General features: G+C 36.9%; 1 protein-coding gene and 1 non-coding gene across 7 annotated transcripts; one reads left to right on the top strand and one right to left on the bottom strand.

Moving 5' to 3' along the window:
* Positions 1-58,488: 58,488 nt before the first annotated feature.
* LOC131072022 (aspartic proteinase A1) lies at positions 58,489-129,746 on the top strand. 6 transcript variants are annotated; one of them, XM_059217008.1, is made up of 14 exons: positions 58,489-58,664; positions 58,905-59,267; positions 59,886-59,946; positions 60,050-60,144; positions 60,249-60,361; positions 60,895-61,063; positions 61,212-61,251; positions 61,344-61,408; positions 126,313-126,426; positions 126,596-126,651; positions 126,930-127,092; positions 127,206-127,325; positions 128,958-129,046; positions 129,137-129,746. In XM_059217008.1, exons 1-14 carry the CDS (start codon positions 58,584-58,586, stop codon positions 129,219-129,221), a joined length of 1,614 nt encoding a protein of 537 aa, XP_059072991.1. In that variant the 5' UTR covers positions 58,489-58,583; the 3' UTR covers positions 129,222-129,746. The 6 variants fall into 6 exon arrangements, with proteins under 6 accessions (XP_059072991.1, XP_059072992.1, XP_059072990.1 ...); XM_059217009.1 differs by having other exon boundaries at positions 126,596-126,660; positions 127,008-127,092; XM_059217007.1 differs by having other exon boundaries at positions 58,490-58,664; positions 126,596-126,660.
* A 5,621-nt stretch (positions 129,747-135,367) lies between these two features.
* Positions 135,368-135,441, bottom strand: TRNAV-UAC (transfer RNA valine (anticodon UAC)). The gene has a single exon. It is a non-coding gene; the product is annotated as a tRNA-Val (tRNA).
* Between the last annotated feature and the right edge of the window lie 8,738 nt (positions 135,442-144,179).

Genomic DNA, 144,179 nt, shown 5'->3' with positions numbered 1-144,179 from the left:
CTATCTTGAAAGGGTTACATCGGTCATAGAACCATCAGCAAAGAAAGGAAAGGCAGTGCCTTCAGCATCAACACCGGTTACTACAGCCAGTCCTAAAGTGACTAAGCGGTCACCGGCTAAGAAGAAACCAGAAGCGGCACCTACCTCGAGAGGAAAAGGAAGACAAAAACTAATTCACCGAACTCAGAAGAAACTATGTCTGGGGAAAAGCCCAAGAAGATGAGACAGACAAGGAAAAAGACAAAGAATGAACTGGCATCATCTGGACCGGTAAATATTGATATTTCTTCCTACAAACCTTTGACACATTGTCAAAGAATAATTAAAAATATTAGGAGAAAATTGTTAAATGATTTGGTAGATCATTTCGATGATTTTAATGATGAAGAAAAGGAAGGAGTAGAGAAAGAAATTATAAAGTATTTATGTGCTAATGACTGGTCGCCTTCAGAAATTAGATCTGAGACACTGGATTCTTTGTACAAGTCCTTAGACAATAAATGGCACATTGCCATAGAGAAGGAACAGGAAATCAGGGAGAAAGTTTTTGCTCAACATTTTCCTGACTTGTCCAATTCAGAGCTGTTTGATGTCATTAATCAAAATAAAGGACTCTTCTTCACTAGAAGAAGAAGACTCTAGTTATTGGAAGGAAGAATTGATGATGTCGAAAAGGACACTCATCTGCATATGACAACTACGGTTCACACACACAAAGTGCTTCAAGCCAACAAGAAGGTTGAGCAAGAACTAGCAATATCAAAACTGGATGAAGTGTTTGATGATGAAGGCAATCCAGTTGTTGAACCTATAGACACTATTGATGTTGATGCTCTGGAGGTAGATGATGTTGCTCAGGGCACACCATCTGAAGCAACAGGACAGGACAAGCAGGCTGAACAGGTTGAAAAGCAAGCAGAGGACAAACAGGAGGCAACAAAGGAACATGCAGAGAAAAAGAAAAAGGAAGATGAGGAGAAACGGAAAGAGGAGGAAAAGAGAAAAGAGGATGAGAAGAAAAGAAAAGAAGAGGATGAAGAGAAAAAGAAACAAGAAGATGCACAGAAGAAGAAAGAAGAGGAGGATAAGGAAGAGGAGAAGCGGAAGGAAGTAGAAAAGAAGAAGGAAGAGGAAGAAAAGGAAGAGGAGAAGAGGAAGGAAGTAGAGAAGAAGAAGGAAGAGGAGAAGAGGAAGGAAGTAGAGAAGAAGAAGGAAGAGGAAGAAAAGGAAGAGGAGAAGAGAAAGGAAGCAGAGAAGAAGAAGGTAGAGGAGGATAAGGAAGAGGAAAAGAGAAAAGAAGTAGAGAAGAAGAAAGCAGAGGAGGACAAGGAAGTAGAAGCAGAAAAGAGCACGCAGATGGAGACTCCAAAGGCAACCGGTAGTCAAGACAAACCGGATGACCTCACCAGTCCTATTGACCTCCAGTCTGCAAGTGAAATGGAGCTGCTGCAGAGCATCAAGGTTGCTCAAGAATGCCTTGAATTGATACAGAGGAAAAAGGAGCAAGATGTGATCCAAGCTACGGTGGACACTCTTACCGGTTTGATACCCAATACAAACCTCCCCAATACTGATTCATCACTGGCTCAATTAAAGCTCCTATGCACAGTAGTGGATGATCAGGTGTAGAGCCTCGAGGAGGTAGCAGAGGCAAATGCCAAGAAAGAGCATCAAAAAGCTCTAAATATTGCTCTGGTGAAGAAGCTAATTGAGCTCCGGTCCGATCTACAAAAAGCACAAAAAGATATAAGGGATGCTCTGGATGAGGGGAATCTACTACTTAGCAAGATTTGCCAACCCCATCTCTTCTGTGACGATGTACTTACACAGAATTAAAAGCTTCAATTTGACTTACAATTATACATGAGCACCTTCAAGCCTCCATATGACTCCTTTACAACTTATGGGCAAACTGTTCACCGGTTTCATATCCAGTCTGCAAGAATTGAGCTTGAGATCAGCACCCGGTCATGAGATTTGCAGGAGCTACAACTAGTTCTACTCCCACATCTGCAAATACTTCAGAAGTGTTATCTCAATCTGGATGCCTTAATGGTGACTCAAGAGATGAGCAAAATAGACGCCATGGAAAAGAGCAAGTCTCCCAGATGCAGACAGAGAAAGAAGTAGCCACCTCCCTACTTGAGTCCTGGTCTTTATCTATGAAACAATTTTTGCAGGACTTTAAATCTATTTTTGACAAGTTTTATTCCTTATTGTCATAAACTCTTATTATTTTAATACCAAATGAAAACAGGGGTTGTTCAGCTGTACTTTGTCATTGTTGGCAAAGGGGGAGAAGTATTCTGGTATTTAAAATTTTGATGTATGCTCTGAATATCTTAATGTCTATCTCTATATGCAAATAGTTATACAATGTATTGTTAGCTAAAGGGATAGTGTATGTGCTTAGGGGGAGCAATTTTTCTTATGAAATTTTTTCGTTGTAAAACACTTAGATGTCAAAAAAAAAAAATTTCCTAAGTGTTGCCATCAATGCCAAAGGGGGAGATTGTTGGCATTTTTTATGATTATGTTGTGATTGTCATTGATGGACACACACTTGCATTGAGATCACTTTTATATGTATGAGTTAAAGCTCAACCAAAATTTGTTGCAATCGGTATGTTGTATTATAGTCTTTAGACTATTGGTGTTTTGCAGAATGTGTTTACTGGTCTGAAGTGATATGTTGACTCCAAGCGGTTCGTGGATCTCAAGCGGTACGAGGGATCAAAGTGGCAAAACACATATTTCCCAATCTTCATTTTTGTCAAACCAGCAACCAGTATTTTGTGTAAATCGATAATACTCTGATGAGTTACCAACCGACATTCTATGATGAGTTACCAACCGACATCTTGTGATGAGTTACCATCCACCGATTGTTTGACGGTGTCGACACTCTGGCAGTGCTTTTTGTGTCATGTTACCAAGTATGTCTAGATTCATTGAACTTAGGAAATTGGATTGTAAACCTATTGGAATGACATGAAATCAGATTCCTTTATAAGGACATCATGTCTAGGGTTTTTAGTTGTTGCTAGGGTTTAAGGTGGTTGATGAGTTTTTTTGTAAGAACGATCTTAACAGTGAAGATCAAGTTTTGTGAGGTGTAAAAGAGTGTGAGTTTTTGAAGACTGAAGTAATGCTGAGATGCATTATCTATGAGCCATAATGGATCTAACCCAACAATCTGTGCTATTTGCTAGATCATTCACTAGTTTATTACTCACATCTTTTACAAGTCTGAAGCCCTTAACCGGGTAGGCTCAGAGTAGCCTTTGTAAAATCCTCTAACAAGGTGGTTCACATATGTGGATCTAAAATCCTCTAGCAAGGTATTCTTTGATCGGACTTATCTCCTAACAGAGATTGAGATTCCTAACAGGATCTGTTCTAGTAAAAAACATTGTATGACCTTAACCGGTCTGACCTTAACCGGTCTGGTTCCTATTCTGTAGATAGTTACTTGTGAGTTTCATCTCACTGTGGTTTTTCCCATTTGGGTTTCCACGTCAAATATCTTGTGTTATGGTGTTATTTCTCCTGTGGGTGAATGTCTTATTTGCATTTTGGTTTGCATGTGTGTTAACCAGTTTGTCTGTTAAACTGTTTTACTAGTTTGTCACTAGATTGTTTAAGTGTTTGAATACAGTGTTTTTCGGTATACTAATTCACCCCCCCTCTTAGTATTCATCAAAAAAATCACTCTACTCCTCTCCAAGAGATAAAGGGGACCTAAACACATCATAATGTATGCATTCAAGTGGATTCCAATGAACCACACACGCTACCACAATCTCCAAGATTGACACCAAACAAAACATGTAGAAATATAATGAAACACATCAACCAGTTGGTCCAAAATATCTTCCAATGCATATTATTGTGTTGATCACCACATGCCATGGTGATATCTATATCAACAATCTAACTCATCCTCCAAATCTTATCCCAACCAAAAGAGAATTATTCAAATAAGATAGATCAACTGAAACAACTAAGACTCAACACAATAGATCATGTCGAGCACATACCAACATAACTAATTTGCAGAACAAAATAAACACTTGAAAGTTGAACTGGAATACTGCAAAAACCAAATGAACATGTCCTCCATATCACTTGAACCCACATATTCAAAAGCCACTAGGTAATTTCTCGACTAGTTTGACAAAGAACCTTACGGTAAAAAAAATAACTAACCTTATCATCTGAAGACCTGCACACATGATAGTACATCATTCACAAAATATAAACATTATATCCAGCTTTAAACATCACGATCTTCATAATTTTGAAGGATACAAATTATTCTTCCACTAGAATATTAAATACTCGTTCTTGCGTATTGAGACTTCTTGTATTGTAACCTTTTGGAAGCAACTTATGTATGCAAAACATCAATACTAGGCAACATGGCAATATTTGAACATCTAATCTTGGAGCTTTAATAAACACTTGCAATCAAAGACAAATGACAACCATATAAGACTAATATATATGACAACATAATGCATTAGCAAACATCATCTCCAATTTTCCATATATTCCTATCATAACTGAATATTTGCTACATATTCAACACTAATTGATTTTGACAAACCAGACAAGGTACCATTTTCTACATATAGGACATAAGTACTCTTACTTGAATATTAAAGCTTACTCATCATAACTATCAAACAACATATCGGTTCTCGTTTCCATATTGAAACATCCACAACTGTAGATGTCATGAAAGCCAACACCACCATTAGACAAAGCGTCAACATATCAACATAAACAACATCTGCACTAATATTTCTAAACCATGTAGTTTGCATGATTGATCATTAGACAAATGATAAATAGCTAAAGAACTATACAAACACATCAATTGATCACCGGGAAAATAATTAAATCATCAATTAACATTAGCAAACTATCAACTGAAAAACATCAAAAAAATCATCAAATAAGTCTAAAATTAGACAAACAACAAACATATAGAACCTATTCAACATCTCTCAAACTAATAAACTTAATTATTATGACAAAAATAGGACATGTTTGACACCAATGACAACACAACAAAGCATTATTTATGTTTTCAGCAACCCCTGGTAGTAGTTTGCCAAAAGAATAAAACTTATTTTAAGTAGATTCAATTTTATAATATTTTTTTATTTTTTAATATTGAGTTTATATTTCAATTAATATTCATATTGTTTGTATTATATATAACTATATCTATATATATATAAAATCCTTGTGTCCCTTGTCACGATAAGTTATGTTTTTCATGTGTCCTAGGTGGATAAGATTATGATTTCTCCCACGTGTAGCCTTGAAGGGTTTGTAATTGATCACATGCTTGAAATAATTTGAGGTGGGTCCCGACCAGCATAAAAGATTGTGTTGGTGTGAGCTATTATTTGATGTGGCAGACAGGTTTTACCAAAGTTGCTACTCGGAACTCGATGGAATCTTTATTTTGCCTTGGCCGAGTCTCAAGTCAAATGAGCCACAAAAATTTTTCTCCGAACTCGGTGAGCATTGTTTCCTATGTCCAATGAGTCCCCAAGAGGAATTTTATGACTTCACTCAGAGATTACTCGGTACTCAGTGAGTGAAATGTCTTTGCTTTGACGAGTCTTGAGGGGAATGTGAATGAGTTGGCGGCTAGGTAAGATCCAGCGTGTCAGCGTAGGCCTCATCGGGGTAGTTTTGATGATCTTGATGAGTGTCGAGAAGATTTAAAAGGGGAGTGATGTTACTGATAGTTTCCTCGAGAGTGGTTATTTGAATTTCACCACCTACCATCGATTCTCTGAGATCAATAGTGCACATTTAAACCTGTGTAAAAGCCTGCTTGCACCATCATTATTCACACAAACTTCATTTATGGAGAAAGTATAGTTTTTTCGAGTGTGGAATAATTACAGTCACAAATTGCTGCCAAGGTCCAGTCTGGATTTGAGAAATCAAGTTGTGAGGGTCTCCAGGCAGTAGTAAAATCAGAAAGCGTGAGCAAAATTGAGTAAGTTTTGTTACTTACCTCTATAGTTTCCTTCAAAGAAATTGATAAGGATTAAGTGTAGCCCTAGTTGAAATATTTTAAACCTGGTTAATTTTAGGACAAGCTGAAATGTCTACCTCTTCCAAAGTGATGTAGAGATAAGGGCAAATAGGCTTGGAAGGTTAAAGAACACTTGTTTGATCACACTTCTCAATTAGGAGATATGGTGAGGATAAAGCATCATACTAGTCTCTCAAACACATATTGGAGTCTTAACATGGTTTAAAACCTGCAAGAACATTATATAAGACACCCGATCCCTCTTGAAAAGACCTCAAAAGAATTTTTCAAGCACTAAACTCTACCTCCAAACAAAATTTCATCATGGCTTAAGGCTGTTATAAATGACAATGATTTGGATCCTTATAGGAATGGGTAACAAAGACTTCCTTAACCTTTCAACTTGGTGTAAGAACATCAAAAACTTGACCTTTGTGACTTTACACAGCATATCAAAGCTGAAATGGGAGCATACAATGTATTTTTTATGATCTAAATAAGAATATTCTTCTTATGAAAATGACAATTCCTAAAACAGGGACTGTGAACACTATTAGGACAGTCAATAAGTTGATTCAAACAAGGTCCAATTTTGACACAAGACCACTATAAAAGGAAGCATGGGGACTTTTTTCACCATGCACACTCTCCTATGAAACCATGCAAACAAAGGCATTGATTGTTTTTTATGATCCTTCACTCGGCATTGATAAATGAAACTAAGACCGTGACTGCACTTCTTAGGGCAGTCTTAAGGTTTGTTCCAAATATGATGCCTTAAGGGGTATGAATATTGTTGTAGATTGGTTTTTAGGACCCCAAACAACCAAATACACTTTCCTAACCACATGCAAGGATTAATCAAAGACAAAAATGAGAGTTTTGCAAGGTTTATCAGACTGCTGCTATGACTGCCACAGTGTTCTCTGAGATAGTCATACAAAGTGACTTGTCTATGGCACATACAGGCTTCTCATAAGGAAATATCAAGAGTTTAGGGTCCCTACTAAATCTCTTTGATGTCCACACACTCATAATCCTTTGATCTTTCCTTCCATACACACATGCAACACAAAACTAACATTACTTTGTCTTATACATAAGGGATATCAGACTTTCAATGCCTCAAAACCTTGTCACACCTCCTCCTTTTGACCTTCACTCCTATAAAAAGTAAAAACATACAACAAAAAAATAAAATACAATTATTGGGAATTTTTTCACCATGTGGTTTGAAAGAAACTACATTTTGTTCACCCACGGGTTGCCCTAGGTAGGGTCTTGACCCTTTATTACAAAAATTGCAATATCTTTACAAAAACTCAATGAAATTTGACAAGAACAAGTTCATATGAGAGTAGATTCAAAACTCTAACAATCACAATTAGTACCTTTTCATGGGAATGAAGGAAAGAAGCTCAGATAGATCCAATATCAAACTGCTAACACACACAAAAAAAGGAAAACTGAGAATTTTATTGAAAATTACTCTTGAAATCTTGATCGATTCGTACAATAGAGCCAAAAAGGCTTATTTAAGACAAAAATAATCATATGTAACTGATCCATGCCTTATCATGACTTTTCACCTTCTTTTCTTGATTTTTCCCTTTTAGCAATTTTGACAAAAAAATGCATAACATTTTACAATTTTTGAGCAACTTTTGCAACTTTTTTCCAGTAGGCTTAAAACTTGACATAATGATCGAAAATGGTCTAAAATGACCTAAGAAGACCTTATTAGGACAATTTAAGACAAAATTTATCAAAAATCCCATTTTGTCTATATGAGGCCTAATAGGACCTAGAGGTGCCCTTGCACCATACTCCCCTGGGAAAAGAATTCAAGTTCCCACTTATTTAAGACCTACAATAGTATATCCATGCTTGATAATGTCTTCTTCAATCATCCAAGTGGCATCCTCCATTGGTATCCCTTTCCATTTCATTAGATACTGGTAGTGGACTCTTCTTCTTGTCTTCTTGAGCTCCTTCTTGTCCAAAATGCACTCTAACTCCACTGGTTGACTTCAGGGTAGATCTCTAATCCAATATTCATCTGATATCACTGATGAACCTACATCTTCACCTACAACCACAACCCCTTTGTAAGGTTAAAGGTTAGAAACATTAAAAATAGCAGAGATAGAAACCCTAGAAGGGAGTTTTGTCTCATAGGTATTAGTTCCAAATTTGTGGACCACTCTACATGGTCCTATATTTTTCATTTGTATCTTATTATATTATCCTTTGGGAAGACTGCCTTTCCTCAAGTGAGCCAAAACCAAATCTCCATCTTTAAAATGAAGTTCTCTCCTTTTCAAATCAGCATGTTGCTTATACTTCTCAATGGTCTTTTGGAGATTATTTTTAACTTGTTGATGGATTTATTCCATAGGCACATCAAATATCTCTCCTTTAGCACTTATCCTCTCCATACTAGTGATATCTCTCAACTCAAACACTCCTCTAGGTTGTAATCCATAAACTACTTCAAATGGAGTCTTACTAATGCTTCTTTTGATGGAATCATTGTATGCAAACTCAGCTTGGGGTAAGATAAGATCCCACTGTGTTGAATGCTCCTTTGTCAAGAATCTTAGGAGATTACCAAGGCTCATATTTACCACCTATGTTTTCCCATATGTTTATGGGTGATAGGCTAAACTGAACTCAAGTTAGTACCAAGTTTCTTCCACAAAGTTCTCCAAAAATGGCCAACAAATTTACTATATCTATCTGAAACAATATTCAAAGGAAAACCATAGATTCTTACCACCTCCTTGAAGAACAAACCAGCAATATATGATGCATCATTAGTGCTCTTACATGGTATGAAGTGTGTCATTTTGGAAAACCTATCTACAACAACATAAATAGAATCAAATCCTCTAGGTGTTCTGGGTAAGCCAAGTACAAAATCCATACTTATAGACTCCCATGGCCTACTTGGAATTGGTAAAGGCTTATAAAGACCTAAATTTGTGTTGGTTCCTTTTGCCCTTTCACAAATAACACACCTTTCAACAAACTTCCTTACATCACTTTGCATTTTAGGCCAATAATAGTGCCTTCTTAGCTACTCTAAGGTCTTATCTAGACCAAAATGACCTGCAAGACTACCACTATGCTTCTCCTTGATTAAATTATCTCTGATAGAACATTTGGGCACACACAATTGAGCCCCTTTGAACAATTAAACTTATTGAATCATAAAATCATAATTATCATCATGATAAACACTGCTAGATTGTTTACAAGAAGCATAAATATCCTTGAAATCAACCTCATCATCATAGATACCCTTGAAAGATTTTATACCAACACTCTCCAACTTGATCTCTTGAATCATCATTGCCCTTCTACTCAATGCATCTACCATCTTATTGGACCACCCCTTCTTGTGCTTGATAGTAAATGTGAAGCTTTGTAGATACTTCACCCATTTCATGTGCTTGTGGCTAAGCTTATCCTGACTATTCAAAAACTGAAGTACATGATTGTCAGTATAAACAATAAACTCTCTAGGAGGGGGATAGTGTCTCCATTTTTTCAAAGCTTGAACTATAGCATACATTTATAAATCATAAGATGAATACTTCTTAGTATCATTTATTTTTTCCCTAAAGAAGGCAACCGACCTATTTTCCTAACTAAGGACAACCCGTATAGCATACCCACTTGCATCACATTCAATGGTGAAAACCTTATTAAAATCAAGTAGGGAAAGAATAGGCTACTCTACAACCTTTCTTTTCAAAGTTTAAAAGTTCTTTTCAACTTCTAGAGTCCAAACAAACTTATTTCTATTCTCACCCTTTAAAGTATCCAGAATAGGAGCACACACATGACTAAAACCTCTTATAAACTTTCTGTAAAAACTTGCTAAACCATGAAAATTTCTCACCTCAAAAACTTATTTAGGAGTTGGACAAGTCAAAATATCTTCCACCTTGCTAGGATCCATCTTCAAAGAACCATTAGTCACCACAAATCCAAGATAAACCAACTTTATTTTCATAAACTCACACTTTTTCAGGTTTATCATTAGCTTTTCTTCATTCAATATTTTCAAAACCAGATCCAAATGATGTAGGTGCTCTTCCTTACTAGAACTATAAATTAAAATATCATCGAGATAAATGACTACAAATTTACCAATAAAAGGCTTCAATACCTCATTCATAAGCCTCATAAAAGTATTGGGAGCATTTGAGAGGCCAAAAGGAATTACCATCCATTCATAGAGTCCTTCATTGGTTTTGAAATAATTCTTCCATTCATCTCCACTTTTCATCCTAATTTGGTGATATCCACTCTTTAAGTCCATCTTTTTGAAGTAAGTGGCTCCACTTAAACAATCCATGAGATCTTCAATCCTTGCTATTGGGAACCTATATCTGATTGTGATCTTGTTGATGGCCCTGGAACCGGTATACATTCTCCATCCTCCATCTTTCTTGGTTGCTAGAATAGTCAGTACTGCACAAGGTCTTAGACTCTCTTTAATCAACCCTTTCTCAAGAAAGTCTTTCACTTGTTTTCTGATCTCCTCATTCTATTTTGGGGTTGTCTTGTAGGATGCCTTATTAGGTATATTAGCTCCAAGAATGAAATCAATGCAATGACTTATGTCTCTCATAGGTGGGAGTGAACTTGGGAGTTCATCCACCACTATATCTTCATACTTTTTCACCAACTTTTGGACTTCATGTGGTACATCTTTCACCTTCTCTATTGCTGCAACATTCTTGGGTCTGATTAGGACAGCAAACCCATTTTTCTCCTCCTTCATAGTCTTCAAAAATTCTTTTTCTCCTACCAACATCACATTGTTTCTAGCTTGTGGGATGTGTTCTTCATCTTTGAGTGGTGTAAGGGTAAAGGTAACTCCATTATTGTCAATGACATATGTGTTTTTGCTTCCATCATGTTTGGCATACATGTCATTTTTCCATGGCCTTCCAAGCAAGATATGCCAAACATCCATAGGGATGATGTTACACAATGCTTTATCTTTGTACCCTCCAATCTGAAAATCCACCCAACATTGTTCATTCACCAACACTTGTTGCCCCTTATTCAACCATGTGACCTTGTAGGGAGTTGTATGAGGGATCATTTTCAATTTTAGTTTCTGTACCATCTCCATAGAGACCAAATTGTTTGTGCTACTAGAATCAATCACAACTTTGTAACATTTTCCTTGACTCTTACATGTGTTTCTGAAAAGTGACTTTCTTTGGGGGGTTCTTCTTCCACTAGTACTTTAATCAATGTTCTTCTCATCAAGAGTGATTCTCCAACCTTAGGAGAAATTTATTGAGTAGATGAGCTTACACTCCCAATATCCTCTACTTTAGCAATCTGATTTCTTCTTTCTCCACTAAATGAATTCATAGACTTGTTTTTAGGACATTTCCAAGCTTGATGGCTAGCAGACTTATTGCATTTGTAGCATTTCCTAGTGAATGCATTAGATCCACTTCTTTGACCTCCAAATATGCCCCTAAAATTTGGTCTTCTTCCTCTAAAACCTTATCTTATTTCAGACATAAATTGTTCCTAGGGTTCACTTGTTTCTCCTTGAGATCTTTGAGATTGACCTCTACCAGAGAATGTGTCTCTTCCTCTAAAGTTTTATCTACCCCTACCTCTACCTTGTTTTTCTTGTCTTCTCTTCAACTTATCTTCAGCCTTTAGTGCCAACTGAAAAACACTCTTCTACTATTTTTGGATTGGTAAGGCTAAGTTCATATTGCATATTGAACCTTAGTCCATTAATCTATCTTGCCACATTTTTAACCTCATCTTGTTCATGGTTGGCTCTTATACTCAATTTGTAAAATTCCTCTATGTAGGCTTTCACATCCATGTCCTTCTGTCTTAGATTCTATAGTCTCTTATATAGTTGAATAGAATAATCACTTGGGAGGAATTTTCCCTTGAGTTTGGAAACCATTTTATCCCATGAAGTAATTATATAATTTCCATTCTTCCTTCTTTCATATTGTATATAATCCCACCAAAGTGAGGCATGACCATTGAACTTGGTCTTTGCTAACTTCACCTTATGTTCTTATGATACCTCCTCATACTCAAAATAGCTATACATTGCTCCTATCCAATCCAAGAAATCCTCACCATCCAGACTTCCTCCATACATTGGTAAGTCCAACTTTATCTTAGAATCATCTCCTTTGATAGAATTCAACATCCTGACCATCATTTCATCTTTATGGTCCACCTACTCTAGGGATTCTTCTCCTTCCCCTTCTTTTTCTTCTTTCTCTTGGTCACTCACATCTCCTGTGACCATTCCTCTTTTCTGACTTATCTCAACTATGACCAGTCTATCTTGAAGACTCTCTGTCAATTATTTCAATTCTCTTATCTCTTTAGCTTGTTTCTCTTCCAACTCACTCATCATCCTAGCAAATTTCTTCTTAGGAGGCATCTTGAAATGGTTTTATTTGACACTCTCTAAACTCTTTTCTGACCCAACCTATGTTTTGATACCAATTTGATGCAGAGATAAGGGCAAATAGGTTTGGAAGGTTAAAGAACACTTGTTTGATCACACTTCTCAATTAGGAGATATGGTGAGGATAAAGCATCATACTAGTCTCTCAACCACCTATTGGAGTCTTAACATGGTTTAAGACTTGCAAGAACGTGATCTAGGACACCTTATCCCTCTTGAAAAGACCTGAACTCTGCCTCCAAACAAACTGTCATCATGGCTTAAGGATGTTATAAATGATAATGATTTGGATCCTTATAGGAATGGGTAACAAAGACTTCCTTAACCTTTCAAATTGGTGTAAGAACATCAAAATATTTACCTTTGTGACTTTACACAACATATCAAAGCTGAAATGCGAGCATACAATGTATTTTTTATGATCTAAATAAGAATCTTCTTCTTATGAAAATGACTATTCCTAAAACAGGGACTATTAACATTGTTAGAACAATTAATAAGTTGATTCAAACAAGGTCCAGTTTTGACAGAAGACCACTATAACAAGAGGCATGGGGATCTTGTGCACCATGCACACTCTCCTATGAACCCATGCAAACAAAGGCATTGACTATTTTTTATGATCCTTCACTTGGCATTGATAAAATGAAACTAAGACTGTGACTGCACTTCTTAGGGTAGTCTTAAGGTTTGTGACAAATCCAATGCCTTAAGAGGTATGTATGCTATTGTATCTTGGTGTTTAGGAACCCAACCAATCAAATACACTTTCCCAACCATATTCAAGTATTAATCAAAGACAAAAATGAGATTTTTGCAAGGTTTATCAGACTGTTGCTATGATTGCCACAGTTTTCTCTGAGATAGTCATACAAAGTGACTTGTTTATGACACATACAAGCTTATAATAAGGAAATATCAAGAGATTATGGTCCCTACTCAACCTCTTTTATTTCCACACACTCATACCCCTTTGATCTTTCCTTCTATACATACATGCAACACAAAACTAACACTGCTATGTCTTATACATAAGGGATATCAGACTTTCAACGCCTCAAAACCTTTTCAAACCTCCTCCTTTTGACATTCACTCCTATAAAAAGTAAAAACATACAACAAAAAAATAAAATACAATTATTGAGAATTTTTTCACCTTGTGGTTTGAAAGAAACTACATTTTGTTCACCCACGGATTGCCCTAGGTAGGGTTTTGACCCTTTATTACAAAAATTGCAATATCTTTACAAAAACTCAATGAAATTTGACAAGACTAGGTTCATATGAGAGTAGATTCAAAACTCTAACAATCACAATTAGTACCTTTTCATGGGAATGAAGGAAAGAAGCTCAAATCAAGCCAATATCAAACTGTTAAAACACACACAAAAAAAAAACCAGGAAAACTGAGAATTTTATTGAAAATTACTCTTGAAATCTTGATCGATCTATACAATAGAGCCAAAAAGGCTTATTTAAGCCAAAATCATAATATGTAACTGATCCATGCCTTTTCATGACTTTTCACCTTCTTTTCTTTTTTCCCTCTTTTAGCAATTTTGACAAAAAAAAATGCATGACAACATTTTACAATTTTTGAGCAACTTTTGCAACTTTTTTCCAATAGGCTTACAACTTGACATAATGATTGAAAATGGTCTAAAATGACCTAAGAATACCTTATTAGGACAACTTAAGATAAAATTTATCAAAAATCACATTTTGCCTATATGAGGCCTAATAAGATCTAGAGGTGCCCTTGCACTCGAAAGCTTCACAGTCTATGGAGCCCAAGGCTAAAAGACAAAAGAAGGATAAAAACTTCCATGATGACTTAATTTATCAATTGATCGATTCATCCTATAGACCTAAGATAGGGGAAAGTTCTATGAGGTTTGCGGACAAACAATCTAATTCTAGGGAGAGTTATTTTAGAGTCAGAGGGCATCATATCTTCAAATGCATTTATATGAAATCACAGTCTGCAATTCCTAAGTGTAACACATGGAGATTAGGATTGGCTATATTATTCGTTCCAAATGTTTTTCTCAAAGTAGACTTCATTAAATCTCTGGCAAGGTGTTATAATGTTGAAGGTCGATATGTCAGGTTCATGAATGGGAGATTGTTAGGCATTAACAGGGATACAATATTGGAGGTGTTTGGCTTAGAGGATTGTAGGGATTGTAACACATATATTAATTTGGAAAACCTCAAAGCTAAGTATGATGCCACAGAGGTATTTTTCAGAAGGAAATGGTTGCCCATTCATAGACCTAGATATAAGGATAACTTGCAGAAATTTGTTAGGAATGAGCAACCCCCTTACAAGGTGGATTTGTTTTGCAGATATTTTGAGCTGACTTATTATGCAATATGTCAAGTGTTGGGATATAATGGGGATTCTATAATTCCTAAGGAATTATTGTTTCTTGTGTGTGATGTACAAGGAGAGACTGACTACAAGTGTTATGATTACCCTCAATTTGTTGCAAATGCATTGCATGAATCACTAGTAGGGATTCAGTAGGGTGGTTCAAAAGTAAATTTCAAATTGTATTCATTGTTGATTCATATAATACTATTCCAAGGATATAAGTATGATGTATGGGGCCCTTTTCTTAATGTAAGACCTATCCAAAAAGGAGTTAAGGTGCCAGTCCAATTGTGGATTGCTATTTGGGATAATGGATATCAACATTTTTCAGTCTCTAATGTTTGAGCAGTATTTTGTCAGAAGGATATATATTGCATGTGGCATAGAATTTCCCAGGTTGACAAAGCAAGTGATGAATTAATTAAGACCAAAGGGGAAGGAGAAGGAAATCAATGTGAATATTGACCACAATTGGGTTGATTGGTATCTGGATGAGAGATATTCATATATTAGAGTGTATGATTTTAAAGGAAAACCACATATGCTACCTTTCATAGTCCCAAACCAATTGGCCACTTTAAAAATTGTATGCCAGATGTATGAGGCTTTTGCTCCTTTTAGAAATAGCCAAAAAGGATCCTTCTTTCCCATGTGCCTGGTGGTTGGTGAGTTTGAGGTCAACACTACTAAAGGTTTTGAAGAAGCCATTAAATTGTTTATATCTTTTCTCCTCCCATTAGGATTGACAACTAGAGAATTTGATCCAAAAGGATATTACACTTCTGCCAAGAGGACAATGACATTGGGAAAAGTTCAACATGAGTTTGAACTTAGAGAAGAATTAATGAGAAATTGTGTTTCTTATGAAGAGGTACAAACAAGAAGGTCAATGTATTTTAAGATACAAAAAATTGAAAGCAAGAAAAGGTTAGAAGACCCCTCTCATGAGGGACTCTTCCCGAAGGAACAAGATAGAGTAACAAGAATCAAAAAGGTTATCCAAAGTGCCCTAGTTTTCCTTGTTGATACACCTATTCCTCCACTTCCATCTCCAAGACCCTCAAATTTTGAGGTGGGTGGGTCAATTGATATTCTTCCTTCGGCTAGGATGTTTCTAGCACCATCTTCATGTGTTAATTTATCTCAAGAAGGTGAGGACACAAGCGAATCCTGAGAGTAAATGGAAGTGACTCAAGAAGTAAGGTTGCTACCTTACATTCCACCAGATGAGGATAATGATAACCTGATCCAAGTAAGAAGCTATTTGATAGAGGGCATAAGAAGAAAGGCTTCTGAGTCTTTCATATCTGATGATGAATTCATTAAGTCTCAAGAATTTAAATTGTTTATGTATAAATGGAAAGGGAAAGAAATTTTTGAAGGATTGACAGAGATTCCAGTGAGCAAAGGGATGAGTATAACAGGAAGTTCCATGCAAATCTTAAAGAGGAATTTGATCAAATGACACCTGAGAAAGGGAGGATGTTACTTAAAGAAGCTAGATGCCTAATTATCCTTGGGATGGATTTATCCTCAAATATTATTTTTGACAACCTGAGGAGAGAACATAAGTTTGATCGTGGCCTTACGGATGGAGGATATGATAAAATCTATTTTGGTTTAGATTTTAGGCCTTCAGACAAAACTCTTTCCACATGGTGTATGTATCCTGAAAGACAAAGGCCAAAATTGATTAATGATATGAATGAAGTAATTGGATAGTTCATGGTGTAGTGGCTTAAGGATGTTCATGTTAGTAATATAGCTAACCTAAATGTGAATGTTGTTTTATTTACCCAAGAAAAGATTGAGGAGTTGAATGAAACAATTGCACAAATTACTGAAGAAAACATTGAGTTGAAATAAGCATTAGGAGCTACAAAAGGAAAAAGTATGTTATTAGAAGATGAAAATACTATTTCAAAATTAAAAACTAGCCTTATATATGATAGAAACAAGAGAGAGGAGATTGAGAAACAGATGTTAAAATTACAAAATGAAGTAATGTGTTTGAAAAGGGATCTCAGAATGAACAAGTTTACATGGGCTCAAGATTATATTAAAAGTAGGGTGGAACAAATGTTACCCTATTTATAGATCACATGGACAAGGTACCAAGAATTTTTCCATACCATGCAGAGACAACGGGCAATAGAGATCCATTTAAAAATCACTGTAAAATATTTGTATCAAAAGTAGCGGTTACTTCATTGTATGTGTGTGTTTGCTGAATCTGTAGGTTGGGATGCTCAAGTATGGAGAGACATGTCGGGTACATTAGAACCTAATATCCTTGAAGCTAATGAATTGATTAGTGGTCACCAAAAATTCCATGGCTATATTATCCAAGCTTCAAAAAGATTCACTAAGTTACAAGGCACTCCCATCCCATCATTCATAAAAGAGGGTAGAAATTTCAAGACGAACCATGAATGGAAGTTAGAACTTAGAGATTCCATTTTCCATAAATTATTAGATAAGGTTCTTGATGATGCTGACAGGGTAGTGTAGCATCATAAAATTGCGACCTTGCAATTTTCCGCCATATTTGGGTCTTCACATTGGCGAAACAAATCTCTAAGCCTGATTAGAGACCCAAGACATGCTCAAACTACCCGAAGCTTGCATTTCCTCACACCCTGCACTCCCTATTGCACCCCTATCCTTGCCCTATTTTGGGCCCCCTCCATTCAAACTTTGCATTGGGATTTGCATTTTGGAAGTGGGAAAATTTTCCCTGTGTTGGCCTATAACTAAAAATCAGTCAATTAACCCTAATTGGAGAATATATAAGACACATTCTCTCTCTCATTTTCATAAGTCAAGAAGTTCAATAATATACATACATGAAAAGGAAAATGCGATCCTAAGTGAAATAAATCATTCAAGCATTCAAGTGTCCATTCAAGCATCCATTGAGCATCTCAAGTCTCATTTCAAGGCTAGGTGTTGCATTCAAGTCAAGGATTCAACCATTGAAGCAGATATCTCTCTTGACATTCAATTCTACATATCTTTCAAACAACTCTATCAACATTTCAATTACATCCTCCCTTGAGGTGAATTCCATTTCAATCATTTACTTTCATTACTTGCAAGTACTTTTCATCATTTGGTTAATTCCAAAAATGAGGTTTGACCTGAAGGCAAACCCCCAATCCCAAAAACATTTCCTCTCTTTTCTATGTGTAAGTTGCAAGTGTGTAGCTATATTTGCAGATTTGGACTCCATTCTCAAAGGCAGAAAAACCCTTTTTGGTGCGTGGATTTTTTGAAGGATCATGTGCACTTTCAACACAGTCTTGACAACTTTCGCCCAAATTTTTAGGGGAGCTTTGTGTTGGCCTTTTACTGCTAATTCCAGGTGCACAACTTCATCCTGTATTTCTATCTCAACTTATAATCATTTCTTTGTCACTTTTACACTTAGTCTTAAACCGCATAATTCAACCTATTGCATTATAAAAGAGGGGTTACTTTCACTTTCTAAATTCATTGTCAATTCACTTAGCATTCAATCTCTTGAGATTGGATCTAGTGAATTCTCCCCCCTCTTTTAAATGTATTGTGTGTGAGAGGTTGCAGAGAATCTTTTGCGAAACTTTCACTCCTTTCCTTGAGGAGAGAAAAGCTTTCCTCTTGACTTCTCCATCACCCTTTTTCACCACATTACACATTGGTGAACCCGACGTCTTACATGCTTGACATTTCAAGTCATAGCATATTTTTCATTTACAAGTTTATTTTTATTGCAAATTTATAAAACTTAGTGGTTAATTCAATCATAACCCTAGTTTTCAAAAATTGGAATTGAGCTTGTGTCTTGTAAAAATTGCTATCTATTGTTTTAGATCTAAAAATTGCATTGATTGTCAAATTCAATTTCATCATTGTCTTGTTTAAATTGTAAATCAAATTTATAAAATTAAGAGGTTAATTGTCGAAACCCTAATTTTTAAAAATCAATTTGAACTTGTGCAAAACTTGAATTTACATTTAATTTTCAGATTTAGGAATATTTCAGATTTTTCTTCTTCCCTAAAATTCAAATTTTTTAATTTCCCTCCCTTTTTCAAAATTCAAAATTTTAAAATTCAGTGGTGAGGTCCTAAAACCCTAATTTTCAAAATTAATTGGATTTTGTGCAAATTTCAATCAATTTCAATTTTCTAAACATTCTTCAAGGTGGCCCTATCTATTAGGTTTGACCTTTTTTAAATTTGCAATTCAAATTCTTATCTTTTTCAAAATCCTATTAGGGTCCTATTTTCACATTCTAACCTCAATTTTTCCTATCTAAACTTGGTAAAATCAACCAGTTTTGGGGGGTTAGCTCTAAAATCGTCGTAACTCTCATCCTTAAAAAATTTCAAAAAAGTTGGGAGGATCATGTGCACTTTCAACACTGTCCCTAGTTTTTTCCCAAAATTTCGGTAGACTGTTATGACTGTATTTAATTGCTTGAATCTAGAAAATTGGCTAATTTTCTCAAATTTTGCTCTCTCTAAAATAAAAAATACTTCCCAATTTCAGTATCACAACTTTCAAGGAAAAAATTGAAATTAAGTGGTTAATTCTAATCTGCCCTGAGTTTAAAAATTCAAATTTTAAAAAAATTAATTTTGAAATTAAGTGGTATTCAATTGGCCTTAATTTTAAATCTCAATTTCCTAAATTATTTTAGAAATTGTGTCATCTATCCTTTCAACAAAGTTCAAATTATGTAATCGTAATTTCCTTGAATTTTGCATTATTCAATTTTACAAACTTTGTTCCTAAAATTCAAAATTCAAATTTTCCCTCTAGTGCATGAGTTTTACCACTATTAGTCCTACCTCTACTATCCCCGTTAAAGGAAGCATTAGAATTAAGGTTGAATTCCTGAGGAGACGAAGCCTAATTTGGGTGACTTCTTTAATGAATATAATGCTAATTCTTCTCATCCCTATCTACCCAATTGATGATTCTAATGATGGAGAAGAAGATTTGACTAGAGTTTCCATAGATCAACTTTCAGAATTGGATAATCAATTTGACAACTTTCAACAATGGATGTCCCAAGAATACCCTAATAGTGAAGCTCTTCCATTAATTGAAGGCCTAAAGCACATGATTCAAAGTGATAAGAATAGAATTGATATATTGTGTAGCATTGCTCATATTGTTGATTCTAATGTCATGCCAATAAAGAGTTGTGTTGAGAACTTAGGTTATTCACAACCTTCTACACAAATCAATCATTCTATTCCTTTGACCACTCCGATGCCTAGTATTCCTACTTTCTTCAAACATCATGGCTACATCAACTCAACATGTCATACCTACAACCATTAGTCATGCGGGCAATCCCTCTTCTTCAATAAGCCTTTCATCCTTACCCATGCCTTCAATAAGTATTCCCCTTGTCTCTCACCCAATCAATGTGATGTAAGGGGGTAATTCATCCAATCATTCCATTCCTCCTTTTAGTGTCCCATTTCCTACTCAATAATATCCTATGCCTTCTTACCATAATGTTCCTCCACCTTATTCTCAATTAATGCATTCTTTCAACAACATCACACCACCCTCTCAATCAAACATGTCTAACATGAATTATTCAACTCAAGAAACCATTAATAATCTTGCTCAAACCGTGCCATCATTGCAACAACAAATCACTTCTATGAGTCAATCCAAGTTTAGTGTGCCCACGTTTGATGTTGCGAGCCCACTTTCTCTTGATATTGTTAGATTCGTCCCCCCTAAACATGTTGAAGTCCCTCAATTGGAACTCTATAATGGAAAAGGTGATCCTTTAACACATGTCAAGACATTCCAAACTTTGTGTACTGACTTTTCTTATGATCAAAGATTGCTTGCTAAATTGTTTACTAGAACATTGAGAGAAGGCTTTACAATGGTATATCTCTTTTGCTTCCTATTTTATTACTTCTTTTCAACAATTAGCAAATAATTTTATTCAACAATTTCAAAACAACATAGGTCCTAAGATCACTTTGACTGATTTAATACATTGTAAACAAGGTGTTAAAGAAAAAGTGATTGATTTTATTGGTAGATACAAGAATTTGTGTTCTCAAATTTCTTTTCAAGTGCCTAATAATGATATTCAAATATTTTCATTTCTAATTTGAAAAAAATATATTATAGAAAAACTTCTCCTTTCTGAGTTTACTTCATTTCCGCAGTTATGTGCAACACTTCACAATTATCAACTGACTATGAGTCAACTAGAGAAATCCACTCCTATGGCTCCGAGTGATAAGGGTGATAGTGCTCAACAACCATTTGCAAAGTTCAAACCAAACAAAGTATTTATCAAATTCAATGACAACATCAACAACAACAATGTGAATGATACAACAGGCATGCCTCCTATTTCTAAATTTTTTAAAAGAGAAAGACAATTTACTCCTTTGAATGAATGTTTACATAGTATTGTGTCTTAGTTGTTACAAAGAAATGTTATCAAACTTCCTCCAATAAAACCAATTGACCCTTCTAAGGAAACCTCACCTTACTTTGATAATAATTTTTTTTGTCAATTTTATCGTCAATCTGGTCATAACACTGAGAAGTGTTTTCATTAACAAGTAAGATTCAAGATTTGATTGATAATAATACTATATCTGTGGCAGGTGTGAATGATAAGGGAAACAAATCAATAGCCCCTCCTAATCAAAATCTTAAGATTTTTATTGATCCTTTACCTTCTCATACCTCTAACGTGATTGAGACTAAACATACCTCTTTCTCTCCTTCTGATGTGATTACCACGGTTCAAAATTTGATGAATATGGTAGAGAAATAAAGAAAACCTAAAGATCTATGTATCACATTTGACCCTAGGGAGACCATTAGAGCACCTGGTGGACCTCTATATATAGTTGCAAATATTCAAGAAATTCCTTATCATGGTGTGCTTATCGATCCCTCTTGCATGGTAAATGTCATCACTGAGGAGTATCTTTTCACTTTACATTTATATAAACCAATATATGACGACACTAATGTGGTCATTAATTTATTTGATGGATTCTCTTGTCCTACCATTGGTTCTATCATACTTCTTATTGAGGTTCACACTAAATCTATGGATGTCAACTTTGTTATCATTCCTTCCTCTGAGCAATTCCGTGTGAAGTTGGGCTATCCTTGGCTATCCTTCATGAAGGCTATTGCTTCTCCAATCCATAAATGTTTGAAATTTACCCACAATGGAGAAATCATAACTATTAACCATAGCTTATTTCAACTAGTTGAAAGAATCCCAAGTGTTCCTATTGATTTCTTTTGGCCTAAACAATTTCAATCTCTTCCGTCGAGAAGCGATGATCTCTTTCAATCTTATCAAAAGTGGAAGAAAGATATGATCCTATCCTTAAGCCAACCTAGAACTCCAAAGCTTGATATTCCCATCCTTCTTGAAGATGAGGTTCTTCCCTTGACAGATAGAACTAACCTTCCTGCTAAGGAAGATTCCCAACCTATTCCAATGGATGAAACTATGTCTCCTCCTCAGAAGGATAACAATATTCCTCCTAAGGTTAGACCTGTACCTCCTCCTTATGATGGACCTAGTCTCCTTCCTACACCAAATATTCCTCCTTTATATGGTGTGGTTGTACCTCCTTTCTCTTATAAAGAGAAGAGACTTGCCTCTCCTCTTGTTCAACCTAAAAGACCTCAACCTAAACCTTCAACTATCAGAGATGAGAATACTCTTCTTTCAACAAATATTCCTCCTCCTTCTTAGTCTTCTGCTAAGACTCAACGGAATCATTGTGCGAGAGACCGCCGACAAAAGCGTCATGCTTGAGCTCGTGAAGTTTTTCCTCAAAATATTTAATCTCCCAAAATACTAACAGTTGACATGATTCCCTTTTCTCCTAAACAATATGTTGAACCTACATCTCCAAATCATAAGTTGCAAAAAGCATGTGATGGTTTTACTCCCATTCATGTTCCCGCTCCTCTTTCTATAAATCTTGATGAAGAAATAGGTGAAAATATTATTCATCATGGCAATACAACTCCTAATGCTTCTTATAGTGAATATGAATATGTTGATGCAGACAAACATTTATCTGCACAATTTTCAAAAGCCTTTATCCTAGCTCCTAGAAATGAACAAATTGACCTAGCACATGAGAATAGTCCTTGTTTGGATCTTTTGATAGCTCCATCTGTTGTGCTTGATGTTGCTCCTCTAGCATGTTTCCCACCTTCTTGAAATATTGATCAACAAGGTCGGGAGGCGGATGACATGCTAGATTAGCTTCATTAGGACCGTAGATCCTCTACCTCTCTCTATTTTCTTTCTCTTTTTTGATTGTTCCTCTATGTGTATCCATGTTCTTCTATGTTCCCTAGTAATGTCTACTTGAGGATGATGCAAAGCATTGAGATCTCTTTTGGTCTCTTTCATGTTGACTTAAAAGACACCTTCTATTCTCTTTCTTACAAGGTAGTTTCCTTTCTTTGGGGAATGACGACTATTCTATATATATATGAGTTATCATACAACATACTGAGCCTGAAGAAAGAGAAACTACCTCATGATTTATGTTTGTGTTTACTCCTCAATTGGGGGATAAATCCTTGTGATAACGTACTCTTTCTCTCTTTCTCTCTCTTGGGTGTATCCTATCTTAAATCAATCCCTCCCAATAAGGCATGCGTGATCGCTTTAACATGGGGTCATACACTCCGCTCATATTTTCCTTCTTTATACTCAAATTTACTTAGTGAACTTGGCTTTACTTTGTAATTTTTGGTATCCTTGATTTTCATGACTCATAGTGAGGGAAACCTTGCTACATGCAGTCGTGGTCCTTCCCTCTTGATCTTCCCTTTTACTTTGTCAATCGATGTCGTAAGATCCTTAGTCCACTGGGGGCTTGGCGTATCTTGCCTCCTTGACGTGGTGAAAGTCTTTTAATCTTGTTTCTTTGTACTTTACCGGTAGTATTGGCATATTCTTATACTCCCACTAAAGTGGGGGCTAAATGTAGCATCATAAAATTGCGACCTTGCAATTTTCAACCACATTTGGGTCTTCACATTGGAGAAATGAATCCCTAAGCTTAATTGGAGACCCAAGACATGCCCACACTACCTGAAGCTTGCATTTCCTTGTACCCCGCACTCCTTGTTATTGCTTTCCATCCTAAATTAGGGCAGGACAGGGGTGTGGCACCCTTGTCCTTTGACTATTTTGGCCCCCTCCATTCAAACTTTGCATTGGGCTTTTCATTTTGGAAGCGGGAAAGTTTCCCTATGTCGACCTATAATGAAAAATCAGTCAATTAACCCTAATTGGTGAATATATAAGACGCATTCTCTCTCCCATTTGCATAAGTCAAGAAGTTCAAGAATATATATACATGAAGAGGAAATTGTGATCCTAAGTGAAATCAAGCATTCAAGTGTCCATTCAAGCATCCATTGAGCATCTCAAGTCTCCTTTCAAGGCTAGGTGTTGCATTCAAGTCAAGGATTCAACCATTGAAGTGGAGATCTCTCTTGATATTCAATTCTACATATCCTTCAAACAAATCTATCAACATTTCAATTACATCCTCCCTTGAGGTGAATATATAAGATGCATTCTCTCTCCCATTTGCATAAGTCAAGAAGTTCAAGAATATACATACATGAAGAGGAAATTGCAATCCTAAGTGAAATCAAGCATTCAAGAATTCAAGTGTCCATTCAAGCATCCACTGAGAATCTCAAGTCTCCTTTCAAGGCTAGGTGTTGCATTCAATTCAAGGATTCAACCGTTGAAGTGGAGATCTCTCTTGACACTCAATTCTACATATCCTTCAAACAACTCTATCAACATTTCAATTACATCCTCCCTTGAGGTGAATTCCATTTCAGTCATTTACTTTCATTACTTGCAAGTACTTTTTATCATTTTGTTAATTCCAAAACCGGGGTTTGACCTAAAGGCAAACCCCCAATCCCCACAACATTTCCTCTCTTTTATGTGTGTAGGTTGTAGGTGCACAGTTGTATTTGTAGATTTGGACTCTCTTCAAGGCTAGGTGTTGCATTCAAGTCAAGGATTCAACCATTGAAGTGGAGATCTCTCTTAACATTCAATTATGCATATCCCTCAAACAACTCTATCAACATTTCAATTACATCCTCCCTTGAGGTGAATATATACGATGCATTCTCTCTCCCATTTGCATAAGTCAAGAAGTTCAAGAATATACACACATGAAGAGGAAATTGTGATCCTAAGTGAAATAAAGCATTCAAGTGTCCATTCAAGCATCCATTGAGCATCTCAAGTATCCTTTCAAGGCTAGGTGTTGCATTCAAGTCAAAGATTCAACCATTGAAGTGGAGATCTCTCTTGACATTCAATTCTACATATCCTTCAAACAACTCTATCAACATTTCAATTACATCCTCCCTTGAGGTGAATTCCATTTCAATCATTTAATTTCATTACTTGCAAGAACTTTTTTTTATTTGGTTAATTCGAAAACTGGGGTTTGACCTGAAGGAAAACCTCCGATCCCAACAACTTTTCCTCTCTTTTTTGTGTGTAGATTGTAGGTGTGCAGTTGTATTTGCGGATTTGGATTCCATTCTCAGAGGTGGAAAAACCCTTTTTGGTTTGCGGAGTTTTCGGAGGACCATGTGCACTTTCAACACGGTCCTAACAACTTTCGCCCAAATTTGTAGGCGAGCTTCGTCTCGGCCTTTTACTGTTAATTCCAAGTGCACAACTTCATCCTGCATTTCTATCTTAACTTATAATCATTTCTTTGTCACTTTTACACTTAGTCTTAAATCACATAATTCAACCTATTGCATTCTACAAGATGGGTTACTTTCACTTTCTAAATTAATTTTCAATTCACTTAGCATTCAATCTCTTGAGATTGGATCTATTGAATTCTCCCCCCTCTTTTAAATGTAATGTGTGTGAGAGGTTGAAGAGAATCTTTTGCGAAACTTTCACTCATTTCCTTAAGGAGAGAAAAACTTTCCTCTTGACTTCTCCATCACCCTTTATCACCACATTACAGGTGGTGGAGAATTTACAGTTACAAGTAAGTGGCCTATACCAATTAGAATATAGCGCTAGGATATTGAATAAATCAAACGTTGCTCTAGTAACTCCTTTATATAATGCACACATGGACGCTTGTCAAAATTTCTTCTCCAAAGAGATGTGAGTCATATGAAGTACTTCTTCTAGATGGAGGTTTCCTTTTGCTTTTTGAAGTTCTATTACAATCCAGTCAAGTAGTCTCTTTCTTATGATATGACCGGTAAAAAGGGTTGTAACCAAAAGGTGTATGATTCCTTTTTAGTCATGATTTGTTGTGGTTCCTTTTTGCTCATGTTTTTTTCGAGGTAATTGTCATGTTTTGTTCTAGGGAATAGGGATAGATAGTGACAAGTGGTTTAGGGTTGGCTGGAAGCTTTTGTGCTCCCTTATTTTTCTATAAAAGGGAATTCATAGCAATTTTCTGGGGGTTCTGAAAAAATAGAAATATAGAAACGGTTTGGTTGAATTTTTGGAAGTGAAATTAATTTTTCTAGCATATGAGATTGTTATGTATAAAGAAATTAATAGAAACATTCCTGTGAATTGTCTCATATATGTTGTTTCTTTAGTTGAAAGCTTTTATTTGTCATGGGCAAATAGAATTGTCTCTATGGGTTACAATAGATGTGTAATGTGATATCTAGGTTTTCTTTAAGGAAGAAATTAAATTCTAATAGCATGTTACAGTGACTGAGGAATGATCATATGATGATTTAAAGTATGATTTGTGAGGAATTATGATAGGGTATATTTGTAAGGCATTTGTACGCGAGAAAATAATTGTAACTCTTGTCAATCTGCTAGAAATTTGACTCTGTGCCAATGAATAATACACTAGTCTGATGATATGTTTGTTCAGTAACCACAATCTTTTTATAATGAATTGATCTTTTATTTTTTGGTGAGGTTTTGGGTTCTCAGGTGATAATATCCTACGAGGTAAGTGGAATTGGGCCAATTCTAGAAGCTTACATGAGTTAATTCAGTATCATTAAGAACCATATGTTTTTAAAGAAGCAACATTGGTATAGATTTCCTATTTGAAAATGTTGCTATAGGTTGACCCGTCTAGGTCTTGCAGAGCTCGAAGTGTAGAAGGATTGTCCATCTTATTGTGATATCCTTGTAAATTGGCCAATGACCTTGAATTCTTGTTGAAAGAAGAAGGCTAACTCTTAGAGTAATTCAAGGAGTCATTTGGAAACACCAACACTCTCTCTTCCTCTTTTCTTACATCTATCCCACTATACATTTATGTCTCTCCATCTCTATTTTTCTAAATCTCTAGTTCTAGTTGCTTGTTTATCTCTCTATCTCCCTCTCTCTATATCTCCTTATGTATGTATCTCTCCATCTCTCTATATAACCATCTATATCTCTTTATTTCTCTATCTCCCTCTTACTCTTCCTTTACAAGCTCTATCTCTTCTTATATCTCTATCTCTCTATCTCTATATCTATCCTTATCTTTATATGCCCCTCTACCTTTCTCTATCTATTTATCTCCTTCTTCCTCTCTCACTCCATCGCCATCTATACCTTTATCTTTCTCTCTTCCCCTTTATCTCTAGGCATGTATCCATCTCTCCCTCTCTCCCACTTTACCTCTTCCTAAATCTTTATATATCTATGTCTCTTTGTCAATCTATCTCTATCTCTTCATATTTCTTCTTCCATCTCTTTCTCTATAACTAACTCATTATATCTCCATCTCTCTACCCATATATCTCTCCTTCTATCTACCTCAATATATTACTTCTAGTCTCCATCTTTATCTTTCTATCTCTCCCCCCTCTCTCTCCCTCTCTATTTCTCTACCATCAATATATATCCCTCTCTTCACTCTCTCTTTATGTCTTTGTCTCATGTCCATATTTTTGGCAACAACAATGAAGGAAAATTGAGAGAGGATGGGGAGTGGGGGGGGATGAATCAGTTATCACCAAACTTAAACAAATTAACCACAACTGTCGATCTAATCATTAACAACAAGAACAAAGATAAACACTACAACAATAATACACATAACACAGATTTTGATGTGGAAAACCTAGTTAAGGTAAAAACCATAGTTGAAACCTACCCACAATATGATGATAATTTGTAGTAGTATATGTAAATATTACAATGGGGAATGCACGTGCATTCAGACACACTGCCTAGAGCTCACTGCTCAAATACAAGAGAGGGCTACAACCCCCGGAGGAAAAGGAAGGCTCACTGCCTTACAAAGATTGGACACCAATCCGAATTACATGAACTGAAAGAATAGCATCTTCAAATGCCTGATCATAGTTCCATTTAAGCACATTGTCTTCTCTGCAACTCTCTACTTCACTTCATCACTCTTCTGAAAGATCAAATTATTGTTTGCAAATACAACAACCTCTAAGAATGCAGACACACATCTTACATGGTTGTTACTCTTATTTATACAAATCATCAACCTTAATTTTAAGGTCGGCTCAACTCATAAGACCTAATTAGAAAATTACATCACATGATACATAAATCAATATGTGGACCAATAAAATGTCAGCAAGAACATAGCATGGGCCTAAATCAAAACCTCAAACACGTAATACCACCAAATATCTTGCCAAGATCATTCGCAAAATGCAAGAATCATCGGGTCAACCAGAAGGTTGTATAACACGAAGAATACCACCAAACCCAAAAAATCTTCAATAACACGTACATCGATCAATGCGGACCACCAATACACATAGAACATGATCAAATAACATCAACAAGCAATATGAATTCCATCGCAACAACTCGGATTACTAGAATCATCATCTCCCTCCCAAAGCTCAAGAACACCAACATAACTTACTAAAAAACTGAAATATATGCTTGTGAAGTTTCAAATCATGAACCACTCGGATTGAGGACACACATGAACATCCCAAACACTCTCCAAAATCCTCTCAACATAATGAATAAATTCTTGAGCAATACAAACTAGAAATCACAACTCTGCAATACAAAACCAACAGAAAAAATAGTCATCACACCGAACCTCATAACTTGATCCAACTTCCGGAACATTGAAACTCATGCTGAATCAACTGAAGATACTAATCTCTAAATCCTTAAATCTGCATCAGCATATTTTTAATATACCAACCAAACCAACTCTCTGCAACATTGAACCACAAGAACACAGGAATATGTTGACATCAATTATAACAACACATTCCAACAACTCTAATATCCAACAATATTCCCCTTTGGCATTGATGGAATCATATGAATGTGAAAAGAAATAAACTCTAGAAATATCCCCTTGAGATTATGCATGCAAAGCTCTCCACCTTAGATAGATAGAATAGTTTTTCACATGCTTATCTCCCCCTTTGACATCATTGCAAAAGGCTTTAAAAAAAGGATAACTCTTCCTCACATAATCACAAACTGGACCACATACTAACTACTCCCTCTAAGTAGCAACACCGATATCATGATAAGACTATGAAGTCCATCGGATTGATGCATCTCAGTGCATCTAGTTCACATTAGGAGGTTAAATCACCCCTAACTTCTCTCTCAGATATACAAATGTATCTGCAGGAAAAGGCTTCATAAAGATATCTGCAATATGTTCCTTTGTAGATTTATACTCCAATCTGACTTCTTTCTCGTTCACCTTCTCTCTCAAGAAATGAAAGTTGATTGATATATGTTTTGTCTTGAATGCAACACCAAATTCTTAGAGATATTGACAACACTTGAATTGTCACAATATATAATAGTAGGCTCATTATAAACAACTAATATCCTTCGGCATCTGCTTCGTCCAAATTACCTGAGTACAATTGCTAGCAGCAACAATGTATTTAGCTTCTGCATTAGATGAAGAAATAGCATTTTGCTTCTTACTTGCCCAAGAAACCAACTTCTTTCCCAAAAAGATTGCACCACCTATAGTGTTTTTCCAATCATCAACATCACCTACCTAATCAACATTTGTATAAGCACTTGAAATGAAATCATCATTCTTTGGATACCACAAACCATAATCAACTGTTCCCTCCAAATATCTAAATATCATTTTCACAGTAGTAACATGACTTTCCTTAGGATCAGCCTAGAATCTTGCAACAAGACATACACATTCATAATATCTGGTCTATTCTAAGTCAAATATAGAATTCCACCAATCATAGATCTATATAATGTTTGATTAGACTTCATAGATTCATCATCTTTTTTCATCTTGCATCTGGTCACCATAGGAGTTCCAACATGTTTGGAATCACTTAACCCAAACTTCTTCATCAATTCCTTGACATACTTTGATTAAGATATGAAAATGCCTTTATCAGTCTGTGTAATTTGCAATCCCAAAAATAATTTCATCTCACCTATCATAGACATCTCAAACTCTTTTTGCATATCATCAACAAACTTCTTACTCAAATTATCATCTCCTCCAAAAATAATGGCATCAACAAAAACTTCAACAATCAAAATGTTTTTTATCAATATTGAAGTATAAATTACTATCAACAATACCTTTAGAGAATCAAAACTTCATCAAATGCCTGTCCAATCTAGCATAACACGCTCTAGGGGCTTGTTTAAGTCCAAATAATGCTTTCTTTAATCTGCATACCATGTCTCCTTCATCTGACAATAAAAATCCATCTAGTTGTTCAATGTAGACTTCTTCTTCCAACTCACCATTTAAAAAGGTTGAATTCACATCCATCTGATATACCTTGAAATTCTTATAAGAAGCATATGCAAGAAATAATCTAATAGCTTCAATTCTAGCTACCAGAGAAAAAGTCTCCTCAAAATCAATACCTTCCATCGGTGAATATCCTTTGCGTACCAGTCTTGCTTTGTCTCTAACAATTTCTCCATCTTCATTCAGTTTATTCTTGAATGCCCATTTAGTACCAATTACATTCTTATCTTTAGGCCTTGGAACAAGTTCCCATGTATTGTTCTTCTCAATTTGATTCAACTCTTCTTCCATATCTTTTACCCAATTTTTATCTTTACAAGCTTCAACAACATCTTTAGGCTCAATCTTGTAAATTAGACATGTCTCTTAAACAACAATTCTTCTCCTAGTCATCACACCTTTATTTTTATCACTAATAATCTGATTCTCTGAATGATTTAATCTTACATACCTGTGGGTCTTCTGATTGTTTTGGTTTTCAGTCTCTTGAACTTCTTCACCACCAACAAAATCTAGATTTATTGACTCTTTTGGATCACTCTATTTTATGCGCTAAGTCTGCACTTGCTTTAAACTAACATCCTAATCATCAATATGTTCTGATTTGTTTCTCATGGCACTCATCATCCTTCACATTTGCACTTTCCACTATTTTTCTCAATCTTTTGTTGTAACACCAGTAGGCCTTTCTCCTAGTAGAATGTCCCAAAAATATTCATTCATCACATCTTGCATCAAAATTTCCTATATCCTCACTCTTTTGATATAACATTTTCTTCCAAAGATTCTAAAATATCTAATTGTAGAAACATGACCAAACCATAACTCATAAAAGGTCTTAATAGAATAACCTTTTATATGCACTCGGTTGAATGTGTACACAATAGTGCTAACAAATTCTCTCCAACAGATATGCATAACATTTCCTTCAATCATCATAGTCCTAGCAACATCCAAAATAGTTATGTTCTTCCTTTCAACAACTTCATTCTTCTAAGGAGTTTGCGGAGTAGATAACTGTCTCTTGATTCCAGGCTCTTCACAAAAGAAATTAAACTCACTGAAAGTGAATTCTCCTCCTTTGTCAAATCTTAGACACTTCAGCTTCAATCTTGTCTCTGTCTCCACCCAAGCTTTGAATATTTTGAATTTCTCCAGTGCTTCAGATTTCTCCCTTAGAAAAGTAACCCACATCATTCTAGAATAGTCATCAATCAACAACATAAAGTATATGTCACCTTGCAAGCTTCTCACCCTAGAAGGGCCACATAAATTAGTATGCATAAGATCTAATATCCCATTAGATGTATATTGTTTTCTCTAGAATGAAATTCCTGTTTGCTTTCCCAACTGACATTCTTTACGCACCAGATTAGTAGGTTTCACTATTTTAGGCAGATCTCTAATAGCTTGGATAGAACTTATCTTAACCATGCAATCAAAATTAACATGACACATCCTCTTATGCCACAATCAACTTTCATCAATCTGAGCAATCAAACAACTTTTCTCACCAACATTCAGATGAAAGATATTACCTTTAGTTTTAATTAGTTCCCGATGCAATTTCTATACCAGAGTTACTCGAGATTTTACATTTCCAATTCTTGAATTGTAAATCATATCCCTTATCAACCATCTATCCAACACTCAAAAGATTATGCTTCAAATCATCAACATATAAAACATCATCAATAATATGCTTACCATCAAGAGAAATAGAACCTCTGCCACAGATTACACCAACTTTGTTGTCTCCAAATCTTACTATACCGCCATCATACTTCTTTATTTTCAAAAATTTACCTTTATCACCTGTCATGTGATGTGAACAACCACTTTCAACCACCCATTCATCTTTCTCTTCAATCTTAACATCTAATGCTTTCTCTTCAACAATGCAACTTGTAGAATCAACAGGTACCGAATCATCTTCCTTGATAGAAATGAATACCCACTCATCTTATGAATTCCCTTTCTCAAACGCATCATCTATAGTTCACCTTCATCAACATCATAATAACACTTATTCTGATATCTATACTCAGGATTAGGCTTGTAAGGCTTATCATACTTTGACACTCTTTCCGGACACCTAGAAGCAAAATGTCTTATCTTATTGCATGAAAAACATTTCAAAGGTAACTTCCCTTCATACTTATTGGCTCCCTTGGGCAATCTTTTGGCAATGAGTGTTTCAAGTTCTTGCAATTCTCTTTCCTATTCATCCATCTCTTTCATTTCCCTTTCATATCTGGAAACCCTAGTTGAACTCTCTCCCGGATCATACTTTTGCTTCCTGAATATAGTAGCTTTAAATGTAGTCTTAGTTTTGGCATGTGATTCTCCCAGTTCACTTAATTCAAAGGCAGCAAGCTTACCAACCAACATGTCTCTTGTCACAGTTGTCACAGTCTGGATCTCATCGATAGCAACAACTTTGTGTTTGTAAGCTGAAGGCAAGGATCTCAACACTTTAGCTACAATATCATCTTCTTCAATGATTCCACCAGCACATCTGATGTTCAGTACAAGATCATTCACTTTATCCATAAAGGATGAAATATTCTCATCTTCTCCCATTCTCAGCAACTCATACTTTCCTTTCAAGCTCTGCAATTTATCAACTTTCACATGTTTGTCTCCTCCATACAAGGTTTCTAATTTTTCCCAAATCTCATGAGTAATCTGCAATCCCATCACATTAGTCATCTCTAAATCAGTTAGGGCAGTCAATAATGCTTCTTTGGTTCTTATGTGATGTTCAACATCCTTGATCTTATTTTCAATAATAGGACCATTCTAAGGAACACTATAGACATCCTTTGTGATCTTCCAATAATCTTCTCCAAGACATTTCAAGTGACACTCCATTTGGTTCTTCCATATGGTGTAATTAGTTCCATCAAATCTCAAACTCTCCTTCTTGAAAACAATAGTTTCCATCTCAAATCTCCTCAAGTGGTCAAGCTTCTTCCATAGGATCTAAGTCTGATACCAATTCTTGGCAACAACAATGAAGGAAAATTGAGAGGGGGGATGAATCAGTTTTCACCAAACTTAAATAAATTAACCACAACTATAGATCTTATCATTAACAACAAGAACAAAGATAAACACCACAACAACAATACACATAACATATAGAATTTGACGTGGAAAACCCAGTTAAAGTAAAAACTATGGTGGGAAACTACCCACAATATAATGATACTTTGTAGTAGTATATGTAAATATTACAATGGGGAATGCACATGCATTCAGGCACACTACCTAGAGCTCACTACTCAAATACAAGAGAGGGCTACAAACCCCGAAGGAAAAAGGAAGGCCCATTGCCTTACAAAGATCGGACACCAATCTAGATTACATGAATTGAAAGAATGTCATCTTCAAATGCCTGATCACAGTTCTAGTTAAGCACACTTTCTGCTCTACAACTCTCTACTTCATTTCATCGCTCTTCTGAAAGATCAAATGCTTTTTCGCACATACAACAACAGCTAAGAATGTAGACACATCTTCCATGATTATTACTCTTATTTATACAAATCATCAACCTTAATTTCAAGGTTGGTTCTACTCATAAGACTTAATTAGAAAATTACATCACACAATACATAAATCAATATGCAGACCAATACAATGTTGGCAAGGACATAACATGGACTAAATCAAAACCTCAAACACGCAACACCACCAAATATCTCGCCAAGATCATCCACAACATGCAAGAATCATCAGGTTGGCCAGAAGGTCGTATAACACAAAGAATACCACCAGACCAAAACAATATTCAATAAAGCACACATCGATCAATGCGGACCACCAATACACATAGAACACGATCGAAAAACATCAACAAGCAACGTGAATTCCACCGCAACAACTGCAACAACTTAGATTACTAGAATCATCATCATCTCCCTCTCGAAGCTCAAGAACACCAACATAAATTACTAAAAAACTAAAAGATACGCTTGTGAAGTTTCAAATCATGAACCACTCGGATTGAGGACACACATGAATGTCCCAAAAACTCTCCAAAATCTGCTCAACATAATAAATAAATTCTGGAGCAATACAAACCAGAAATCACAACTCAACAATACAAAACCAATAGAAAAACCAGTCATTACACCAGACCTCATCACTTGATCAAATCACCTTTCGGAACACTGAAACTCATGCTGAATCAACTAAAGATACTAATCTCTGAAGACTTAAATCCACATCAGCATATCTACAATATACCAATCAAACCAACTCTCTCCAACACTGTTGCAAAAGAACATAGGAATATGTTGACATCAATGACAACAACACGTTCCAACAACTCTAATATGAAACAATCTCCCCCTTTGGAATTTATGGAAATATATAAATGTAAAAAAAAATCAATGCAAAGAAATAAATCAACTCCAGCAATCTTGCCCTAAGATTATGTACACATAGCTCCCCACCTCAGACAGATAGAATAGTTTTTCACATGCTTCTCTCCCTCTTTATCATTAATGAAAAAGGCTCTCAAAACTAGATAACACTTCCTCACACAATCACAAACTGAACCACATACTAACTACTCCCTCTGAGTAGCAGCTCCCACTCATCAATTCAGATATCAGGATAAGTGGTGTAGGAGCACCTAGTTGGGTAAAACTCTCATTTTTGAGTATTTTGTGCTTTCATGTTTGTAATGTCTTGTGTTGAGTTTATATTGTTGTTTTAGGTTTTTATGTGTCTTGTCTAGTGGTTTTGATCTCATTTTGGGCTAAAGAGGTCGAGTTTTGCCTTTCAGGTTTTGAGTTGACAATTTTGGCAAAAATGTGTAAAATTGCCTAAAAGGTCTCCAAATGCTTTCCAAAGCATTAAAACATGTTTACTAAGTGGTTTTAAGCATGTCTTAGGTGTTTAGACAAGTTGATGAGGTTAGGTTGTCAAAAATGTCTTTTGGAGCAAGAAATATTGTCATTTGGGCTTGCAAAAGTTGTCATTTTTGGGTTTTTCTAGTAAAATGCAGTTGTGGAAGCCTCATGTCCATACAAGGCTTGGTAACTAATTGGAAATACTATAAAAAGGCCTCCCTTTTCCTTCAAAAATTTTGGTGATTGTATGAACAAGAGAATCCTAATAGAAATCATGAAATTTTGGCTTTTATCACTGTTTTTTCCTTCCTTGGAGTAATAGTCCGTACTGTAGCACTCTTGTCTATATTGTGCCTTCTGGGAAGTGTTCCTATTGATTTTTTAATGCTCCTCAAGTGATCATTGTATTGGTTTTTCTTTTGCAAGTTGGTGAAATAAAATTTCTTTCATTCTATGTGCTCACTGGCCTGTCAAGGGTTTGGGGTTGGAAAATGCTACAACTTGACTAATCCAGGCCTGGGCTCGCACCAAAATGGATTGGGTCAAGTTGGTTTATTCATGTACATTGTGTATATATTTCTTGTTGAGTCAGAACTATGGTTGGAGGACAAATTTGAGTGAAGATTAGACAAGTTTTGGAACTTGACTAATACCCTTCTTGAAAACTCAAATTCTTGTAATCAAATGAATTGAAGTGTTAAAGTTGCCAAGCAAGGAGTCTGTGAAGTGTTACAAGTTATCTTGATTCAACTTTAATAGTTGACAAGTTTGTAATTTGAAAGTTTTAACAATATTTGTATTTAGCAGCAAGTTCACGGCTTGTGATTTGTTTTTGTCAAAATGCTCAAGGAATGCTTCAAGAGCATTATCCAAGCCTTGTAACTGTGAAGGCAATGTAATAGGAAGATTAATTAGTGTTTTTCAAACCTCATTGAGGTACATTTCCAGTTCAAACTCCTTGTTATGCAGGTCCAAAGATGTAGCAACAGTTGACTGGTAAAAGGTCAGTGTTTTAACAGTGACAGTGGTATTTCACTTCTTTTCTCAGTTGTTTGCCAAGTGTTTGGCATATTGCTTATGTGACAGAGGTAGGGGACACATGTTGAAGTGATGACAGAGGTTATTTGAAGATTTAGGCACTTACATTGGTGAACAAAGATGCAAACATAGTGGTATTACTCCAAAACCCTACTTTTAAGCCCAAATTTGTGGACAGTCACTAAACCTGGTTGATGGAGCCTAAGACCTGAAAAATCATTGAGCCTAGACCTCTAAATCATCATCCAAAACAAGTTTGTGGGAGGATTTGGCCAACGTTGAGCAGAATAAGCAAAAAAAGTGACAATTACCCCTCCACGGGCTACAAGTCTTTTTGACTGCTAAAATGTATTTTTCAAGAACCTGGTCACCTTGAACTCATTCAGTTTGGGAAGATCTTTGGAAGATAGTCCAAGATAGTGAATGAACTTTTAGAAATCTCCTGGGCACCCTTCTGAAGCATTTTGGGTTGTGAGACCTAAGGAGTTGGTTTGAGAAAGTGAAACTAAGAAGCCGAAACAAGAAGATGAAAACAAGCTCTTTGAACAAAACCTTCATCTAGTCCCCTAAACCAATTGGAGGTGCTTGTGAAAAAAGAGAGTAGTTAGATTCATGCCCAAAAGGACAAAGGAGTGTGTTGGAAGAAATGTAATGGTTTGGAAAAACCAATAGGGAATGAGTAAGGGAATGAGCCCACTAAAAAGGGGAGTTTGTTAAGGAAGTGAAACATGGGTTGCTTAGCATGAAGACCTTAAGAATGATTTGCAAACATATACAATAGCCACAAGTAAGTATTTTGGAAACAAAATTGAACCTTTAGACTTAAACATCCTTATTGAGCATTTTTTAGCAAACTCCCTATCATATTGGTATCAGAGCCAACGAAAGATTCTGGAGAAAAGGATCATTAGGAAAACATGGTGACTAATGCTGAGTTAGCCAAGAAGGTTGAAGACCAAGAGGAGTACAATATGGCACTCAGAGAAAGATTGGATCAACTAGCAATGAAACTAGTTGAAGTAGAAGTCAAAACTGAAGAAGTCCATGATAAGGTTGGAGATCAGGGTAAAATGGTGGCCATAGAAGGTGAGGTTCGCATAGCTAACCTTGTTATTGAGAAAGAACTATTCTTGAAATCTTTGAGAGCTATGAGTGGTAAAACCTTAGAGGGAGTGGCTCTTTTCAGTGGAAAGATGGATCCAGATGCTCTTATAGAGTGGATTGAAGGTCTAGAAAATCATTTTGAATGTGATGGAATAACTGAAGCACAAAAGGTTAAGGTAGCAAAATCAAGGTTGAGAGGGGCATCCTTAGCTTGGTGGAAGTTCATCCAAGAGGAAAGGGTGAAAGAAGGTAAGCAACCAATAGGCACCTGGAAAGCAATGGTAGCCAAAATAAAAGAAACCTACCTTTCCGAAGACTATGAAGTACAACTTCACAGGAAGAGACAAAATTTGAGACAAAAAGACTTAGATGACAATAGCTACACTGAGGAGTTTCAAAAATTGTGCATGAGATTCAGAGTAGTAGAGGATGAGAGCATAAAAGTGGCAAGGTACTTGAATGGGTTGAGGTGGAACATCCAGGAAGAGATGAGCTTGTTATGCCCACAAACAGTACACAAGTGTTATCAATTGGCACTTAAGGTGGAAGAGAAAAGTAGGAGAAAGCAAGAACAAAACAACAAAGGAAGAGGTATGGGAAGAGATGGTAGAGGCCATAGAGGCAGTTTTGGGGGAAGGAGCATAGATCAATGATCCTAGGGAGAGTCTAAACTTATAGAGCAAAGTGGGGATTCTCAGAGAAAACCCAACTATAGGGGTAGGGGATCAAGCAACCTAAGTAGGGGTAGATCTAATGGACCAGGGAGAGGGTCCTACTTCTTAACCATGAAGTGCTATAACTATCAAAAGTTGGCCACCTTGCCTATAGATTCTCAAAGAAGCCTAGTTCATCCTATGGTGGTGAAAAGAGGGTAAATTATGTTCAAGAAGATGGAGGTAATACCATAACTTCAGCATTGAACCTGGCTTCAGAAGATGGTGAGAGTTTAATGATCAAGAGAGTGTTAATGAAGAAGCCACACAGTAAAGAGGTCTCATAGAGAAGAGCATTGTTCAGGATTAAGTGTAAAATCATGGGAAAGGTGTGTAAGGTGATCATAGATTCAGGATCCACATATAATGTCATATCAGAGGAAGTAGTAAGTAAATTGAAACTACCTAGGATACAACACAAGGAGCCATACAAGGTCACATGGTTAAATAAGGGACAACATGTGTTGGTAAATGAGCAAGCCTGGGTAGACCTCCACATAGGTGGATATAGAGATAGAGTCCTATGTGACATCCTTCCTATGGATGCTTGCCACCTACTGTTGGGTAGACCATGACAGTTTGATAGGAAAGCACAACATGATGGGGAAAGAAACTCCTACTCATTTCAGAAAGATGAAGTAACCTATCAGATTCAATCCCTCAATGAAGAAGGAGAGAGCAGCAATAAAGTGTCTAACATCTTGTTAGTGAATGAGAAGAATTCATAAAAACACTAGAAGAAGGTGGAGTGGGATTTGCACTCATAGTGAAACCCAATGAAAAAAAGGTAGAAAAGAAAGTTGAGATACCATATGAGGTGCAGCAAATCCTTGATAACTTCAAAGAAATAATCAGTGATGGTACACCGACAGCCCTTCCACCTCCTAGAGCCATTAGCCATCAGATTGATCTCATACTAGGAGCCTCTTTACCCAATAAGGCAGCCTATAAGATGACCCCTGAACAAAATGAAGAAGTAGCAAGACAAATACAAGAACTCTTAGACCAAGGGCTGGTTAGGAAAAGCATTAGTCCTTATGCAGTACCTACAGTGTTGGCACCTAAGAAGGGTGGAACATGGAGACTGCGCACAGATTCTAGAGCCATTAACAAGATCACCTTCAGATATAGATTTCCCATACCCAGGATAGAGGATTTGATGGATTGTTTGGGGGGTGCACAGTATTTCAGTAAGATTGATTTGAAGAGTGGTTACCGTCAGATAAGAATCAAAGGGGGTGATGAATGGAAGACAACTTTCAAAACGAATGAGGGTCTCTATGAGTGGCTTGTCATGCCTTTTGGACTCTCTAATGCTCCCAGCACATTCATGAGACTCATGAATAAAGTTTTACATGAATTCATTAGCAAGTTTATTGTTGTGTATTTAGATGATATTCTTATTTTTAGTAAAACTAAGGAAGAGCATTTGAAGCATTTAGCTAATGTTTTGAGAAAGTTATCTAATGAACAACTAACCATTAATCTTGAAAAGTGTGATTTCTTGAAGAAAGAATTGGTCTATCTTGGTTTTGTTGTATCAGGAGGCAATCTGAAAATGGATCAATCTAAAGTTGCAGCAATAACCAGTTGGCCAACTCTTAAGATAGCCAGTGATGTTAGAAGTTTCCATGGTTTAGCACAATTTTACAGAAAATTCATCAAGCGATTCAGTGAGATTTGTTCCCCTATGTTAGACACCATCAGAGGGGGTGTAAAGGTAAAGTTTCAGTGGATAGCTGCAGCCAATAAAGGGTATGAATTATTGAAAAATAAAGTAGCTTCTCAACCAGTGCTCATTTTACCTAGTTTTGACAAACTTTTTACTATTGAATGTGATGCTAGCAATATTGTTGTAGGAGCTGTTTTAAGTAAGGAGAATAGACCATTTGCATTCTTTAGTGAGAAGTTGAATGATGCCAAGAAAAAGTACTCTTCCTATGATTTAGAACTCTATGCATTAGTACAGGCACTTAGGAAATGGATACATTATCTTCTTCCTAAAGAGTTTGTTGTATACACAGATAATCAAGCACTAAGTTTCTTGAACTCACAGGATAAATTGAATCATAGGCATGTTAAATGGGTAGAGTACTTGCAAGCTTACACTTTTACTCTTAAGCATAAGAAGGGTCAGTTGAATAAAGTAACAGATGCTTTGAGTAGAAGGTTGTTAATGGTTCATGAAATTCAAGTACAAAGCATTGGTATTGATAGTTTTAAAGATATGTATCCTACTGATGATGATTTTGCTGAAGCTTATAAAGTTTGTCAAGATTTTGAAAATCATTTCCATGGTGCATATGTTGATTTCACTTTGCAGGATGGTTTGTTATTCAGGGGTGGACAGTTATGTGTTCCAAAAGGTTCTATGAGAGAGAACCTCATTCAGGAAAAGCACAATGGGTGCTTAAGTGGACATTTCGGTCTCAACAAGACCTTAGAGTCGGTTCAAAGGTTCTATTATTGGCCTAAGATGCAGAGAGACATCCAGAGGTATGTTGAGCAGTGTTTGGTATGTCAGAAAGCAAAAGGTAATTCCTCCAATGTTGGTTTATATCAACCTCTTCCCATTCCATATAGGCCTTGGGATTGTATTAGTATGGATTTTGTGGTAGGATTACCTAGAACTCAAGCAGGATTTGATAGCATCTTTGTAGTAGTTGATAGATTTAGCAAAATGACTCATTTTATTCCTTGTAAGACAACACATGATGCAAGTCATATTGCTTACTTATTATTCAAAGAAGTTGTTAGAATACATGGTTTGCCTACTAGCATTGTTTCAGATAGGGATGTTAAGTTTCTTGGTCATTTCTAGAAAACATTGTGGAAGAGACTGGGTACTAATCTCTCTTTTGGTTCAGCTTATCATCCACAAACTGATGGCCAAACCGAAGTTGTGAATAGGTCTCTTGGAAACATGCTTAGGTTCTTGACAAAGGAATATGGGCAGAGTTGGGATCAGCTCATTCATCAAGCAGAATATGCCTACAATGATAGTGTCAACCAATCTACAGGTAAAAGCCCTTTTGAAGTTGTTTATGGTATGCATCCAAGGGGTATAATGGAGTTGAGGGATATCACTAACTTGCAGCCTAAGAGTGGAACAACAGATGATATGGCTCAATCCATGAAGGGGGTTCATGGGAAAGTGAGAAAGGCTCTCCAAGATACCTGAGGAGATTAAAAGAGTTTCAGATGTTTCACAATCCCTTTCTGATCTATCTCTCCCTTCTCTTTCTATTCCCCAAGCAAAACAGGTTCTAGACTCCAAGATTCTCAAGAAGACAAGGAATCACACCTATATGGAGCATCTAATCAAATGGAAGGATAAGCCTATCTCAGAGGCCACATGGATACCTAAACCTAACTTTTAGAAGCTTGGAATCCCTTCTTCTTTGCTGCCTCAAGGAGTCACATGACTTCTTTGTTTTTGGGGGAGCATGGTGCAGGAGCACCTAGTTAGGTAAAACTCTCCTTTTTGAGTATTTTGTGCTTTCATGTTTGTAATGTCTTGTGTTAAGTTTATATTGTTGTTTTATGTTGTTATGTGTCTTGTCTAGTGGTTTTGATCTCATTTTGGGCTAAAGAGGTCAAGTTTTGTCTTTTAGGCTTTGAGTTGACAATTTTTGGCAAAAATGTGTAAAATTGCCTAAAAGGTCTGCAAATACTTTCCAAAGAATTGAAACATGTTTACTAAGTGATTTTAAGCATGTCTTATTTTTTTAGACAAGTTGATGAGGTTAGGTTGTCAAAAATGTCTTTTGGAGCAAGAAATGTTGTCATTTGGGCTTGCAAAAGTTGTCAAAGTTGTCATTTTTGGGTTTTTCTAGTAAAATGTAGTTATGGAAGCCTCATGTCTGTACAGGGCTTGGTAACTAATTGGAAATACTATAAAAAGGCCTCCCTTTTCCTTCAAAAAGTTTGGTGATTGTATGAACAAGAGAATCCTAATAGAAATCATGAAATTTTGGCTTTTATCACTGTTTTTTCCTTCCTTGGAGTAATAGTCCGTACTGTAGCACTCTTGTCTGTATTGTGCCTTCTGGGAAGTGTTCCTATCAATTCTCCTCAAGTGATCATTGTATTGGTTTTTCTTTTGCAAGTTGGTGAAATAAAATTTCTTTCATTCTATGTGCTCACTGGCCTGTCAAGGGTTTGGGGTTGGAAAATGCTACAACTTGACTAATCCAGGCCTAGGCTCCCACCAAAATGGATTGGGTCAAGTTGGTTTATGCATGTACATTGTGTATATATTTCTTGTTGAGTCAGAACTATGGTTGGAGGACAAATTTGAGTGAAGATTAGACAAGTTTTGGAACTTGACTAATACCCTTCTTGAAAACTCAAATTCTTGTAATCAAATGCATTGAAGTGTTAAAGTTGCCAAGAAAGGAGTCTAAGAAGTGTTACAAGTTAGCTTGATTCAACTTCAATAGTTTACAAGTTTGTAATTTGCAAGTTTTATCAATATTTGTATTTAGCAGCAAGTTCACGGTTTGTGATATGTTTTTGTCAAAATGCTCAAGGAATGCTTCAAGAGCATTATCCAAGCCTTGTAACTGTGAAGGAAATGTAAAGATTCATTAGTTTTTTTCAGACCTCATTGAGGTACATTTCTAGTTCAAACTCCTTGTTATGTAGGTCCAAAGATGTAGCAGCAGTTGACTGGTAAAAGGGCAGTGTTTTAACAGTGACAGTGGTATTTCACTTCTTTTCTCAGTTATTTGCCAAGTGTTTGGCATATTGTTTGTGTGACAGAGGTAGGGGACACATGTTTAAGTGATGATAGAGGTTCTTTGAAGATTTAGGAACTTACATTGGTGAACAAAGATGCAAACATAGTGGTATTACTCCAAAACCCTTCAAAACCCTACTTTTAAGCCCAAATTTGTGGACAATCACTAAACCTAATTGATGGAGCCTAAGACCTAAAAAAGAATTGAACCTAGACCTCTAAATCATCATCCAAAACAATTTTGTGGGAGGATTTGGCCAACGTTGAGCAGAATAAGCAAAAAAAGTGACAATTACCCCTCCACGGGCTACAAGCCTTTTTGACTGCTAAAATGCATTTTTCAAGAACCCAATCACGTTGAACTCATTCAGTTTGGGAAGATCTTTGGAAGATAGTCCAAGATAGTGAATGAACTTTTATCAATCTCTAGGGCACCCTTGTGAAGCATTTTGGGTCGTGAGACCTAAGGATTTGGTTTGAGCAAGTGAAACTAAGAAGCCAAAACAAGAAGATGAAAACAAGCTCTTTGAACAAAACCTTCATCTAGTCCCCTAAACGAATTGGAGGTGCTTGTGATAATAGAGAGTAGTTAGAATCATGCCCAAAAGAACAGAGGAGTGTGTTGGAAGAAATGTAATGGTTTGGCAAAACCAATAGAGAATGAGTAAGGGAATGAGCCCACTAAAAAGGGGAGTTTGTTAAAAAGTGAAACATGGGTTGCTTAGCATGAAGAACTTAAGAATGATTTGCAAACATATACAACAACCACAAGTAAGTCTTTTGGAAACAAAATTGAACCTTTAGACTTAAACATCCTTATTGAGCACTTTTTAGCAAACTCCCTATCAATAAGACTGTGAAGTCCATTGGATTGATGCATCTCATTGCATCTAGTTCACATCAGGAGGGGAAATCAACCCTAACTTATCTCTCACATATACAAATGTATCTACAGGAAAAGGCTTCATAAATATATCTGCAATCTATTCCTTTGTAGATACATACTCCAATATGACTTCTTTCTCATTCACCTTCTCTCTTAAGAAATGAAACTTGATTGATATATGTTTGGTTTTGGAATGCAATACTAGATTCTTAGAGATATTGACAACACTTGAATTGTCACAATATATAACAGTACGCTCATTATGGACAACTCTAATATCCTTCAGCATCTGCTTCATCCAAATTACCTGAGTACAATTGCTAGCAGTAGCAATGTATTTAACTTCTGCAGTAGATAAAGAAATAGCATCATGCTTCTTACTTGCCCAAGAAACCAACTTCTTTCCCAAAAAGAATGCACCGCCTATAGTGCTCTTTCATTCATCAATATCACCTGCCCAATCAACATCTGTATAAGCACTTAAAATGAAATCATCCTTCTTCGGATATCGCAAACCATAATCAATTGTTCCCTTCAAACATCTGAATATCCTTTTCACGACAATAACATGACTTTCCTTAGGATCAACCTGGAATCTTGCAACAAGACATACAACATTCATAATGTCTAGTCTAGTCTGAGTCAAATATAACACTCCAATCATAGATCTATACAAATTTTGATTAGCCTTCAGAGGATCATCATCTTTTGTCATCTTGTATCCACTTACCATAGGAGTTCCAATAGGTTTGGAATCACCTAACCCAAACTTCTTCAACAATTCCTTCGCATACTTTGATTGAAATATGAAAATTCCTTTATCAGTCTGTGTAATTTGCAATCCCAAAAAGAATTTCATCTCACTTATCATAGACATCTCAAACTCTTTTTACACATCATCGGAAAACTTCTTACTCAGATCATCATCTCCTCCAAAAATAATGTCATCAACACAAAGTTCAACAATTAAAATGTTATCATTATCAATCTTGAAGTATAAATTACTATTAGTAGTACCTTTATAGAATCCCAACTTCATCAAATACCTACCCAATCTAGTATACCACACTCTAGGGGCTTGTTTAAGTCCATACAATGCTTTCTTCAATCTGCATATCACGTCTCCTTCATCTGCCAATGAAAATCTATTTGGTTGTTTAATGTAGACTTCTTCCAACTCACCATTCAAAAAGGCTGACTTCACATCTATCTAATATACCTTGAAATTCTTATAAGAAACATATGCAATAAATAATCTAACAACTTCAATTCTAGCTACTGGAGCAAATGTTTCCTCAAAATCAATACCTTCCATTTGTGCATATCCTTTACATACTAGTCTTGCTTTGATTCTAACAACTTCTCCATCTTCATTTAGTATATTCCTAAATACCCATTTAGTACCAATTACATTCTTGACACTAGTACATTTGGGCCTAATTTCTATTGTCGGTAGTCCGACGACACCACGTCGGACTTCCAACCAATTTAACCATCGAAAACTCGTCGTCAATCTTTTCGACGATGCCATTTGCATCGGAATTCTGACAACGTTATGAACTCTTCCGACGACGGCTATATTTTCTCCCCCAACCAAAAATTTACACAGATTACGGTCACAATTCCGATGGATGATATATTTTCTCCTCGACGACTGTCCGATAAGGAAGTGACGTCGGCTATGTAGTATCCTTGTTGGATGTTTCTTTAGTTGTCATCGGAATTCTGACAGTATCAGATGATGTGGGTCAGACGACTTTGTTGTTTGTGCATGAAAGCATTGAACGAGTTCTACTTTTAAAAATTGCATAAAACATTTTTTATTTATTTGATTCAGTGTTATTTGCAAAAAAAGATTATCAATGATGTTTCCTTTCTCCAAGAATTGTCTAGGATCTTTCTGTCAGATACTCTGTAACATCCAATGATTAAATATTTTCTTTAAAAATGCTTATTTTATTTAATTATCATCTGAGTGTGAATTATAATTTATATCTGTGCGGAAGCAGAAGATACAAGCTGAAGACTCGTGCACAAGTAAATTTTGTAAAAGAAAGCAAGCAAGCATTATCTTGAATGACATGGAAACAAGCTCATCAACTGCCTAGAAGAGAGCAATTGGAGAAAAGCAGAGGAAAGTGTTAAAGGGTGATAAATACATAGAGAGTATGCAATACAAACAAACAATGTTTGGAGTGTGTGATGTGACGTCTCTAATTTATGTCCAGAGGGACTAACTGGTTTTGGAGTTCTTGGGAAACCTATTGGGCCACGCTTGGAGGAAATCAATGTGTTCATGCAAGGACCACCTTTTTTATATTATGAGAATGATGTTGTTGCACCGAAGGATATTTGGAAGGCAATATCCAAAAATTTCTATAGTGTGGAACCAGAGTTGGCAGACTCAAAGTACTTTTCAGCTTCCAGAAGACCAAGAGGATATGTACACAATCTCCCAATAGAAGGGTGATTTCAAGAATTACCTCTCCCCCCCATGATTATTCAGGAAGAACTTCCTCAGACAAAGGACTATTGGCCTCCATGGGATCAAAGAAAAAAATTCAATCATAGACTCTAGACGATGTGGTGGTGTCCTTCGTGAAGAACTCTGCACTATAATAGAAAATTCATGAGGGAAACTGCAAGATAGTGAATAGAAATACATTCTTGAAAAGTGGGAAGAATGGATCTTGGTTTGGGTGGGGCCAGGTCAGGTGGCTCCTCTAGAGGTTGACGAGATAGAAATCATATTAGGATTTGAAAAAGATCACACTCGTGGAACTTCATGTGCGACTGATCGATTGCGCTGTTTGGGTAATGCATTCCCAATAGATACAGTTGCATACCATTTATCTATCTTGATTAAACCCTTTTATCCTGATGGCATTAAATTAAAGTTCTTTCTTTATTTTTTGGTGATCTCTGGAGCAGAGGTTGCTTTGCATTAACATAAGATACATTTAACTTGTATTGTATCTGTGGAAATATGTATCCTAGGTCGATGCAATGCAACCTTTGCTCCACCAATACCAGATAGAAGATAAAGTACTTTAATTTACTGCCATCGGGATAAAAGGCTTTAATCAAGATAGATAAATGGTATGCAACTATATCTATTTGGAATGCATTACCCAAGCAACGCAATCGATTAGTCGCACATGAAGTTCCACGAGTGTGATCTTTTTCAAATCCTAATATTATTTCTATCTCATCAACCTCTAGAGGAGCCACCTAACCTAGTACCACCCAAACCAAGTTCCATTCTTCGCACTTTTCAAGAATGTATTTCTATTCACTATCTTGTAGTTTCCCTTGTGAATTTTGAATTATAGTGCAGAGTTCTTCACGAAGGACACCACTACATCGTCTACAGTCTAGCAGTTCAATTTTTTTCTTTGATCCCATGAAGGCCAATAGTCCTTTGTCTGAGAAAGTGCTTCCTGAATAGTCATGGGGGGGAGAGGTAATGCTTGAAATCACCCTTCTATTGTGAGATTGTGTACATAACCTCTTGGTCTTCTAGAAGCCGAAAAGTACTTTGAATCCACCAACTCTGGTTCCACACTATAGAAATTTTCAGATATTGTCTTCCAAATATCCTTCGGTGCAAAAGCATCATTCTCATAATAGAAAAAAGGTGGCCCTTGCATGAACACATTGATTTCCTCCAGGTGTGGCCTAATAGGTTTCCCAGGAATTCCAAAACCAGTTAGTCCCTTTGGACATGAATTAGAGACCTCACATCACACACTCCAGACATTGTTTGTTTGTACTGCATACTCTCTATGTATTTATCACCCTTTAACACTTTCCTCTTCTTTTCTCCAATTGCTCTCTTCTAGGCAGCTAATGAGCTTGTTTCCATGTCATTCAAGATAATGCCCGCTTGCTTTCTTTTATGAAATTTACTTGCACATGAGTCTTCAGCTTGTATCTTCTTCTTCCGCACAAATATAAATTTTAATTCACGCTTAGATGATAATTAAATAAAATAAGCATTTGTAAAGAAAATATTTAGTCATTGGATGTTACATATTATCTGACAGAAAGATCCTAGATCCAATTCTTGGAGAAAGGAAACATCATTGACAAACTTTTTTTTCAAATAACATTGAATCAAATAAATTAAAAATGTTTCATGTAATTTTTAAAAGTAGAACTCATGCAATGCTTTCATGCACCGATGGCAAATCCGTCTGACCCACAACATTATCCATAATAGAACAAATCACTATAATAGGCTATTATAAAGAACCTATACAAAAATATGAAAGAACATTAAATTACCATTACAAACCCATAAACCATTAAATAGTGAAAATAGATATAAATTTGTAAATGTCTCCCTACAAACACCACAACCATAACCAAAACAAAAAAAATTCTTACCCGCAAAAACTAAGTAGCTGGTGAGTTGCAAGTCTACAACATCTCTCAAATGATCGAACTGTTTCTTAATTTTGTTCTTCTAATTAGTCAATGGATTTAGTTGCATGTACAAGTTTTCTATTTGAAGCCTTTCATTTCCTTCTGCATCATTCTTCATGTCTATAGTATTGGATAGTTGTACAATTTTTTATGCTATTATATCTATGTGACCCTTAATATCCTTAGTATATTGAAGCCATTGCCTTTAAAACATGTATGCCGCCACTACATCCTTTACACTTTTCTAAAAAAAAAAAATGTTTTCTTGTAGTTGGATATGTGTTGTTGCACATCTAATCACCAAAAATTCTAGTCTTTTCTCTTCCACCATCTTCTCTACATCCTTCAAAACTTTGGCTTCCAATTTGAAAGAATTTTCCTTAAAGCCATTACGCATCAATTGTTTTTTCTCTGCACTTGACAAAGACTCATCCAAAAATAATTCTAGAAGTCCTTCATGAAGGACTTTCACTGCATCATTAATAAGTTATGATCCCTACATTTGAGACTTAATAAAATTCTTGTGAGTAGAATGGTGAAGTTTATCACCCAAACAAATCATATGCAAGGGAGACAATCACTTAAGGTCCATCTGATCTTGAGACATTGATGCCCACTTTAGCATGTCACATCCTAAATTGACAAGACTAAGACGCCTTAGGTGCCCTAGTACTCGTGATTGGGACCCAAAATATGACCCCTCATTTCTTGCCTCATGTGTGAGAAAAAATTCAAACACTTTATGTATGATTAGGTATAAAAGGAAGCCTACCCTATCATTTGAAGGGGTCTACCTACAATTCAAGTGATCTCTTAATTATAAAATCAATTCAATTCCAAGTGAACAAGCAATCAAGCATTCATCAAGCATTGAAGGAGAATTCAAGTTAAAGCACAACATTCATGATCAACAGTCTGCATGACATCCTAAAACCTTGTGTGAGGATTCAAGAAAGATTCATTAAGGTATCATGTTCAATTTTAATAATTTTTAGATTAGATATATCGTTTCCCTCAAAAGGAAAACATTATACTTCAAGGTTAATTCACAACCTGAGGTTTGACCTAGGAAAGCCCCCATCAACAAACCTATTTTTCGTCATTTTGTGTGTAGGAAATTGATTAAGGAGTTACATGTGAATAATTTGGCAAAGTAAATGATGAAAATCAAACTCAAATTTTGATGGCATGGAAAGCATAAGAGTAGGCCATTTCACACCTCCTAGTCCCAAGAATTTTTGACAACCTTTTGATAGTAGATTCTGTGTACCATCCTAATCCAAAAAGAATTCATTTTGTCTACATCCGACAGGTGGAGGATCTGGTCAATCCGCACCTCCTAGTCCCAACAATTCTACTTGAACACTCTATCACGAGAGAAGAGATATGACTTCTAGGTCTACTAAGGAGATGCTTACTATTAGTTATATGATAAGAGAAAAGAGAAGAAACGTGAATACTACTAGCTAACAAGTTGTGTAATGCTGGGTGATTCATGTTACATCATGGATTTCATTGGCTAGTAAGTTGTGTTATGCTAGATGATCCATGATAGAGAAGATAAACAAACAAAACCATTTGTTCGCAAGGCAATCCAAAAACTCTACTACAAAATGGTTGTTGTAGTGACACAAAACACAAACAACAATAATAACCAACACTTGCCAAGGTGTAAAAAACAATAATGGTCACACTAGCATTACTCGATGCTATTCCAAGCAACGAATCTAAAAAAAATAATAACCATGCCCTAGGGGGCGCTATGTACCACAACACTTCTAGTTTGAGGATATAACACAAATGAATTAACAAGAGAAAAAAGGAGAACTCATATGCCTCCCATTAAGATGTCAACATACCTCTAAGTTGATATCTTAAGGTAGATAGTGATCAAGGATAAGCACCTTCAACACCAAGAAGATACCCTTAATAAACATACATGCATTCCAAGCTAGGAAGAAAGATCCTTGTACATGCCTCATTGCTATAAGAAAGGAAGAGATAGTTGTAAAAGAGATATTATGGAAACATTACATAATTTAAATGAAGGCAACCAAAAGAATGTAGAGAGATAAAAAAAACTCTATAGAGCAACTATTTTACATACCTCAAATACAAAATTGTAGGGTGGAACAATAAAAAATGGCAAATCAAGGAAAGAATGAAAGATCCACACCAAATTCTTATACAATGTAGTCCAGTTGAAGGATTTTCATTCAACACAAGATAGTGAAGGGGTCATTATGATGATTTATTTGAAGGTTCATAAGTTAAAGGTAGTCAGTAACATATAAAGAGTGAATAAATTGAAGAGCCCGATGAATTGCCAGCATAGCATGAGGATGTATGATGTTAACAATAGCAAAATGATATTATGATGGTGGTGAAACTACAAAAAGTTTTGATCATATTTTAATTGAGCATGAAAGCAACCACCTTGAGCTCATGAATGATAGGCATTGTGTTGTAGAGTATCAACCCTTGTTGAACAAGGGTGTCACATTTTTTAGGCTCGATCAGTGCAAGGAGACATTTTGTGTATATGAAGTGGTTTCAATTAGCTATTTTGTGTATAAGTAGAGAGGAGAGGTCGATGTCTTTGTTCATTTGCCTACAAAACAATGAAAGAGGTCCTAATAAAGGAACTCACACGTCCAAGCAAGGAGAGAATTTGGATTCAGGACAATTCTATGCAAGAAAGGATATCAAGTTATAAAAGATAAAAATCAACAAAGGTAAAGTGGATCCTTAAAAAAGAGGAACAATTGACAACTATTATTCTTGCTCCACAATGTAGAGACAAGAAGAACTAGGCTATTATGTTACCTCCCAAGTATGATTTCACATGAAATTGTAGTACCATGAATGACAATGAGCCCCTAATAGGTAATTAAGCTACCAATGTCATATAGCAAGATAAAAACATAATAGGTTATAAATGTCATTTAGAAGGGATATGATGAGTGTATAACTCATTGTCACCTATTATTTAAATGTTACTAGAACTACAATAAGTTGTTGAATTTTAATCTCCAAATCATGACATTCATTAGTGGAATAGTTGATGATGCTTGAAAAAAGGATTGTCCTAATTTTGTTTATGGTTTTTTCTTCAATTTTTCAAGGGGAGAGTAATAAAGTTGGCTTTAAGAAACTCATACAAAATTATCTCTTGTTGTGATTAAAAGTTGTTGGAAAAGTCATACATATATTAAACAATGGGGGAGGGGATGTCAACAAAGGAGGATGATAGAAACCTAAATCTTCTTTAGAAAAATGTAATGTATATTTCTCATGAACCTCCACACTTCATTGCACACATCCTAAATCATGTCTATTGCATCCATGTGTATAATTAAATGTGGTATTTAAATCATGTCTAGAGGAGTGTGTTCATTCATATTTTCAAAGTTTAAAGATCCTCAACCATCATCAAGACATGTGTTGGAAGAAGAGGTTGGAATAGATTTAGAAGAAGCTTGAATAATTGACACATACAAATCCCTTGAGACTTCATATTTGGATAGAGGGACCTTATATCAAATTAAGGAAGGCATGAAAGTGATATATGTATTAGTGTCATTATTGTACTTTTTGAATATTTATCCTTAGTATAATATTGGAAATAGTATCTTATACTAATTAGGGAGTCGTAATTAGGATATTATTTTCCCATTTTTAGTTGTTGATCTCATTATTTAAGACACAAATGATTTTCATCATTTCTTTTCTTAATGTGGAATATATATCTAATGTAATTATTTATAGTTTTAATAAGAAAATAAATTTATTGTAGTAATCATGTGTTTTTTTAATTTTATCTCTTGTCTAAGAGAAAGTATTGAAGATCACAACTCTAACATGGCTTTATTTTGGATGAGTAACAAAATTCCTCTATTATTTATCCTATGATAAATGTTCATACCTTGTTCAAAAACTTCCAATTTCTATGAGGTAGTCTGTCAAACAGTCGTCATGCCATTTCAAAGCTCCCATTTTCGCACAAGCTGGGGGATGTTGACAAAGCTTTACACCTGCGCCCACGCCAATGGAGAATCAGAAACATCACTATCTGCAAGTGCAAAATAGATGGGTGACTGATGAATGAATCAAAGAAGGGGAATTAAGCCTATTGGTCTTTAGTCAAACACAATGATCGCTGGGATTGCACAAAATAGACCTTTTAAAATGCTTTAGAAACTTTCAATACTGTGAAGACATGAACAAGGAATTCAAACTGCTAAAATTCCTCACAAAAATGATGTCTCATGGAATGGCAATATGCAAAAAGTAGATTTGTTGAAAATATTTTTGAAACCTTAAGGCAAATGCACATGGTAGGTGTACAACCAAAATCCACAACCATTGCCAACACCCTCTTCGTACACATTCGAGATTGGAACCTTGGAATAGGGTATGGGCATCAATTGAAACATTAAGGGAGATTTTTAGATTTTGTAGTTGTGAATGCCCTAGTAGATATGTCTGCAAAATGTGGGAGCATAAAACAAAACATATGAACTATTTTTTGAAAAAAATAAAATTTCCCAAAAAGGATGTCGATTCATACGATATATCATTCATACTCGGGAGCATGCCCTATTCCATGAGTCGACATTGCTCCCATTTTCGCACATTATCCCTTTTCCATCGGGCCTTCAATCTACAAAAAACTCCATATCCAATTCTTGGGCGGGGGAAGAAGAGATTTGCTTTGCTCGGGATCACCATTTATTTCTAGCGAGACTCGAGCGGAACGAATTCTATAGATATGAGCTCTATTCCCCAGAAAAAACCAGTGGCATTATGACACAACCTCTCCTCTATTGTTGGGGTTTGACAGAGGTGGAACTACGAAGAGCCAATCTAGGTGGGAGGATGTTGACAGAGCTTTACACCTGCCCTATTCCTACATGAGCCGACATTGCTCCCATTTACGCAAATTCCATGAGCCGAGAATGCTTGGAGTTGGCATTAATCAGTCAAAACGGTTCATGGTTCATGCCTACTTTGGGCGGGAGTACGCCACTGGGGCAGCAACATGAGAATGGGAAGAGGCCGCGAAAATGATTTGAAATGTCTTGGTCTTTATTTTTTTTTAAGTAATGCCTACTATCGTCGGAATTTCGACAAACACGGACACTTTTTGCTAAAGAGCACAAATGTCATTGCCAATTCCTTCTCTGTCGAAAACATATAGTGAATTATCATTGGAATTCCGATGAATGCGGACAATTTTTTTAAAAAAAATCAAATTTGTTCACAATATACCTTCTCCGTCGGAAACCTCTGTCATAATTTTAGGCCAAATGTATTAGTGTGTCTTTAGGTTTTGGAACAAGTTCCCATGTATTGTTCTTCTCAATTTGATTTAACTCTTCTTCAATAGCTTTTACCCAGTTTTCATCTTTACAAGCTTCAACAACATCTTTAGGCTCAATCTTGGAAATTAGACATGTCTCTTCAACAAAAATTCTTCTCCTAGTCATCACACCTTTATTTTTATCACCAATAATCTGATTCTCTAAATGATTTAATCTTACATACTTGGGGGTCTTTCTGATTGTTCTAGTTTTCAATATTTTGAACTTCTTCACTGCCAACAACATCTAGATTTACTAAAACTTCCAGATCACTCTGTTTTATGCTCTGAGTCTACACTTTCTTTGAACTAACATCCCGATCATCAGATTTATATCTGCAAGCTCTGATTTGTTTCTTATGGCACTCATCAACCTTCACATTTTCACTTTCCACTATTTTTCTCAATCTTTTGTTGTAACACCAATAGGCCTTGCTCTTAGTAGAATATTCCAAAAAGATTCCTTCATCATGTTTTGCATCAAATTTTCCTATATCCTCATTTCTTTTGATATAACATTTGCTTCCAAAGATTCTAAAATATCTAATTGTAGAAACATGACCAAACCATAACTCATAAGGGGTCTTACCGGAATAACCTTTTATATGCATCTGGTTGACTGTGTACACAACAATGCTAACAACTTCTCTCCAATAGATATGCAGAACATTTCCTTCAATCATCATAGTCCTAGCAGCATCCAAAATAGATATGTTCTTCCTTTCAACAACTCCATTCTGCTGAGGGGTTTGCGGAGCAAATAACTGTCTCCTAATTCCATGCTCTTCACAAAAGGAATTAAACTCATTGGAAGTGAATTCTCCTCCTTTGTCAGATCTTAGACACTTCAACTTCAATCCTATCTCAATCTCCACCCTAGCTTTGAATATTTTGAATTTCTCCAGTGCTTCAGATTTCTCCCTTAAAAAAGTAACCCATGTCATTCTAGAATAGTCATCAATCAACAACATAAAGTATATGTCACCCTGGAAGCTTCTCACCTAGAAGGACCACATAAATTAGTAGGCACAAAGATCTAATATCCCATTAGATTTATATTATTTTCTCTTGAATGAAATTCTTGTTTGCTTTCCCAATTGACATTCTTTACACACCAAACTAGTAAGCTTCACTATCTTAGGCAGATCTCTAATAGCTTGGATAGAACTTATCTTAACCATGCAATCAAAATTAACATGACACGTCCTCTTATGCCACAAACAACTTTCATCAATTTGAGCAATCAAACAAATTTTCTCACCAGCATTCAAATGAAAGATACTACCTTTAGTTTTAGTTCCTGATGCAATTTCTATATCAAAGCTATTCAAGATTTTACATTTCCCATTCTTGAATTGTAAATCATATCCCTTATCAACCATCTGTTAGATTATGCTTCAAACCCTCAACATATAAAACATCATCAGTATGTTGCTTACCATCAAGAGAAATAATACCTCTGCCAAAGACTACACAAGATTTGTTGTCTCCAAATCTTAGTATACCACCATCATACTTCTCTATATTCACAAATTTACCTTTATCACCTGTGATGTGATGTGAACAACCACTTCCAATCACAAATTCATCTTTCTCTTCAATCTTAGCAGCCAAGACTTTCTCTTCAATAATGCAGCTTATAGAATCAACAGGAACCAGATCATCTTCCTTTATGGCAATGAATACCCACTCATCATCCAAATTCCCCTTTTTAGACTTGTCATTTGTCACACCTTCATCAGCAACATAATAACACTTCTTTTGATATCTATACTCGGGATTAGGTTTGTAAGGCTTATCATACTTTGACACTCTTTTTGGACACCTAGAAGCAAAATGTCCTATCTTATTGCATGAAAAAAATTTCAAAGGTAACTTCCCTTCATACTTACCGGCTCTCTTAGGCAATCTTTTGGCAATGAGTGTTTCAAGTTCTTGCAATTCTCTTTCCTATTCATCCATCTCTCTCATTTCACTTTCATATCTGGAAACCCTAGTTGAACTCTCTCCCGGATCATACTTTTTCTTCCCGGATATAGTAGCTTTAAATGCAGTCTCAGTTTTGACATGTGATTCTCCAAGTTCACTTAATTCAAAAGTAGCAAGCTTACCAACCATCATGTCTCTTGTCACAGTTGTCACAGTCTGCATCTCATCAATAACAACAACTTTGTGTTTGTAAGCAAGAGGCAAGGATCAACACTTTAGCTACAATCTCATCTTCTTCAATGGTTCTATCGACACATCTAATGTTCGGTACATGATCATTCACTTTAGCCATAAAGGATGAACTATTATCTCCTTTTCCCATTCTCGGGAACTCATATTTTCCTTTCAAGCTCTACAATTTAGCAAATTTCACATGTTTGTCTCCTTCATACAAGGTTTCTAATTTCTCCCAAATCTCATGAGCAGTCTGCACTCCCATCACATTAGTCATCTCTGAATTAGTCAGGGCACTCAGCAATGCTTTTTTGGCTCTTATGTTATGTTTAGCATCCTTGATCTCATTTGCAGTAACTGTCTGAGGAACATTGTAGACATTCTTTGTGATCTTCCAATAATCTTCTCCAAGACATTTCAAGTGACACTCCATCTAGTTCTTCCATATGGTGTAATTAGTTCCATCAAATCTCAGACTCTCCTTCTTGAAAACAACAATTGCCATCTCAGATCTACTTAAGCAGTCAAACTTCTTCCATAGGATCTAGCTTTGATACCAATTGTTGGCAACAACAATGAAGGAAAACTGAGAGGGGGGGGGGGGTGAATCCATTTTCACCAAACTTAAACAAATTAACCACATTTGCAGATTTGATTATTAACAACAAGAACACAGATAAACACCACAACAACAATACACATAACACACAGATTTTGATGTGGAAAACCTTGTTAAGGGAAAAACCATGGTTGGAACCTACCCACAATATGATGATACTTTGCAGTAGTATATGTAAATATTACAATGGGGAATGCACATGCATTCATGCATGCTGCCTAGAGCTCACTACTCAAATACAAGAGAGGGTTACAACCCCCGGAGGAAAAATGAAGGCTCATTGCCTTACAAAGATCGAACACCATTCCAGATTACATAAATTGAAAGAATAGCATCTTCAAATGTCTGATCACAGCACAATGTCTTCTCTGCAACTCTCTACTTCACTTCATCACTTTTCCGAAAGATCAAATGCTTGTTCGCACATACAACAACCTCTAAGAGCACAGACACACATCTTACATGATTATTACTCTTATTTATACAAATCATCAACCTTAATTTCAAGGTTTGCTCAACTCATAAGACCTAATTAGAAAATTACATCACACGATACATAAATCAATATGCAAACCAATACAATGTCGACAAGGACATAGCATGGACCTAAATCAAAACCTCCAACACACAACACCACTGAATATCTCGCAAAGATCATCCGCAACATGGAAGAATCATCGGGTCGACCAGAAAGTCGTATAATACGAAGAATACCACCAAACCAAAAAAAAACCAATAACACGCACATCGATCAATGCAGACCACCAATACGCATAGAATATGATCGAAAAACATCAACAAACAACATGAATTCCATCACAACAACTCAAATTACTAGAATCATCATCATCTCCCTCTTGAAGCTCAAGAACACCAACATAACTTACTGACAAACTAAAAGATACGCCTGTGAAGTTTCAAATCATGAACCACTCGGACTGAGGACACACATGAACATCCCAAACACTCTCCAAAATCCACTCAACATAATGAATCAATTCCGGAGCAATACAAACCAAAAATCACAACTCTGCAATACAAAACCAACAAAAAAACCAGTCATCACACCAGACCTCATAACTTGATCAAATCACCTTCTGGAACACTGAAACTCATGCTGAATCAATTGAAGATACTAATATCCAAATCCTTAAATCCGCATCAACATATCTGCAATATATCAACCAAACCAACTCTTTGCAAACCGAAGCACAAGAACACCAGAATATGTTGACATCAATGACAACAACACATTCCAACAACTCTAATATCCAACACATATCACTCTCCATCTCCTTCTCCACCATCATATTCATTTCTATCTCTATCTTCCTCTTTAACTCTATCTCTTTACCCTTCTATCTCTTGCTCTTCCTTCCTTTGTCTATTCTATTTTCTATCCTTATCTTTCCCTCTATTTCCCTCTCTCCCTATTGCAAACATAATGCGTGCCTACTAGTAATGGATCCTACTTATCTCCCAATTCATAGGTTTTGTTTCAGTCATATTTGGATCCCTGTAAGTGGATGTATAATTGATTTGAAGCTAGCACTTCTTCATTGAGATCTTTGTTGCACAAACAACATCATTTGCTAAATGACCTACCAATTGACCTCATATATTATACAAATGTGTGAAAAACTAGACCAAAATTTTCCCTAATTGACCTTCACACCACTTTGACGTATCCCTTCACACCACTTTGACGTATCCCTTGCACTGAGATGTGATTGCTAGTTATAATACCAAATACAATAAAAAAAAGCGAGCACTACATTACAGAAATTAAAAGCCCCGCAAAGGCAGCATAACAAAAAGCCCATTAAATTCTATCATTACATTTCTTAAAATCCTACAAAAAGTGATTAGTATTAGCTTTTTTGCAGTATATACCTGACCGACTGAAGGTCTACCCATGTTGATCGTGTTATAAGAATCGTTTGTCAGAAGTGTGTTCTTACGAATGAAACAAACGTGCGTAGAACATCGTCCAGACATACTGCAATCAGTTAACAGAAGGAATTCAATACGATCAAAGTACAGAGTGTAATATCAAGCTTTCCATCTTGTTCTCTTCCAATTTTATTAATCTAAGCAAAAAAATTGCTTAATTCATAAAAGTTGTCCATTTTGTTTAAATTTTAAGTCCAGAATGTTTCTAAATCAGCCCAAAGAGTGGATTTGTCTTCCATGTAGAAGACCCTTAAGTTTTATCAGAGTTTTACTTACTGATTGAATGTAAACTGTATACTGATAGTAATTTGGCCCTGTTTGGTGCAAGAAGGGTGGAAAGATGGGTCGGAGAATTATAGGAACACATATTTTGTTGCTCCTGTTTTGTTTCTCGAGCGTCTGTAGTGCTGATGATGGTTTTGTACGTGTGGTGCTGAAGAAAAAGCCACTAGACCGCTTTAGTCTAACTGGTGGCAGACTTACAGAAAAAAGACATGACTTTGAGTATGCAAATATTCAGAAGTTTAGTCTTCGAGAAGGGCGAGACAATGGAGATTATGTGTTTTTGAATAATTACCTGGATGCACAGTACTATGGCGAGATTGGCATCGGAACCCCACCTCAGAAGTTTACTGTTATATTTGACACGGGAAGCTCCAATCTTTGGGTGCCTTCGTCTAAATGCCACTTCTCGGTGAGAATTATGATTTTAATTAATTGATTAGTTTTGGTGAGTTTCCAGATTTTGCGGTGTGATTATGCAGCATTTCAGTCGGTCTTGATTTGTGAAAAATAAAAATTTATGGGTTCCCTGGCTTGTTAAGATGGAGATTACTTTTAAAGTCCTCGTTAGCAAATTGTAATAAGGTGAATGGTGAAGGCAAAGTTTCTGGTTATGAAATCCTCCTTGTGGGAGCCCACCAGACAATAGTTACTATTAACTTTATATATTGTTTAGATTTTGTATTATAAGTTTTACCTTATGATAAAGCAGGAGCTCTAAATTAATTTATTTTATAACAAGATCGTTTCTTCTCAAATTTTTGTTTAAAAGTCTTTAGTTAAGATTTCTTTGTACGACATTTTGGTGTCAAGTCTTTCGGTAATTATGGTTAATTTCATTACATTCAAATTCCAAATTCTGGGAATTTTTATACAGTAAATAGATTGATGGCTGTTTGGACAGTGAAATTAGCTTTCTTAGAAGTTAACCGAAATATCTTGTCTTGAAATATCTGGAAGGATTATATAAATTAAAGAAGATTTTGTGGTTATTTTTATAACAGTGATTAACAATAATTTTATAGTGCAGCTAGCTTGCTATTTTCATTCAAGGTACAAATCATCAAAGTCAAGCACATACCAAGAAGATGGTACTCTACTTCAAACCTCAATCTCACTTAGTTTAGTCTTCTTACATGGGGATATTAAGGAAGCTGCTAAACAATTAATATGTATCATTTGTTGGTTGTGAAGGAGAATCCTGTGAGATCCAATATGGCAGTGGATCAATATCCGGTTTCTTAAGTAAAGATGATGTCACAGTTGGGAAACTTGTTGTGAAACATCAGGTTAGTAAGTTTTGGACGTTAAGGCTTCCCAGTTGGATATCGAATATTTTTTCTGTTCAATTTAATTTGGAATTTATGTAGAAGTGGGTTCTTTCATGGTGCAGGTCTTTGCTGAGACTACACATGAACCAGGGTTAACATTTTTGTTGTCTAAGTTTGATGGCATCCTAGGGCTTGGTTTCAAGGAAATTGCTGTTGATGATGTTGTTCCAGTCTGGTTAGTGTTGATAGCCTTCATTCTATGATGTCAACTTCTTGATTGGATTAAATCTCCTAGGCTTATCCTGTTAAAAGCAGCACAAAATTTATTTCCAACTGTCTTTGACATGAGGGCTTTTAAGGGGTGCCTCAGCTGATCTTTCTTGGTAAAGAAATTGTGGCAAATTTTTTGCAATTCAATAAGTGAATTGAGAACATTAATAATTTCCCTATGGAGGGCCTCTTATGGGATATAGTGGAGATACAGCAAGTTTTTGAACTGAAGACAAACTCATGGAACAATCCCTAGACGCCTTGTTGATGTTAAATTTTAATTTGCATTAAGTGACTTTCTGTAAAGAACAAACTACCATCAGATCAATTTAATCTGCACTTTGATAAGGCAATATTTTTACAGCCTTGTTCTTTTGCTTTCATTCAGACAATAACCTCTTATTTATTAAAGAAGTGTACTTCTACACATAATTTAGCTCAAATATTCTTCTCTGTTTCTCACATTTAGTTCAAATATTCTTCTCCTCTTTTCAACAGGTACAACATGGTAAACCAAAGCCTTGTCCAAGAACCAGTCTTCTCTTTTTGGATGAACAGGAATGCAGATGAAGAAGAAGGAGGAGAGATAGTATTTGGAGGCATCAATAGTAAACGCTTCAAGGGTAAACATACATTTGTGCCTGTTACAAAACAGGGTTACTGGCAGGTAAATTATAGAATGAACTTGAGTTTCCATACTCTGTTTTAAGAGGCGTTTTTATATGCATGTTCTTTTTATGCACCATTACTAAAGGTGGATAGGATGGTTACAGAACTCTCTTACTTTTCTAACATATTCTTACCATTTCTTTCAGTTTGATATGGGAGATTTTCTTATTGGCAATGAATCAACAGGTGAAATATCTTCCCAAGACTTTCAGTTTTTTTTGATTAAGTGTTAAATCTAATTTAAAGACATTCTAAAAACTGGACAACTTTTCTTACAGGCTTTTGTGCTGGAGGCTGTGCTGCTATCGTAGACTCTGGAACTTCTCTGCTGGGTGGCCCATCAGTATATCTTCCTACCTTCCCAACTTTTTGAAGATTATTATGAATGTTATTTGCTTATTTCCAAGTTACGTACCAAATGAATTTTCACCACAATGACTTTTTTGGATGTGTATCATTGTTTGCATAAAGTGTAACATCCAAAGTGAAAGCTTGAATATTCAATAACATATTTAGCTTGATATGAAAATTTGAGAGGAAAATAACATTGCCTGAATGGAGACATATTACACAGGATAAGCTGTGGTATAAAATATCAAAGCTCACTGGCAGTTACAATCTCCTGGCAGAATGGCTCCTGCTGCTGTTGCTTCTCTTGTGTGCAATGGCATTAGAAAAACACCTGAAGAATGGCCTAATTCTTAGGGCTTGTAGCTGTGCCATTGCACACAAGAGAAGCAACAGCAGCACAATCTCTTATGTGTTTGCAACTTTGCAGTTTCACTTCAGAATCATGCCCCACAGAAATCTACTGGCCTCGATTGTTCTGCCTGCAGGTTGCATTGAAGGGTTGGATCTACAGTTTGGGCCTGGTCATTTCTCTTTGTCCTTGCTACTCCCACTTTTGTGCTCACTTTTGGGGATTTGTTGATGGCTAAGGGTGCTGCTTCATTGAAATAGAGTTGTTTTCCCCAACTTGGGTGGGCCTTTAGCATCTGTTCTCTTTGCTGGCATGGATGTCCTTGTCACTTTGCCTGTCTTGTCTACTTTTCTTGCAATGTTAAATCAGGCTTTGGTTTCATCCTCTTCACAGCAATCGCTACTGCTAATAATATTCATAGTCATAACAGTAGTTGTCCTTTGGAGAAGAAGGCTCCTAAAGGCCTTATTCTTTAGATGGGTCCAAAATTTTTTGAGGTGGAGAATATTATTCAGAGTTGGTACTTATTTGTAAGTTACACAATTTTGGTCAAATCCAGGTGATCTCCATGCTTGGATGACTAAGACTTGGAAGCTTTTCCTTACAGAAGATCTTGTCATGTATTTGTGTGCATGGGAATTTTCTCTAGCAGTTTGTAGCTTAGAAGATGACCAGGAGTATGTTCTCCAGGATAGCCCTTGGTTTATGGTAGAGCTTCTCTCTTTCTGAAGGCATGATTTCCCAAGTTTAATCCTTCTGCAGAAACTTTTTCTGTGTTGACAACTAGGAGGTATTTCCCAGAGCGTGTCAAATTATATTTTTTTATTTAATGCAGTTAAATCCTTATTTTAATGTCATAAGTTTTCTATGTTGAAATCTAGGTCAAGCTACCTAATCTCCTTCTACAGTATCGGCATCCCTTTTGTTGAACTACTATTGGCAGTACCTTGGGCAAGCTCATTTCTCTTGAGACTAAAACTTCATGTTCACATTCCACTTTTGCTGAGCTGTATATTGAGATGGATATTTCTACGGATTTTCCTGAGGCCATTGGTCTTAATGTTGGAGATCAAGCTTGAAAGCAACCTTTGGATGAATAGGGGTTAGTTTTTAGATATAGGTCTTGCTTTGGCCTGGGTCATGCAGTGGTGGCCTGTCCCAGCATTTTGAGCCTGCTTCGTGGTGGGAAGATGTTGATTCTTGACTTAAGTTTATATTGGATTTCCATATTTCCCTTGTTAAGGATTCTCCTTCTCCCCCTGAATTCTCCAAAAATATTAGGATGTCTCCTAGTGATTCTTCAATGGTAACATCTTTTGCTCCAGTGTCTAGTTCCCCCTTGTTGGAGGTAATTGTTCCCCTGGATTTTGCTCCCTTGGTGTCCAACCAGGCATTGTTTCCCTTGAATGAAGGTTCCTCTTCATTCCTTTTGGCTTCTAACTCTTTTGATAGGGAGGGACAAGCCTTCCTATCTTTAAATCCTATTTGTAATTCTTTGTTTTGGGAGAGTGGACTCATGTCTATTCTATGAAGTTTTTTGCCAGGGCAAAATCTTCTTCTCTGTTGCAAAAATATTCTTCTTCTATATTGCCTTGTTCTCACAATGTGGGATGACATAGTTTGCAGGGTGTGGGATAGAATCGCGTTTCCCTCATTTTATTGTCTACTTTTCTTTGGTATTAGTTTAGCAGCTTGGTTGTTTGGTTTCTAACTGGATTTAATTTTATTAATTTGTAAGAGACAATATTGAAAACTTGGACTCAACAATAACTTAGCTGTCCCAATGAGTTTCAAAAACTTGTACTTCGCAAAAACTTGGCAATTTTTTGAACATTGAAAAAATATTCTTCAAAACATGCACACTATTGAAGTTAGGTAACATATTATTGACTCCTTTAAACAAACCCCATTCCTACGTGTAAAACTCCAGCATCATGTTGTATGTATAGAAGACAGACATCCGCATTGTGGACAAGCCTTGGTTTTCGGTAGCAGAGCCCGGTAGGAACTCTTTCTTTGTTCTGGGAAACTACTTGTGCTTCTTCTTTTCTTAGCCACGACTTTTCTTGGACTTGAGTGCCTTAGAAGAATGCAATAAGATTTTATCATGCTAGTCCTATTAGTTTCCAAGATTTACCATGGGAATCTAGTCTTCATATGAATTTCATGCCTAAGAACCCTTGCCTTTTCACTTTCTTGTTTTCCTTTCAACAAATTCTCTACTTTTAAGGATTGACTATTTTCTACTTCTTGGCTTCTCTTGCCCTAGTTTTCTTTGCATTTTCCACTTCTCAACAATTAAATTGATTCTTCTCTTGTTTGATGTGTTTTATTTTTTAAGTTGGACAATATTATCCAAGAGTAGGTAAGTTTTCATTCTAAAATTAAGAGTTTTTGCCAAGTAATAGGAAGTTATTGAGAAAAACTTAGGGTCAAATTATTTCACTTGTAACTTGCAAGCCATTTTGACTTGTGAATTTCATGAGTTACTTACATGTTTTCCATATGTGGTAAGAGATTCTATCTAGATAGCCACTATTGTGGCAAATACTGATGTAATAATTGGCTTTCTTCTTGAGGGTGGACCCTATAGAACCCACATTAACTGAATAAAAATATCTCCTAGCAAAAAGTTATATTCAACTTTAGGAAGGACGTTTATTTTTTAGGAATGCCAAGGAAAGTTATCCCTTAGTCACAATGATAGGTAGAAGGTCGAATTTTTAATATTTGAGGGAGATTAGCCAAAAATTTATCTAGTAGTGTACATTTTCCACAACAGCAAAAACTATTTGGAGATAATAATAGATAGTATAAACATGATTGAATTTGAGGAATAGTTGCTAGGTACAAATGAAATGGATGGTAGAGCATTCAGAAAGTAGGAAAATGCATCCAAATATTCTTATACAAAATTACAAGAAAATATGTAAACATAAGATTAGAAGCAAAGATTTGAAATGGAAATCTAAATAAAATGGCATCTTTTTACAAAGTCAAAAATTTATATGTATGCTATAACCCTTATGGATTTGGAATCAATACTATATTTCTATGCAAATTTTGGTACGTAGTAGTATCTAAGTACTGTTCTAATGTACATAGATGATTGAAATGGAATAGAAATTTGTATAATATTGTTGGTACCAATTTTGTAATTAGATACACCGATAAAGGCATATGGAAGGATGAAAGCTGCTATTTTGAGTATTTGTAAAAATGGATTGCATAGGATAAGATTTCTGGCTATTTTGTTGGAGAAGCAAGGTGATTCTAGGCTTGCATGCCTTTTGCACGAATTCCTTGTAGAAGCTGCATGAAGACTAAAGTAGAATAAAGTTAGAATAGATTTAAGCAATCCATAAATAGTTGAGTCAATGCAGGTTAGGAATTCTCTATAAACTATATTTGTACACCTTTTTGATACGTAGTAATATAACATGTACTACAAATTTGTTGTATGAGCTTCTCTAAATATTTATTATATATATGATTACTTATCTTTGCTATGGTTTCATGTTATGTTATGGAAGTCTATTTAGGAGTCTAGGAATAGTTGTAATGCCTCAAGCCTAACACCTAGGACATTAGCCAAGCAAACAATTTTTTTAAAGAACAACTTTAGTGTTCAAGATATGACATTGACATGTCTGTAATGTCCCCATTTTAGCAGACTTGGATTTTGTGAGATTAGCCTATTATCCTGACCCTCGTAGGCTAATGTGTTGGATAGAGGGTCTTTTGAGGATTGGTATCATCTCCAGTGTTCAGAGTGCTTCAGTTTGGTCTTCGTTTGGCATCATTCGGACATCATTTGCTCTACTTCCTATTTTTAGTAAGTCTTGGGATGTTAGAGATGGACCCCTGCTATTTTTAGTAAAGGGGGTATGGTCATATGCAGCTTCATCATGTCAGCTCCCAGTTCAGACAGCGTTCAAAAATGTTGAATATTAATGGAGATATTAATGTTTATTTAGTTTAAATAAACATTAATGTTTTGAGCTTATATTATTAAGTTATAATATAATTTTATATTATAACTTAAGGAAGGGTCCAAGTATCATTAAGGGGGACCATTTAATTAATTAATTGTGGTTTTTTTTACTAAGGTGAAATATTAAATGACAAAGTGAAAATATTATATTATTAAATGTCATTTAATATCATTAATTGATTTAATGTCTTATTGGAGAAAATCGAACCTTCATGGGAAATATATATAAGGCTTTTGAAAAGAAGAGGAGGGGGATTGATCATTGTTATTTTTGATGAGAAGACTTGTCTCTTGGCTTTGGAGAAGAAGCTGGGGTTTCTGCAGCTTGTCCAGAGTATCGGCATTGGAGAACGTGAAGACTTCATTGCATCAGCAATCTGAGGGTGTGAGATATTCATTTGAAGTTGCTCCTAGGGTTGGCTTCATCCAGAAGTTGACATTGTGCTGATTGGGGATTTATTTTCAGATTTATTGGCATAGCTGAGGGCATATGTATATGGCAGACTGAGAACATCATACAGAGGGTTTATATGCTGCTACAGTGTGTGTGAACAGTGCGCATGAACAATGCACTACAATTCCTGTGAATAGTAAATCGCTACAGTGCCGTGCTACAGTAAACGCTACAGTACCTTGCCAATTTTGTGGTCTTTGTGGAGACCAAATTGGAGATGTTTGTTCAGATTTATGATGATGATTGAATAAGGAGTCTTTGGCTGCTTCTTCTACATTCTGCAAACCCCTGTAGCCGCCTTCATCACCTACAGATTGGGGTCGATTGATATTCCAGGTGACATTCAACATTGATCAGCCACTTAGCTTTCATGCCAACTGTTTGCTTAAATGCCTAATGGCTGTAGGTGTACTTTTGGATGCATGACAAGTGTTTGTCTTAATGTCTACTAGCTATACTAGTTAATTTCAGTCATTCCATGTGTGTGTAAGGTCTAAAACAGCTAGCATATCATTTCTATAACAACTTTGCATTGTTAGAAGCTTTCCATAACTTCATTTGCAGCCTACAAACCCAAAGAAGACAAATAAAGAATTCACTACAGCGGCTTCAAACATTGTATGCCAAGTGTTTGACAATATTCCTTGGGGTTCAAATAAGCAAAACAAGGTCAGATTAGCCAAGGGATATTACAATGTCACACTACATGCTAAGGTGCACACAAAGTGTCATGTCAAGCACAACATCACAATTTCTCCAAGTAAGGTCGCACACACAAAAGACTTACATATCATGTAATGAAGTCACTGTGATTGCCTATGAGAGAGTGGTTCTTCTCCACAGGGATGAGTGGTTCTTCACCATAGGGATAAATGGTTCCCAACCTATGATTGTGTTTTCTTGGGAATACAACACAAGAGTAGGATGAAGGAGTCATCTACCTTGAATCCACTCACTAAACACACTCAATGACACTCACAACACCAAGGGAAGCCTATATAAGAGGTGGGACAACTAGGAGATACCAGGAAATGTCTACGCAACCAACTAAAACGCAACATTTACCAAGGGGACCCTTAGTTTTTTTTTTTAAACTCCCTTTATAAATGTTACGTTTTAGTTGGTTGGATAAACACAAGCGGAGATACCATATCTTGACTCTCTAAATGACCACTAGTTTCCTATATGTGGAGTAGGATGAGGGTGACAACTACCTCCAATCCACTCCATGACAACACAGACAACATCTAAACATAAGGGGCAAACCTTCGCAAGGAGTTAGGGACCTTACACCAATTAGAATGCAATAGGTCATTTTTGTGCAACGGCATGCTTCCCAATGCCAAAGATATCCTAACTTATAGATTACAACACTTGTCAACAAAGAAATGAGATGAACGAATGATATTTAGGGACAATGCCTCAAACTCACAAAACACAGCTCCACTCTAGACAAAATGTCAGAAAAACCTACAAATGACTGGAAGACCAAAGTGGAAGGTTTAGTATTCCCATCCGATCTTTGAAATGTGAGCAAACGGAGGAGACACCTCCCAATCTTTGGGAGGTGTATAAAGAAATTGTAATGTCCCCACTTTGAAATAGAGTTTAATGGTAAATAATAATAATAAAATTAAAATTCAAAAGAATAAAAATAAAAATAAAATAAAAATATAAAGAATATAATTAAATATAATTAAGTTAATGAATGGTCAAAAGACACAGAATGAAAAGTTGCGACTCCCTCAAACATGAGCTATAAAAGGGAGAAGAGAACCTTATTTGAGGGGGGATAATTTGGGAATCAGAAGTGCAGATCTGATTGTGAAAGGTTGTCCCTTTCAAAGGGCAGAAATAATGAAGAGTTGCACTCTTTCAAAGGGTGCTAATGGTGAAAGGGTGTGTCTCTTGCCAAAGGGTATACATGATGAAGAGGTGTGACCTCTCCTTCACATAGAGAGATATAAAGGAAAGGAATATAGGAATAGATATTCTGGTTAATGTATTGAATGCTGAGCAAATAGCATTGGACTTACAGCTTGATATGCTCAACGCTGAACATACCCTTGCTATTACAATATGGATTTATTGTTCTTTCTGATTTATAGATAAATGTAATTCTCAAAATAAGGTTAAGAGAATAAAAGAAATAATATACTTTCCTAAAGAAATCTGGTTATTTCATTAGCAGTATCAGTAGTAGATATCATAGTTATAAGGAATTCTTATGTAATTAAATATCAGATGAAATTCATATATTTCTGATCTAATCTCTGTTATTTCTGCTAATGCCTATGGAGAATGGGTTAGATTTGTGCTTAGGGAGAGGCGGTTTTATTCCAACCAATTAGGTAGTCCCGAGATGCAGTAAGTGTCTGCATCTGTAAACCTTGAGGGAGCCTATTGTAGTTTGGTTTCTCAACACCCTGGCAACATAATCACCCCTTCCTCCCTTAGGGTAAGGTAGTAACAGGGTTAGATCATAATATAGAAGGCTATGAATTATGAAATGTAGAATTAATTGTAAAAAGGCATGTTAACTTGGTAATGCATTAAGTAATGTATAATAATTGTTAGAAATATGACAACTTCCAAGTAGGGGACATCATAGAAGACATCACAGAAATCTACAAGAACTCCAAGGACATGAGGGATGAAAAGGAGTGTTCTTGACACACCCCACTCACTCCCTTCATAAGCAAAACCAAAATGACACAACAACACCACCTTGCAATGGGTTTGTGTACAGAAACTCAAGGATAGTGTAATGTCCCCACTTTCAAGTTCTCTTGCAAAGTGGCTAGTAGTGTCTTTCAAGGTCTATGTCAATTGGTTTAGAGGGGGTTTTTGATGTCGCCAATGAGCTTAGAGGATGTATCAGAGTTGAACGACACTTTTTGGAGTTATTTTGGACAACTCGTCAGAGACTTACTATTTTTAGTAAGTGCCAATTTCAACACTGTTTGGTCAGTTGGGAGTGTGGGCTGACTTACTATTTTTAGCAGTTACTATTTATAGTAACCACTATTTCCATCAGCTAGTCATAGTTCGGTCTCCCCTCAGCTTCAACATCTTCAATTTTGGCATTTCTATAGCTGGTGATTGTTTGAATTGAGGTTATATTGGCAACTAATGATGTTTAGAGTTATTAATTTAAATAACGTTAAATGCTAAAGTTTTTGATTATGGGAAAAACAGGTTTTGAGGGGACCCGAAACCCCTTACAACAAGTTTTGGAGGGACCCAAAACCCTCAGATTTTACCAGGATTTGGAACCCATAGAACAACGCTGCCAAAGAAAATTAACCAAGAAAACCAGCAGCCCAAACAAAGTTGAGCCGGCAAAAGCCAGCAAAAGCCAGCAAACACCAGCAGGAAGAACCAACCAAACACTTAAGATATAATCAATATAAATCAAGTTGGCTACACCAACTAGGCTAAAGATTCAAACTATGATGAGGGTTAGCATGCACCCTCAGCCAAACAACAGGGATGTTTCTGGCTCCCTTGACCTGAGACAGAGACTTCAAACAACAAAAATCATGACTAGCCCATAACCAAAAACAACCACAATCTGGACTGGGCCCTTGAAAACTATCAGCAACCAGCCAGATAAGAAAAGACAAGGCAAATAAAACAAGATACCTAGAGATAAAGGGATTTTGAAAGGCTTCCCTAACCTTAAAACTAGCTTTTGAAATGGCTCCCAGAACCACTTTAAAGGGTTTTGAAGTGGTACTCTCAACCACCTTGAGCTGAAACAGAGGCTCGATTAGGAAAGCATCCATCCAAACAAGCACCGCCGCACTATCCACCTCAATAGGAGAAGACAGAAAAGAGCTTGAGAGAAAAGATCCAGCAACCAAAAAATCACTAGCCTCAAGAGAAAGGTCCTCCAAACGAGGAGAGGAAGCACCAAAAATCACCTTAACCACCCAAACACCAAGCAGCCACTCCACCTCCATAGGAGGGCACAACGCCTCAAGAAGAGATCCATGGGACTAAGTAGTAAGAGAAAAAACCCTCAAAAGGAAACCAATAGTGGAAGCATCGAGAGCCCACATAGAAGAAACAGGACCACCAAAAGTGTAACCATACTCCAACAGCAAAGAAACAACCCCCACCTCAATAGGGAGAGAACATAGTTTCATCAGAAGGAGACACTACACCAACTGCAGCCCAATACCAGAACAACCTCTGCCCAGCAAAGCCGCCTCAGAACAGGAGCATCCAACTCCTTCTGCGAAAGATATCTCCACCTCTATAGGAGATAAAACCTTCTTAACAGGCACATAGAGAGAAGAAGGGTGCCGAGAAACTGCCCAAAACCTAGGCATTTCCACCCAAAGGGCATCAAAAGAGATCCACAAATCCCAGCCCGAGAGGAGGAAAACAAAAAAAGAAGCATTGTAAGCACAAAATCCTCCGACCCAATAGGGGAAAGGGTGCAAAGAAGGGACACAAGCCAAAGCAGAGCAAAATGGCCTAACAAGACCGACCCAGCAGACAGGAGAGGAAGAGAGAGCCACCAGAAGAAATCCCCATTGGCTCTGAACCACTAAGCTCGCAGTAGTAGCAGCCCAAATAGCCGCCTCAGCGAGAGACCCCAGAAGCTGATCCACCAGAAAGAGGGAGCGAAGGGGGCATCGCGAATCATCCAGGTCAAGCCAGGCAATGATACCCATTGCCAAGGCTCCCAAGCAATCGTCCTCATTGTCGTCTGATTCCTCCCCTTCCTCAGCAACAGTCGAAACGCTAGCTCCTGCCCTCGCACGATCCCCGCTCCCGCTCATAATGTTAAATGCTAAAGTTAAATTAAATATTTAACTAACATTATTTAATATAATATGAAGTTTTAATGTTGGCATCGTGGGAGTTATAAGGTATTGATTTAAAATATTAATGAAGTCATTATCTTTTGGGCACCATGGGAGTCATAAGGTGAATTTATTATTAATTTAAATTGTGCAAACCCTAATTAGGGCATTGGGATGAAAGCATTAAAAAAAGGCACTTGGGAGCTCATTTGACATATACTTGGTTAATTTATTTTCTCTTTGAGAAGTTAGGAGCTCTAGCTTCATTTGTAGGAAATCTAAGGACGAAAACCCTCGGAGTGTCTTGGTGGTTTTGGACGGAAACCCAAATCCTTGTTTGGTGTGGATTCGAGATTCACCATTGCACTTCATCATCAGATTGTTGGAGGTTTCAGCTAGAAATCTCTTTGGAGGATTTGACAGGAAAATTTGTGAAGTCCACAAGAAAGACAAAACCCTCATTTTTACTCATATCTCCTAGGGCATTGCCTATATTGTTTTGGGTATCTTTGCATATGAATTCCCATAGTGGGTGATGCAGATTGTTATATAATATGCAGGTTTAAAGTGCCTCTTGAATTAATTTAACAAAGTTGCTAGGCAAGCGTGACTCTTTGGCAGATATTTCTCTCGTTTGGAGTGTTGGAACTTGTTACATCCCATTTATGCCCTACTTGTTTTTTTATGCAATATTTACACGATTCTAATTGTGCCCTAGATGTTTATGTTATAACGGAGTGATGATGCCCTAGATGGTATGTGTTCAAGTACAATGAAATGATGACTTAAAACGGTTAGATTGATGTTTTGATATGTATTATGATGATATTTAAGATGTTTTATGTATGTTAATAATATTTTTCGAAATGTCAGAGTTATGACAAGATTTCAAACTAATTGTTTGAATTTGACCAAGTGTGTGCTGGAGATCGTCGTCTTCCGCAAAGGGAGGGAAAGTATCATTAGGTCGGGAGGAAAAAGGAAAGAAAGAACTCATGTCGTCCGAAACCCTAACCTGAGCCAGGTAGACTTATGTTTGACCGCGTCAAACCTTGTCGGTCGTTGTGTTAGGTAAACCTAGATGGTCTATGTAGAGATTTTAGGGTTCATAACCCTAGGTTACGTTTGCGTTACGAGGTATCTCGTTAATATTATTTTAAGGAAATTTTATTTGATTATTTAATTAATTATTATTTTTAAATCTCGCATAAGCTTATGCTTTATTATGTATTTATAAATTTGTGTATGTATATATATGCAATACTCTTTGAAAGGTTAACCTAAAAAATAAAAGAAGGATAAAATAAAAACCTTGTTATTTATTATTAATTAAAAAAAAAGAGAAAACGTAACCTATCCTCTAATCGCTAGAGGTGAAAGTGATGTGAGGAGATAAGTTTTAAATAAAATATTTTCACCCTTATTCATAAGCGCTATGTTTGTTGCATATTATCATTCGATGAGCAAGCTATAATACTTCATCGGGCATTTGATGGAAAGATAGACTTAATGTATAATCAAACACTTCTTTATTATATTGATATGGGGAAGATATTTTGGAGAGCACGCATTTTTCAGCATGAGAGGAGAAGCTTCTTGAGGAAGCCATAATGTAAAACGCGTGAGGAGATGCTAGGAAGAGGGCATGACTCTTGGGGGCAGATTGGAACAAATCCGCCTGGTATTAGGGCAGCAGATGGAAGGAATACGTGTTCATCAATGCATAAAAGAAATTTTGGAAAAAGGGGTTATTCATTCTTCATTTTACTAGCCACAAGAAGGAGGGTTTTGCTCTACGAAACTGGTTCTTTCTTCTTGCGTTTTTTGAAACAAGGGTTTTGCTTTGCAAATTCTTTCATTTCCAGCTCTGCTAATTTGAAATTTAGAGGAATCTGCTGGAAAGAGGGTGCTGAAATACATTTTCTAAAGTGATTCCCATACTAAACATTAATGTAGTTGGGCATAATAAACATTATGGGAGCACTTAGACTTTTAGTAAATATTACCTCAGTGAGAAAGGGGTTGATAGGCAAGGGAGCTTATAACGCTCTTAAAGCTAATAGTCTTATATATAGAAATACAAAGCTTCACATCCCATAATGCAGTTGACTTACAAGCAAAATATATAGTTTTTTTAACAGTATAGTAGCAACATGAATGCTCTCATTTCGCACAAAACATAGAAGCTAATGTTGATGGGAGTGATAGCAATCTATTGTCTATATCATCTTTCCCTCACTAAGGTAAGTAATTCAGTTTAAACCATGCTTCAATGAAATTAGAAGGGAGCAAATTTTATCTAAGTATAATAAGGTCTTTAACCTTAGGATGAGGTAGAGTACCGGCCGATACAATCAAATATGCCAATCTGTGGTGAACTAATGACGATTGAGATTCATGCAACCTTCATGTGTAAAAAGGGCATCGTTTGTTAATCATTTGTAACTTAATGGCAGATGCCAGTTAATAAAGGCCAAGTATGGGCTACTTTGTGTAAATAGCATTAAGACTGTGTGGAATGCGAACTATTTAACTATTGTACTCAAGATTGGTATATCTGTACAAAACATTGATTCATGAAAAGAAGAAGGTCAGTGATTTCTACATATTCATCAAACTTGGATTCATCCTTGTTCCCATGAAAGAGCAGGTTGCTAGCTCAAGGGCACAAGTATGAATTTCTATATTAAATTAACGTAAGGTTTGTCAAGAAAGGTTTCATTCTAAGAGTATAAGTCATCTTGAGTTTGTTGACCAGCATAGAAAGCTTGAGTCCAAACATGTATGGTAGCCAATGAGCCTCATGGAGTCAGAATGCAGTAGCATAGAGACAGATTTGAGGACTTGGTCACCTACAGGAGTTCATTCCAACCCAGCAAGATGTTAAACAATTGACTTCATGTTTTAGCATGTTTGCAATAACCTAGTAACCCTCAGGCATGGAGACGATACATTTGTAAACGTCAACTAGTATGTTAATCCAGATACACAATCCAGTCAGAGGTCATACCAGTTGGGGGGAACTTATAGGGTATGACCGACTAGGAATTTGTGTAGGATTGCCTTCAGTTCAGATGGCATTGAGTTCCACTTCCCGTTACCTCCCTGCGAAGGGTCGGGCCAATCCAGTTGGATATGGCATGGGGGACTAGATAGTCTGTGGTTGGGTGGAAAAGCGCCCTAATGATGCTTTCCCTCCTCATTGGTATCTTGATAAAGTTATGAAGTTCAAATGATAGCATCAGATAAAATGTACCTTCTAAACCCTTGCTCTTTCAATTAATGCAATTGTTATTTATATTTTTATCTTATGTTTAAATTTCAGTTTAGTTTTGTGTAATTATTTTCAGTTATTGTTATCTCAAAAAAAAAAAATCTCTTCCTTTTTATGTTAGGATGAAATGATTATGTTAACGGCTGCATTTGTTAACGGCTATATTCGTTTCAGTAAGTTACATTTTTGAATAAATGTTTCCTTTAAATTTTAGCATGTTACAGAACTTTCAGGTTGCATCAAACGTGAGGACAACAATGTCAAGTATATGGCAATGATATGATACTCATGCATTATTGATAAATGTTAAGAAATTCTGTATGCTTTAGTTCTAATCAGCAAAAACCAGTATATATTCGTTTCAGTAAGTTACATTTTTGAATAAATGTTTCCTTTAAATTTTAGCATGTTACAAAACTTCTAGGTTGCATCAAACGTGAGGACAACAATGTTAAGTATATGGCAATGATACGATACTCATGCATTATTGATAAATGTTAAGAAATTTTGTATGCTTTAGTTCTAATCAGCAAAAACAGAGTATATATTCTTAGTATTGTAAGGTCAGCCATAATCTCTTTATTTCTGTTATTTCTGAGTAGAAATTCAAGCCATATTTTTTGCGTATATATTATTTTGGAAAACACATTGCAAACTGAACATTGTCAACAATTTCATACTTACAACAAATTGGGCAAATCAGTAAATGACCGTGTTTTAAATGCCTCAATAGAATATGTGGATTTAGCATAAATGCATGAATGTATGTATTGTTATTGTGGTTTGAATTTTGAAATCATTACAAATCTGGACACTTTGCAATACTGAAAACACAAACATTATATTCAGTAGCAAACTGAGTTGTTTATGAGCAGCAAATTTAATGCCTTCACCATTGAATGCATGCCAATTGTTTAGTAAAATTCCCTACATAGTTGAGTGGTTAGAAGAAGTATGGAAGTTTTTATTGGCAAACTGGGGTGGGATAGTGGTATCAGAGCTTAAGAACCTGCCATCTTACGGAGTTTTGTGAGTGGCATAACAGGCATTGGAAAGATGAATACTTCTGGTAAGGCAATTTCTGAGCTGATAGAAGGACTCTTCGAACTTATGGAGGACCGAAACATCAAGAGGTGCTGTAAGACAATGATAAAATCCAAACATGAGGGACATACTGAAAATAAAATGTTAGAACCAAAAACAAATGAAAAAAGGACTTCCAAAGAAAAAATTCAAAAAGGCAGCAAGAATGAGTTAAGGAAACAAAAACTTTGTTTTTCTTGCAAGGGGCCCTAGGAGCCTAATCATTTGTGCACTGGTAAAGTTAAAAGGGGAGGCATGAAGACGATTTGTCTGCTTCCACCACTTTCTTGCCATCATTTTAGGAGGTCCGCAAAAAAACACAAATAAAAGAATTTGTTTTTGATGGTTATAATTTTTCTGAAAAGAAACAGTTGGAGGAAGAGCTGCCTTGCTCTACCAGCCAAACACCTACTTCTATATGTGAAGAATCCAATAGAAGTTTGCTTTAAACTGATCATTTGATTAAGGAAGCCCATTGTGGGTTCGAAGTTAAATCCCAATGTAATTCTACTAACAATGATGAGAACATTGTTGTCTATAAGTTTGCAAAATTTGAAGATAAGTCAGCAAAGGAATTATCGATCAGTAATGAAGAAGATTGGTCTAACATAGTTAGGCTTCAACAGACTGACACCATGGGATCTAGGGAGAAAGAATCACTTCTTGTCACGGGTAAAGGTTGCATGAGTCTTCTTATGGGTAATTTGGAGATCATGATTTAAAAATCATGTGAAGAGGACTTCTTTGATGGTTCCATGTGTGATTATAACACTCTCCCATTTCTTCTACACGAAGAAAGCGTGACATCATCCAGTGAGATAGTTAAGAGGGATGATGATGGTAATCTTGTGTTTGGAACTTGTTGATGTGTTTTTTAGGCACATGCGAACACAAAATAAAATACCATAAGTATCTTATCCTCTCTTGAACAAAATCTCTCAAATGCTGAAGATTAGCTTAAGGATCACTTGAGAAGACTCCAAGGTTCATGAATGTAGGGTCACTACATGTGGATAAGCTCATTGGTTTGATGTGATTATGTTGGAATCACAAGGGGACTTACATTCGAATGCTTGAATGCTTGCTATGCTGGAACTCCATCATCTGATGTTGCTATATGGTGATGCTCTTTGTCCTAAACTAGCTTGATTTAAAAAAAAATGGCAAAAGGTAAAGAGTTGAGAAGGTCTATTCTAAGGTCTAGAATGTAAGAACATGGGTGAATGACTATATGGAACCCTACCGAGTGAGGTCTCACCATCAACTTGAACAATTTGACACAAGCTCAGTGCAATCTTCTAAGGATGTTTCAAGGATGTTCGAATCAATAGCATCAAACATTGATCACCACTCAAGTTAATGCATAAGCAATGAGTGTAGAACAATTTGAAGTTAAGCTCATATCATTCCAGTTGACCACACAAGGCACACTTACAAACAACAAGAGGCTAGTGGTATGGATTAGGTGGATTCCACATGAATACATTCAACAAATTCCTCCATTCAATCTAATTACATGAAAGCAAATTGAGGAGCAAAGACCATGCGAGTTGTTGAAGTAACAAATCAAATTCACCATAACTTCAATGAAATCAATTGTTCTTTACAACCATGTTTGGAAACAATTTTTGCCTTCTCCTACTCTAACTTCTATTCTAATTGCTATTCTATTCACTATTCTACTCACTAAAGGAGGCAAATCAGAAGAGACTATCATGTTGTGTCCAAGCACCCTTTTGAGGTGTGACACATTGAAGACATTATGTACTCAGCTACTCACTGGTAGCTCCAACTCATAAGCCACAAGTCCAATTCTCCTGATGACCCTAAATGGTCCATAAAAACGTGGCTTAAGTTTTTCTGCTCCACTCTTCTTAAGAGTAGATTGTCTGAAGGGTTGGAGTCTCAAGTAGACTATATCACCAACCTCAAATGAACGCTCAATTCGTTGTTGATCAACATACATCTTCTGCTGATTTTTTGCAATCTGGAGGTTGTCCTTCAATGCCTTCAGAATATCCTGACACTATTGAACCATGTCCCTAGCTTGAGGTGCTCTGCTGTCTCCAAACACCAAATCAGCAAAGCTAGGGGCCTCGTATCTGTAGAGTGCCATGAAAGGAGACATTTGGATGGACATGTGATAAGTGGAATTATAGCAGTACTCACCAAGGTGTAGCCATCTTACCCACACCTTCTGCTGTTCTGAAACATAATTTCTCAAATAACCTTCCAACCACTTATTAACTATCTCAGTTTGTCCATCTGTCTGAGGATGGTAACTCGTGCTTGGGGTGAGCACAGTATCACACAATCTAAAAATCTCTAGCTAGAAAGAGCTTAGGAACTTGTTGTCCCTATCACTCACAATGTTTTTAGGCAACCCATGTAGCCTAAACACCTCACGGAAGAACAATTCAGCAACCTGAGCTGCTGTAAATGAGCTGGTGATAGCGAAAAAATGAGCACATTTTGTTAATCTATCTACCACCACATAGATACAATCCTTCCCACTAGCTCTTGGCAACCCAGTGATTAAATCCATAGAGATACTTTCCCATTTTTGACTGGGAGTCGACAGTGGTTGCAACAATCTAGCGGGTGCAGTGTGCTCATCCTTGTTCCTTTGACAAACATGGCATTCCCTGATATACTTCTGAACATCCTTCTTCAACCCTTTCCAAGAGAATCTCTCTCGGATCTGCCTATAAGTTTTGAAAAAACTCTGATGGCCAGCAAGAGGAATGTCATGAAAGGTCTGTAATACCTTCTCCTTCAACTTAGATTCAGGTAGAAGAAGGATCCTACCCTTGTACATAATCAGTTCATCAACCAATCTGTACTTTTCATCATGAAAAGTGCCCTCAATGATGCTGGTTGCAAACTGATTTTTGGCATAATCAACAAGCAACAAGTCCCTCCAATTAGCTGTAAGCTCACTCATAGAGCTCAAATGGGGACTCCAGGAAAGAGCATCTGCCACTATGTTGTTCTTCCCTTTGACATACTCAATGTCAAAGTCATAAGCCTGAAGCTTACTAACCCACTTTTGCTGCCTTTCGTTCAAGTCTTTCTGGTGCATGAAGTGCTTAAAACTGTTATAATCAGTCTTAACAACGAACTTACTCCCCACTAGATACTGCTTGAACTTCGCAAGGGCATGCATTATGGAAAGCATCTCCTTGTCATATATTGAATATTGCCTTTCAGGTCCTCTCAACTTTCTACTTTCAAAGACAATAGGATGCTTGTCTTGCATAAGAGCTGGACCAACAACTTCACCTGATGCATCACACTGCAATTCAAAAGGCTTGGTGAAATATGGTAAGGCCAAAACAGGGCATGAGCTCATGATCTCCTTGAACTGATCGAAGACTGTTTGTGGCTTTTATGACCACTCAAAAGCTCCTTTCCTTGTAATATCTGTGAGGGGGGCAGCCAACTGAGAGTATCCCTTCACAAACCTACGGTAAAAACCACAAAGACCCAAGGATCCCTTCAAGTGTGTTATGTTCTCAGGAGGAGGCCAATCAATGATAGCTCTAATCTTTTTAGGGTCTACCTTTACATCTCTTGCACTGATAATATGACCAAGGTAGAACAATTCTTTCATTCCAAATTCACATTTGGACTCCTTTGCAAACATGGATTCGGATTCCAGTATGCTCAACACTTCATCCAAATGCTGTAAGTGCTCCTTCCAAGACTTGCTGAATATGAGTATGTCATCAAAGAATATGAGCACAAACTTCCTCAATTGTTTCTGGAAGATTTTGTTCATGCATAACTGGAATGTGGCAGGGGCGTTAGTCAAGCCAAAGGGCATGACTAGGAACTAAAATGCCCAAAGTGGCATCTAAAAGAAGTCTTCTCTACATCTGATGCTCTCATCCTAATCTGATGATACCCTGATCTGAAATTGATCTTTGAGAAGAACACTGCACCATTTAGCTCATCAATTCTCGAGATAGGATATCGATTCTTAATAGTTTTCTGATTCAAGGCCCGGTAGTCCACGCACATGCGCATGGTCCCATCCTTCTTTTTTCACCAAGACCACAGTCGAAGCAAATGGGCTCTTGCTTGGCCGTATGTAACCCATATCAAGCAGCTCTTGGATTTCTTTCTTGATCTCATCCTTTTGCTTCTTGGGGTAGCAGTAAGGAGTAGTCATTACCGGTTTTGCTCCTTTCAACTCAATGATATGCTCAGTCCCTCTTTCAGGAGGTCTTCCAGGAGGAGGATTTTCAAACACCTTACTCCTCTTGGTAATCAAAGCTTGAATGTCTTTGGGATAGCTCCGCTTCTCTTCTGGTGATTTGGAAGGCATGACCTTGATCTCAGGAGGTCTATCAAGTGGTGGTTTCCTAAAGACCTTACTTTTTTCTGTAATCAATGCTTGAATGTCTGCAGAGCAGCTGCCCTTGTCTTCCAATAGATTTGACGGCATTATTCAACACTTTGCTGCCCACTCCACTTGGTCATGGCGGATCAGCCTCTCCATCCTCTTCAATGAAACAACTCTAAGTCCTACATTTGACATTCCTCTCAATACCACCTTCTTCCCATTAGACATGAATTTCAGTTCCATGGTTTGCAAATTTAATGTGATCTCACCAAGAGATCTCAGCCACTGAATCCCAAGGACTGCATCATCAGTCCCTCCAATGCTAACCACAAAGAAATCATCTCGAATCTCATGGTTTCCCAACTTCAGAGACATGTTGGAAATCATTCGGTTGCAAGATATAGTGGAGCCATCAGCTACCATGACTTTGAAGCCTTCTACTTCCTCTGCCACTAGCCCCCTCTTTGCAACAATTCTCTCATCAATGAAGTTATGAGTCGCTCCTGTGTCAATGAGAGCAATGACACGATGTTCTCCTATCACACCCTGAACTCTAAAGGACTCATTCTTGTGAATGCTCGAGAGTTGAGCAACCACTCCTCTGTCTTTTGACTCAGTTCCACACCCTTCAGGAGCCTCTTCATACTCGCTGTCCTCAATTTCAGTCTGCTGTTCTGAAATTTCAGAATCTGATCCATCATCAGAATAACACTCCATTTGATGTAGATTGCCCTTCCCATGACACTTATGTCTTGGGGCCCAAGGTTCTCTGCAAGAGTAGCAAAGATTCTTCCTCTGGAGCTCTTGATGGAGCTCATCATCCATTCGCGAAGGAAACTTCTTGGTCTGATTTGTAAACTTCTTCTTATCCTTCCGGAAAGGGAAAGGCTTGGACTGAAATTTGTTCTTTGGGGTAGCCAACTCCATGCTTCTAGCCTTCTTGATTGCATCGGCCAAGGTGGATGGGTCAAAGGCTTTTACCCAACCTTTCAACGGTTCTTCAAGTCCCTCAATAAATAGGACCACTAACCTCTTCGCCAAGATACTACTAAGCATAACTGAAAGGCTTTGAAACTCAGTTATGAAAGTGTCCAAAGAACCCTGCTGCTTGAGTTGTGCAAGCTCTCTAAACTTCACCTCCAGATCCTTGGTATCAAATCTTTCTATCAATTTGTTGGTGAATTCAACATAGGTATGGATCAAGTTATGACCAAGGGTGACCAACCCATGGTACCACCATTCATGAGCAACTCCATCTAAGTGCAAGGTAGTGAACTTGATGGCCCCTTCTTCAGGCATAGGTCTCAAGGACAAGTAATGTCCAACTTCTGCACCCAAGTTCTAGCCGTGCTCTTACTGCTTCCATCGAAGTGTGCTAGAGTAACCTTCCCAAGAGCTTGATGGTAATCTCTTGGAGTGGAATACCGATTGTCATTCCTTCTTCCTCTCTTCATTTTCTGATTCATGTACTGATCCAAGGTGAGGATATCTCGGATCTCTGCAGGGAGAGAAGCATACTCTATATAGCAGTTCCTTATCTCATCAGCTGTAGGTATCTCAACTTCATTTTGTGTTGTTTCTCTAGGTAGAAAGACGAGTTTGTAGAGGTCTTGGAGCTGAACCTCCATTGTTGCTCCCATTGTTACTCCCATTTCCATTTCCTCCAGGATTATTAGAAGTACTAGCTTCCGGGCCATTGTTGGGTTGATTAGAGGTCCCAACAACATTCTGGTTAAGTTTGGCCAGGAACTGAGACATCATATCCATCATGGCATTGAACTATCTCTCAGCCTTTTTGTCAGGTGCCTCATTCTGTTTTGCAACCTTCTCTGCCATTAATCTACTGAATCTGCAGAATCCACTTCCTTCCCTCTGTTTCTCAATACTTCTGAAAAGGTATCTTCTTCTAGCACTAAAGGAACCTAAAACTGCTATCTCCTTTGTTCTCTGTTGTAGTAATGGACGTCTCTGTCATTCATGGAGAACTCTGATCACTCTGAATTTCACAGGCTGGCAGGAAAACTAGCTCTGATACCATTGTAATATTCCCCTTAATTTTGTTTAAATTTTTCAATAGCAAGATCACAGTCACACCAATCACCCGTTAGGGTTAGAACAATGAAATCCAAACAACTGAAGGGAACCCTAAACCTTTTGATCATCGAGAGCTTAGATTGGGAGGGTGAGAGCATACAGTAGCAAGGGATCATTAGTAATAATCTGCTGAAGTGCTGAATACAATAATGGGTGGCAAGCCAACCCCTTCCGCTTATCCAGCGAGTGAATCAAGAAGCTTGGCGGTAAACTAGCCAAGAGAACAACACTCCCCAAACACGAATCACTCTACCGCAATATTTCAGCGGGAGGATTGAACACACCAAACAAGCTCAACTCAACCGCTCAGGCAGCGGGAGGATCATTACAATAAATATCACTCAACCGCTTATGCAGCGGGAGGACCATTACAAACAGATATCACTCTACCGCTTATGTAGCAGGAGGACTGAGCAACAAATATCAAATTATAGGCAGCAAGCCAGCCTCTTCCACTTTTCAGTAGGAATGCTTACAATCCAGAAATGGTTAGTAGTATTACTACTTAACCTTACAATATAAAATAGAGAGATAGAATAGAGAAGTAATGCTGTCCAATGCTGATAAATATCTTCAAACAGTTACTAACTCCCAAAAGATCCTTCAACATGAATACATGAAATCCTAGGATCAATAACACGCAGACCAGCAGCTTCAAGAAACTATGAAATGCTCATTTCTCTCTCCAAACTCACCCAAAACTCCCCAAATCAACTGATCTACTCACACTACGAAGGGCACACCCAAACACCAACTTTTGGAAATTTGTAATTTTATGACAGCAAGCTGAAATGCACAACCAGCAACACCAAGACATATTAAAATGCATAAATTTCACTCACTACTCACACTTAACATCCCCAAAGACTCCCAAACTGCTAATATATCGAAAATGACCAATTACAATCAGAAAAGTGTGTTGTCCTCATTTTTGAAAACAAAAATGAAGGACCATTACATAAAATTTTTGTGAAAAAATAAAAAATTTACTCTATGGAACGCTTCCCGAGGCATAATTTTGACTAATCCTTGGATTGGCTTAATCCTTAGTCCATCCTCGAACCGCGTTTCAAATTTCGTCGCATTCTGGATTCGTTTGCTATGTCTTTCCTTCAATTTCGAGTTTTTTTCTCCTTGACTGCAGGTGGGAAATTTCTCTTGAATTGCAAGTTTTAATGATTTCCATTGTTTTGGTCTTTGTAGGGAATTTTTTGGCTAATTACAAGTGCACTTTATTGAAAAATAAGAACTTGTAATTTGCTTTTTATTTCCCCCTTGTTGTTTTTTGGCTTTTTAAGTTAAAATAGGATTTTTTTAGATAAGTTACAAGTAAACTTGTAATTATTTTCTAAAACCCCTACTTTAATGTCTTTTGCTTGTAATAGGGATTTTAAACCCCTATTACATATGTGCAAGTTATTAAAACTTGTTGTAGGGATTTTATTTTCCCTTTACAAGTAATTTTAAATTTGCACATCTCTCTCCAAAACCCAATTTTGCCTAGGAATGAAATAAAGTGACATTTAAAACTTGTTATATTGCCCCCAAAACCCGATTTTCTCTATAAAGTGCATTTTGGTGGATTTTAAAATTGTAATTTCATTGTTAAAACCCGATTTTGCCTTATTGATGAAAAAGTGCAATTTTAAACTTGCTATTTCATCCAAAAAACCCAATTTTCTCCAATACATGCAAAATCGAACTTGTTCAACTTTTTCAAAAACCCGACCAGCCAAGAAAAACGGATTTGTTGAAGATTTCAAAGCAAATTTCGTGGAGATTTTTTAGGAAGGAGAGGCTTTTGGGATTCCATCCTATTCTCATGCATTTGCAAGCACTTTTCACGCCATTTGGGGTTTACATTTACTAGTTTTTTGGTCTAAATCAGCAAACACGTGGTTCCTTGGATCCACGTTTTAGGTGATTTTTTCTCCACAAATCTGCAAACTCCTAAGGTATTCTTGCCTCTCTTGCCTAGGCGTTGAAGGTGGATGAAGATTCGACCCCTCGGGCCATTTTATTTGCATTTGTTGCCACATTTTTCAGCTTTTGGCGTTTTTGGAAAAAACGTGGCTAGGCTTTTGGGATTGTGGTTTGTCTCTATTTAAGAGCTATTCTTCTTTCTTCCAAAGATTGATCATCTTTTGGAGAGGCATTTTCAGATTGAAACAAGGTATGATTTCTTTTCTTTTCTTGTTTCATTTTCTTGTTTTCTTGTTTTCTTATTTTCCTTTCTAGTTGTAAATTTGTAAATATGTTGTTCTTGCCCAAAAAATCGGTTTTGTGAGAGAGATTTTCCCCCTTGATAAGCAATTTTTGAATCGCATTGATCTTCCCCATTTTCCCTCTTTATTTGTATTCGGGATTTTAAATCCCGATTACAAGTTGGATGAAAATCTTTGTTCTTCTCTTATGGTTAACAAAATTTAACCATTTTTGGTTAAAATTCCAAGTTGCCAAGATGAGAAATACCCATCCTTTCAAAATTGGGTTTTTAGAACCGGATTACATGTTGAAAGTTCTTCCCATTTTCATGAAAATGACATTCTCGGATCTTCCCATTTTTATACATTCATGTCACCCATATTTGTACTTTCCATTTTCGTCATTTTTCCGCAAGTCTAATTTTCATTTTCCACCCATTTCTCCATTTTCAAATTTACAAGTGAACTTGCATTCGGGTTTTAAAAATCCAATTGCATGTATGCTCTTTCCAACTTGTATACTTGCAAAAATTTCCCCAAGATCCGAAATTGGTCAAAGTCAAGATTCCCCCATTCCCATTTATTTCCCATTTTTCTCTCACAAAATCGTGAAGTGCAAGAGTTGAAGTTCTTCCCATTTGAAGAAGGAAAAATGTTAGTTGCAGCTGATTATGATGTTGCCTTAACACTTTTAAGTCTTCATCACAGTATTCCAGGTTGTCCTTCAATGTCAGATTTGCCGTCATCTCCAATTCCAAAAAAGATGAAGTATAAATATGACAAGTACCAAAATGAGGTTTCTCCTTCTCAAGTCTCTTCTCCTTTGGATCACATAAAAGATACAGAGATAGGGCATGTGGACATGTCGGAATTTGTCAAGACGGTAGAGGATCCGCAAGATAGCAATATGCAGCGGCTGTTGGACAGCCATATCCATCACGCATCCTCTTTTCCAGTGGCTGCCCTAGAACCTGAATTTGTTCTCACTTGCGCCCATCACTTTGACAAGGAGACAAGAACCATTAAAAATGATGATGGTGAAGCAATAATTTGCCTTGACGCAAACACAATTGAGAAAGTCTTCAGAATACCTCCTGCACCTGTTTATATGGAGATTTCAAAAGATAGTGCGGTTGAATACAATGTCAAAAGAGAGAAGGACTGCAAACGTCATATCAACAGGTGGATCCATGAGCCACAAGCTGCCTTCTCAAGGTGGGCCAAGTTGTACTGTTGTGACTTCAAGTGGGAGATTGGAGACATCATAACTCTCCTCAACAGGATAATGGGTCTTGAACATTCTAATGTTTTTGAGCCTTGGATGTACCAGTTCGTCATGTTCATAAGGCAGTCCCATCATATATCATGGGGAGAAGTCATCAACAATGCCTTGTGCGAACAACTTGCAGCAGTCCCTTTCACCATGACTTTCTATTTGAATTCATACTTAGTGTATTTGGCAGCATCACTCAGACATTTCCTTGGTCTTTCTACCAAGGGTGATCGCTCGCTTATACCAGTATGGGAATACTATGATCAGCTGCCTTTGAGACCTAGCAGATTGCATTTCCAAAGAGTTCAAGATGCATTCTTCGGTTACTTCATGTGCCAGTTTGACAGAAATCTGAAGAACAAAAGGGTATCAGATGAGGCATGGGAAAGAGTGAATGAGTATGGATGCCTGTTTCTTCAATTCCCGACCTTTATCTATATGAGAGTCGGATGCTATAGTGGGCAGCCATACATGCTCCCTAGATACCCAACTGATAAGATCATTCTTATGGAGTTGGGAAGACAAATCATGGCTGTCCACGCTCATCAGTCTGTCAGACATAAGGTTGGAATGTGGATTTCTACAACAAACCCATTGAAAATTGGCCGGTATTCGCTTGTCACATCCGTCAAAGCCAAGGCTATGGAGACTGAGATGCAAGAAATTCAGCTCAAAAGGTTTAAGTCCAGAGCTGATTTTGATTACCGGGGTATGAAGGAAAAGATCAAAAATCCTTCGTGCACGTGCATCGTATTGAGGATATCTGGGTAGATCTCCGTATAGAGGTGGAAATTCTGAAGATGGATTACTCCAGGTTCACTGTTGAGCAAGTTGTTGATTTGAATTTGGTGGATATTCCATAAGGGATGATTGATGATGGGCATGTACTTGATCCTGAATATATTTCATGAAGGGTTGAGGAAGCTCCACTTCCTTTAATCCAATGGTCACACAAGGAGTGCATATCCATTCTTGAGAGATTTCAGCCTATCTTGGGTAACACCAACCCTTGGCTGAAAAGTAATGTTGTTAGACTCATTAAAATCAAGATTGGAAAAGAAGATGATTCTATGGGGCCTCTTGGACGTAAGTTTGAGATTCAAGTTGACAACAAGGAAGGCGCATCATCTTCTGGCACCAGGATCAAATTGCGAGTTAGTCGGGCAGTAGTGCTTCCTCTTGAGGAGGTGACAGTTCGTGGGAAGGAAAAGTCATGGTTCCATGTTCAGGTGATTGATCTTGATAATCCAGAAGAAGGGCAGCAATCTGATGATGCTCCTAAGTCTCCAGCTTTGAACTCGCCTCATGAGATCTCTTCCTCAGTTTCCATTCAGACTCCCTTTCTCCTCCTGACTTAATGGTGGAAGAGTCTCCTCAGAATGCCATCCTGTTGACGTGGATGAAATCGCATTGCTGCAAACTCCATACGGCCAATGCAGAATAGAATAGCCGACTGATTATCCTACTCTCTCTTGAGATAAGGAAGTCTCTAATGCTGTTTTCTAAGTTTGATCAAAGGAGACAACCTCAAGATTTCTTTTGTCAGGTCTTGACTGCGGGATCTCTCAGTGGCTTGATGTGTTTATGTTGGAAACACAAAGGGACTTACGTTTAACTGGCAATTTTATGGATAAGTTCCTTGGAACTTTTACGATCTTTCCATCAGATGATATTGGTTAATTTTGATGTTGCTTTGATAGGATTGCAGATTTTCTTAAAAAAAAGGGAAAAAGGAGGGAAGGATAGAGAGGGAGAGAGAGACACGAATAGTAAACTCTAACTAAGACAGCAAATTCAGTCAAGCAGACAGGCACCTCCAGGGAATTAGATTAAACATCATCAGCTATTTAGACACAATGTTTGCATAAATCTAGTGCAATCTTCAAAGGAGAAACTAGATTTTCATATTATCAAGTACGATATTAGAACTTCTACATTCATGGTATGTATTTGATAACCGAACTGAGCATGAAAGGGTCCAGATTAACCATGCGGAAAGAAAAGCAATCAGCTGTTCTCTAATGGTATGGACTGTAAAGATTCTATCAGATGCTTGATTAAAAACTGCTATGTAAAATAAATAGACATAACTGAAAGCTTTCTAAGTTAAGTGAAGAAGGAGACCATGCACTCACAAGGAAACTTGAAAATAGTCTTAATTCATTGCATTAATTCCTGCAAATTTCTTCAAAGCTTTCGCAACAACAAGAACTTCTTCCAAAAAAGAGGGAAAACCAGTCCCTTAAATAGGTTTAAAAAAGGATGAATGGCCTAGATTTAATCTAAATAAGTGGCCCAGATTCATCCATAAAGCATTGCTGCCCATACCCATAAATGGGAGGCAAATATCAACAACTACCCCAAAATGGGCAATAACTACCCAAAAAGGGATAATTACAACAATTTGGAACAAAACAAAAAAAAGGTGCACAAAAAGTTTTACAATTTGTTGACTAAAAGTCAACTGTCACCCTTTTTGGACAAAAGTGCATTTTAAGATCTAGAGGGAAAAAAGCACTTTTGAGAAACTACTTTCTCTATTTCGACTTCACACACTCTCTCTAGAAACTGGTCCTCGCCATGCAGGTATTCCTGCCATAGATCACGACCTGCTGCTCGTTCCTCGCGAACGTATTCTTGGAATTTGATACACAATTGGAAGAGCAGACTGAATGGAGGCATGGGAGGGTGGCGAATTTTGTACTGCATGCCCTCGAGATACTGGTCTACGTGTTTTAAGCCGTCCTTCCAGCTGGAGCGATTGCGCTCAAAGAACAATATGTCCGAATGGAACTGACCAGCAAAACTCAAGTCCCCAGCGGAATAGGAAACCTTATCTGTCCCCAACCTATCTTCCCAGTCCGGCCGGATTACACTGTCGGACAGGTCATTCATCCATCCTGAATCCATTGATCGGAGGATGGTCTTACCTAGTTCTTGCATGTTCCCCAGAATTACCTCACATGCATCACTTTCTTTGTCAATAATTTCCTTGGCGTCGTTCTTCATGGTGATGGTCCAGTACCATTCTTTGAGAACATTGATGCCATGAGGATCTAGGATGTTAGACAATGTGGGAATTTGCGCATGTGTCCAAAAAAGAGCTTTCATGAGGGGAAGGGTAGAGGCTGCCACTTCGTGCATGTGAAGGGATTCCCTCTTTACCTCCAACAGCTTGACTAGAGTGAGCTCTCGATGGAGGGCCATTTCTTTCACCTCTTTAAGGATCTGTTCTCCCCTTTTCTTGATGTCTTGCATCCATTCCTTGACGGCCTTTGCGGTATCCCGAATTCCTTCAAATTCAGTCGTGGTCCTTTGTGCAAATGCCGTTGGGGGAATATGGGATTCGGAGGGATTGTGCAATGGCCGTAGGAGCTGATCGATGTATCCCTCGGCTTGCTCAGCACGGGCCCAATACATATCCTTTTCTGCTGTGATCTCTTCGAGCTGTCTGAGTATGTTTTGCACTGAATCCTTAAATTCTTCCTTTTCTTGCTCTTTGATAGCTCATCCGATGGGGACAGTCATGATGCTATAATCTGCCAGTGTTATTTGATCTGCTGGCTTGTCTACGGGCGGGGTGGCAATATGAAGAGTGCGGTTCCTTTGCTCGTCCTTGGTCACTCTAGAATATGCCCTTGGTTTCTTCTTCCCTTTAGCTTTTGCTTGATCCATTTGCAAGAAGATATCCTCTAGATCGATGGGTGCTTTGGTGGCGGCCCTACGCTGAGCTCTGGCAATCAGCCACTCTTGAGGCACTGTCTGGGTCGATGATAGGGTCAAGTCAGCATTCTGTTCTCCTATGTTCTCAACCGACTGGCCACAAATTCGTAGCTGCCCTGCCATCGGAGGAGTGAAAGAGTTAGGAAGCTCTTTGCTTGCAGCTGAGTTCTCCCCTATTTCACTGAACATCTGTCTGACATCCTCTTGTGAAGGTTGCTCTTCAGTTCTCTCGGGCTCATGAGTCTCATCTATCCTTTGTTCTCCCTCGACGGTGGAGTCGTCCTTGGCTGTATTGAGGAGTAGCAACTCGTGACGGCTCTGCTGAGTAGGTTCATGCACTTCGACCCTCTGGGTGGATGGGATTTCTCCTTCTTCTATTTGGTTATCCAGTTCGATCAACTCGAGGGCTCTTAGCTCAGTGTCCAGTACATCAGGCGCAGGAGGATCATTGGCCTCAAATGCATCGATGTCGCTCTGGGAAGGCAGAGCAGGTATGCAATCCAATTCTATGGCATTGTCGGATGAACTGGGATCTTTTGAAGATGAAGTGACTTCTGGCCTCTTTATAGGAATCTTCTCCCTTCTTGTTCTTTTGGACGTCCGAGTTCCTCTGCAAGCCTTAGCTTTCTTTCTTTTCTCTGGTTTCTCAGTTCTTTCCCGGGGTGCACTAGATTTTCCTTCGTCTTCGGAAGACTGAGAATCAAGACTGCCCATCAAATGGTAAGTGAACTGGACTCCCTCATGGACTAGCCTCTCGATCTGATGATGTAACCACTGATCTGTGTACCTTGCTGGGGCTACCATAACTGCTTCGAAATCTGTGATTGGGTCCTGAGACCAATCAATGCCTGGCAAGAGGTGTCTTACTGCTTCAAATTCTCGGACCTGGAGGCAATTTCCTAAGTCTGTGAGCCGATCTGGGACCTGACGGTATTCAAAGAGTCGCATCTGTTGCGCACTCAACCTAGAATATTCCCGTCGCCTGACCTCGTAGTCATCAGAGCAATTCTTCCAATAGTCTTCAACTGACTCCTTTGCTCTGTATCTTCGACCATAGGCCCTTTTTGCCAGATTATCATGATCGAAGTGTTTTCTTGGGAAATGCTCTTGTAGGCCATAAGAGGCCAACTCTGCAAGGGACTCCTCTGCTAGGGTAGGGGTCTTCAAATGGACATCATGGCTGCCTATGATCATAGGAAATGCGAATCCAGCCTGCTTGCTTTCTCGAAGTAAGATGCCGGTGGGGCGTGACTGCCTTGCCACCTCCATAAAGATTACTTTGTCGGTTGGATACCGTGGAAGTCCAAGGGGGGCACCATCGAAGCCAGCTATTCGGATGTAGGAAAACCTTGGGAACTGAATGAACCAGGCTCCATAACTCTGCACTAAAGTAGTAGCTTGCTCCGAGAGCCTTATGTGCAACCCTCCCTGCATTAGCCTAACCAGGCACATCGTGAAGGCGTCATTGACGTGTTCATACTAACCAACTGCGTAAGCCGGGCTGTTCTTTTCCCTCTGAGCTATATCCTGGTAGTGCAGCTGCGGGTAACAATCATAGACTTTCACCTGACCGGGCCCATTCCCGATCTCACCTTTCATTATCAATCCTAGCAGTGGCTGGTTCTTTGCGAACATATAGACCAAATAGGAGGTCATGGTGAAGTACTTCTTCGTTTCGAGCTCAATCAACTGAGTGTGGATGTTATCGCTTATGATCTGGGCCTAGTCAAACTTAGACTTTCCGGCGAAGACCTGCTCTGTAAAACAGAACATCCACTCTTCAAAGTAGCTGGACTTGGGAAGTCCCATGACTCGGCTGAGTAAGGTGACCATATCCCCATGTTCATTATGAAAATCACTCCTGGGGGTCTTTTTCACAATCCTGGTGCTCGAAGGCCTTTTCTCCTTGAACCATTCCTCGTTAATCAGTGCTTTGCATCGGGCTGGATTCATATCATATGCCCCTTGTGCTTTGTCTATGGTTGTAGCTGTGGGATTATTTGGAAAGGGGATATCAAATGCATCACCAATAGCCTCAGGGGAGAAGTCGACGATAGTCATATTCTCCAGAAGCACTAATCGGGACTTTGGTTCGTAATGCCGAGCAGCCTCCACTACTAATTCATAGTTCTGGATTGCTGGAGGAAAACCTGCCGCTTGGGCGATGCCACTTTCCACCATCTGCCTAGGCCTGCCATATGCGTTGGGTGAGAAGACCTGATTCCTGAAGTCCTGAATATCAATATGGCCAAGGTCGGTATCACCAATGTTGTCCCAGACGCTCTGAACTTTCGACTCCCTCAATCCTCCCCTTTGATACTGGTACTTCATCTTTTCAACCTTACGCGGGATGTCTGATTTGGATGCTTGTGAGGTTTCGGTTGCAGCGGGCATTTTTGATGATTCCACCGCCGATTTAGGCATCTATCCTACACAGCTGGACGCGGATTATGAGGTGATACAAGAAAGGTAATGCGGGCTAGATAACAAAAAAAAAAAAAAAAAAGCTCCAGCAGGCCAGGATTAATTTAAAGTTTAGTCTGGACATGGAGCAATATTTCTAGCTAACAGCTTGATCAACTTTAACCGCAGCATATTCATGAAGATTTTTGACTACGCATTTACTTATCACTTCTGGATTTTGGATTAACTTTCAACAGAGACAGCATGAAAATTTTCCTAAGTTTGAAAAGAGGTGCAATTTCTGGCGAAGCCTTAAGAGTGGATTTCTAAATTTCGAGCGTTTGAACAATGTTTATGAGCAAAAGAGATGCAAATTTCAAGAATTCAAGCTTTATGATCAAATTTTACGATTTGCCCATTCTATTTAAACATTTTTCAAATGATCATATGCAACAAAGCGCACTTACCTGATGGGAGCGGATGGCGAAAGATTAGCCAACCTTGTCGCGTGAAATGAACGGACGCTCCTGCAAAGTTTGAATTCCAACAGTTATCTTTTTGTCTTAAACTTACGCGGTCGCTAGACAAAGATAATTTATCATTTTAAATGGTTTCCTTCTTACCCTGGGTAATTGGTAATCTGAGCTTAGATGATCAGGAGGATTTAATGCAACACCTTACCTTCTTGCTTTCGGACTTTGGATGGTTTTCAAATTCTGAACTGCGTTTTCCTCCTTGCGAGTCTTGCAAATTTCGCGTCTTCCACTTCGCGATTTGCACACCTCTGGCGAATTTCGGAGGTCTGACCCCACTTTGGTGAATTTCGGACGTTTCGCTTCCTCTTTTGCAAACTTGGAAACTTTGCAACCTCCACCTGTTGGGGGTCTTGGGCGCTTGGCGGGTTTCAGAGCACCGACACTGTTTGGGAGGTAAAACCTCAGACTTGAAAGACGATCTTGCAACTTTCGGAGCTAGGGTGCTCTCGCCGCTTTGGAGATATTCTCGGACTTCAATGGCTTCGCCAAAACTACGGATTCTCAACTTATTATTGATGGCTTCAGACTAACCTCGGACCTCAACGCGCCTCTGTATTTCGGAGCTTAGAGGTTTTCGGTATACTTGGTGATTTTAACCTTTTGTGGCTTCAGGCTTCCTGGAGAGTTTTTGCGATGGCTTTGGAGGATTTGAATGAATTTGCAAGCTGTGCGAACCTTTAAACTATGCCATTCCTTACGACTTTCGTGATTTCAAGAGTCACGACGCCTTTATTTGTAAAAAACTTCGGAGTTGGGGGCATTTTTGCGTTTTTCAGACTAAATGCGTCCCTTTAAGTGTTTCGCGTTTTCTTCATTTGCTTTCTAGGGTCCGAATTTGGACGTTTCGCGTTTTTTCGGAGCTGGAGGCGTTTTGGTGAATTTCGCGATGACCTCGGAGCTTGAATTTTGGTGTATTTTGCTATGTTTTTTGAATATTAGTATGGTGGTGTGTTTTGAACTGAATGACTGCGGCAAATATCTATATATTTATGCTTTTTATATGTTTTTGTATTGAAGAACTCAAAACGAACCCAACTGGCAAAAACATTTTCTTGAACCCTCGAACCAAACCATCAAACCCGAACCCGAACCCATAACTTAGGTTTGAAAAACAAAGTTTTAAAGAACAAATAGTAGATTAGGGTAGGATATGTTTGGTTTATAAATTGGTTATAGAGGTATATAGAACTTAATTCTACCATAGAGCGGTTGGCTTCCACAAAGTTTGTAAAAAAATTTGAATTGTAAAGAAAGAAATAGGGAGTAGTGCAAATTAGGTGCAAGAACAAGCAAAATTACAGTGATAATGTGTGTAGAATAGGAAGAAGAACGCAAGCGAATGTATTAGAGAGAGAAACAAAGTGGAGATCAAGGGGACTAGATCTATTCTTGTCTTGTGCAAAGATGCTAGCATTGTGCAAGAGCAAGGAAGAATGTGCAAAGAAAAATTGAGTTGCACAAGCGAATATGATGGTATGCAAAGATATGAGATGTACAACAAGCTACATAATTGCACCATATGGTAACAAATTACACAAAATTGGAAATGGCTTTAGAGCTGCAATGGAAGGTTGCATAGAGACAATGATGTTAGTAAGATAGAAGTCGCACATCTATCTCGCTTGCGCATGATAGCAAGGGTTGGACTAAATTGTGTGTGGTGAATAGTGTCCCTTGGAACAAAATGAATATCAATAGATTCAAAATATGTTAGTTGCATTGTGCAAATAGTAGAAGAATAAAGCATGACAACCTTTGTAGAAGAATGTATTGGGTATGTAGAATAGAACAAGGGCTATATGAGAATTGATTGTATACATGGAAAAATGGGGTTTCTCATCTACAAGAATAGATAGCTTTGTGCAAGTGTGTCACTTGCATGAATTGTTAGCTAGGAAAATTTGGAAGTACAAATCATTGTAGGTGACAATTTTTCTTGGCATTTTTGTGAAAAGGAAAAGCTTGCAAATTGATTGAAAAGGTCATTGATTGCATTATTTCGACAAACAATTTTGGGGAAAGGTACCTAGGGATCATCATTAAAGATTGCATAGTTATTGCTACTATTTTTTATAGTAAGGCATTGAATGATCATAGGTTGGAAAATTTTCTATATATGGAGTGCAAGTTCTTAAGGAAATTCATAAATAATTCAAGCTTAGTGAAAAAATGCAATAATTGCAAGTCAAAGAATGTAGAACTTCAGTTTGAATCAAAGCAAAGTTTATTGTGTAAATAAGAAAGAAAGTATGTGAAGATGCTGTCACAAGAAATGGAAGAGGTCACAAATGAGATAAGAGGCCACATAGATTTGGACTAGCTGCATCAAGATATTGGGTAAAGGGGTGTTGGAGGAGTACATAGATTTGGACTAGCTGCATCTATTTGTTGATTGGGCTACCATACAACAATATGAGCCTTAATACGAAGATCTGGGAATTGTACTAATAAGTTGTTATAACAATGCATTTCTTGCGCACTTGGTGCAAAGTTAGTAGGGGCAGATGTGGCATCAATGTTTGGGATATGCCCAACCCATGAATTTGAGTGACATACACTACTAGGGATGAAAATCTTACACAAGGAAAGAATTGATGTATTTCCACTAGTTGCCACATTTGCAGAGCATCACATATGTGTGCAAGGTGTTATGTATGACTACACTAATTTGACTAACACAATAGGGAATACGCAAGGAGCTTTAGACAAAGAAGAGATTCCTTAATGGGGCACTACCCATTTTGCATGTTCTAACTTACCATCCACACTGATGGTTATGACATAGGCACACAAGACCAAATCCCTCCCTATGGTTGAAATATTTGATGTTAATATAGCATGCAGAGAGGTAGCTTCTCAATGTTTGGTATCAATAGATTGATGGCTGCATGCTTTACAGCTATAGTTTGGAAATCAGCATCAGGTTATGTTGGAGCTTGCAGTTACATATCCAAGTGTCCAAGTCCACATCTATAGGCACTTCTATTTGGTTATTTTCCTCAATATTCAAATTGATCTCACATTGAACACAATGCTATATATGCTAGCTATAGAAATGATTAAGTTGAGCAAGTTTCAAAAATTGCTCGAATGCTAGTGCCTAATAGCATGATGTCTACTTGGATGGATACACAAACCTTACAATAGAGGCCAATAGGAGGGAAGGTTTTGTAACAAGAGGAGCTGCAGATTGTACCAAAGGCAGCTAGTTGCTCATGATAATAAAGCTATCAAGAAGGCCCCATTAGATGTTGACATGGGTGAGTGCATTGTAGAGTTTGCAAAACTAACAATTCCTTCAAAAAGCTCAAGCACAAGGTGACAAGAATGAGGAAAGGGGATTCTTGTAGAGCAACCTCTTACTCCCAAGTGTAGGTGCACACATGCTCCAAGAGTTGTCATACAATAGACTAAGGCAAAAAGTGTAGGAATGATGATCACTGATTCCACTAGTTTAGGTGTATCAGTTAGAAGAGGCAATGTCAACAACAATTGGGTCTAATGCACTTCCAATGAAACAATGTGTTCCATGACAAGATCAAACACCAACCGTTTACTTTGATGAAAACTCCTTTATGATGTGCTTTCAGTGGTCCATTGGCCTATTCCTGAGACCCGTAGGCTATGTGGAATGAAGAATTAGGGTTTCAAACGTTGGTGAAACGAGAACTTACTATTTTTAGTAAGTTAGGGGTTGGTTGTTTGGATGATGTTGTCTTACTGAGCTTTCCATGCTCTGTCACTGGGTGTGAAGATCATGCTTTTCGGAGTAGTAATTCATGACTTACTATTTTTAGTAAGTGGTAGTATGGAGCATTTATATTTTTGGCAGTGGATAGGGTCCTGATCCTACAACAGTTTTATGGTCTTCTTTACTCCACTTCATCCTGGTTTTATTTAATGATCAGTATGGGAGTCATAAGTAATTTAATTAAATATTATTTCCTTGTCAAAGGTTTAATATTTAAATATTTGCATTTACTGATTAAGTGTTTTGAGGATGACTTAGGGAAAAATAATTTATGGATATCCATGTGTTATTCTCCTAAGTCAAAAAGCGTATTGTTTGGTGGAAAATGGGGAGGATAAAACATCTCTTGTTTTATGTTTTTTATATTGCAAAAAAAACACCACCATAAGGCAAAGTTCGAACTTGCCTAGGAAGAGGAAAGTGGGTGCCATGTTGGAGGAGACATGAAACGAAATGAAAGGGAATTTGAGTTGAGTTTGGGCGCCATTTGCATTTGCATTTGGGGAGGCGTGAAGTTATAAATATGAGCCTTGGGCTCTCATTTTGGCATCTTGAAAATTTGCATCGTTATGCTATCGGATTGGCGTATGAACTTTTGAAGCTTCGAAGTGCGGCTCCCTAGTGTTTCCAGTTTCGTACTTGAGATATAGTACCTAGCTGTGTTCTGTAATCTATGATGTTTTTATTGCATATTTTAGTGTTTTTGGAGTTTGGAGTGATTTCTAGAGTTGCTGGTTTCCTTGTGGCTGAAGCAAGTTTTTGATCATACCTCTCTGCCTGAGCGACCGATCATTCTGGGTACCGGTTCAATCTTCCTTCTTGCTATTGGCGATACATCTTGTAAGTTTGTAGCACTTTTCTCTGAGTTTTGAATTTAATAATGCAAATCGAAATATCCTAGCTAGGTGTGGGTTTTAGAGTGCATTGGGATGCATGCAAGGTATTTTGAAGTGTTTATGTAGCTCCCTTTTGGTTTGTCTTAGTCGTTGCTTGTCTAGTATTGGTTTGGGAGTGATTTGGAGTGAATTGAGAGAGTTTTGAGCGAGATATGAGTAATTTAGTGAGTTTATGGGTTGCTGGTTATGCATTTCCAGCCTGCTGTTTTTGGTGTTGAATTAGTTTGATGATCAATATCTATTATGTTCAGCAATATACTTCTCCTCTCACTTTCCTCTTTATTGTAAGGTTAAGTAGTAGTACTACTAACCCATTCTGGATTGTAATCTTCATATCCCACTAAAAAGTGGAAGAGGCCGGATTGCCACCTATATTTGATAATTTGTAATTCAGTCCTCCTGCTGCATAAGCAGTGGAGTGATATTGGTTGTAATGATCCTCCTGCTGCATAAGCGGTTGAGTTGAGTAACTTGTAATTCAGTCCTCGCGCTGAAATATTGCAGTAGAGTGATTTGTGTTTGCAGTATTGTTCTCATTGTTGGTTCACCGCCAAGTTCCTTGCTTTCCCGTTGGATAAGAAGGGGCTGGCTTGCCACCTAGGATTGTACTTGCTTTATCATTTCCAGCAAATTAGTGAGCTAACGAACCCCTTATCACCATATGCTCTCACCTTCTCACATTGGGCACTTGGTGATCAGGAAGTGGAATGGTTGCAATTTCAGCAAGCATTGAGATTACATTTTCTAACCTTAACGGGTTATGTGTTTGTTTGTAATTCTTATTGCACTAAAAAACAAAAAAAATTATCTGGGATATTACAACACTCTAGTGATTGCTCAACTCCTTGGATGTTGAAAAGTATATTTCTATCGATTTCCACAGCATAGGTACTAATATTGAGCATGCATTGAATGGAACATAAGTAATCACATTTGTTGTTGAAGTAATGAATGGTGCAGATCTTGTGGGCCTAATGCTTGGCATGATTATATCCTTAGGTTGAGCTAACAATGGTGCAAGTGCATTTCAAAGAAACACAATGTAAAGAAATGATGAGCTATGGACTATCACAAGACCTGTACAACATCGAGATGCAAAAGAAGCAAGTATAATTGGATGCAGCAACACAAGGTGTAATAAATATGCAAGTGATACAAATTATTCTCTTTTGTAATGGAAGCTATTTGCAACAACCACAAACAATAAGCAATAAACAATAGAAAAAATAAAAGTAAACAAAATAACCAAATACTTCTATTTTAGGGCAGAATGTTATGCATTCTCTTCCCAAAATGTCTCCACTCAAACTAGACAAAAAAAAATTACATTCCTTGCAACCTACACCCACTAAAAATACAAAAGTTATGTTCTAAAAATTGAAAATCTCTTAATTATACCATTATAGTAATTACAAACTGAACACAAGCACAAGAAAAATTGATAATTTTAGATTGAAGAGGAAGAGGGAGACACAAAATTAATAATTGGTTACACGTCATCCTTCCCATCTATTAAAAATTACAAACGTCCTAGTTCAAAGGAATTTGATTTTGTAAATATCTTGAATTTCATCACTAACAACATGAGTGCTGATCTTATAAACAATCTTCTAGTAGATTTGTCTTCAAAGTATTCTCTAATGGTCCTTTGGCCCTATCTGAACTGCCATTTAATCTTTCAATCCTTGCACTACGAAAGTTAAGATGAGGCCAGTGATGATTCTATTGTTAGGTTGGGTTGGTAGAAGTAGAACCATGTGCAAACACTAATGCAAAAATAATGAAATGATCTCTACAACTACCACCAATAGACCTAAATCACCTTGCGCTCTCTCAATCTTGCTATGCACCATTGCATTCAAACTAAGTTAGATTCTTGCCTTTGACAAGATTCTCAATAACGTTCTTTGGGGATTTTCCATGATCTTTTTGATCAAACTGAGTCAATATTCCTTGTTATTTTGTGTAACTCAGCTTGAACTTGATGTACATCTTGAATTTTTAGCTTATTCTTCTTGATCCCAGACTATTCCTTGACTTATTATTTCTAAGGCTTTCTTCAAATGATCTTCAATGTAAAATCTCTCAAAATAGTGTTTTTCCTACCTCAAAGGAAATAAAACTTGTAGGCTTTGCTCTTTGTGCTATAATCTATAAATATGTATGCTTTACTCGTTGCATCCAATTTCTATCTTTTCTCATCATCTATGTGAACGTAAGCTACACAACCAAATACTTTCAAGTGTGCTATTGTAGGCTTTCTCCCATTTCAAGCTTCATATGGTTTCCTATTTCTTACCGCGATAGTTGGACTCCTATTCACAATATAGACAACACTATTAACAACTTCAGCCCAAAAATTCTACACATACCCTTTGCTTCTAGCTTGCTTCATGCTATTTCTATTATCATTTTGTTCTTTTTGTCTACTAGTCCATTTCTCTGTGGTGTATAAGGTGGTTGTTAATTGTGTCTTGATTTGAATCCTTGCACAAAATTGATTAAATTCTTATGAACAAAATTCACCTCTACCTGTTAAACATTTTATTTATTAATAGATTATTAAAGACATCAAATTTTATAGTCCATAATATTGGATATAAGTGTTGTTAAACATTTTTCATTTTCTTACCAAATTTGAAATGAGTGGGAGCGCGAAGAGGAGCGGGAAGGGGGGAGGTAGGGTTTCGGGTGGGGAAGGCACCGCAAGCCAAGAGGAAGATGACAATCTAGATGGGGCTCAGGGTGACCCTGTTCTGTTTGCCTTGGACTAGTTGGGACCGCTACCCGTGGAGGATTATGGCAGGTTTTCTAGAGGTAATGCTTTTGCTGAAGCAACGATCATTGCTGGAGCCGAGACGGATGGCGATTGTGCTGAGTTTGATGGTGATTTGCATTAGGGTGGTGTCTGTAGGACCTCTCTCTGTAGGGACTCTTCGGCTGTGGGTTTTTCCTATTCTGAGGGTTTTGAAGATCTATTCCTCTCTTCCAAGGCTTTGTTTGGGGCCTCAGTTATTCTTGGGTAGCCCCTCTTTTAGGAGCTATTGTTGGTGCTACTGGTGTGTCTCTACTCATCTCTTTTGGTGGCATATATGTTTTGTGGAGTTGTTCTCCTCATTGCTCTTCTCTATTGCTCTCGAGAGGGTTTTTGTTGTTTCTTTACTGGTGGAGCGACTTGGATTCAAGCTTTATGGATCCTTTTTGGGTGTGGCTTCCTCTTCGTTTTTAAGGGCTTTCCTTGGTTTGGAGGCGAACTATGTCTTTGTGCAGTTGGCTGGAGCTCTACGGTTTCTTGGACTCTGGTCCCCCTCCTTGCTACTCCTATTGAGGTGGATTTTTCTCCTTTTGAGGTGGGAACCCTTGTGTGGGGGGGGCCAGGGTTTAGTTTTCTTCTTGTCCCTCTTCCCTACTAGTTGATCCTATTGAGGTGGATGGGCTTCCTATTGAGGTGGGGCTTGGTTTGGCGGGTGAAGTTGGTTGCTGCCTAATGGGGACCTTTGTTCCTCATGTTTTAGTGGATGGGCTTACTATTGACATCCATGCTCTTTCTCTCTTTCCTTTTTCTTCTATGGATGTGGAGATCTGGGTGGAGTTTGAGTTTTTGGTGTCTGATGGGTTTGTGTTTCTACCTGAAGGTTCTGGGAGCCTTTAGAAAACCCAGTATTCCGGACTGGTTTGTTTGTTTCATTTTTTATGTCCCCGGAGGTGGTGGTTATGGGAGCCTTGTTAAAACCCATGTTCAAGGTGAGGGAGCCTATTATATCCCTGTGCTTATGTTTGGCTCATTAGTCTCTCTTGTTTGATGGCTTTGGCCTTGTGGGTGTTTCAACTAGTTCTTTGATGCCTTTTTGCTAGTGTTTGGCTGATGTTTGGCTGTTGCTAATCATTGTGTTATCTTTTTGCAACATCTTGCTTTTGGGTTATGGCTTCCCGCTAAGTCCAGAGGGTTTCGGGTCTCTTTAAAACCTATTGTAAGGGGTTTCAGGTCCCCTCAAAACCTGTTTGTTCCTTATTCAAAAATATTTTTCATTTTCTTCTCTTGCTCTCATCATCCTAAAGATGTGTGATCTGAAACATTGATGTTAAAAATGACTACATTATTAAAATCCATAAACACTCATATCCACTTTATGTATCTCCCTCTTTTCTTTTTTTCTACAATAGCTTTAAACATTTTGAATGCTTCAAAAGCATCACTGTTATTCTTAAAAAATAAATATCTGTGTATCTAGTAAAATAACCAATAAGTGTACTCCGCTATGCTTTCCTTGGACATAGGACCACACAAATCTAAATGAACAAGCTCCAATGGCTGATTCACTCTTTATGCACTTCCAAGAAACGTAGCCTTATGGTGTTTTCCAAATGCACAACCCTTGCACATATATTTCCTGTTGCTTGAATTATGTATCATTTTTCATTGATACAACATATGCAGCCTTTGAAAATTAAGATGTGTAATATCTCGGATAAATTTTTTGTTTTTAAGTGCAATAAGAATTTCCAACCAACACATAACCTGTTAAGGTTAGAAAACATAATCTCCAAGCTTGCTGAAATGCAACCCTTCCACTTTCTGATCACCAAGTGCCCAATGTGGAAAGGTGAGAGCATACGGTGATAAGGGATTCGTTAGCTCACAAATCTGCTGGAAATGATAAAGCAAATACAATACTGGGTGGCAAGCCAACCCCTTCCGCTTATCCAGCAGGAAAGCAAGGAAATTGGCGGTGAACCAGCCAAGCGAACAATACTGCAGACACAAATCACTTTACCGCAATATTTCAGCGGGAGGACTGAATTACAATTTATCAGATGTAGGCGGCAAGCCAGCCTCTTCCACTTTTCAGCGGGATAAGAGATTACAATCCAGAATGGGTTAGTAGTACTACTACTTAACCTTACAATAAAAGGGGAAGTGAGAGTAGAAGAATAATGCTGAACACAAGAGATAAAGATTATGAAACTCTTTCAACATCAAAAACTACATGCTGGAAATGCATAACCAACAATCCATAAACCCACTAAATTATTCATCTCTCTCTCAAATCTCACTCAATTCACCCCAACCACCCCCAAACCAACACTAGAACAGCAGCAACTAAGACAAACCAAAAGGAAGCTACCAAAACACCCCAAATTACTTTGCACACATCCCAATGCACCCTCTAAAACCCACGCCTAGCTAGATATTTTCAATTTGCATTATTAAATTCAATACTCAGTGAAAGGTGCCACAAACTTACAATATGAATCACCAACAGCAAGAATGGTGATTGAACCAGTACCCAGAATGACTAGTCACTCAGGCAGAGAGGTGTGATAAAAAACGTGCTTCAACCGCAGGGAAACCAACAACTCCAGAAATCACTCCAAACTCCAAAAACACTGAAATATGCAATGAAGGTATCATAGATTACAACACTCAGCTAGGTACTATATCTCAAGTACGAAACTGGAAATCACTAGGGAGCCGCACTCCGAAGCTTCAAAGTTCTGACGCCACTCCGACAGCATAACAATGCAAATTTTCAAGATAGCAAAAATGAGAGCCCAAGGCTCATATTTATAACTTCATGCCTTCCCAAATGCAAATGTAAATGGCGCCCAAACTCCATTCAAATTCACTTTCATTTCACCTTATGTCTCCCCACCAACATGGCACCCACTTACCTTTCCTAGGCAAGTTTGAACTTTGCCTTATAGTGGCGTCTTTTTGCAATATTAAACATTAAACAAAAGATGTTTAATCCTCCTAAATGGCCACCAACAAATTCGCCCTTTGACTTAGGAAATAACACATGAATATCAATTAATTATTTTTCCCTAAGTCATCCTCAACAATTCTGCAAATATTTAAATATTATTTCCTTGTCCTTTAAATATTAAACCTTTGACAAGAAAATAATATTTAATTAAATTAGTTATGACTCCCATATTGATCATTAACAGAAACTAGAATGAAGCGGAGTAAAGAAGACCAAAGAACTGCTTCAGGACCAGGACCCTGTCCACTGCCAAAAATAGAAATACTCCATACTGCCACTTACTAAAAATAGTAAGTCATGAATTACTGCTCCGAAAAGCATGATCTTCGCACCCAGTGACAGAGCATGGAAAGCTCAGTAGGACAACATCATCCAAACAACCAACCCCTAACTTACTAAAAATAGTAAGTTCTCGCCTCACCAATGTTTGAAACCCTAATTCTTCATTCCACATAGCCTACGGGTCTCAGGAATAGGCCAATGGACCACTAAAAGCACATCATCGAGAAGGGGACATTACAGTCCGCCCTCCCAAAAATTGCTTGTCCTCGAGCAACTGTAAGGCTGGATGCAGTAAAATCTCCTCATTTTCCCATGTGGCATCCTCTACTGGCAAATTTTTCCATTTGATCAAGTATTCCTTGATCACCCTTCTCCTCAAGGAACGTTCCCTGAAATCAAGGATAGCTTCAGGAACCAAAACTAGCTCTCCCTCCTCATCAAGCGGGGGTAACTCAGCTGAAGCAACTACATTGTGTCCCAGAGCCTTCTTGAGGCGAGACAAATGAAATACATTATGAATCCTGCTGCTTGCCGGTAATTCCAACTCATACGCCACTTCTCCAATTCTCCTGTTGACTTTGAAAGGCCCATAGAATCATGGCTTCAATTTCTCAACTCCACTCTTCTTGAGAGTAGACTGTCTGTAGGGTTGTGTTGATGTGTTTTTTATGCACATGCGAACACAGAATAAAATACCTAAAGGGTACCTTATCCTCTCTTGAATAAAGCCTCCGAATACTGAAGATGTCGCGAAAAGGATCAATCGGGATGACTTCAAGGTTCTTTTTGTAGGATCTCTACGTGTGGATAAGCTCTCTCTGGTATGATGTGATTTTGCTGGAATCACAAGGGGACTTACACTTGACGACCTAAACGTCTGATTCGCTTTGAATATTGTTGGAACACAGGATTTCACTAGCCTAGACTTTTTGAAAAAAGGAAAAAAGGATGAGGGCGAGGAAAGGATCTAATTCTGATACTAAGAAATGTAGGAGCAATGATTGATTTTTGATGAAATTCTAACTAAGTCTTGTTTTGACATCCCAGGACCATCTCCACAAGGTTAGTGCGATCTTCGGAGGAAAGCTTTATGATGTTCAGATCATCGCTACAGGCATAGACACCATCAGACTGATGCATATCAATGAAGAAGCGACAATTGAAGTTGAGCTTAAGCTAAATGATTCCAGTTGACTACACAAGGCAAGTCTGCAATCAACAAACTGCTAGTAGTATGGATATACGATTTTCACCATCAATCAAACACATTTCTTCCACTCATCTAATAACATGAAATCAAATTTGAGAAGTATAGATACCATGCAAATTGTTGAGTCGACCCATAGATTTCACCATTTCTTCAATGAAGTTTTACAAGTCTTTTACAACATCTTGGCAACAATCTTTGTCTTCTCTTGCTATTCTACTCTAATTGCTATTCTATCAACTTACTATTTACTATTAGCTATTATTGACTAACTATTGACTCCCTATTCACTAACTATTAGCTTTCTATTATCCTTTACAAATGAAGAGTCGGGGCTTATATAGTGCCCTCAATACCATTCAATGGCTTGGATCAATTTGAGATCAATGGCCAAGATTTTACAATGAAACCCTAATTAGGGTTTGTTACAACAAACTTAATTCTGACCAATGAAATAATTGCATTATTTGGACACATGTCTTCTTTGGAATATTCGACCAATGGATAGCCGGGGTAGGTACATCGAAGTTTGTGCCATCTCCCATGAGTCAGGTACATTGAATCTGGACATGCTGAGGTGGACCAACCCGAATGGAGGAGTGATGACTAGGATGCCACCTTGTCTAACACTTGGTTGATGCTCAATTTGGTGATGCTTTCCTTCAAATGCTGGACTGGAAGATAGATGGAGAAGGTCGTCCTTGTTGATGCTGGATTGGAGGAGGTCGTCCTTGTCCTGGCTTGATCTTCTTTGATGAGGGTCCGCCAAGTAATTGATCCTCCGACTCCGGGGCCGCCATTTGATGCCTACACAAAAGATTAAAGTTAGTCTTTGAGCATCAAACCTTAAAGCATAGAATTTAGGACCTTTCAAGAGAATGATTTAAGATATTAATTTGGAAATGACATGATAAATCCAGAATTCTAATTTTTCAAATTAATGGCAATGAAATCAAAATAAATCTTGAATAAGAACTTCAAAATGATTCTTCATACCTTCTCCTTTGAAAGCCTAACTATAAAACCTTGGAAAATGAAGAAAGAAGACCGGATTTTGCTGGACAAGGGTTGAATTGTGGTCTTCCTTTGGATGAATTACGCCTCAATTAGCCTTCAAAAGCTTCACCTTCTTTAGCCTCCAACATTTAGCAAATTCTAGGATTTAGCCTCCAACTTAGTAAGAAATTCGCCTCCAATCTGCTAGATTTCGCTCCTCTAATGTGCTCCTCAAATTCGCATAAGAAGGAATGAATGAATGATTTAAATTTTGAAACAATACTCCTTTTTTATATAGGGCGCTCACCCTAATTCTTGTTGAGGCCGACTTGACAAAAAGGAAATAAAATGAAATAAAACCCCCTTTTTGAAGGATGGCCGACCTGGCAAATAAAGGCAAATAACAAATATTGAGCACTCAACTTAATTTTTTCATTTTTTTGAATTAATTTCAAAGCTTTAAGGGTGGATTTTTACATTTATTTTAAGGCTTGAAAATTAATCAATTCAATTACAAAGGCCTCAAATTATGTGAACTTAATTTAACCTCCCCAAATGTCTTAATTTTAGCAAGTTTGGTGAAAATTTGGGAATATGGAGGTTTGATTGGGGCTTAATGGAGCTTCCTTTCTCCTTAGGCTTTGAAATATTCAATAGTGATGAAGGTCTAGGTTCACTTCAAGACTTGTTTGAACCCATCCAGGCTTGTTCACTTGATCAAATTGAAATTTTCTCAACCTACATTTTTGCAAATTTCCACGACTTTGTCTTCACAATTTTGCAATTTGCCTTGGACTTAATCAATCAAGGTTGAATGATAGATTTTTTGATGATTTCGCCCTGGACCCTCTGGAAGGGTCAGGAGCAATTTTTTCATTTTAAGCTTACTCCTTCATCATTTTGTCTTGAATCCCTCACTCAAAGTTAGGCAATGGTTTTCCTCATTTACTCCATGCAAACTTGGTCTGTTTTTTGCAAGACAAAATAGGGGATTTGGAAATTTCGCCCTGGACCCTCTGGAAGGGTGAGCAAAAATCCTTTTCTAGGCTTGGTTGCTTCCTCTTGACCATCTCAATTATCTTCAAAGGACAAAACATACTTCCTCACATTCATTCAAACCATAAAAACCAAAAAGAATGTTTTGACCTTGCAAGAAAAAGGTGTTTTTTAGGAATTTCGCTCTGGACCCTCTAAAAGGGTCAGGAGCGAAATTGCCTTTCCTGGGCAGAATCCTTCATTTTCTTCATTTCCAAACATGCCTAAGGGTTTCAAGATGCTCTTTCCACCTTTCATCATGCCTTTGATACTCTAATCCGACCAAACTGAGCAAGAAATGTCTCCCATAAAGATTTTCGCCTTGGACCCTCTGGAAGGGTCAGGAGCGAAAATTAGGTTTTAAGCAAAATCCTTCATTCTTTTAAGTTCAAAATTCTTTAGGACGCAAATGGGAGTTGTCCTTGTTTCATTCATGCCCCAAACTTGACCTTTTTCATTGCAAGATGAGAGCTATTCAAAATTTCGCTCTGGACCCTCTGGAAGGGTCAAGAGCAAAATTGCCTTCCTTGTCCAAAATTCTTCATTTTGCATGCTTCCAAATCTTCAAATGTATCAAATGATGTCCAATCTTCATTCCAAGAGACCCTGCACATAAAAAGTTAGCCAAAATTAGTGAAAAATAAGCTCAAATAAGATTTTCGCTCTGGACCCTTTGGAAGGGTCAGGAGCGAAATCTTCATTCCAGGCCAAATTACTCAGTATTCAAGTTTCAAACCACTTCACAAGGCAAAATTAGATCATTTTCCAAGTTAGGAACAAGGTTTCAAGCTCAAACAAGGTGGCAAATGAAGTTTATGATGAATTTCGCTCTGGATCCTTTGGAAGGGTCAGGAGCGAAATTCCTCTTCCAGTCTAGAATCCATCATTTTTCAAGGTTTTCAAACATTTCCAAAGTCCAAACATGTCCACTTTTCCCTTCAAAATGCCTTGTAAATCAAAATTTGGTCAAATAAGGCAAGAAATGAATCCTAGGTTGATTTTCGCTCTGGACCCTCTGGAAGGGTCAGGAGCGAAAATCACTTTTTAAGCAAAATCTTGATCTTTGAAATCATCCAACTCCCTCTCAAGGCAAGAACATTCAAAAACACCTCCACACGTGCCTTGGAAACTAGGAACTTGGTTTTGATAAGTGATAAATTGAGGTGTATAAGGATTTTCGCTCTGGACCCTTTGGAAGGGTCAGGAGCGAAATTCCTAATCTTGGCCAAATTCCTGACTTCATTTTCACATTTTTCCATCCAAACAAGTGTTTTGCCCTCAAAGATGCCTGGGAACGAGTTGGTTCTAAGTTTGGGTCAAGCTAGAATGTCTTATGGAGATTTTCGCTCTGGACCCTTTGGAAGGGTCAGGAGCGAAATTTGACATTTTTAGACTCTCCGTCAGAATAATTTTATGGAATATAACATTTAAGTATAAGTGAGGAAATGTCACTTATACTTCAAGTTATATTCCATATATACTTTCAGGATGTTTGAGAGTGGTTTTAGACCTCCAGGAGTTATATTGCAAAATCTAGTTTTTGGAGGATTCTTCAGTTTTCCAAACAGTCAAATTTCAGGATCAGGACATTCCAAACTTAGCCAAATTTCAGGATCAGGACTTTCCAAACTTAGCCAAATTTCAGGATCAGGACATTCCAGACTTCATCACTCACCAACTTGACCTAACTCAAGCAGAACCTGCTATCCAGGTGATCCCCCTGGCGACACTCGAAAGCTAAAGGCTAACAGACAAAACCCTAAAAGAACTAGAAAACAAACCCTAGAAAGCAAAAAGCAAGGGTCCCCATTTGCAATGGGGCGATGTGTGAATACGTCACAACAGGTTGGAGCCTCAAGTAAACCATGTCGCCCACCTCAAAGGTGCGCTCTATTCGCTACTGATCAACATACAACTTCTGCTGATTTTGTGCATGTTGGAGATTGTCCCTTAGAATCCTCAGAATATCTCGACTTTGTTGCATTATATCCTTCGCCTGAGGGGTTCTGCTATCACCAAATACTCTCCTAGGTGAAGCCATCTCACCCATGCATTCTGCTGCTCCGAGACATAGTTTCTAAGATATCCTTCCAACCACTTATTCACTATCTTGGTCTGCCTATCAGTTTGTGGGTGATAACTTGTGCTTGGAGTGAGCACAGTACCACATAATCTGAAAATCTCCTGCCAAAAAGCACTTAGGAACTTGTTGTCCCTATCACTCACAATGTTCTTCGGTAACCCATGTAACCTGAACACCTCCCGAAAGAACACTTCAGCAACCTGAGTTGCTGTAAAAGAGCTAGTGATGGCGAAAAAATGAGCAAACTTAGTCTGTCCACCACCACATAAATACTATCCTTCCCTTGAGCTTGTGGCAACCCAGTGATGAAGTCCATGGATATACTTTCCCATTTTTGACTGGGAATGGGCAAGGGTTGTAACAAACCAGTTGGCAAAGTGTGCTCATCTTTGTTTCTCTGGCATGTGTGACACTCTTTGATGTACTTCAACACATCATTTTTAAGTCCCTTCCAAGAAAATCTCTCTCGGATCTGCCTGTATGTTTTGAAGTAACCTTGGTGACCAGCAAGGGGAAGTTGACCAGCAAGGGGAATATCATGGAAAGTCTTCAAAATATTCACCTTCAGCTTAGATTCAGCCACAATGAAGATCCTCCCTTTGTATAGAATCAACCCCTCAACCAATTTGTACCTTTCATCATGAAAAGTACCTTCTATAATGCTGGTTGCAAACTGATTTTTGGCATAATCAGCAATCAACAACTCCCTCCAATCAGTAGTAAGCTCGCACAATGAGCTCAAATGGGGCCTTCTGGACAAGGCATCAGCCACAATGTTGTTATTTCCCTTGACATACTCAATATCGAAGTCGTAAGCCTGTAGTTTACTCACCCACTTATGTTGCCTTTCATTCAAATCCTTCTAATGCATGAAGTGTTTAAGACTATTATGATCAGTCTTAACAATGAACTTACTCCCCACAAGGTACTGCCTGAACTTTGCAAAGGCATGCATTATGGCAAGCATTTCCTTGTCATCTATCGAATACAGCCTTTCAGGCCCTCTCAGCTTCCTACTCTCGAAGACTATAGGGTGCTTATCTTGCATGAGGACTGCACCAACACCTTCTCCAGATGCATCACACTGCAGTTCAAAAAGTTTGGTGAAATCGGGTAAAGCCAAAACGGGGCAGGAACTCATGATCCCCTTAAATTGATCAAAACATGTATGTGCCTTTTCAAACCATTCAAAAGCTCCTTTCCTTGTAAGATCTATGAGGGGGGTAGCCAACTAAGAGTATCCCTTCACAAACCTCCGATAAAAGCCACACAGACCCAAGAATCCCTTCAAGTGTGTTATGTTTTCAGGAGGAGGCCAATCAATGATGGCTCTAATCTTTTTAGGGTCTATCTTCACACTGCCTGCACTGATAATGTGACCAAGGTAGAGAAATTCTTCCATTTCAAATTCACATTTGGACTCCTTGGCAAATAGGGATTCGGATTCCAGTATGCTTAACACTTCGTCTAGGTGCTGTAAGTGCTCCTTCCAAGATTTGTTGAATATGAGTATGTCATCAAAGAATATCAGTACGAACTTCCTCAGCTGTTTCTGGAAGATTTTGTTCATGCATGACTGAAATGTGGCAGGTGCATTCGTCAAGCCAAAGGGCATGACTAGGAACTCAAAATGCCCAAAGTGGCATCTGAAAGCGGTCTTCTCCACATCCGAAGCTCTCATCCTAATGTGATGATACCTCGACCTGAGGTCAATCTTAGAAAAAAACACTGCACCATGTAGCTCATCAATTCTTGGAATAGGATACTGATTCTTAATAGTTTTTTGATTCAGGGCCCGGTAATCCACGCACATGCGCATGGTCCCATCCTTCTTTTTCACCAAAACAACAGCCGAAGAAAACGGGCTTTTACTTGGCCGTATGTAACCCATGTCAAGTAACTCCTGAATTGCTTTCTCAATCTCATCCTTCTGCTTCTTGGCATACCGGTAAGGAGTAGTCATAACCAGTTTAGCTCCTTCTTCAAGCTCAATGATGTGTTTTGCACCTCTCTCAAGAGGTCTGCCAGGAGGTGGGTTCTCAAACACCTTATTCCTCTTGGTTGTCAAGGCCTGAATATCTTTAGGATAGCTCCGATTCTCTTTTAGCGGTTCGAAGGGCATAACCATGACCTTACTTATGTCCGTGATCAATGCTTTAATGTCTACGGAATAGCTGCCCTTGTCTACCAATGGATTTCATGGCATTATCAAACACTCTGCTACCCACTCCACCTAGTTATGGCGGATCAGCCTCTCCATTCTTTTCAAAGATACAACTCTAAGTCCACCATGCGACATTCCTCTCAATACTACCTTCTTCCCTTCAGACATGAATTTCAGCTCCATGGTTTGCAAGTTTAATGTAATCTCACCAAGAGATCTCAACCATTGAATCCCGAGGACTGCATCATCAGTCCCACCAATGCTAACCACAAAGAAATCATCCCTAATTTCATGATTTCCCAACTTCAGAGACATGTTGGAAATCATCTGGTTGCAAGATATAGTGGAGCCATCTGCTACCATGACTTTGAAGCCTTCTACTTCCTCTGCCACTAGCCCCCTCTTTGCAACAATCCTCTCATCAATGAAATTATGAGTCGCTCATGTGTCAATGAGAGAAATGACACGATGCTCAGCAATCACACCCCGAACTCTAAAGGACTCATTCTTGTGAATGCTCGAGAGTTGAGCAACCACTCCTCTGTCTTCTGACTCAATTTTAGGCCCTTCAGGAGCCTCTTCATATTCGTTGTCCTCAATTTCAGTTTGTTGTTCTCAAATTTCAGAATCTAATCCATGCGCAAAATAGCACTTCATTTGATGCAAATTGCCCTTTCCATGACACTTATGTCGTGGGGCCCAAGGTTCTCTGCAAGAATAGCAAAGATTCTTCCTTCAAAGCTCTTGACGGAGCTCATCATCCATTCGCGAAGGAAACCTCTTGGTCTAATTTGTAAATTCTTCTTATCATTTCGGAGAGGAAAAGGCTTGGACTGAATTTTGTTCCTTGGGGCAGCCAACTCCATGCTTCAAGATTTCTTAATAGCTTCTGCCAAGGTGGGCGGATCAAATGCTTTAACCCAACCTTTCAAAGGTTCCTCAAGTCCTTCAGTGAAAAGGACAACTAACCGCTTCTCAGAGATGCTACTTACCATAACTGATAGATTTTGGAATTCAGTTACATAAGTGTCCAACGAACCTTGCTGTTTGAGTTGAGCAAGTTCTCTAAATTTCACCTCTGGATCCTTGGTGTCAAATCTCTCAATCAGCTTGTTGGTGAAATCAACATAGGTGGTGATCAAGTTATGACCAAGGGTGACCAACCCATGGTACTACCATTCGTGGGCCACTCCATCCAAGTGCAAGGTAGCGAACTTGATGGCATCTTCTTCCAGCATAGGCCTCAAGGACAAGTAATTGTCCAACTTCTGCACCCATGCTCTAGCTGTGCTCTTAGTGCTCCCATCAAAATGTGCCAAAGTCACTCTTCCAAGAGCTTGTTGATAATCTCTTGGGGCAGCAAATCTGTTGTCATTCCTCCTTCCTCGCTTCATTTTCTAATTCATAAATTGATCCAAAGTGAGGATATCTCGAATCTCTCCAGGAAGAGAAGCATACAACATATAGTTGTTCCTTATTTCATCAGCTGTAGGTATCTCCATTTCAGTTTGTTGTGCTTCTCTTGGCAGGAATATAGGTTGTAGAGGTCTAAGGGCTGAACCTCCACTGTTGCTCCCGTTGTTACTCCCATTTCCATTTTCTACAAGAGCATTAGAAGTGCTAGCTTCCAGTCCATTGTTGGGTTGGTTAAGGGTCCCAACAACATTCTGGCTAAGTTTGGCCAGCAATTGAGACATCATGTCCATCATGGAATTGAATTGTCTCTCAGCTTTCTTATCAGGTGCCTTATTCTGTTTTGTAGCCTTGTCTGCCATTGAATCCACTGAATCTGCAGAATCCAAATCCTTCCCTCTGTTTCTCAATACCTCTGAAAATGTATCTTCTTTCGGCACTACTGAAATTGTTGTCTCTTTTGTTCTCTGTTGTAGTATCAGACGTCTCTACCACTCATGGCAAATTTTGACTCCTCTGAAACTCACAAGCTGGCAAGAAAACCAGCTCTGATACCACTGTAATATCTCGAATAAATTTTTTGTTTTTAAGTGCAATAAGAGTTACTAACCAACACATAACCTGTTAAGGTTAGAAAACATAATCTCAAAGCTTGCTGAAAATGCAACCCTTCCTTTTTCTGATCACCAAGTGCCCAATGTGGGAAGGTGAGAGCATACGGTGATAAGGGGTTCGTTAGCTCACAAATCTGATGGAAATGATAAAGCAAATACAATATTGGGCGGCAAGCCAGCCCCTTCCGCTTATCAAGTAGGAAAGCAAGGAACTTGGCGGTGAACCAGCCAAGCGAACAATACTATAGACACAAATCACTCTACCGCAATATTTCAGCGGGAGGACTGAATTACAAATTACTCAACTCAACCGCTTATGCAGCGGGAAGACCATTACACCCAACATCAATCGACCACTTATGCAGCGGGAGGACTGAATTACAATTTATTAGATGTAGGCAGCAAGCCAGCCTCTTCCACTTTTCAGCGGGATAAGAGATTACAATCCAGAATGGGTTAGTAGTACTACTACTTAACCTTACAATAAAATGGGAAGTGAGAGTAGAAGAATAATGCTGAACATAAGAGATAAAGATTATGAAACTCTTTCAACATCAAAAACAGCAGGCTGGAAATGCATAACCAGCAACCCATAAACCCACTAAATTACTCATATCTCTCTCAAATCTCACTCAATTCACCCAAAATCACCCCCAAACCAACACTAGAACAGAAGCAACTAAGACAAACCAAAAGGAAGCTACCAAAATACTCCAAATTACTTTGCATGCATCCCAATGCACCCTCTAAAACCCATGCCTAGCTAGATATTTTTGATTTGCATTATTAAATTCAATACTCAGTGAAAGGTGCCACAAACTTACAATATGAATCGCCAACAGCAAGAAGGATGATTGAACCAATACCCTGAACAACTAGTCACTCAGGAAGAGAGGTGTGATTAAAAACGTGCTTCAGCCGCAGGGAAACCGGCAACTCCAGAAATCACCCCAAACTCCAAAAACACTAAAATATGCAATGAAGGTATCATACATAGTTGAAAATCTCGGACTCGCCTCGGACTCGGCAAACCAAAATTTTGGACTCGGACTCGGACTCGCGAAAGACTCGGCAAAAAAAAAAACCGTAGTTTTACAAAAAAAACATAAAGAAATTAATGCATTTAGAGAACATAAGTGCCATAATTGAAACATTACACATGTCATATGATCTACAAACACGCAATATTTGAAATTTCATCATTCATGGCAGCATATTCAAGTTTCAACTTTCAACTCTAAAATGTATAATGGCAGCATAAGTTTATAAATGTTCACAAAATTACATATAATGATATGTCCAAGTCCAACTCCAAATGTGAAAAACAACAATGTGAATGAACAAACCAAAGAGAAGACTACATCTTCCTCTTTGTATTTTTCCTAATATAGCTCAATTTTTCAAGCCTTGAGCTAGAAGTAGTAGCAGTGGGTGTTGTGGTATCTAAATGGTGAGATGATTCTTCTTCAAAGTCAAAGTCCTCATCATCATCCTCATCTTCGTCCTCATCTTCATCCTCCATTTCATCCAATCTTGCTCCTTCTGCATCTTGTGCTGCTCCTCTCTCTATTTCTGCAATTTCTTCTTCGGTAAGGAGGACATCGTCACCATCATTTTGTTCATTCATGGTCCAATCACCATATGGATCAATTTCATCCAAGTCAATGGCCTCATGTGAAACACCCTCCACCTATCTAACTCGAAGGCGAAGGTTGTACCGAACAAATACTAGATCATTGAGCCGCTTTTGTGACAATCTATTTCTCTTCTTTGTGTGAATGCTCTCAAAGACACTCCAATTTCGTTCACACCCAGAAGCACTGCATGGCTGAGACAAAACACGGATAGCTATCTTTTGAAGATTAGGCGTGCCGGCACCATAATTCTCCCACCATAAATCTACAAAAAACATTTAGAAATATTAGAATTGAGAAAAAAATGTAACAATCAAGTTTGTAGGTTTTTTCTTGCACTATTGAACTAAGTTACTAAATTTTTTACCTGGTTGTTTTCCTCTCCTATCAATTGCTAGTTGTGATGAGAAGAGTCTCCCCTCTGCACTTTTGTAGATCTTGAACAATGAACATTTCCAAATTCAGAAATAGATAGTCAAAGTGTCAAACTCAAATTCAATAATGAACATTTCCGAATTCATAAATAAATATAGAGCAATTGCAAATGTCAAATCTCACCTCCAACTCATTAAGAACCTTGTCTCTCAACTCAGGATCAGGTGTCATCTTATCAATGCATGTAATAATACTTGCCATGACCTCCATATCAGCCCTAAATGAATCAGAGAAGTAGAATTTCGGGTTCAAAAAGTAGGCGAAGGCATGTATCGGTTGGTGGAGTTGGTTTGTCCACCTACGATCAATGATGCGCCAAAGGATATCACATTTTCTTGTATTTCCACAATAGTAATGTGAAATGGCCTCTTTGGCCCTATCCATGGCCTCATAAATGAAACCCATTGGCATGCCCTCTCCATCCACCATACGAAGAACCTTTACCAAAGGTTCTGTCACCTAAAAAAATGAAAACAAATTTTAAATTAGTACAAAATCAACCCCTAAAAAATAAAATCAGCAAATAGACAAGATTGTATAAACTTTACTTTTGTGTTTGTTACTTACCGCAGTCAACTCCTATCCACTTTTATTGAACCCTTCATCAAAAACAATGCTCACAATTTTCTCTGCTTCAGGTCTTTTGGAGTATGCAGACCCCAACCAAGCATCTGACACAAACATCTGCTTAAGATGAGGAATGGCACTAAGAATGCTCTGCAAAGTGATGAAGTGGCTAGCAAATCGTGTCACTCCAAGTCACACAAGGTCCTTGCCATTTGTGTGTTTTCTCATCAAAGCAAGCACCCAAGTATGGTTGTAGATGAATTTGGTGACACTTTTTGCATCTTCAACCACCTTCTTCACCCATCCAATCTTCCCAATGTCCTCTAGCACCAAGTCCAAGCAATGTGCAACACAAGGACTCCATGTAATCAAAGGATGCCTCTCCATAAGCGTTCTACCTGTAGATACATATGCAGCTGCGTTGTCCATGATAATTTGGACAACATTCTCAACTCCAACTTCCCAAACCACACCATCCAACAGATTACACAAAGTCTCTACATTTTTTATTTCATTTGAGGCATCAACAGACTTTATGAATACCATTGCACCATTTGAAGCCACCAAGAAGTTGAGAAGAGTCCTATTCCGTCCATCTTTCCATCCATCAGATAAAATGTTGCATCCTTTTCTCTTCCAATACCTTTTCTGATCATCAACCACACCTTGTGTATTTTGCACAGCTTTCTCTAGCAATGGCCCACTGAAGTCATGACCTGTTGGGGCCTTAAACCCCTTACCCGCAACTGTACATGCATTAACAAAACTTTCCCAATATACATTGTTTGCTGCATTGAAAGATAGATTATTGTAAAACCAAAAGTTTGAAGCTGCTATCCGTGCTTGTTCATGCTTCTCTCTATTCCATCCTGTACCTTCAAGTGAAGGTTGTGCACCTGGAACATTGCGTGGTACAAAAAAATTAGGGTCTGATCTAACAGGAGTGCCACTAGCCTCACCCTCATTATCACCAAAAGATGAAAGTGATTGACGACCCCGACTGTGACCAATGGGACCCGAAGTGGACAATGTGGGATTCATTGCAGCTGCCATGGCTTCTCTTGTTTTTTGCCTTTCTTCCTTATGCATATCATTCTCAGCAAGAATGGCCTTCATCTCTCTAATAATTTCAGGAGGTGATTTGGGGCATGCCTCCACACCATATCCAGGTATTTGTGCAAGGTGGTATTTTAATCTATTTATTCCACCAATCATCCATTTTGTACATTCGGTGCAAGTGACCTCCCCCTTTTTGCTTCTTGCAATCCCATATTTCCATGCTTTATCTCTTTGTCTTCCTGACCTTGGGGTTGCCCTTGGAGTTGAACTTGCCATTGCTGATTTAACATGAAAAAAAAAAATCAGCAGAGTTTTATGGAAAAGCAACAAAAAAAATGACAATGAATCATTTGGGAAAAATAGCATTCAAAAACAAGAAAAAAAAATGAGGAAATTACTTAGGAAAGAAAATAGAAAAAAATTGGCAGCATATCCCCTTGTTTTTCAAGATTTTTTTCAGTTTCAAAATAATGAAATGATTCAAATGAAAAAAAAAAAGAAAGAGAAAAAATCCTTACCTAGATCTCTCTTGCTGTTTTTTTCTTCTTCCCTCTACTCCTTCAAACCCTACAAACCTGCTAAAACCAAACAACATTGAAAATGAAGTGAAAAATGAAAAAAAAAAAGCACTTTTAACCCTTCACGGGCGTCTTTTTCTGGGCCCGCAAGTCCCTGCGAAAGACTCGCGAGTCCGAGCAAACGACTCGCGCGAGTCTTTGCGAAAGACTCGCGAGTCTTTCGCTCGCGAGTCCTAGGCTAGTCGACTCGTGGTGCCAACGGACTCGCGAGTCTGAGGCGAGTCTGAGGCGAGTCACCGAGTTTTAAAACTATGGTATCATAGAGCACAACACTCAGCTAGGTACTATATCTCAAGTATGAAACTAGAAATCACTAGAGAGCTGCACTCCGAAGCTTCAAAGTTCTGATGCCAATCCGGCAGCATAACAATGCAAATTTTCAAGATAGCAAAAATGAGAGCCCAAGGCTCATATTTATAACTTCATGCCTTCCCAAATGCAAATGCAAATGGCACCCAAACTCCATTCAAATTCACTTTCATTTCGCCTTATGTCTCCCCACCAACATGGCGCCCACTTAACTTTCCTAGGCAAGTTCGAACTTTGCCTTATGGTGGCATCTTTTTGCAATATTAAACATTAAACAAAAGATGTTTAATCCTCCTAAATGGCCACCAACAAATTCGCCCTTTGACTTAGGAAATAACACATGAATATCAATTAATTATTTTTCCCTAAGTTATCCTCAACAATTAATCAGTAACTGCAAATATTTAAATATTAAACTTTTGACAAGGAAATAATATATAATTAAATTACTTATGACTCCCATACTGATCATTAACAGAAACTAGGATGAAGCGGGGTAAAGAAGACCAAAGAACTGCTGCGGGACCAGGACTCTGTCCACTGCCAAAAATAGAAATACTCCATACTACTTGTTACCTATTTTTTGCTTCTAGCTGAAAAATAGGTTAAGTTATGCTTGTTTTACAAAAATGGAGCAAAGATACATATTACTTCTGCTATATTGCATTCCAAGTGCACTAAGAAAAAATCAAAAGGAATTACATTATCAGATTGCATTCATCCAGATGCATATGATACAAAAGAAAGTGCAATTAATTTTGAGAAGAGAAAAAGTATCTTTATTGACAATATAAATGAATAATGTCTCACACAAGCCGTGAAACTAACCGCTATAATGCACATGAAAAACACATGATACATTTATAGGTGCTATAAAGATAAAATGCATAAGCAATGAAGGGTGACTCGTCATTGCCTGAATGACGAGTCCGGCTTGAGCTGCCCTGCATCGTCTTTAGTCTCCCCGCTTGCCTTGCATCCAACTATTGCTCCGTTGCTGCTCCGCATGCCTGCACCTGAAAGAGAGATTGTTGTTAGAGCAATGTTGGGTCATCAAACACTACTTATACATGCATCTATAAACATACAATCTGATCTTCACATGTATCATAGCAGCTAGCTTGTCACAGATGTCCAAGAAAGAAAGATTATCAAACATACTTATCATATGCTCATTTTTTATCTAATGTGTTTGTTTCATGTGCAGATGCAAGTGTCTTTTCATGCATAGCACGTGGAGTCAAATGGGCTCCCACAAGGGTTGAGCTCAGTGTGCTGCAATATAATGTTTTTAAAGAAAACATGGATTCTCTTATTGCTTCAGTATAACTCAATTGAGTAGGGGTTCGTTATTCACAGCAATGAATTAATCAATTCACTAGTATAAACAACAAATCACTACTCAAAGGAGCCACGCTGAAATAGCAAAGATCAAACCTTCAAGGTTAAATATCATAGTCATTTGAAAAAAAAGACACTAATTTAAGAGTTCTCCAAAAAGACAGTCAAGAGGATTGGTAGTTAGAACATCAAAAGCTAATACAGTGCCAAGAGAGTTGCAGTCAATGCATAAGTACCATGACAAATGACAAAGTGGTAGCCTTCCTACAACAATCCTCAATCACAAATCAGCCACAGTAGCATGTAGAATGCAGTCAACAAGTGCAGTCATGAAGCAATGAGGAGGCATCAAGGAACAAACATATGATCATATACTCTGAGATAAAAGTGAAAGATGCATCTATGTGAATAGGAGCAGCTTGTCTAAGAGACCACAGAGACTTTGTTAGGGTACAAAGTTCACATTGACAAACCTTTTCATGTGAGAGAAATCAGTATTAACTGAAGATATAACATTCATATTCATGCTTCAGATCCAAAGAAGTAACTTGAGTTTGGATCTCTAGCACATCAATTAGTCAGCCACTGTCAAAATATCAGATCTGAGCATACAAGAAGCATATGTTACATAAGCAGCCTTTGGACAGTCATTTTTATAAGGAAATATAGAGACAAGGACCACACTATTTTGTGCACAAGAAATACCATGAAGTGATTGTCAAAAAAGAGTAGACCACTAGAGGATAAATGACGAGTTACAATGACATTAGGATGACTGTAACAGAAGTAACAGAGCAGTCTATTATGCCCAAAATGTAGTCATGGTAAGGGCTTCCTATAACAAGTATAATGCCAAATCACAAAAACAGTTACACAAGTAGTGGCTTCAACTAAAGAACATTCCATGGATCAGCATAGTTTAGCCAATGAACACAGTGACATAACAGTCATATGTATTGGGCAGCATACAAAAAGCTAGAAAGTCAAAATGGTTGCAGTCACTGCCCTTGATAACATATAGACTTATCATGCTAGGTAAAAGACAATCAAGCTCATACACCAGAGAGAGTATTATTACAACAAAAGAGTACAGTTGCAGTCAATGCATGAATAATGATGAAAGTCATTGAGAACATTAAATATAGTGAATGATAGAAAATGAAGCGGTTCATAGAAGAGTTCATAGTATGTGATATTTTTGCTTTAGAAATTAGTGATAAGAGAGTGTTTTTTTTGTGTGGCCATTACAGTATGATAAAGAACATAACAGCATTATTGTAGATCACAAAGGAGAGAATATCATTAGCAATATGCTTATCTATAGATATGTAGGTAAAGCACGATCACAAAGCAACAAAGATATCCATGAAAATGATGTATACAATGATACAGTCTCGGCATACTAAAGGAATCACGCACAGGGGCGCTGAATACAGTCATAACGTGAACAAAACCCTTCGAATGTTTCTTGTGCAATCAAAACGTGCAAGTAAGAAAGCAGTTCGTGTAAATGCACAGAGGGTAATATTGTGAAAAATTTCAAACAATATTATATTTCACAGAAAATAAAATCAGCAGCAAGCAGCATTTTTTTTACATCATTTTCCAAAGGGATTTATGCTCAGAATCGAATCATTTCTATTAAAAAGAGAGTCTTACCTATGGCGGCAGGTAATGGCAGAATAGAAGCTGTCCCAAAAATTCTTTCAAACCCTCACGACAGCCCCAATTCGCCCAGAATTGACAAAGAGCATGCAGAAATCGGGCACCCAACACTCAGAAAATAGCGCCCAGGTCTAAAAGTCACGCCACAACAGAAAATGAAGTGTCAAATGCCAAGGGGGTGCAAAGAAATTCACATTTTCGACTATTAGCATCAACAAAATCATGCCCAACGTCAACGAATGTGCAGAATATCTCCAGAATCCCCTTCATTTTTCCACGAACCCTAGCTTCACGCCACAACAAAAGAGGAGAAAAATATCGCATGAAGAGAGGAAATGACTTTTAGGTTTTTTATTTTTCCTAAATATGCATCGAAGGCCTAAGGCCTTTGTTTTGCCTTGCCTTTTATTTTTCTATCTTCTCTCAGCCTCGTGGAAATGCCTAAAGGGATGGTTTTATTCCCCTTTACTTATTTATTAAGTGACTATGTTAATATCACTTAATAATTATTTTGTAATATTCATATTTATTAAGTGATATTAACATAATCTCTTAATAAATATGTCTATAATATGTCCATTAGAGTTTTAGGCTTAGTTAATAAAATGAGAAATAATTCATTAAAGTATTTTGATAAACTATTTACTTAAATAAATATTTGTTTCATTCCATTTTTAATATTTAAAGTCATCAAAATTAATAAATGTAGTAAGTTAAATATTTATTTAAAGTGGTTAATTTAAAACACTTTATTAAATATATTTTCTTATTACATTTATTGATTTAGTAAATAGAAATAATAATATTACTTATTAAAGTGATTTACATTATTTAATCACTTTAAATAAATAACATTATTATCTTTATTTTATTAAATCTTGACTTTAAATATTAAAAGGAAAATTAAACAAATATTCAATTAAGTAATAATTTTTAAAATCACTTTATAGGATTATTTTTCATGATTATTTGACAAAGTCAAAGGGGAGATATTTTTGCATTAATGAAGGCTTGCAGGCCTGTCAGTGATATTTTGGGGCCATTTATTGTGCTTTTAAGAGCTTTTATGGTTGCAGTATGGGTTGGCTTGACATTTAGCCTAGGTTTCTCCCTTTCAGACCAGTTTCAGGTCTTTTGAAGGTGGGTTTTTGTTTCTGCTCGCCCAAGAGGAGGTGGAATATATTATTCATTATCTGCTTTTAGGAAAGCATATATACTACCTTCCTTCTTCATTGTAAGGGTTCTGACCTTTTGCTTCTGGCAGACTGTAATTTTTTAGTTCTCTTTGCAGAAAGGAAGGAGTTTGTAACCAGTTTTCAGAAGAGTTTTGATAAGCTTTGTAACACCTTTTGACAGTATTACATATTTTGCCTTCTCAGATTTCTTGTTTTTGTGTGCTTAGTCCTAATGCAGTTTCAAGTGATGTCTTTTATCCTTGTGATTGTGTTGTTGTTAGCACCTTTATGCAGGAGTTTTTTCTAATCAGTTGTAGGTCATAGGTTGTGCCAGTTGTAAGGGTAACTTCAGTTTGTGAGAAAACATCTTTTCTCCTGTTGAGATTATAATTTTTACAGCCTTCTTATGAAGTGTTGATGCAGAGGTTATGAACTTTCTGATTTGTGCAAGGTTTCCTTTTATTACTGGTTATTTCGTGTGTTAATCAGTTTGTCCAGGTTTTCTGGTATTCATTTTGGTGTATCACCTGTTAGATATTAGTTTTATTTTTATGTTCTTCTCTTTTCTCAGCAAAATCGTTAGGTTTAGGTGAATGTCAGTTAGAAAGAACTAGCTTGCTCTAGAGGTCCACTTCAGTTTTAGGTTACCCACAACCTAGAAGTGTTCCCATGTTTCAATAGGCAGCTGAAGTTCACAGCTTTAGCAAGGGCACAGGCTTCATTGATAACACTACCACTTACTAAAAATAGTAAGTCATGAATTACTGCTCCGAAAAGCATGATCTTCGCACCCAGTGATAGAGCATGGAAAGCTCAAAAGGACAGCATCATCCAAACAACCAACCACTAACTTACTAAAAATAGGAAGTTCTTGCCTCACCAACGTTTGAAACCCTAATTCTTCATTTCACATAGCCTACGGGTCTCAGGAATAGGCCAATCGACCACTGAAAGCACATCATCGAGAAGGGGACATTACAAGATGTCCATACCTTTGGTGCCATATCCAACTTGAACCCTCAATGATAGCATAATTTCATAACAAATATTTGTTTCCCTTGCTTTGATTATCAATGGGAACATTTGGTTCTTCATCATCTCTACTGTAGCAATTATCTTTCCTCATCTTTCATCATAGTTAGTGCAGACTTTATTATTAAATACAAGTTTAAGTCATTTCTCAACAAATTAACCAATACTTATCAGATTATTCCTTAGTTGTGATGAGTGGTATACATCAGCAATTTTTCCCCCTTTTATAGTGTCTATATCCAATTTTTTATTTTTCACAAATTTCAAGTACTTTATTGTCGCCCAATCTCACTTCACTTTTAAAATTTTCATCTTTGCAAATGCTTTTCCACAACCTTTCATATGATTAGAACAACTTGAATCTAGAAACCATACCTCATTACTTATGTTTTCAACTTTTCTATATGAAAGAGAGTAGTGTGGTGGATCTTCATCTTTTCCTTTGGTAGCTTTGTTTGTGTTCTTTGTGTTTTCTTGTGCATAGTTTGATTTTCTTCCTCATTTGAATTCTTGAATTTGCATTCTCTTGCTATATGACCAAATTTATTGCACCATTGCACTAGCTACATTGCTACATTAAATCTGCCGCAGTCTCTTGCGAGATCACAGCCTCTACTCTGTCCTCTTCCTTTGGAATTATAATCAAGTCCTTGATAAGGGTTCTCTGCCTGATTGCCTTGAGCAAAAATAGCTTGCTTCTTGATTATGATTGATCTTTACCTTTGACATAAGCACTTGATATAGACCACCCGTAGACTTTACCTTCTCTTCATAAATAAGTAATGATCCAATCAGCTCTTCAACCTTTAGAGTATCTAAATCTTTGCACTCTTCTAAAGCAATAACAATGTTCATCCACTTGGGTGTAAGAGATTCACAATCTTCTTCATAACAGCATCATCTTTCACTACCTCCCCATATATTCTCATCTTATTCACTACGTTTGTTTCTCTAACACAATAATCTTCAACTCTTTCATATCTTTCATTTTTAAATTCTCAAAAAACATTCTTAGGGTTTGAAGATTTGCAAATATTACCTAATCTATACCTCAATGCAAACTTTTTGAAAGATCCCAAATGGATCCTTTTGTTGTTGCTGCTGTAAATTCTTAATTAAAGATACTATATTTTCTATAATTTTCCGGTGATCTTATAGAATAGACAGAAGTTGCAAAAAGGGATTGTTTCTTTTTGGGTTTTGATGTTATAAGTAAAGTAATTGATAAATAGCAACAACTGTGAAATAAACAGTAAACAATGTTCATATGTAAAAACACTTAAGCAATCTGAAAATACTGCAAATCATACCAGGCAAATAACCTAGTTTTGTATTCACCAAGAATCCATACATTTATTTGGAGCTATTCTCAATCTGGATTGATGCCAGATGGAGGAATATTACTGGCAACGAACAAGGAAGACCAAATAAGCTGAATACAACCCTTGAAGCCAACATACAAACAAGGCGTGGTTGCAAAGGAGGCATGGAAACTACTGCAAATCACATGCCAGCTGAAATAGACCAGCCGCCTTGTTGAAACCCCCAATATGCACACTGAATCTTTAGGCCAAGAAGATATGTCTTCTACCTCTGACAATCTTTGTGCAATCCTAGATAAATTCACTGTCAACTCCTGCTGAGGGCTACGTCCCAACAAGCTCAGACCTGGGGTTTGCGTCCCAGACCAAAAATCACTCTTCCAGAGCAATTCCCAAATTCACAAGTTTCAAAATGATCAAAGATGCTATCAATTAGGTTTTCATCTCCTTATAACTCCTTTCTTTTTGCAAGTCGAACCCTAAAGAATAATAAAGCTTGCGCTTTATAATTAAAGTGACACTTTCCCAATTATGGCGTCAAACTATAGAAAAATATCACTTTATTGCAAATAAATAGCTTCAAGCATCCAAAAAGACTCCGGGAGGTGAGAATCATGTAGCAAAGTTCAAGACCTTTCCAACGAGCTATAACAAATAGGCATATCAAATTAGATGAAGCCAAAAACCCCTTATTACTCTGAAATGGCTATATACATAGCCTTATTTTAATTTATTTAATCGCTAACTTAGGAAATATTAAAATATATTAAAATATTTCCATAGATCCAGTAATAGCCTAAAATAACCAACCAAACATGAATCTGACTTTGTCACCTGTCTGTGACTGATGCCGGACAAGATGGGCCAACTGGCAATCCCATCCCTAAAATCCAGGGATGCTCCTAGAAACTAGGAAACACACCCAATTTTCCTGAAACTGAAACCATGGTATGGTCCTGTGGAACCTCAAATATGGAAACTGCCACAACCTCCTAAAAAGTAGGGAATCTCCCTTAAATCAAGGAACTATCGTCTGAAGGTCCAAAACGACTCACAGAGCCCTTGCAAAGCTCCATGGCCCTGAGAATGAGTCCCCTAACCATGTCATTGACCTACGGGAACTCAATTGGTAGGTCAACCCTTGCTCATCTCATGTCACCTAGAAAAGGGGACATTACACCTTTAAAAGTTGTCCATGCTTCCTTTGATGTCTTGGAACCTCCAATTCTTGGATAAATACTTGGATCTGTTAAACTCTATAGAAAATACCTAGGTAATGTTTTGTATAGGGTTTTGAGTGTTTTAGAGATAGATCTCATAAATGAATCGACAGGGTGTTGTTGCCAATTTTGTATGATTTTGTAATAGATGCACCAAAAATAGATAAAATCATTTAGAAGGATGAAAGTTATTATTTTGAGTATTTGTAAACATAAATTGCATGGGATAAGATTTCTACACAGTGTGTTGTGAAAGAAAGGGAATTCTAGGCCTATGTGCCTTTTGCATAGGTTCCTTCTAGAACATGCATGAAGATTAAAGCAGATAAAAGATGAATAAATTTTGAGCAATCCATAAGTAGTTGAGTTGGTTCATGGAGTTCTACATAAACCTCCTTTGTACACCTATTTGATACAAAGTAATATATTGGAGCACTAGTGGAATTTTGGTATGAGCTTCTCTGAATTTTTATTATGTATGTGATTGCTTTGTTTTGCTAGGGTTTTAACTAATAGTGTGCAGGTTTGTTCAAGGGTTTAGGACTCCCATATGCCTTAGGTAAGTGGTCCTATGGATTGACATGCTAGTGCGCAATGGTATTAGGTGCTAACCAATAGGTCAAAACCATCCATGGGTAATTTGGCTAACAAGGATTCTTTCACGATTTTAATAAAAGGTTTTCTATAAAGCCTAGAAACAATGAACAATTTCCATGAACTGTACAGGTTATACAACTTCAGAAAACGTCTGCTAATAACGTGTTTTTTATAAGGCATTTATTAGGTTGCAGACCATGCAAAATGATGTGACACTGAGATAAGCTACTAATATTAGAGATTGTAATGAAGATCTTCCATTGTGATAGAAGCTGGCTATGGATACAGATATAAATTTGTAGGAGGCTTCTGCACTGAAATAGATTCGTAGGAGGTTTCAGCATGGAAATTATTAATTGAATTATCAAGTTCTTGGACTATCTTTTATACTATATAGTTGCTAGATCCAAATTCATTTTAGCTAAGTATTGGCTGGTGTATCTACCAAATGTGCAATATATGGCCATCTCTGATCCAGAAAGAAACTGATGGAAAAGACTCGAAAGATTTATATAGATCTGTCCGAACTTAAAGAGCAATATATCCAAAAACAAATGCTTTATAATTTCATATTTTAAATCCATAAGCATTTATGATAGCTATCTAAATTTAGAGGCAGTAACACTTCCTTGAAAAATGTATGTTGGAAGGATTTGTATCTTTTGGTAATGATTATGGTAGCCGTGCAATGATTGGTGGCAATTGTCAGAAGTTGGTAGTATTTGCTAAATAATTGTGTACATGTGAAACTTAAATGCTATAAAACAAGACTTTCTAGATGTATTGGCAAAAAATTAGAATGTTGAACCACATGATGCTTAATATTAACTAAAATATGAATCATGAAAGCATGAATAATATCATATCAGACTTGATACGAAATAGTAGCTCCTTTTGATATTGCAATTCTGAAGCTGTTAGCCTATTAGATGCAAAACATTGTTTTGAGATATTGGAATTGGATGCTGCATTTTTTGTTCTGTTTCAACAGATAATTGTGTTGTGGTGAAATGTTTTGATTTCTTATGATAGATTGTTTATAAGTGCTATTAACTCCAATTGTAAACCATAAACAAGCTGTCTGAGAAGTAATGTTTTGATTTCTTATGATAGATTGTTTATAAGTGCTATTAACTCCAATTGTAAACCATAAACAAGCTGTCTGAGAAGTCTCTTCCTGTGAATTTGGTTTGTGACGCAGGGCATTATAGCACAAATCAACCATGCTATTGGGGCATCAGGTATAGTAAGCCAAGAATGTAAAACAGTTGTATCACAGTATGGAGATCTGATATTGGAGCTTTTGACAAAAAAGGTCTGTCTTTTGTTGGGCCATATGACTGATGCTTGTCAGTTACAACAATTTGTACATTGCATCTAATGATCTTTTACAAAAACGCATTATTAATTGTTAAGATTCATTAATGGAGTTCTTAGCAGATAAATAGATTGTAGTTTATGTGTTCTAAACTGAATGGTTTCAGGTAGTTCCTCATGCTATATGCTCACAAATTGGCTTGTGCTTTTATGATGGTACAAGGCATGTGAGGTCAGATTTATTTTATGTCTATTTGTTGTGTTTATTTGGTACAAACTTTTCATAATGTGCTTTGCAAGACATACTCCCTTGAGATCTCAAACTAGGTTTTGATCTAAAAGGCCATCGTGTTTTAGAATTTTGTTCTTTTGACAATTATTGGTGTCAAATTTCACTCACTGCCCCCTCTAGATAAAGAATGTGAAAGTTGTCCATATCATGCTTTTTGCCTATTTATTGACATGTCTTTCATGTAAAAACTGGAAATCATCTCTTTGCAGCATTGGAATTGTTGATTTACCAGAAAAAGATCTAAGTGAAGCAGAAACATCTTCAGGTTTTGATAATGGCTTGTGCAGTATTTGTGAGATGGCAGTTGTTTGGGTGGAGAATCAACTTGCTCTTAACAAGACAACAGAGCAAATTCTAAGCTACTTGAATCAAGTTACATTAGCCCCTCAGTTCCTATTCTGTCAGTTTTTGATGTGGCATACATACTGAGATATTTTTGGTATCAAGTATTTTGAAATAATCAAGATTCTTTTTCTTATGTTTAGCTCTGTGAGCGATTGCCAAATCCTAATGGAGAATCACTTGTTGACTGTGATCAACTATCAAGCATGCCAAATGTAACGTTTTCTATCAGAAATGAAAAATTCAAGCTCACTCCATATCAGGTTTGTTTTAGTTTTAGCCACAAGAAGATAAAACATTACCTTATCATCAATCTATTGTCTGATTATGTCTGCAAAAAAGCTGCTTTTTGTCTAAAATTCTGAGTTTTGTTTTAAAATACAGAAAAAAAAAATGAAATCTTAAATTAATTGGGAGGAATTTATGGAAAAAGGAATTTAGGTTGCAAACATGTATGTGTTTAAGACTCTAATATTTATTTTTATGGGTATAAACTAGTAAATACAAACGAATTTTGATACCCTATTGAGGAACTAAGAACACTTTCAATACTAGTATAGTTTGTCTAGTTGCCAGGAGAGACTTGATTAATATTAGCGGAGTCAAAGACCAAGTGGGAATCTGTTCACAGACTATGTTCCCTTCTCATCCTATCTTTACAGTCCTGAATTCTTATCAACCTTTATTAGCTTCAACTTAAATGGGCTTAAAACATGTTCAAGTTTAGCATCTTGGGTGTGTTTAAATCAATCAAAATAATTATTAGTCTGCTAAACCCAATAAATAATTAGTGGTATTGAAATTATGTTACAGTGCAAAATAAAGACAAAGGTGCTCTCAAAGCTCCTTGAGAAGAAGTTAAATTAAAATAACACAGCTGAAGAAGCATAACAGAGCTTACAAAATGTGCGGTACTTCTAGAACTGCAATTAGTATCAACAAAGTTGAAAACTGTAGGAGAGAGGTGAACAAAGCACTCATAACGTCCAAGGAAATATTTGGCCACATCCATGTGATTGGATGAGGAAATAGTGAGGCTAGTCACTAGACCTCTTATGATCCAATTAACTGGAAGGCTGGTAGAACTTTGAATTAAGCTAGTTATGCGACCCATGGGTGGAAACTTTGTTGAACAGTCTTCTGTGTTGTTTCAAGTCACTTATTTAAAACTGCTACTTATTTCTAATCTTCAGTGTTCAGAACTGATAGATGACTTTTTCAAGCATTTAAGAGGTAGTTGCATCTACCTTGAATCCCATATTCAAAATTTCAATCACACCAAAATGGTTGGTGTGTAGCTTCACCTTACACGGTCTGCAAATTCTCTGGTATTGAAAAGTTGATGCTTGGTCTCAATTTGAAGCTGACGCGAGCGAAACCTCGGCTTGAATAAATTAATTTAACATCTTGAGATAGAAACTAAATCAAGGTAGGGATTTTGGTGACAAAGGCTCAAATATATAAATTCAAGTGACATGGGAATTTGGTCCATTGATCTTCTCAGATAGCCTTTTTAATGTTTCAATTTGTCGACGTCAATTAGAAGCAAAGAATACAGGATAGTTTCCGTTTCATAAATGTGGAAAACATTGAAACCAAAATCTTTTCGAGAGTGCCCAACTTAAATGTCAGAATGTTGGCCCTTGCTTCTATAATATATTTAGTGTGGCTTTGCATCTGGTAGCCTTTTTCTCAGTAACGCTACTGTTATGCCACTTTACTTTTGTTACTTTCGATTTTTGGGGCTGGACCTTGGCTTATGTTTGTTTCCTGTGTGTTGGCCTTAACTGTTGTTTATAATCTTGATAACTGTGTGATATTTCATATACAAAAAGGTGTATGGATGAATAGAGTCAACACGAGGTGATTGATTAAGATTTTATTGTGGTTGGCAGTACATTCTTAAAGTTGGTAAAGACCCTGTTGCTCAGTGTGTAAGTGGTTTTATGGCCTTTGATGTTCCTCCTCCACTGGGTCCTATATGGTATGTTTCATTGGGTATTCATGTAATGTTTTCATCAGCACATTTCACAGTTTTTATAGAAAAGCTTCCTAGTTGCTTATTATTTTGCAGGATTCTTGGAGACATTTTCATGGGTGCATATCACACAGTTTTTGACTTTGGGAACGTGAGGCTGGGCTTTGCTGAATCTGTCTAACAATGCATGAATACAAAAGCTATGTTTTATTCAAATTAATAGGCGTTTGACCTTGTTGAACATATAGCATCCATCTGTGAAACACCAGAATTCTCCCCTTTATTACCTTCGGATATGCCTTATATGTATAAATTCAAGATACCCCTCTTTATATTAATGTGTAAAGCAGGATTACCTAAATGCTTTCTTTGGGAACCCTTATTAAAATATCCAAGTTCTTACACTAGCCTTCTTTTCCAGCTTTGGCATCACTTGTGTATAACCTAATTTCTTCTTAAGCTGCTGCACTTCTGATCCGCCTGGCATTCCAGGGAGGAGAGGCGACTGGGTGCCATAGAATTTTAGGGAATGCATGTAAAGGATAATATCATAAACAAATTCTTAATAACTTGCATTGAGATGCTCATTGGGTACCCTTATTAAAATTTATTTCTCTGTACAAGCTTCTCATATAGCTTTGGCACTATTTGTATCTATTTATGTGAAGGATGAATCCTTATACAATTTGATGATAACTTGCATTGATTTGGTTGTTCGGTTACACAACCGATGGTAATGAAATACTTGTTTATTTTATATACTGAGAAAAGCTTGATATGCATAAAGAGATTTTAATTAACGTCTTCCTACGCCAAGGAAAATTCTGTTCTAGAAAGGTGTTCTTTGAATAATTTTGCTACACAAAACCTGATCAGGAAATTTCCTAGGCTAAAAAACTGTAATTATGTTAAAAACTGGATTTGTCGCTTCAATCTCTTGTAAGAATGACTCACCCGACAGACAGCACAAATATTCTAACGATTCTCCTATGTGGTGAGCTGGGGCATCTCCCTCAAAGGACGGTTTTTTTAAATCATTGATTATTTTATAACCAAAAACACAAAAGGAACATGAAAATCAATGGAAAGGTTTAGAAAAAAAAAATTATCTGCTCTAAAATACAGAGAGGAAAACCTGGACAACTTAGAAAAAGAGGAAAATATGATAGATCTCAAGCCCTCTGATTCCCTGCAGATGGGTGCATGATTTGTAAACACATCATATCAAACTCACAAAGATATGAAGTTATTTTCATTTGGTGACATGCAAGTGGTAAAACACTTCACCATTTCAACTCTAGCATATTCTTTGGTATGATTAAATTTTATTTAACAAGCTGAAAGTCAAGATATCTATAGAAAAGAAGTATAAGACATTTATTTATGGGCAGTATATTAGTTGAGATTAAATTTTATTTAATAAGTGGTTATTGGATGGCTATGGATATAAATATTTATAGCTCTTTGGTCAAGAATTGCAGGCAAAAAAGTTAAGCTCCATACAATTGCTACCATCTAACATATCATAGCATCATTAAAATGACACGCTCAATCCATCATTAAATAGCATGGCGAGACTAGTTTCCAAAAAATTATGGAGCTGATAAGTCATCGAGTGTTCTTGCTGGAAGCATTTGTCATGTGATCACTCATTGCTATCTATCTGAAATTTGAAAAAAGTTGATGCATTTGAACAATAGCACAAGTTATAGTCACCATTGTATTCATCGTTTGCTAGTGCAGACGCCATTGCATAGGGAAGCTTAAGCAGTATTTGACTAGGCACTGTAGATGCCATTGCATAGGCATGATATGTTCGCATGTAGAGTTCTTTTAGCAGGTGATTACCGTTGCACTCACCATTTGTTGAATAACACATTGTTCTTAAAGCTTTACATGGAATCTTGAATGTTGTTAGCCTTGAATGGTAAATTCATGGTATATTTGTATATGTTAAACACAAAAATGAACAAATTTGTTTGATAACCACTTGTGTTTGTGAATAGGTGTATAAAATGTTGGATGCCATTGTTTTTTATTTTTAAAGCAGCGAAAACTAGGGCGCTGACTCTTAACATAGTAAAAAACTATCAACAGACAACAACAACATCAAGAGAGATGATGTTGGCAAAAAGATCAACTGCCCAAAGGCAGTTAGGAACAAACACGGTTGGACAGGCAAGGAATCCTATCCAACCGGAGAACAAAAAAGACCCCACTCAAGGGGGGGGAGAGCCTCCCAAACCCCAACAAGGGGGGGTTTGGGGCAGGGGAGAAGACTTCTCCCTCCGCCTGCAAGCAACCACAGACCAGGCAATGCTATCATTAGGTCCATCAAAAGAGAGATCAACCGAAAGGGACCCCGCAAGGTTACAAACAGAGGTGTCAACAGAGTGCTGCAACAGAACAGCAGGAGGCTGCTATAGAGCAGCAGCAGGCTATGACGAAACAACAGCACCAGAAGCAGATCCAATAGCAGGGGATCGTGGCTACAAAACAAGAGAAGCAGAAGAGGGGACCTCAAGAGATGAGACCACAAAGGGAGCAGCAGGAGCATCATGTTGGATGCCATTGTTAAACAGGTGGAATCTTGAATGTTATTGTCACTTCATTTACTTGAGCCCATTCTAATCAACAATCAATATCTTCAAGTCATCTATGAACCCTAAATGGTAAGTTCATGGCATGACCATTCAGGTTTTTCAGTTGTGATAATATTTCTGATATCATCTGTTAAATAAATCAGAGATCAATACAATAAGTATTAAGTGGGTTTTATAGACAATACAAATAGGATTTGTGGGGGGGTTATTTTAGAACTTTCAGATATTTGTATAGATGGTGTAGACCTAGATTAGAAAAGGCTAATTTAATGATTTATGTCATATAGAATACCCATTCTTGGCATTTATTTAATAATCATATCCCCCATAATAACTCTAAGAAAAATAATGTTATTGTATTTTATTGATGGCAATGGTAGTACTAAATGTAAAACACAAAATGTGCAATATGTTAATTTCTTGATTAGAACATAGCCATATGGCTAGATCTTCTAATTATATAATTATATAACATTTCAAATTATGTCATAATTCACCACTAAATTTTAGCCCCTAATCATGATAAGACTATGCTGAGCTTGATAAAATTTTACCATATATGATGAAGTTAGTGCATGACAACTAAGATTTCAACGATTACTAAGATTTTCTATTTTGTTTGAGAAGAGCAAAAGTGTTTTGTGATTATCTTTAAGATAAACTTGTGCATGTTGAAAAATACAATTTTTTAACATGCCCATGTTTCCCCTTCAAATGAACATTGTAATAGAGAAGATTTCAAGGCAACTACTAAGCAAAGTAGTATGATATTACCAAAGAGTAGGTCAGAAATTCATACCCTTGAACTATGCAAACACTCTAAAGCAGACAAAAATATCTAAAAACCAACAATACATGTAGAAGACAATCGATTGAGAAAGTTATTTCAACCAAGTCAAAGGTTGTAAGGAATGTTTAGAACTTTATAAATGCATTAACAATTCTGAAAATGTTTATAAAATTGACACATTGAATTTGTCACATTGAATCATGATGTAATGTCCCATGATGAATTTGTCATGCAATCACCCCATGTCAAACACCATAACATGACATTACTACAATTAAACGAATTATATTTAAGATCCAAATAGATTCATTAGCCCATCCTTTCAACTTTAACATTCTGATCATTGGTTGAGCAAAATAATGTACTAACCCATTTCAATTGGTCGAGAATAATAATCTAGAGTAGCAGCCACAAATTAGAAAATTGTGAATAGGATTTTGGAAGTCTAATTAGTTGATGTAGAATTCAACCGTTTGGAGGTTGTAGAATTCATTGAATGAATGTCTACATTGTCCAACCACTCTTTCTATCTATAGTTCATGATATCAATTGTGAAGAAGGATAAATCACCACAGTGTGTTAGATTTTTCTCATATTAAATTTCTCAATGTTAGTTTTCTTCATATAATATTTGATTTTTCATGTCATTTCACTCTAGCTTACCAGTTAATTTTCAGCTCATTTGCATGCACAAAACATTCCTATCAACTACAAATTTTTAGAATAAATGATAATTTCACAATCATATGTATAGTCTTTGCATACCAAAGTCAAATATAGATCAAAGATTATGATGTGCTTGATTATGTGATGCATTCAAGAGAGCTCATGTTTATAGATTTACATAATATTGTCTCGTCAAATTTTTGTTATGTAATGGGTAAATTGTATAACCTTACACCCTAATTTTTGTAACAAGCATCACTATATGTTATTATTTTAGCTAATGAGCACTATAGAGGATTAAATAAATTAGTCAATGTATCTTTTATGGTTTTATTGAATCAATTTCTTCCTCTTCTAGATTTAAATGAATTTTGACCTGCTCATTCCTTTATATGTCTCTTACCTAAAATTCTATGTTGATATTTCTTGGTCTTTAGGTACATTGGTTTTTATGTTGCTTGGTCCGAGATGTAGACAAGGATATAACTTTTCCCTATAGCTATGGGGTGACTAAATTACCTAACAAGGGATGAGTGTGCCACCAAATCATGTGACAAGGTGGGGAATGGAGGATAGCATTGAGACCAACAAGTTTGTTTGTGAATTGCTTTAAAATATTTTTCTGTAGATTGAACTTTTATGCTCTTTTCCTCCCTTAAATGAACTTGGTGTTGGAGAAGTCAAGATCACTTGTAAAATCAAATAAGATTTCCAAAAAATGTATATGCAAAGCAAATTAGAAGGTAGGAGTTAAACTTTGACTACCCCTCCAAGAGTGGAACATATGTAAAACTTTGTGAACAAGTGTAGAGACACATGGTGAGTCCAAATAAGGAGACAAAAGTGAAAAAGTCTCTCTAAGTGAGCTTAACTGATATATGAACATGATCTTTCTAGATAGGTTAAAAGCTAACTAGTTTGGTAATAACTCTTTTCACTCCACCATCCTCTCATAAGTGATGCTTATGGAGAAAGCTAATCACTAAAAATATGTTTCGACAATAAGGTTTGATGAGGTACTCATGTACAATAAAGATCTCTCATAAACGAAAAAAAAAATGAGAAAACCTAGTGGGAACTAAACTCCTCTTCAAGAGAGAGAGAAGGAATAAACTTCTTAAAGAAAATGTCCAATGAAGATAGGGATATGAAGATGAAGAACTCAAACATGTAGAAATTGTAAATTTTATTGAAGATGAATTGATGGTGTTTGTTGCAATCAATAAATCTCTAATGAATATAGATGAAGATAAGGGATAAAATCAAGTACACTACTCAACCATGAATCAGTAAATGACATGAAAGCAAAAAAATATTTTATGAAGTTGAAGATAAAGATGGTACTATAATCAAGAAGCACAAAAACACTACATGAGTGACATATAATACACTATTAAAAATGTGTATGGTGCTCTATATAAGTACCACAATCTAACAAATTATGGTGATCAACTAAAAAATGTAGAAGGTTTCTCCAATACTCCACCATAACCAAAAAAAACATTAATATAGGTGAAGCGTCGTTATAGCTAACTCCATGCACCTACGGATTGTAAACGGTGTATCAGATTTTGACGATTTTTTTTGTTGTTTCCTCATGTGACTTAACTGCTTGTAGCTATTGTTTTGGCTTCTGGGTAGTAACGATGCACGTTATGGGATCCATTATGCGCGCAAGGGTCAAAAAGTACACTTTTCAAAGTGTCGCCCGATACTTGTTTGAAGATGCCCCAATAACCATGCACTTAAAATTGTCAATACTTATGCACAAATGCCCTAATAGTTGTGTGCTATGGGTACCAATAAAATTGCACAAATTGGTCAATTATGGTCCAAAAAAGCTAAAAAATGAGCAGCTATTGGTACATGTGTAATTTATTAATGAACTTTTAGTTATTTGTTTTTTGATTTTTTTTAAAGCTAGTAATTGGAGGGTTGTATGTGCAAGGAGTGAACAGTTATTGAAACATGAACGATAACTGATGCTCTTCCCCTAACAATCTGATAATGAACGGTAAGTAATACTCTTCCCCTAAAAGTCTGATAATATCCTCTAAGAAGTATAAATAGATCAACCTAAATATGAGGAAGTATAAACAGATCAACCTAAATATGTCGAGTGTTCACATTAGAGCGTCGTTATTTTAAACACGAATACACACGAATACAAGAAAGCAAGGCATATTTTAATGGTACTTCTTTTGCAGCCTCTGTGCATTTTCATGTAGCGGAAAGACAGGTATCAGTCAAAAGAAAATGTATGCATCATGGTGCTGCCCAGGTTCGAACTGGGGACCTTCAGCGTGTAAGACTGACGTGATAACCGACTACACCACAGCACCAATATGATTTCGGCGTCGCGATTTTTTTATCATAATAGCCTTTTTTCTTTTAATAAAAATAAATAATGATCAACTTTGTCTCCAACAAGTACACCCATTTATCTTCTTTCAGGTTATTACACGTCTCAATTTGTATCTGATCTGTAATGGACCATTTTTTTTTTCTATTTTTTTGAATTTATTTTGATTGGGTTAATAATTATGTGATAATTAATGTGTAAGTGCGTTTCATGAAGAGTATTGTACTTCAATGTTTAATTAACTGTTGTGATTATTATTTTTTATTGAAGTAAAATGTTCATATGATGTTTTCTCTTCAAACGTTAATAGTCATTTATATGTATTATATTGATAATAATTTAGTATATTATGTTACATTGTATATGAGATATGACAATTTGTTTCAAATTTCAATCTATTTTATAATATTATGTTGATATTATGAACAATTTTAACCAATGCTAATACATGTATAGATTTGTGTCACAATATAGTATTCATTAGTTCTATTGAAATCTATACATGATTAATTTTATATAAAAAAAAATGATATGTTAGAATTGTTGTTATGAATTTTCAATATACATTTATATTTGTTTTCTATTTTTAAATCAAATTCATATATTATTTTGGTTAAAATCTTGAATTAATTAATTGTATTTTTTCTAAATTTACTAATTTAATCTTTATTGAAAAATTATAAATATGATGACTTCAAATTTAGATTAGGTAACAAAATATATAATTAATTGATAGTCGTTTCTAAGAATATTTTGTATTTTCTTATATTAATTAGCTTTTAAAATAAGGAGTTACTAAAATAATTTCATGGCCTAAGTATGGTATCTTGAAGAGCCTAATTAAAGGTATACCTTTGTTGTACAATAATTATTTTGCAAGATAGAAGCTAGCTAGTCATTCTTAACTTTGGTTTCAAATATTGAACACATAAGGCAATCTATTGATTCATACCCTTCAAAATTTCAACATTATTATGCAATTCATCAAAACACACCTGCTTAGCATTGTTGTCCTCAAGTGTACCAACATTAGAATTTGTTACCTCTTTGAGTTCAAGTGTCATTGGTTCACTATCAAGGGAATGTTGGCACTCATAATTTTCTTCAACTTTGTTGGTTGAAATGTCTTCTTTTACTTCTTCACTAGTTGCAATAATAGCATACCCTTGACTCTTACATTTTATTTTATTTACTTTCATTATCTCTTTAAGAATTATATCCAACCTTATGATTACCTATGGAGAAGTGAATTTACCATGCTCATTTGTATTATGAAATTGACACTTATTGTCTAAACATTATTGTTCAAAAAGTATTAGAAAATTCAAGGTTTTTCATATCCTATTTCAACTTCTCAAAGCAACTAGGGATATCTTTCACACATCCATGAGGGATTATATTTGAAATATTTTTTATATAAGGGATGTTTTTTCATTTGTAATGGTTGGAATATTGAAGGAAAAAATATATATAATATATACCATAGCTATTTATAGAAATACAAAATATTCAATGTCGTCTATCTAGTTTTATTTTGATGCCTATTTTGTTTATTGTATAAATGAAATATTTATTTTATAGTTATCTCCTTTGTGGTATTATGTTTCGTTGAAGTGAATAGCCAAGGGTTTTAAATCTCTTCAGGCACATTTGTTGTTGTGAATCACTTGTTTGTGTTAGTTTGTATTCAATGAATGTATTAAACCTTTTATGAATGGTAATTAGGAACACAAACTTTATAATGGGATTTTTAAACCAATACATGAAAATAAGTTGATTGGTGAAATGCAAAAGAAAAGAACAAACTACACGGAAATCAAAGAGCATCAATGAGTCTTTTACCTCTATTGTACATTAGAGAATATTATAATAAATACACTTGTGAATGATAGGCAAGATGGGTTCCTCTTTAATGAATGGATGTGTCTATTCTGGCTCCAAAAAGACAAATCTGACAGACTAACAAGACATGTTATGCATTCTCCGTCGTCGGATAAAAAATCTACGATTGGCATTTACGACCAACATTGCGTGTTAGTCACGTTGTACCACTTTTTGGAGCTAGAATAGACATGTCCTTAATGAATCTACTCCTTGAGTTTCCAATCAAGGAGGTGAGGAGACATGACATGGCCTTGAATACGAAAACAATGCTGATGACTTAAACTAAGAGAAATATTTAGAAAAGAGATCGAATCTTGTATTGATGAAGCATAAATGGAAAAGATAAATGTTAGAAACAATAACTTCTATGATTAGCCAATTTAATATCACTTCCAACGAAGAACGAACACCCCTTCTAGTATAGAGATAATATTACTCATAAAAATGAGCAAGAATATGTAGAATTTGAAGATATTAAAGAAGAAGAACCAAAGCAAGATGATATAAAAGAAATCTAAATAAGGCTCTTATCCAAGAGATAGTTGGTCTAAGAGATGAAATAGCTAGAGTTGAGGTTGAGAGGGCTGGAGAAGACCCTACAAAAATAATTAAAAAATTAAGAAATATTGATTAGCAAGATGGTAAATGGATACGAAACCCTAGCGGTGCAAAGAATCACTAAAAATATATCAAGAATAATAAAAATGCAAGTTCTTGAAAGACCACTTTTGAATCTATAGAGATATAGGTAGCTAAATTTTATAGGGATACCTAAGTATCCACATTGAAAGTGCCTTTTGAGGTTGTGTCAGATGGATCATGGAGTTCCAATGTAATAGTGATGTTTTTGATGAATGTAATAAAAAAAATGATACAATAGATGATTATGAAATTGAATATGGCAATGTGTTTATGAGGCTTTTTTATCCCCTAGATGATGTTACCAAAGAATGGCACAAGACTCTTCTTGAACTACTAGTATTGAATCTTGGTAGAAATGCAAAGAGTATTTAGAGTACAATAGAGGGGGAAAAATAACCCTATATTCATTATTAATGAATTTATTAATATTACCAAGTGTTGTAATGAGTCAATGTAATATTTTAATTCAATATTTGGTAGAGTCGTAGTTAATATTCTAGCATACATTGTGATTTTAATAAAAGCACCCAATTTAGCTTGCAGGCACAACCTTCTTGGCATAAAAATTTTGCCTCAAATTTATCCTACATTAAAATATGATAAATTATAGATCAAAATATGGGTTTTTCCCTTCTGTATGCAATGTCAAGGTCAATTTGGGTTGAAAGTGGTCCAATAAAAGAATTGTTCACCAAATCCGAGTGCCAAACCTAGTTTACAACAGTGTCTTTTCATTTTATCATTAGAATCATGTCTTGATGAGGTATCTTGTCTTAGTTCTATCTTGTTCTAATGAGGTACTGATTAAAGCAATTTAGATCATAGACCCTAGCATAACCTAAAAAATAAAAGATAACTAAGAAAATACTAGTATAGTTAAATGAGTTATAGCATCAAAAATTATAGATCCTAATGGAACTCATGATGAGCGTAATGATACCAATTATAGGTCAATATTGGACCAAGATCACCAAGATATAAACATGTTGTCTTCACAAGGAAGTTGTAGTAGCTATGAATATTCATTTATTGGTGAATTTTCTTAGGATCTAGATGTTGAATATATGATATGTGCAAAAAAGTTATCATCGGGAACAAGTTTTTTTAAATAGAGAAGAGGAGCATCATGTACGTAATGTAGACTCCTCTACTAGCATATTACATATGAGAAAAAATCGTGATGAATAGATTAGGGATCTAATAGAAATAATAATATCTCATGTTAAGAGCAACCATAAATTAAGGACCAAGAATAATCAAAAGGGAAACATTGTCCTAGGAAATGTCAAGGGTATTTTCATTAAAGAGAAGTAAGGAGAAAAAAATATCATTTTATGAAAGGTTATACAAAGAAAAAGAGGGTGATGCTAATATATTGAATGAAGGTGTCCCCAAGTATGGTCAACGTGCTAAGCATCCAAATTAAAATAAATAAAATCCAAGGAAAAGCGGGGATCAATTCAATAAATCTCTTGCAGTATCTAAGGAGGATCCCACTAAGAAAAATTTGGTTAGTCACATGCCTCAATTTTTTGCTACTAATATTCCAATTAATACTCCTCTATGAAAGTATATCCCCTTAGGTATGACACAAATATTGAATCAAGTAAAATTTTGAATGCCTCTAATTGAAATTATGAGGATAACAGAACATAAGGATAGAACTCTAGATCTAATTTATGACAACCCTCTAAATTAGTATAAAATCAAAAATTATATTAAAGAGTAAAACAGGAAGGACTATTCACCATACAAAACAATAAGGTAGATGGTGTGGAGAGACCTAAAGTATATTTGCATAATAAACTTAAAACAAGCGACCATCTCAAGTAGACCCATTCTATGTTCTTGTAATGGTGAAAAAATAGGGTTTCCACCACAGGAGAATGAAAATTGCTATTTTTTGCTTAGTGACCTATTACATTCAAAACAGGGTTGAATCCAATAGATTTAGTCACAAACTAGCAATGATAAGAATAAAAATTACTGATTGGATTCAAGGGGATTGATTTGTTTGCCCTCTTTTGTGAGCTGAATTGTTGAATTAAGGTAAAGAGTTGAAAATGAAGATAAAAACACAAAAACAACAAGATACAGATGCAAGACTGAGACACACACCTAGATCTAAATATAATAAGTAGATTCAGATCTGATCCTCGAAAAAGCTCCAAAAATATCGAGACCGAAGTGCCCGTCACTCTGGTCCTCCGAAATTTTCACACACCAAAAGGGGTTGATTCATCTTTGCAAATAATTCTGATTCTGAAGATCGCAACTCTATACCTATTTCCTGCACACGGAAAGAAAGGGAAATAAGCTGGGAATAGGGGCTTGCCTAAGTCAAACCCCAGTATAGGAATTAACCTTGATTGAAATATTGTAAATACTGAAATAAATAATGGAAGGATGTACCTCAAATATGCAATGACTGATAATGATGCTTTTCTTCTTGAATGTAATCACATGTGTTGTATGAAATTGCATGAACATGACAAAACCCTAATCACACACACACACACACACACTTGCATATGAAAGATGTAATGTTGCTCCACAATTGATGAATGAAGAATGTAGGCTTGACGACCTCTAGAAATGCTTGATGATGAATAATTCAATGCTTGAATGCTTGATGATTATGATTTTTCCCTTCTCTTATGATCTTCGTCCATGTATATATCCAAATGAGAGGGGAAAGTCTCCTTATATACTTTCCTGTCAAAAAACATGATAATTTTCCGACATGAGCCAACATGAAGAGAGGTTTTTCGCTCAAATTTGATAATGCCAAAAGGGTTCAAAATGGGGGCCAAATAAGGAGGACCAAAGCGATGTGGTGCCCTAGTCTTAATGAGGACCAAAGAGCCACACACTAGTCCTACCCTTTTTTAGGGCCTGGCTAAGGGGCCATGTGTATAAAGTGAAAATAAGGCCATTTTTGCATGATGAAAGCATAATCAAGTCTTAATTAAGCATTGGGAGATTAACACTAAGGTGAGGACCCAAAATCTGGACTAAATTGTAAGGGAGTACAATTTAGGATGCTACAATTACATTATTCATCAATAATAAAATAGTAAGAAATCACATGATATATTATGGAACACCTACTAATGTCATGCAATTACAAGTTATAAATCAACAAGGTCTACAAGTTACTAGGTCTTTTGGTAAATGATTTTCCATGGACTTTAGAGAAATCTCTATCATTGTGGTCATGAAGGATGTCAATTATACATTGCTTGCATACCCTAAGAAGGATTATAGAATAATTGTGACAATGGTGGATATGCCTCCACAATATGTTACGCTCTTGTCTACAAGGTGGTCAACTACTATTGGAAAAAATATCCAAATAGTAAATGTAAATATTACTATAATCCACCACAAGGAGGTTGCAGAGCTCATAATTGAAGAGACGTAATCTACATTAGTATTAGTATGTAAGGTAGACATCCCATTACATAGATATTTGTATAGGAAAAGATACAATGTAACAGAGGAGGCATGGTATCCATAGTAGTGGATATATGGAATGTATGATAGAAGAATAGTGGAAGATAGGAGAAGTATGTAATGTATGGATAAGGAGATAAAAGGATACTGTAAAAGGAAAAATCCCCTCATATATGTACATGAATGATCAGTGATAATATTTAAATATTGGGCATTCTACATATCATGCATTATGGTTTACGACCACTCTATTTTTTGTATTTTGTTAACTAGTTTTAATGTACACTTTAAATCAACTCCTTACTCTTGTATGACTTTGTCTAGGGTATAAATACAACACAGAGAAATTACTTGGGGCTTAGAAATTTGGTATGTGTTCCCCCATTTTCTCCCTGGCATGGATTACATTGTTGAGACCCTTGTTAGGTTGTACATAGGACAGTAAAGTGAAATTCAAAATTTAAATCTTAAACTGAGCAAAAGAATTAGAAGAAGGGATGAAGATGTTTTGATAAATTATGGTATTATCTCCTTAGTGTTTTCCTCGTGAGAGGGGATTACACACCAAGGAGATGGAGAATGGAAAGGGGGTATCTCTAAAATGAATCCTTGAAATGTTGTGACATATAGAAATAAGATGAAAAATAAATATTGTTGTGGATATATTTGATAGTGTTTTGCAGTGCTCCGTGTTTCTTTGTATTTACGGTTCTGATGATGATATTTTTGGATTTATGATGTTCATACCTTTATCTTTGATATTATTTTTGATATTCTAATTTGGTATGTGATGATGTGCTTCAAATTCGTGGTTGTTGATATGTCCATTCTGGGTCCAATTGACCTTGAATGATTTTATTTTTACTCTAGTATTTGTGGCATATGGATAACGTGTTGTTTTTATCAATGTAGTACGTTGTGGTGTGGTCCACTTCTCATTCCTTTCTATTGTAGGAATGTTTAGTGCAGACCTATTTGAAATTATGTTTCAATGAATAGTTTTTGGCTAACTTGAGAGATTCTTAATTCAGGAGAATGGTATAAATAAAGATGATCATAATAAGGAAAACATAGAAGCAAGTGGAATGAAAAGGAAGATCTATTTTATGTGTATGTGTGTGCTCGGTTATGTGAAGTAGTGTGTTGTTGTTGTTTGGTACATGACGTAGTAAGCCAAAGGTTTCTTCCAGCATTACAATGTTGTGGCAGTTGTGCTTTAGTGGTGGACTCTTTATTTTTCTTTCTTCTTCTTCCGGGCAGTGAGCCCTTCTTTTTTGGAAATTGTAGCCGAGCAGTGAGCCCACCTATAGTGAGCATTCTGGCACTAAACCACCCTTTGTAAAAATCACCTGAACTGGTGTCACCCTAACAAATGTTTCATAATAAAGAATTAGTATTCTCTATGGTTTTTCCCTTCTTGGGTTTTCCATGTAAAATATAGTATCCATGTATATGTTTCATGTGTGTTCTCTTTCATGCATATATTTGTTTATAGTTAAGTAATGTAAAGTGGAAAATTGAACCCTAGTGCTTCCCCACCTAGGAGAGAGAAAGGAAATCACTAGGATGATTTTCACTTGGGAGATACTTTACATTTAAAAGAGGGGTTGAATTCACTAGATCCAAACCCTAGAGTGAATAAGGATCTGAATACTAAGTGAATTGCAAGGGTGCAATACAATTTACCCTCTTTTGTAAGTAGAAGAGTTGACTTGTTGACTATGCAGAAAATGAACACAAAATGGTTGAAATAAGGAACTACCGATTCAAGATCACGTTGTAACTTCGTATATGAGGTATTTAGACCGATACAAACCTTCCTTACAAATTTGGAGAAAATTCATCGAGACCGTGCGTAAGTTATGCATAGTCCTCCGAAAAATCCGCTAGTCGAAAAGGGTTTTTTCGTCTCTACAAATGAATCCTAAATCTTCAATTACAATCGCGCACCTAAAACTTGCACACAGAAAATAAGAGAAGAAGGGTTGTGGATAGGGGTTTCATTTAGTCTAACCATGGTTGAGGAATCAACCTTGAAAGAAAGTAATTGAAAATGCTTAAATGTAAATAATGGAAACGTATACCTTGTAGAACTGCAATTTGTTGATGATGGTTGCTTTGCTTCTTGAATGTAATCACACGTGTTGCATGAAATGACATGTAACATGACAAAACCCTAACACACATTCTTGCAAATTAATGTTGTAATGTTGCTCCAATGGATGAATGAAGAAGGAAAATGAAGAAGAAGATTTGATGGATGCTTGAAGACTTGAACACTTGAACGCTTGATGACGATAATGGAGACATTCCGCTTGTTTTCCCAGTTTTTGCTTATGCAAATGAGAGGAATAGTTTCCCTTTTATACTTGCCTTGGAGGGTTAATTATCCCTTCACCAAAGGCCGACATAGGCAGGGAATTTAATTCCTAAAAGATAATTTAGGTCCAACGGTCAAATGGACACATTTTGGGGCCACACAAAGAGGGAGGACAAGGGCACCATGACCCTATCCTAAGGGGGCAAGGATACTACACCCCTATCCTAAAGGGATAGGGGTGCCACACCATGGTCCTGCCCATTTTGGGGGCCTGAAACAAGGTCTAAACAAGTTGTAAAGTGTAGAAATGAGGCCCAGTTCCATGGTGGAGGCATAGATGGATCTCAATCAAGCGTGGGAGATGATATCACCAAGGTAAGGGGTCTAAAACATGGTCAAAATATCAAGGGGTGCAA

The sequence above is a fragment of the Cryptomeria japonica genome, chromosome 3, assembly GCF_030272615.1.
Source record: "Cryptomeria japonica chromosome 3, Sugi_1.0, whole genome shotgun sequence".
Lineage (NCBI taxonomy): Eukaryota > Viridiplantae > Streptophyta > Pinopsida > Cupressales > Cupressaceae > Cryptomeria > Cryptomeria japonica.
This window is presented reverse-complemented; position numbering and strand designations above follow the sequence as displayed.

What these genes read in the sequence shown, in the direction of transcription:
- LOC131072022 (XM_059217007.1), top strand. Translation starts at nt 58,584, where the DNA reads ATGAAACAAACGTGCGTAGAACATCGTCCAGACATACTGCAATCAGTT. An exon ending in GATGATGTTGTTCCAGTCTG is followed by an intron (nt 60,362 to 60,894) that starts GTTAGTGTTGAT and finishes TCTTTTCAACAG; the next exon opens with GTACAACATGGTAAACCAAA. An exon ending in TGGAGCTTTTGACAAAAAAG is followed by an intron (nt 126,427 to 126,595) that starts GTCTGTCTTTTG and finishes GAATGGTTTCAG; the next exon opens with GTAGTTCCTCATGCTATATG.